This window comes from Semicossyphus pulcher, unplaced genomic scaffold (genome assembly GCF_022749685.1).
Source record: "Semicossyphus pulcher isolate SPU_LCO1_2020_fin unplaced genomic scaffold, fSemPul1.0.p SCAF_9, whole genome shotgun sequence".
NCBI classification, from domain to species: Eukaryota; Metazoa; Chordata; class Actinopteri; order Labriformes; family Labridae; genus Semicossyphus; species Semicossyphus pulcher.
In genome coordinates this window covers 16,543,198-16,652,864 of record NW_027211770.1, presented here as the reverse complement: position 1 = coordinate 16,652,864, position 109,667 = coordinate 16,543,198, and the positions used below count along the sequence as shown (strand labels likewise).

Below are 109,667 nucleotides of genomic sequence, written 5' to 3'. Positions count from 1 at the left end.
TGGGTTAGTAACACAGGTAAAGGTGCTTATGTAAAGGTTATAAAGTCTTTTATTCAAGTGATATTATATATAATATTTTTTTTATTATTATATATTGAAGATAAAAGTCTAAACTTACTCAGGGCTATTAAAATGCCAGAGACAAACATAATAACAGCGAGGATAACCCCTGTGGTCCGCAGGGTCTCATAATCTACAAAGGACAAAACCACACAGGACTTACTAGAACAAACCCTATGGAGTTCTTGATCAAGTGTAGTTAAATGTTAGTTATACATCAGTAGATGGTATAAATCTCACCATAATCAAAGTCGCTTCTGTCCGGAAACATTGATTCTGCAAAGAAAGAGTCAGTTAAAAAGCCTTTTAAACACAGGTGTTGTGTGAGTGCAGAACCAACAGAGAGCAATCTGCTGTCCATTCAGCCCAGCAGCATGGGCAGCTCTCCAGTCTGCAGGCTTGGCTCCTTAACTCCTCAGGAGTTTTTTTTTTTTCTCCACTGAGAGGAGCTCGATGCAGCATCTTTGCTCAGCAGAAAAAGATGCACCAGGAAAAAATGGGTTACACGCCAGCAGCAGGACACAGGGTGTCACAGCAGCAGAGAGCAGAGCTTCAATAGAAAAATGAGTTTGAAAGGTGATTTGGAGTTTAAAGTAACGATTTAAATAAAAGCTGTGTTGGAATAACTTTGGCTCCTACTATTAATAAGGATTTCTACCCCTAAAGAAGTGTGTTTCAGGCTGCAGCCGGTGCCGGATTGTCAGGATATCTGGGCGTCAATAATGCGGCTGCATGTTGCTGAACCCTCACTCCCATGTGGCTGAGCCGGCAGTTTGTGTTTCTTTCCTCGGTCTTCTCTCAGTCTCAAAGACTGCTCAGCTTGAGAGGAAAAAAGTGCTAAACAAAATCTTTAGTATGATTTTTGTTATATATCCGATTGTAGAGGTTACTGAATAACTTAGCTGTAACAGTGATCCATCAGCAGGAAACTAGCTCTTGGCACTGAAGCAATGCAGCAGGCTAATTAACTCCATAAAGATGGGTATGAACATAAAACATTTTCTAGATGCATCCAAAGTAAATGATATCACACATATAACAAAACAGATAATTTTTTCCAACTCAGGCAAACTGCAGCACTTATAACTGTTTCCAGTTTGTTACATCCTTAAAAATCCTATAAAAGAAGAAAACAGTCAAACCTGTGGTTGCCATGGCTGCACTGTAGAGATGCAGAGGAGCTCCGTCTCTCAGAGATTACGCAGGTTGTTGGGCTGCAGTTAAAGGTTGGATAAAGCTGAACGGGGCAGCAGAAAGCAGAAGTGCTTCAGAGGCTTCTCTGTAAACTCAGCAGGAACCCTCTGGTGGCCGCAGTGAAACACTGCAGTCACTGAAGGGGGGTACAAATGTGCCAGGGTGTGGACTGCAGGGGGTGGTGGGTCAGCATAGTTAGACTTAACAGCGAATAATATCACCACAAGAAAGGCAACTTGTTTTCTCAGTACCATACAGGCTTGTGTGATATGTGGGAGTGATCTGGGGTATACATTGTCAATATATTTAAGAAGTGTTGCATTGCAGGTTTAGCTTAAAAGAAAAAACAGTTCATTTTTTCTCCATAGGAACAGGAGCTGGCATGCCCAAAATGCAGCAGTTTGTGTCTTTTGTGCAGTGCAGTCAGCCCTGCATGTGCAGCTTTAACATTCACAGAGGCTGCCAGACTCACTGCGCAGGAAAGTCTGCCAATAAACAGCAGTGAACGCAGAGAGAGGTAAAATGAGGTGCATTTCTTTAAAGACAGCCTTCTCCACAAGCTGCACAATGCAGCACATAAATCATTCACACCCTCAGTGCTGCTAGTTACTACTGCATGTGTAACTGAACTGTATGCAGCGTCAGCACAGGCAGCAGTGCAGCATAACAGAGGGCTGCTCACTGATCTACCTAAGCTGGTGCAGACAGTAAAATAAAGATGCATAAAAAACAAAAGAAAGAAAGAAAGCTTTTCTTACATTGTTTAATTATTTGGCATCACACATAAAGTCGCAAAAATACAATAATAATACAGTGATAATCACACTATTGATGCCGTATAAAGTCGGCACAGTATCTAGTAAAAGTTATTGATGATAAAAACATCTCTTAAAAAATAAAAAGCACAGTAACATCATGTAAAAGAAAGAAGCTTCGTGTGTTCATGGAAAGATTGTCCTCAGCTGTGATCAAGGTATGTGCTGCCCCCTAGTGGCAGCAGTCAGTAACACTGTGGAGGTGAAGAGGAGTTGGGTTTGTTGGTAGATGTTACCGTATCAAGCTGCAGGAAAATATACTCAAAGAAGTTTGTAAGAAGATACTTACAGGTTCCTCTCTATTCTTTGCCCCTGGGTGTACTAAGCTGCAGAAAGAGTTTTAGATTATTGTTGTGTAAAATTAAAGGACAATGCATTTACTTTGCATTTATTATTACTTCCTTATAATTAGATGGAAGGAATCGATTTACCCCTTGGAACTGCTGATTCCACGTCAGGACCCCTAGACCTGAAAAAAGGAATATTTAGATGATGAAAGTGCAATTTTAAATTAACTATACATTTCTCTCTCCATACACATATTTTATAAATAAGGGAGTCTTAATTTACCTGGTCTTTTCACTCTTTGAACAGGTACATTTCCGGCCTGTTTTAAGAAGAAAACACAAGAAAAGGTTACATGCATCCAAAAATAATGACTCTGCTGTTAAACAAAGAGATGTGGATTTCATAAAAGACTGCAGCTTTAACAGCCAGCATCGCCCCCCCCCCCCTCTGCCCTCCCCACCTTCACTGTGAGCAGAGGAAGATGTTGCTCCACGCCTTGATAGGTACATGAACACAGTCTTGAGCTCGTGCCAGTAAGCCCATCTGGGCTGCGCGCCTTGCGAGGCCGTATAAGCTTGCAGCTTATTGGCCCGAGCTCAACACTTTATTCATGTGCCTAAATCACAGTAAAAATTCAGTTGTTTGCCCAAAATACATGAGCCAGTTTGTTGAAGAACTTCCAGCTCGCAGCATTTACATAATATGTAAGTCTGCAGAACAGTTTAAACATTTAACCTCTGTTGTTATATCATCAGAGACACTTCAGTTTGCCTCTAAACAGCACAGAGGAGGCAGTGTTCAAAACATGTTCACACAACACCTTAGCCTTAAGTAACAGGGCGTCTATTTAAATGATAACCGTGTCTGATCTATAAAATAGGACAGACGCTCTGCACGGATGCCTTCTTTAGTTTCCTACCTTTAAACAAATCTGTTATCTAAAGTTGTGGTACTCTGAGGCCATGACCTATTTGGCCCCCGGACAGGCTGTTTACTCACGGTAGTGTCATATAGGTTAATGCTGTTACAGTATACTTGCTGGAATAGTCGGCATGGCAAGTAAAACAGCTGGGAAACCCCAGACCAGCTCTGTGACCTACATACTCTCAGGACTAAGAATAAAGCGGTGAGCATCTTGTCGAGAAGATGATCTTGACAGATAATACTCCTTTATGCGCCCACTGTGACACTGGGGGGCGCCAGACACTACTTTTTTACTTCCATTATGTTTTTTACTTTGATTTTAGATGCAACATTTTAATTTGCAAACAATAAGCTTCCAGGATCTGCATTTTTTTCTTTGCCCCGGTTACTAGGGATGCACGATATTAGATTTTTTGACGATATCCGATATGCCGATATTTTACAACTCATTTAGCCGATTACCGATTATCAACTCTCTTCTGTATTGGAATTAGCATACAGTATAATGATCGGGGTGACGGGTCTTGAGATGGTTAATCAAGTTTGTAGTGTTGAAAGACTTTGCCTTGGCTCCTCCTCGCATCACCGAAGCTGAGCAGTCATTGCAAATAGCAGTTTTGCTATCTATTTCGGACACTTTGAAAAACTTCCACACCACGGACATTTTGGCTTCTAACTCTCTCATGCTGCAGGTAGACACACGTGACCTCATCACGCTGCGTCGCACAGGTCTTCTTCGCGCCGGGGACATTGCGCTGAGGTCGGACATTTAATCAAGTATGCAGCAGCCCATTATTTTATCGGTTAATTATATCGGCGGATATCGGCGTGTTGGCCGATATCCGATAGTTCATATTTAAGCCAATATCGGCCGATACCGATAACGTGCCAATACCGATAAAGTGCCAATAATATCGTGCATCCCTACCGGTTACATTTGATGTCACACTCTCACATGTGCAGATTAAATCAGGATCTTTTTCCATTCAACACATCTACTTTTATAAATTCAACAGCTTTGTTCAGTTAAAAAAGCTAAAAAAAACTTAAAGTAATTGAAGCATAGTCATATAAAAATATGAATTCAGTGTTTCAACGTAGTAACATTTGAAAAAAAGGAAGAAAACATAATAAATAACATAAGTTTGGCTTCAGCTGCCTGCTTGAAATCTTTGTAGGTAATGACCTGTCTGTTAACTCAGTGATGACAGCAGGTGTCACGTCTTTTCAGTACTGGCAGCGTGATGACATGTTTACTTTTAATGACCGGTTCTGCCTTTTATATCCAGTTCAGAAGTTCAAATAAACATTTGTCCGCTGGTTTGTATTACTGCACTTTAATGCCACAGCTTCTTACACACTTTCTTCAAAGAGTGCAGGAAGGAGTCCTCACTGATCTTCCCTAACAGAAGCAGGAAGTTTGGCAGAGTGTGTGGGTTCATATGAATTATTTATTGCCTGGTTTTGGTTTCAGGGCTACCACTGGCACTAACAGCCTGTGCTGGCAGGTGGGAGGAGGAACCTTGGAAGGACACCGCGAGTGAGGAAAGGGAGAGGGTATTAAAGGGCAAATTGCTGTGACACAGAGATCACAGGAGTGTTGAGTTGCTGAGATTGTGCAAGAAGACGTCTGAGAGAGACAGAAGCCCGCTTGTTTTGCAGCAGCGTACAGATTTGGGAGAGTGAGAGGTCAGCTCACACGTAGATGAGTCACAGTGCGGCGACACTGACGCCGCCGTGTGTGCGAGGTGGTCAAACACTTACTGACAATGAGGGCGATACCCATCAGGAAGAGCACCACTGCGAAAACCAGGCCTCCAATCCTCAAAGATTCATAATCTGAAAAGGAACAAAGCACTTAGTAATCAGTAACATATGCATGTTCTGGGATATAAAATACCATAAATTCAAAAGCCGTTGAGGCTTTTCAGAGGCCACATTTTGATGAGAGCTGCATTGCAGGAATATTCTGCAGCCCACAATGGTCGTGCTTGGACACCACAAATACCTCTCATCAATTCTTTAGAGCGTTCTAATACGTGTATGTGACCCCTCGACTTGAAATTTCTTGCAGAAGTGTTTCTTAAAACGCTAAGGTTTGAAATTGATTTTTTAAAAAGGCCCCGGGAGATAAAAGTACCCAAAACTTCCCGAAGAAGAAGATCAAAAGGACCAAAAAGTCAGAGAAAAATAAAGAGAACTTTGTGTAACAGGAATAAAAAAATGTCTGTCTTGTTCCTGTCAATATCTTGGGACCCTTCAGATTTATTTTGGGACCCTCTGAGGAATTCAGACCCTGAGGATTGGAAACACTGCTTTGGAGGTTTTCAAAAAGGGCACCGACAGTGGCTTGAACGGTACAACACAGTTACGGAGAACTGTAACAAAAATGCCTCTTGCTAAAATAAATTGAAAGAACAAAACTGATGGCAGATATTCATTAATTATCTACTCGTGCAGATTATGAGTCGGTCTGTGCACTTTGCTGCCTGGAGCAGACTGAAAATCAGGCCCACAGTGGACAGGACTAGACGTATTTGCAGTGGGACTGCCCCGTCAGCTTGGCCTCGGGGTGAAACTTTTCCATCAGTCCTGGAAAAACAAGTGGAAAATCTAAAAACTCATCTCGACCTCCCAGATGTTTCCTCCGCAGAGCGTCGGACGTTAAAAGGACACATTTATCCGACACTCGACACTCACCGTACTGAAAATCGCTGTCATAGTCTGTGAGGGGAGAACAGAGAGAGGAAACAAATGAGAAGCAGATTTAGCCGCTGACACACTTCACAGAGTACTCATGATGTGACAGCTATTCAGCACTTTTAGGGCCAAAGTCATTCATCTCGTCATTAGCCACTCTAGTGCCAGGACTCATTTAAACGGCAGCTGGAACGAGAGTGCAGCTTATCTTAATTTGACTTTTCTGAGCTTCTGTTCAAATAATACCCACCTTTGTCACCATCCACCGCTGAAGCTGTGAAAAAAAAGAGGTGAAATTATTAGTTGTTAAAATACATTCACATGGAAGTGTGGCAGAACACAAAACTCAGAGAGGCCAGAAAGCTGAGCATCAAACTCCTACGCGTATTTATGTACCAGTGTACGTACGACAGTCATCCTATAGAGAGTCATGAACTTCTAAAGATCCCAACATCTGTGTGACATGTATGCTAACTTTCGGGATAAAGATTATGTTAAATGTTCCACGTTCTCCACTAGGGGTGGGACACAATATCGGCAATATATCATCGCCCTGGCTCAGGATGCAATACAATTTTTGACAAAGTAACGTGAGCGGAAATAATTAGGCCGAAGAAGAAGAACAGCAGGATAAAAGAGAGAGGAGAAGAAGAAGTTTGACGTCACGCTCACAGCTGAACGGAGCACCCTTCGTTAAGATGAAGGGATTAAATACAGCGCCGGGCTTTGAAACAAACTCCCCCTCACTCTGACGCAGACAGGAAATTTGTGTAACCATGGTTTCGTGTCACACAAACAATAATAGCTACTTAAATAGCAATGAGGCAGAGTGATTAAAATCACTCCGCATCATGAGGAAATTATCATCCTGAGCTTCCTTTGTGGCATTTGTTAAAAGTATTATATTTCTCAATCTGATGTTAACGAACTGCTGAGTTTGTACAACCATCCCTGTAAGAAAGACAATGACTTATTAGATCCTGAATATAACATTAAGTTTAGGATGTTAATGTTATCTTAATTAAAGCAGTTTTTGTTTGTACGGGTTATAACGCACAACTTTAAATTACAGCGCCTCTCATCTCACGACGAACGTGTTGCACCTGGGCAGTAAGTCAGCATCGGTGCAGACTCGCTGGTGGAGGTTTTGGACAAAACTCAATGTGGCAGAGCCTTCACGCGAGTGCACAAACGGAGTGGAAGTGTGTAGTGAGAGGTTTGAGAAAGGCCCAAAGACAGCGAGATAACGTGGGACAGCGGTGAAAAGAAGTTAAGATGTGTGCCGGCCACTTTCTAATCCAAAGTTCTCATTTGTTTTTACAGTTGTTCTACAGCGCAGTTACATTTACGGACTGAAAACACACACTTCAGTTAATCAGATATTGTGATGTATCGTTATATGATTGTCTTGCAATATATCAATTATCGCAGAATCGCTGTATCGTGATATCATTGTTATCGTGACCCACGTATCGCATATCGTATTGTGAGTTACCCTGCGATTCCCACCCCTATTCTCCACCATCATTAGAAAACGTTAAATCAAACGTACTGCAATTAGAAAGTGCAACAAACCTCACATTTATTCTGCTCTCCATTCCTCCTGTGTAACTTTATTATTGCCCTGATCTGCTTCTCTGTCAGAGATGTGGGAACATTAAGACCCGTCTGATCTTTCACATCTCTGCTCCCATGTGGAAAAACACGTTGGCTGTGTTCGTGCTATGTTCTTGTCTTTTAAACCTTACTAGAAAACATACTGTACTTGGTTACAAGCCAAATCACAACTCCTGCCTTATGTTTAGTGCACAAAATAAACAGAATAATTACAGACAACTTCACTTGGAATAATAATAAAGACAAAAAGACTCTGTTTACATGAGCAGCAGTGTTTGGAGTGAGAACAATGTGACCTTGGAGTAGCACACTGGAGGTCAGATAAATACTTCTCTGCTTGTGCTCGGCAACATTTCACATCATTAATGTGTTATTCTTTAACAGCTCTCATTAAAATATTCAACAGACTGTGAGCAGCTTTTTAAATGTCAGGCTGTCCTAGTGCTTGTGCTTATCTGTAAACTTTGTCGACTGATGTTAAAAACAGTGAAATAATAATCTGTTCATCTTCTAAAAAGTAAAGTTGTTCAGATTTATTCCAACTGCTCATCAACACAAGTTTAGGCGTAAAAGTCGATACATTTTTCTGACTCCCGGAGAAAGAAACGCGTAGTCAATCAAAAAGATTGATAGAGTGGGATGCACTGAATAATATTTAACACTCTCTACATACATTTTACTTGAGGGTTAGGTTAAAGTGCTACAGTTAACTCTGACCTCATTATCAGGCAGCTCATACTAAAGTCAGCCAAAAACACTTTTTTACCACATTGGTACTGACAAGCCTTTTAAATAAGGTCTGACACTAACAGACCTTAATGTCAGAGAAGGTGAAAAGGCTCTGAGTGTAGGCAAAGCTGCTTAACATCAAGCTCGACTGACGGCATGCAGGGCACACAGAGAAGCCAACCACAGCCCGGGACCTGCATTAACAATGGAAAAAAACTTGGCAAGAGCCTGAATAAATGATTAGTCAAACTGCAGTGTAAGGAAACATTTACACTGCTCTGACATGGCCTTTGTGGAAGGAACACGCTGACGTACAATGATTTAAAATGGAAAATATTAAATGGAAATTACACAGTGTTGCTTAAAATGAGATATTTTAACAAAAAAGGGAGCATGCCCAAAACAGTAAGCAGCGGAAGAAATCTAGCGGCCATGCATTTCAGTGACAACTCTAATGCAGCAAACTTACCCAACACTTCCCTACCAAACGCTGACCCTGTTGTACAGACACAGCAGCTTGTTTAGCATAAAGAAACTTATCGCACCAAAGCTAAAGAGGAAGCAACGGAAGAAGAAAAAAAAGCTCAGTCACAGGTCAGTTCAAAGTTGTTTATACTCACCGAGTGCAGGAGCAAGCCAGGAGCTGAACGCCACCAACGCCAGGACATCCATCCTACCTGTTGATAAGAAAAACATGGCGAGGAGCCTTGTTTAAAATAAACAGAAGCAATTAAAGTCTTCATGTGAACCCTAAGAAGGAATGTGCTCACATTCTGAGGCTGTGCTGCTGTGACAGGAAGTCAGGGCTTTTTTTTTTTTGTGATTTACAGATAAAAGTTTGTAGCTTACTGACTCCTTCCAGACTGAAATAACTGAGCAGCAACTGAAACCATCTTGCTAACAAAGAGGAGCCTGTTTTCAAAGTCTTAAATAACACACCTCTAAAATTTCTCACAAACAGCCCGTTATGGTTAGAGAGGGGAAGTTGTTGTTTTGCAGACGAGTTAGGGATCAGAAATAGATGAATGTGCTGTATATGCGTTAACCTGCAGATGGATATATAACTGCATTATTAGGATGCCATTGTTAAAGGGGCAACAGAGGCTAAGCAATCATGACGTTTAGTCCCGTGCAGAGTTGTTCTGAGAGCTTTACCAGTATCGGTATCGACCGCTGATACTGCCTAAACTACAGTATGAGGTTTTCACAAGTACACCAGTCAATGCATCAATCGGATACCATAATTTTTTAAGCCCAACCAAAACAGCAACAGTTACATTATCATGTAATAAAAAACAACGACAGTGCCCTGCTAATGGAGAGTGTAAAACGTCAAGTTATTGAAGTCTGTATTAAAAAGGGAAATTATACTGGAACACCTCTGGTCCTACGTTATCATATATTTCCAATTAAGCAAGTAAATAAAGTGTTTCATTAGATCCCAGTGACATCATCAGTTATATATTTTTTACTTTGAAAGGCTTATTTAAGAGCCACAGAGGACGGTACTGTTTTCATGTAATGGACAAACAGACTTTCATGATTCAAGGCCCTTTGATGAATGGTAGGCACGCAAAGCTCCATCTCAGCCAGACGCTCCATAACAGGGTCACTATGCTATCGGAATATGTGTCTTAATAACATGGCCTCCTTACTCTGGGTAAGGAAAGAGGGTCTATTTCAGGCCGAGCACCTCAGTAAATGGGGCTTGGCAGTAGAGGTGGTGCAAGGCTAGGTTGGTGTTGAGTTGCATGTGATATTCGGTGAGTGGGCTTGGATCCTTCTTGCTGGGTCATCTAGTTTACACTCAGAGCATGAAGCCTCTCAGGGCTGTTTTTCTGTCTATATATTATCTAGGACATTCTTTGAGATTCTCTTACAGTCGACATGTTTACAGGTTAGCGTTCCACAACCAGACGGCTACTCGTGACTGGATGTATAAGTTGCAGGACTATCTCGATTTGAGGTCACTGCACGACCCAAGAGCACGGCGGGTGCTGTTTTGTTAGCTTCGAACCACAGAAAACAGATACAGTCCCAAGACACTGTGACAAAAATAAAACACAGTTACATGCTTGTAAAAAATCTAATCCTCAGAATAAAATGTTTTAGATTGCAAAGATCAAAGCCTACGTTAGCCCATAGCTCTGCTGGGGATTCATGCATGACTAAAGTGGGGGTGTGAACATGGAGCTACAGTGGAGGGAAACGAAACATTACAACCCCAGGAGCAGGATTAACAACAAAGGCCTGCCAATCAGGTTTAATCAAACGAATACAGGCTGAGTTATTCTTACAGGAACCAATCCAATAATCTTGTTTGTTGGCCTTATGAGTGATGTAGAGGAACATAATGGGGAGACAGGAAAGAGCCTATAAAGCAACACTTGAAGAAATTAATTAGCATGGATTACAATAAAGTGGGATTAACATGGACAGTTTGTAATTAAAAGAGGGGGCTTGCTTACATTGACCCTTAAAGGCAAGCCCGTATGAGAGTATATTAACTCATATTAGCATTTCAGTTCAAGTAGCTTTTCTAAATTTAGCTTTTTGTTTTCCCAAAAACAAAAACCTTGATTATTTTTCTTATGTTAATTAATTCAGAATCTTTATCATGAGTTTGGTTTAAAGAAATGTTGTTGAAATAAAACCTTTCAGTCAGTGCATGATAATAATATTTCGCGACTTTTTAACAGAGGCTGTTTTCGAAGTTCTCGTTGTTGTTCTCGCCAATTAACGCGATACAGTTTAAAGAGTCTATTAGCGTGTTCGGCTGCAGTTTCTCGTGCCGCTCAGTGTGAAAGTGTGAAAGGAGACCCCAGTAAAACTTCTCAGATGGCGTGGCAGACAGGATACAACCGTGCCAACGAAAACAGTTTGACTTCATCAACATAATACACAGGTTAAAGAAAGGTGCATTGAATTGAGGCTTCATGTCGTTAAATGGTCACATGTTCACATAAGCATTTGAAAGTTGGGGGTTGGAAGTCGTGTTCGGCATACCCGGCTAATCAACAAGAGGGAAAACTTGCAAGACAAAAACATGTGGACACAGACGTCCTATTCTGCAGATGCTGGGTGTTTAATCAAACATTTCGAGCTAAAGTGGCATGGCAAGTCTATAAAAGAAAATGCATTTATTTCAAGGGTGCATAATAATGCATAATTTAAATGAACTTACCGTGTATTAGCCTCCTAAAGACTGTGAGTTAAGACTTTATCTCCGCCCAGTGAGCCGAACTTAGCTTAAAAGTTTCAACTTGTTTCTGCAGCCAAGAAAGACAATGTGGCATGCAAAGCTTTCTCTCAAGAAAGATAACCACTTATTAAAAGAAGAATGAATCTGTGGAAGTTCTTCAGTTGCCGCCTGTAGTAAGTGAAGCTATTTTCCTCCTTGGTTTTGTCTCAGGAATGGGGGAGAGGAGCAGAGGAGTTTGGGGGGGCGGGGTGCAGGAGTGAGCGCTCAGCCACTGAAGTTACATCCTAAAAATGACTCTGTGCTGCCCTGCTCAGTGGTAAACAACACAAGGAAGAGTTGCACTACACAAGATGAGAGAGTATTACCAAGGGGTGTGGTGCCACCACTGTTAATAACACAGGCTTTCATAATAAAGTATAAATCATGCTTATTAGTACACACATCCACATATATGAGATGCACACAGCAGCATCAACTAGTGTGCTTTTTGGGCTGTGGTTTCATTTACAGGCTTTGGTGAGAGGATAAGAGCCCTGAAGTGACAGCATAAACGCTAGTGTGCTTTCATGGCCAGTGCAGCCGGCTAGTGAGTAATAGTTTTCTCTCAGCTGTATGAAAACTGTCTTCCCAAGGTCTCTCCCACACCAAACTGCCACATTGCCCCATCCACTTGTAGCAAATACAGACCTTGGGGGAGTAAGCTTTGAAGATAGCAGGTCCTGTTTCAGTCAAATTCTCACTATAATAACCAGGGTGCTCTTACTGCTGTGGTCTGTAGCTGTAGTGGTTTGTTATTGTTTTTGTTTGTTTTTGAACTCCCACAACATTCTTCAATTTTTTAATTTCTTTCTCTGTCACCAGCTGTGCTAGATGTAGGAGAAGCTACACACACAGCAGGCTACCCATTTTAGAGTCATGTGTTTTTCAATGTATAAAGAAAGGGCTCTAAAGGTTTTGTATAAGTACAGTAAATAATTTTGCAACATAAACAACCAACACAGTGTAATGAAAAAGTATTTATCGCACAGAATGGTAAAGAAACACACAATTTTATAACTAGGGAAGTACAGTACATAATACAGTTATATGACTCTCTCTGGTTGTGGCCTGGGGACAAAAAGCGACTATAATTCCCTCCTCCACTAGATGGAGATGTGGGTCAAGAATGAGCTAGATGTTTTCTGCAGCTCCAAAGTGAACAAAAGAGGATCAGATTGCCAGTAAACAACCAAAACCATTTCCTGAATCGAGTGGAAGTGCTGAAGTATGATGAGGAAGCCTGGCTGTAAACATGCAACTCCAACCAAACGGCTTCACATTCTTCTTCATCCCGTTTAATGGCGGTAAAAAGCAAGGATGTGTGCCTCATTGCACCACTGTTTCATTCAGGAGGAAACATCATGCTCACGATGTTAGAGGTGATTTCTGTTCTTACCTGTATACCAGACTCTTTCTATCACAGCAGAACCAACATCTCAACAGGCCACTGAAATGAAAAAGAAAACTTGCAGTCAGGGGGCACTGGTGCAAAGTAAAGGCAGGTTCCCTCAGGCGCAACAGAGATTAGAAGCAACACTTGTGAAAATTGTATTTCTAAAGGCATATGCAAACACTCAGCAACAGCACTGATTCTTGGGGGTATTTTCTTTTAAGGTCTGTTGATGAGAAAATGCATGGAAAAACATGAAGACAACTACATTGGATGAATAGAGAAAGGGGGAGGGTGCACAAAACTCAATTCTCTAAGGGACTGACTTAAGGCTAGAACACAGAACTAAAGACGAGGGCTCAAATTAATATGGCACCCAGATGAGTCTTAAGTGTCCTTGGATGACAAGCAGTGATTGGATTGCAAGCTTGGTAGCTTTTGATGGCCATGCCTGTCAGCCTCACCTGCTTTTTAATCAGTAATTACCATAGGGGATTCTCTGGCATTTCTTAATTAAATTGGACCAAATGCAATTAAAAACCACACTCTCATTCCTTTAAAAGGGCTCTGTGGAGTCCTTGTTTAGTTCTTGCTGTTAAGAGAATAAGCGGTTGAATGGTCATAACACCGTCCCATCTCTCGCTGATCTGTACTTGATTATTTCCGTGGTCAAATTAAGCTCGCAGTTTGCATAATAAAGGGCAAGATAGAGTTCAAGATCGAAGCTCCCACTCAAACTAGAATCGGTGGTTAAAAGCGTAAACGGCGAGGAGAAAAGCTGTTACATTATTAAAACAATAACAGTTAACATCGGGAGTTGGGGAACAATGTGATGAGAGCATGTGGTGAACAACAGGGCTTTTACTATTATAGCACTAAATGTAGTAATGTATCTTTGCTCATTACATCTCTACTGAAGAAGTGCTACAGTGTCTTTCAAATACTCACCATCTAGAAAAAACACCAGTGGACCGGAAATCAGCAACCACTGACACATCAGCTGCGATCTTCCAATCTGCAGCCCTCGTATCATCTTTGGAGTGATTGTTTTTGCCACAGTGACAGTGACCTCTTGTGAAATTGAGTAGATGACCTGCACAGCAATTGCCCTCTAAATACTTACAGGCCTCTTGGAGTGTTTGACAGATACTTTCCTTGTTGCTTTGCTTGGAAGAGACACTTTTCTGCTCTTTACCTGGATGACATGCTGAAAGGGAAAATAAAATAAAATCAATTGAGGTACAAAATTTACGTTATTAAAATTATTACTTTCAAAGTTAAACACAACGACACGTCGACTGTGCCTGTGGTTTCCTTGAAGGACACACACACATTGGGCACACTTGCAGAAACACCTTAACTTTTGACCCTGATGTCCACATACACAAGGCCCACGTCTTAAAGGGTTTCTTCACACAGGATTTGCAGTTCAAATGCATTTAACATCCCTCTGACCCCAACTTTTACACCACTTTCCATTGGAACAGAAAAGCTATCATAATTTATCCGCCCAGAGGCCTAGCACACACAATTTAACCTGAAGTCTTTGTCCACCGCTGCCTGGCCCTGCTGGGAACATACAGTGTTAATGATAATAAAGTCATATATCTTCCAGGTCAGTAAACAGAACACTTTACTTCTTTATTTATATGTAAATGATATTATATGAAAGGTATCTCTGTTGCCTCATGTCTTTGTTTTCTGTACAAAGTGGCCTAGGCCTGCCGAGATACTGGACACTTGCCCTCACACCCTCAGACACATGCTCAGGTAGGTCCACTACCCATGGCTTCCTAAAGGTATCAGTGTTGTTTGTCTGCTGCACGTAAGTCTGAAGTCATTGCTATCCTTCTTATTGTACTTGCCATAAAGACCACAGATCTTATCTTGGTATGTTGAAGACAAAATCATCTATAGATATTAGACTGTTTCCTACAGGACTGTCAGTCCAAAGTCTTGACAATTATGTTGTGGTCTTCATTGGTGACTGAGAGGCCCATTGTCAATAGAGTGTCCAAAGGACGGTCAATTTCCAGTTACACCGAATGGCATCAGCTGGCCTTTGACATCATTGGAAACCTTGGCTAATACAAAGATGCAGGTACCTTGGAATCAAACCTCTATACATGGGATGATGTGTAATGAGGGTCACCAGACACCAGACAGACTTGCCTGTCAGCCTTTCACTCAATTTACAAGCCGACATGTCTCCCCTGGGTGGCACTTTGTCCTGATGTGATGAAGTGTCATGCCAAAAGGCAGACGCATTGCTCCACACATTTGGTTTCAGGGTGGGTGACGTCATCTTTCCTGTATTAGTGCCCTTCGAAGTAGCAGCCAGAGTTACTCACAGGTATGCAGGTAACCTTGATCACACTCGCAGGACTCTGTACGGGGCCTGTGACAGGTAGTGAGGGCGTTTAAGGTGGAACAGGTGTCAAGGTAATCCCTGGTGCACAGGGTATAAAAGGTTGTTAGCTGGACAAAACATTGCTGTTGGACAGTCTCAGAAGAGGTGAGGGGAACAAGGTAGCAGTCCTTTGCTTTGTCAGGGTGAAACAAAGACTCCCACTGTTACAATTCCTGAAAGGCTCTACCTTGTCAGCCACAGTACCAGAGTTCTCGTTGGCTTGGTATGCTTTCCTCTGGGAGTCCGAGCAGGCCAGGCACCATGCCCCCTGGCAGGCTGTTGAACAGCCTGGTACAAGGGCCAACTGCCAGCTATCCTACAGCCTGGCTCCACTTTTGGTGGTCATGCCGTTCGGCATGGTCAGGTCATCCTGAGTTTTTTCATTGTAGTTACCACATGGACTGTGGATTGGGCCACTGTTGCTGGGTAGATTAAAGCTCACTGCTTCACAACTCTATGGTCACAGTGATACCAGCAACAGTCTCCTCTGCCGCTGTCCAGCTGCTAAGAAAAACCACCAGCTCTTTATTGTAATCCACTGGTAGCGAAGCAAGCTGCCCATTGAGCTGAAGAGCAGAAAAAGAGGGAGGGAGGGAGGAATATTTTTAGGAGATTATAGATTTAATAATTCTGCCGTCCTTGCTAATCCATTCTAATGTGGAGTTAAATCTTAGTTTAATTAAGTCTGCGTGGATCAAAATTTTAATATGCAATTAAATATATATGCAGAGGAGCATGAGGGATGTCAGAATTAGCACAATGACAGAAGGCATTATCATCCCCTCATTTGAATGAGGCTCAGAGTATCCGTCCTGTTTTTATTTTTAATACTGTAGCTACACGCTGTGTCCCATTTCTTTTCTCTTCAAAAATCCACATGAAAACAAGTGGCAGATTACCTATTTAATCTTTTATTACATCCCCCTCATGTTTCACATTATCCGTACCTCTTCATCCATACTTACCAGAACCTTGTAGGGGTGTTCTCTGCTGATGGTGAGGGAATTGCCATGTATGGAAAAGGTAACAGTCCTTGTGGAGGACACAACCTTGCTTCCCTGGTGGTTTTTCAGCACAATCACATTGAAAGGCTCTGACCTGAAGCAAGGTCCCACCAGCTGATATACACATGTGACCTGGAAGTCATACCTGAGGCCATTAAGGTCGAGTGGTATTGGTCACCTGAGGCTGTGAATGTGGCATGACTGATGGATCTGCAGGCATGCTCTCCATCAACTACATGACTCCTGGGGCGCTGGTTTAGCTCAGGTGGTGGAGCAGGCGCCCCAGACTACAGTCCTCAACGCACTGATTGCAGGTTCAACTCCCGGTCTGTGATCATTTGGTGCATGTCATCCCGCACTCTCTCCTTCCTACATTTCCTGTCTCTCTTCAACTGTCCTATGTAATAAAGGCAAAAGCCAAAAAAACCCCAACTACATTGATCCTCTACTTGGTAAACCAGGAAGCCTCTTGGCATGCCCAGGGTTTCATCACACCCGGAAAGGCCTCATTAGCCATACGTGCTAGTTGTGGCGGTAATAATAATAATAATAATAATAAAGTTCTTGTAATGTTATAACTTAAACTAAGACATAACGTTTTACCTGCAACAATCTGAGGATCTTTTCAGGATGTTAGTACGGCCTGAACTATCAGAACGCGATTTATTAAACGTTCCTGAAATGTGATTTAAACATTCTCACTGCAACTCTCTGAAAGTGTTTTCGAAGAGCGTTCTCCTGCTATTAAAAGGAACATTCTGGGAACCAAATAAAAACTTCCCACTCAAAACATTACCAGAACATCACACGTAACATTCTCAGAACGTTCTTAGAACAAAACATTTCCAGCTGGGTAGACCATCCAGCTTCCTGCAGGTCTTTGAGATGAAACACTTGCCAGTGTCTTGGAAGTTACTTATCATAGTTTAAGTTAAACAACTTTGGAAAAATAACCTTTGCAATTCATGTAAACCTTTGGCTAAAGTATTTACATGGTTTTAAAAGTTGGCAAATCACAAAACGACAACATTTTTGACAGTTTGTTTTTACACAGTCATTAAACTGATTTACTAAAATGTTTCTTTGACAAAAATGTGTGGGCCTAAATGATACTAAGCCCTTCTCCCATGTGTTTCTCTCCACCATTGCCAGAAAGAAATTATGGGTGCTTACTGAAAAGATGATTGAATGACAAAAAGTGTGCACAGTTGCCTTGACACAAGATGTGGGTCAACTTACCCACTCTCCCCTTATCCAGATTGTTCTGCTTTTCTGCTGTTGCCTTAGTTTTTGTGCAACTCTTCTCCCTTACTGTAGTTAGCTCTTGATAAGTTGCTAACTGGTGTTTGCGGACTACACTGACTAACTTAGTAGGGGTTGGTTGTGTTAGTTTATTCAGTGGAAATAATCCAAGTAAACTCGCGAGCTGTCCCCAGCAGCAGAGACATCGCAGGCATCTGCTAAAGGATTAGACTGTGATGTCACCATCATGCGGAAGTACCACCGTCTGCAACACATGCACGTTCGCGTATGCGGTGAAGTCATTTACTGATCCTTAACAGTTATACTGTATTTGGGACCGCAGCGGAGGGCTCCATGCGCTGCAACTTCGTAGTAGGAGAATGTAACTTTTGTGTACGCTACCGCACTACTTCATAAATAAAAGAGCCCAGCTACTGAAAAGCGACTTTACCACCAAGCTAAGGAGAAATTGAGTTATACTACTATACCGCTATTTGTAAGGCAATTGAAAATAATTCACGAGACAGGGAAAGCATGTATTAGAGAACTAGAATTAGAGAATAATTGTATAACAATATGGTAGACAAAAATAAGAGGTTAATTCGTAGGAATGAAATAAAAAATGTTAATTTATTTTGTAACTTACCACATAATGACTCCTTCAGTGTCTGATGTCTCACTCCTGCCATCAACAGTTGAAGGCATAGGCTGCCTAGCTGTTACTCAGCACCTTTCCATCGCTGTTGGAAGTGCACACATCAAACACAGACATTAAAGTATGGCTGCAGGTCCAGTTTACTTTGAAACACTGCAAAAGGACCTTTGGGTGCTGTAAGAATACAACAGTTAGTGGACTTTCAAAAACACAGCTTTGTGAGCTGCATAACATTTATGACTCTTGTTCCCTTCACAGTCGTTTTCAAACAGCGCGTTAGGGAGCTTCTAATATTTTCCAAACACATTCAGACATTCATTGTTTGTGAACTGACAGCTAACATTTAGTTGTTATACACAGCCCACAGTCCATAAGTGATAAGCAGTCTAAAATTTGTTGCAATGATATAATGCATGATATTTTATAGACCAACACTGCTCCAGTATCAAGATTCACGGGAAGGTTTTAACCCAATCTATTAACCTAAAAGACAAGAAACGACCTACTGATGATAAGAATGTTTAATAGATTTGTCAAGCTAGTTAAAAACAAGCGTCATCAGCAACCAGCTCGGTGACACACACAGTCTCAAACTGAACTGGTCACCAGGAGGGTGCCTCCTGGCCCACAGCTCTTGGAGTGTCTGTGCATGCAGGTGAATATCTTTCTTATTACAGGAAACATTTTAATTCCATAAAGAAGTTAAGTGCAGGCAATGAAGGCAACATTAAATCCAGAAATCCAAGAATCACACAATGAAGTACATAGAAACGGGCCAGCCTCACAAAACAGAAAGAAACTAAAGCTTTAATTTTGCCATTTCAGTTTTCCAATTGTATTGTTAGACTTTCTACAGTATACAGTAAATAATGCTTGATTATTATACATTTAAATAAATGCAATTTCTCACCATAGAATTGACTAGTTCTCCACCTGCACACCTTGGCCCCCACAGCCCAGCAGGCAGATGTGCATGATGTAATAACTTGACACAGCAGATCCTACCCTAATACAGGCATACTTCATTAAAAAAAAGTCTTCAGAGTAGCCAGCTGGGTCGTCTTGGCATGGCAACAACAGAACAGCCCTTTGGGGTCTTTAAATATTCCACAAATATCTCCCTTTTCTTATTCATCCTTCTGGGTATTGTCACAATCAGGACACACCCTTTTACAGCATTGGACACAGCCCGGGATATCAGCCACTTGCCAGCTGGCACCACAATCTGTTTTTGACACTGGTTTGCAACCATTCTTTGCAATCAGGTCATCCTGGGGTATGCTGTCTCAGTTGCCATAAAGGCCACAAACAGCTCCCATGAAGTTGCTTGGCAGAGTTACAAACACAGCACTTTCCCAGTTGAAGGGGACTATGAGGCCAAAGTCTTTGGCGACCAGCCAGCTGGGTGATAGGAACTGGACACAGAATTGTATTTATACACAAAGTTTGAAATTGAAAGTGACTCACAGGAAAGATTAAACCCTTCATACCAAACATTATTACTTCTTTGTATAATCAGACCTTTGAGGGTCTTTGTAATTACAAACTGAGGGAGTACACCCTGATCTCCATTAACTTAGGGAAGGAAAGCAGCATGCTGCACTGATCATAATTCTGCACTCGCACTTCAGTAGCACACTAAATCCAGGTCCTTGAAGGAGAGTGGAACCAGTTGGAAGACACATTTACCTTGAAAGTAACATTTTCTCTTCTTGTCAGAAGCCACTTAGTTGGGGTCACTTGTAGTCTGGCAGGTGCTGTGGGAGACTGCTTTGCTTTGCTTGCTACTTTCTTATGCCCTCAGCCACCTGGCATCGCTGCCCTGCCCCTCCGCCTGTATCTTTGCACTCTATACGTCTGCTTCCAGTGATGCATTTACACCTTCACAGACAGCTCTGGTCAACCCAGAATGACTACCCAGCAAGGATGTATTGACCCTCTTAGGTACAACCACAATGTACAACAGGCACACGCTGACCTCAGCTGAAAACAAAGCCTGTGTTACAGGTGCAGGTCTGCACACAGGTGTTTGCATTTGGATGGGGCATTCAGGTCAGAACAAGTGGCTTGACAGACATTGCCAGTGCACATAGCGGCCGTTGGCAGGGAATTTATCAGTTTGTGCTAGAAGACAACAAAATCCACTTGTGTTTTCTTTTTGTTAAAATTAATCCTTCCTCTAATCTTGTACCAAGATAACCAGAAATCATACAGGCTTCAATGTAACCATCAAGTGCTGTGCAGAGAATAGGTCTCAGGCTGCCTCCCATGCACACATCACATAAAGGCCTCCGGGTATGCTTGTGGGTCATTGAAGGGATGACATTTGCTGAATGGCTCATTTAGTACAAGTGTGATTAACGCACAAAACAAGTCACACTCCCACCTCTTCATCAGGTTATGCTTACAGCGCTTACAGCCACCCACACAGTTATCTCTGCACAGAGCATTTTTCTCTCGCCCTGGCACCTCCTAGCTGCTCCAAAAGGCCACAGCCCCACCTGGGGGGGTTTCAAGAGGGTGTCGGGAATCATCATCATTGGAGTTGGCCTTGGAGTTGCCACAAGTCTTACAGCCAGACAGTGCAACCACATAAGTGTTCCCAGTCATAAGGGATAGTTAGATCAAAATCAGTCCTGACACAGAGCAACCACCGATACAAAATTTGTTTTTGTTGTTTAAGGTTGCAACCTTCACAGATTTATGCTAATGTTAAAATACATTATAAGGATGTTACAATCACAAATTATTGATTGAAATGAAGAATTTAACAGTAAGAATTATTCTGAAATACATAAAACTATTATGGATATTTGGAAGACAATCTTTTTAAAACAGAAAAAGGAGGTCGTTCCCTCACACAACCTGTCTCAGAACCAGCTGCTGTAATGGTAACACCGTGCAGCTTTTATGTGACTAGAACAACACCTCAGGCTTCCTCTGTTCTCATTTTGGGGAAAGACCTCAAAGTCTGGGATTTGATCGTCCTTTTTACAGTCTTTAGCATCACATTTTTGCAGATACCGCCATGGAGTTACATGGTTGTTCGTCATAGGTACAGTAGTGGGAATCTCCCATGGCTCAGCAGATACCAGGCATGCTTGGTACTGGGAGACACCCTCACCTGCTTATTGGCACAAATGATGACGACAAAAATCCACCCTTTACCAGTTACCAATTTATATATCTCTCATCAATACACAGCATACCATTACTATATCTGCTTTAATCAGATCATTTCCTTAAACAGCTGTATGAGTTTTGACAACTACAACAGGTTGCTAGGAGGCCACGTGTCCCTGAAAGTTCGTACCTGGCCTGTTGGTACAGGGCACCAACATATGGCTGGAGATCACCATTCAGCCACCATTTAAATAGATGCAACCATAGAACTTTATTTAGCCTCCTCTACTTTGTTGCTCTTTTCCATATGTCAAAGAGAGCTCTTTGAACAAGCCACTGGGGATTCCAGCAGGCATAAAGATGAAATATTCTGTACACCACTGAAAGGTGAGATAAACCACAGATGTGTCTAGCTTGTAGTTGGAGGTAATGGTCACTGAAGAGGCCTCAATGCCCACGGTGTTAGAAGACTTCTGTTAGACGTTTTCTCTTGCTTAAGGTTTAAGGGAGGTGTTTTCACTGTCACTGTAACAATGGCCTGAAAAGTTGTTATGTAAGGCTGAACAGGGATTGTCAGTGTGGAGCAAAGTTCAACAACAATTTCAACACAAACAACCTTCCTGCCCATCTAGCAGGTAGTCCAGACAGACGGCAGAATGGCTGAGGAATGAAAAAGACACGTCAAAAGAATTCTTCTTCTGAAAGTTACCTTAAGTGAAGTCGTCAGGTACAAAACTGTGCCGCACAAATCTTTTGTATGAAGAAAACATGTCAAAAAACCCTTGGGAAACAAATGAGACTATTTGCGCCAAGGCAATCAAAGAAATCACAGACAATAAAAAAAAAAAAAAACAGGCTTGCGACTCTCTTTGGTGTCATATTCTCTCTTTGTACTGTGTGAGTGCCTGAAAAATACGTTCATTTCAAATTTAAAAGCAGGGATGAATGCTAGCCTGTAATAGATGGATTGCTTTTTTTTCCTCTTGATAACCATTGTGAGAGATTTAGACTGAGGAATAGTCACTTGACTGCTTCTCAGCAGCACTCAATAAGTCACTTGCGCAGACAATATAATTGCATAATGGAAATATTATCAATATCGGTGCCTTTGCTGTGAAAAGAACATTTTCTGGGCTCAGGCAGGGCCTGCGGGATTTAGATTACTCTCCTGTTTCACCCATTCAGTATAATAGTTCCAACTCAATAGCAGCTGAAGGTAAATGCTATTTCCAACAAAAGAAAATTTCAATTTAGATGGCTATCCTTTATTTGCTGCACTCTCAAATTCTTCACCTGTTTAACATTCTGCTTCATTCACACGCGCAGAACGGTTTGGCTGCACAACAATTCTCTCGACTGATGGGGTTTACACCATGCAGTGAATTGCTTCAAATTGAGCGATCACTTGGCTCTGAATTCCCCAGCAGGACATGCAGCCAAGGTTTGAGGAATACTGCTGTGATTGATTAATCAAGCTAAGCCACGTTTAGTCACATTTTGAATTTGTTAAATTTCAGAGGGATTTTTGATGGATGATAAAAATAAATGTGTCTGAATTTTGAAATTCTTCTACTTTTCTTGGTCAGTATCACAGAAAACCACAAATTCAGTTTATCACAATAATGTGAAATTAGATTTTAAAACATTGATTCTACATACTAATTATGTTCGGTAACTCACTCTGGTTAATGCACATCATTTATTTTCAACTCATTTTACCACGCGTCTAAAATGAACATTTATAAGTATGCATGATACTAAATTCTGTATTTAATGGAAACTCTCTCCCACGTGGAAAAATGTGATTACACTTACAACTTATCTAAGTACCCAAGAGTCTCTGAGAAGCGCTCTACAGTCTAGTTTCTAAAGAGTGGGGTTTATTTTTATATTATGTTAACATCTCTACAGTGTTTTCAAAGGTAAGGCCTCTAAACTGTACAGAATATACAAATCCATATATCCGCCAATGTTTGTTTTTTTTGGTCCCTTTTGTGCAACCTTGCTGAGCATGCAAAAGGGGTGGATAATCCGATGGGACTGACCGATCAAATCTCCAGTAATTGAGCATTTCTGTTGAATGTTAGTAGCTGGGCTGAACAGGAGGTTTCTGTTGGATTTGAATGTCACCCAAGAATATCTACTATGGTGGAGGTTGCTGCAGTGTTTGCGATGGAAAGTAAATATGACCCTGCCTTAAAAAGGTTACGTGAGATTTTTTGTAAATAATGATAGAAACTAAACCCTCAAATATTCAGTTGGTGTGGATTTGGTCCGAAGCCCATGGGCAGGCCAGTAATACTCCTGGTTGGTTACTGTACACATCCTGGGGATTTAGATAAACCTGTGTACCTTTATACTTTTTGAACCTAATCATCATTGTCCAGAGATTTAAAAATGCTGAATGAGCTGATATGTAAATGTAAGAGAAGGTCATGTTGTTCAAAATGACAGACAATACAAAGTTGTTTAAATTGTTTTGTATTTAAAACAATACAAATTACTCAGGGGATTAAAACCATCAGTCATCATCCAGTGAAGCCGCTGTGAAGACAGAAACATACAATTACATGTGAAACATACAGTGATTAGTTATTGCACACAGTACGGTTGTTGGGCAGAATATTACTCACCATCCTGGAAAGTCATGGAGAGCCCATGACCTGGCCGTGCTGTGAGAGTGCAGGTCATTAAGGTTTCCACAGAGACCACACAGCTTATCTGAGTACCAGAGAGGAACCCGGACTGTCACCATTGTAACACCGATCTCTACCTCCAGCTCTGGATCCATGCCAGCGTCTCTCCTCAGGATCACTGTGACCTCGGACTTGTCAGCGCTCACACCAGATGTCAGGGACACCCCCGATGGCAACTTGTGAGGGAGGGGCACAAACTGACCATTCACCTGTGGGGCGAGACAGGGAGTTAGGACGAATATAGGACGATTTAATAAAGTCTGCGTGTGGCCATTAAAATCCTTAATGCAGCAATACCTTCACTGTGCCGTCCTGAATGCCAACTGATGATCCACGCAGGAGGATTTGAAACACATTTACAAGTCTGGAAGAGCTGCCATCACAAGGTCCATGGTAAGAGATCACACTGAACCATTGAGCGCTGCTTTCATCACAGAGGGACATCAGGCTGTACGATAACCGAGGCTCCAGGATCAGCTGCTGCCCGCCGAGTGTGGAGACTTGAAGGCTGTTCCTGAGCTCGCAAACTTCAGGTCTGTCGTGACAGCCCCAGGAGCCGTTCCTCAAAGCACACTGCTGCCCCGAACCGCAGCCTGCAGCCTCACAGAGCACCCCGCTCAGAGGGTGGCACCAGCACCTATGGGTGCAGTGCTCTGTGTACAGCTGATCATCCATCTAAGAAGTGAATAGAGAAGAAAGATCCAGAAGAAAAATTCAGTGTGTACTTTAAATAACCAAGGGCTGGAATGTAACCAGGTATTCAAGAACAACATTTACTAGAGTCTCTTTTCCTGCTACACTTTAGTTCTGCTCCATGATATTTCAGAGGGGAAACTTTAAACCTGTCAAACAGATGATGGTTTTTTTTAAATAATATTTTTGGTCTCTTTATTGAGAGAGGACAGTGGATAGTGTTGGAAACAGGGGTAGAGAGTGGGGATGACACGCAGCAAAGGGCCTGTGGTGGGAGTTGATCCCGGGGCCGCCGCATCGAGGACAATAGCCTCTGTATTTGGCCGCCGATTTAACCGCTGAGCCAAACCGGCGCCCAAAACATATTTTTTGATACAAATTTTACTTCTCATCAGTATATACAAGTACAACTGTAAAGTCTATTTTCTGTCAGCTAAATTATTTCAGAATAAAAAGTCTTTAACTGTATGAGTTGTTATTCCCCGATTTTAATTATCAATCATGTTGTTGATTTATGTAATTTTTAAAAGGCAGAAATGTTTTTTCAAACCAGCTTCACAAATTACATTAAGTTTGGACTAATGGCTGGAAAAACAAGCAGACAGAAAGTAGGAACTTTGACCTTGGAGTTTTATGGAGAAGTGTCCTGTTTTACGGAAGCGTATCACATTCAACAGAGAAAAAAAAATCTCAGTTTTACCAAAATTAACGAGTTAATTATCTCAGAATTACGAAAAATGTTTTCATGAAAAGAAAATTGCTGTTTTTCTGAATTAATGAGATACTTCAAAACCCTGCAAGAGGCTCTCGTGTGCACACGCCAAGGTTGCTGCTGCTGATCAGCCTGACTAACAACTCCATCTATATTACTTAAAGACACGAGTATCTCAGTGTCTCAACATCAAACCAGAATAAAACAGGATTCAACTCAACAGGCGGGACATGCTTGCTTTCATAAAATCCATCTTTTGTGAGCTAATCGCAGGTTTTTGAGATTTCTCGTTAATTCAGAAAAACAAAACTATTTTTTTCCTCATGTAAATGCAATATGCTTGCGTAACTTATGGCTCAGGACCAATGTAACTGATTTTATCTCTATTTCAGAAATACATAAATCAACTGATCAAGATAAACATACCCTAAAGGAAGTAATTAGTGGCAGTCAAATAATTGCTCCATATTACATGTAAAATGCTGTTGCATACTTCTTCCTAGGTATTTGATGTGATAAGTCCATCACTAATAAAAACATTTCCCTTCAAAATAAAAATAGCATTTACTGTCTGTAGTAAGCCTTTATATTTACCTTGATATATTTATCACCAAGAACACACCCACACTGACTGTGAAGCACACACTCGCCCCCATCAAACACACTTCCATGGTGGCACTGGCAGCTTTCTGAACAGCCGGTTGTTGGAGAACCAGGCTGAAGCAAAGCCGGGCACGAGTTAGAGCTGGAGTCAACACAGTCACTCGGGCTGCTGCGGTCAGGACACTGGAGAGCTGGAGGTAGAAAACACAAGTCATTTAGAGTAGATCATATACTTCTGATTATTGCTACCTAGTTATTTACTTACCGCAGGGAGTGTTCTCTCTCCATGGTCCTACTGGTACTCCTTTAGCCTGACAGGCTGCAGAATACGCCTCAAGCGCGAGACATGCGGCCCTATCCCCTGCCCCAGAACACACAGCCCTGATGCACATACGCATGTATGCATCTCTGTCCACACCGCTGTTCCAGCAATGATTGAATTCAACGCTACTAATCAACAGGACATCACAGACCCGGCTGTCGCGTTGGGACAGGCTGCACTCGTCACACTCTCTCCCACAGGTGTTGGTGCACTGCTCTCCAGGAGATGAGCCTGCCCAGCTGTTCAGGAGCTCTGCAAAGCTTGTGGTGAGATGACCGTTTCTCAGCTCCATGTCGTCGTACCTGTCCCCATTGAAGTTCCCACAGAGGCCTGAAGCTGTGCTGTCATAGACCTGCGGTACAGTTAACCTGAGGTAGTGGGTGGAGGACAAGTCGATTCCCACTCCGGATGCTGTGTTGATAATCAGTCTGTGTCCATCTTGGTATGCCTCAAGATCTCCATTGTCAAAAGGAACACTGCGCTCTTCTCCGTTTACCTGAAAGCACATTTATCAGTTAAGGCTGCAAATACTTTATTTTTAAACACATAAATTAATACAGAACTTACTTTTATTTTCCACAGAGTTTCAGGGTCAATAGACACCTCCAGTGAAAGGGTCTGTAATACTAGTCTGCTGATTGTGAAACTGCCACTTGTGTCCTTTTGAAAGCTTAGAAGCAGAGTGTAGTCATGCATCACATTCGAGGAGAGGGCTGACAATAAATAAGTACAAGCCCCGTGGTGAGGCAGAATAACACCATCAAAAGTAATGTAGCCAAAGCCGGCAAACACTTGGCACACCCCATACTGCACAGCAAGGCCATCTTTCACTGAACAGTTCTCCATGGGGCTGCAGGTCACCTCTCCTCCTTTACAGTTACACTTTTGGCAGCTCTTCTCAGAGTTAAAGGGACCAGCAGGGTGATAGTGTCCCTCGTGCATGCAGCCGCAGTCAGAAACCAGCACACACTGGCCATCGCTCAGGACGAAGCCGGGGTCACACTGGCAGCCCTCCTCGCAACCTCCGCTACAGTTTGCCGGAGAGGACAGACCAGGGCACGCGACGGGACATCGAGATCCACACAGCTCGTAGTGGCTGTTTTTAGGGCACGACATACCTAGTAGGAGAGAGGGGAAATAATTCTCGAGTTAAGAGAATCAAGACATTTTTTACATCTTTTAAGATGCGCTGCCTTTTTAGTATACATTTTATATTCCAGCTAAAAGATCTTGTGCCATTTTTATACTTAAAGGAATAACATTTTCTTTCTTTTCATGCTCAACCCATTGACTTTGATTGCCATATCTTGCACTTGACATTTGTGCAAAGGCTCAATTTGTACTGACAAACTCTCTTCTTGGCCATTTAAGGAAGTTTAAATATTTGTATTTCATGTTTCATCTCTAGGCAGTATTCTGTAGGCTCAAATAAGGTTAATTTTGGATGCATTTAATATAACCCCTCATGTGTCCAACAACTGCAGATTGCTTGTAAATTAGTTCTTTTATGTTGTATGGCGCTATCCCAGACATCTGTTGTTATTCCAGTCCTTATTGTTCAAATTATGGACAACATGTGGGCATTTCCCTCACAGAAAGTAAAAGGGAAAATCGCTGCCTGGTATAAAATGTTCATTAAAGCCACAGTAAACAAGCGAGCTCTCAAGTAATTGCCAATTTCACAGTGGGGCAGCCCTGAATCCCGGTCAGATGTGTAAGTATCACAAATGTCTTTAAGTGTGTGAAGCTGGACCACATAATCAGCTGTGAGGTGTTAAAGCAAAATAAAAACAGACTGAACCATGCACCCACCACAGAAAGTGTCACTCCTCCAATGCCTGACAGGAAGCTGAGCCACCTGGCAGGCAGCTGCGTACGATGCAATGGACCTGCAGAGCGCCGAGTAGTGTCCGTCATACGAGCAGGTATCCGCCACACAGCTGTGGAAGTAGTGCTTGGGACTCATCACCGAGGCACAGTCTGCAAATGGCCCGAGCTCATTCAGCAACACCCCACAGAAATCACTGCCTTCAAAAAGCTTCTGGGCCTCAGCCGGACAACGCTTCAGCCGGGAGGAACAGTTGGTCCTACAGGCTCCATGAGACCTCCAGCTGTGGACAAACTCGAGTTTGTTTTGGGCGAGCTCTTCATCGGGCATCATTAGGTCGTCATTAGAGTCGGAGTTGGCATTTCCACAAAGACCAGACACAGAGGAGGCGTAGCTGCCGGGGAGAATAACCATCAGAGTGCCGATGTTGTAGATAATCAGCTGTAATCCAACATCAGTGTGAATGACGAGGGACGAAGGAGTGCGGTAGGCATTAACATGGCCTGTACGGTGAGAGAACGGCAAGGGCTGATACTGTCCATCAACCTGTGGAGGAAAACAGAACAGATTAGAAGTGGGCAGTGATCTAATTTGAAGACGATGTCTCTTAGAGATATATTGTACTCACCAAAACCTTCCCTGGGTCATGTTTTCCCACCACCACCTCCAAACCGTACATCGAGAGTGTCAAATTAAGACTATGAAAAAGCCTTTTGTGGCAATTTGCATCAGAGATCGTGATACTGAACGGTGTTACTCCAGTTAGGTTGGACTTTGTTTGAACCAGTGAGTACGCACAACTGTCTCTGTAGTCAAAATGATGCCCATCAAAGGTTGTAAAATGCATCCCGGTAACGATGGTACAGTTGAGCGGTTTCTCCGGCTGACACTCCCTCTTGTGATGTAGCTGCTTGCAGACCATTCCTCTCGGGCACTGGGCGGGCCGGCAGTGCACCTCTCCTGCAGCTGGCCCGCACGTGCAGAGCTGGCCACAGTCGTCTGGGGTCCAGAAGGTTGAGTCGAGGCTGTGGTATTTGCCCGTGGAGTCGGTGCAGCCACACTGATGAGGACGCACGCAGCCAGTTGGACTCGTGATGAATCCGGGGTCACAGAAGCAGCCCCGAGCACAGGCCTTGTGACAGATCGTAGCATTAGACTCGCAGGATGGAGGACAGGCTGAGCCACAGGTCTTGTAATGGCTGTTTGGTGGACAGTGAACATCTAGAAGGATTTATTGTTGGGTTATTTGAAGACTCAATCACAACATTCACAAGAAGATTTTAACTGCATTATATTGCACTCATCAACATGGCTACTCACCAACTGTTACTTCTTCGTGGTAGTTATCAATGGATGCTTCACAAACTGTAGAATATGAATTCATGGCCTGTTCAAGAGCAGCTTCCGACCCTCCATGCATGAGGTCAACAACACAGCTTTCAAAGAAAGAATCTGGAGGGACTAGACTATGACAGCGGGCAAACGGACCCCTGTGATCTATAAGCACTGCACACTGTAACCTGTGACTAGAGAGAGCTTCAGAGACGGCATCTGCAGACAGAGTCACTTCCTGGTTCTGCTTACAGCCAGTGCAGCAGCTCTGGTCTCCATCAAAGAGCTTGTAAGCCTGAGCGAGCTCCACACTTGTCTTAAAGTGAGGGGAACCAGGTATAGTTACGGAATACTCGTCATCATGATGACCGTTGAAATTGCCACACAGCCCGTAGACCTGGCTCTTGTAGTGTGGGTTCAATGTAACCAGAATAGTAGAGTTCCTGTCATAGACCACATGCAAGCCAAAGTCAGTTTTCAGTTCAGTTTTTCCTTCCTTGTTGAAGACTTGGATCTTACCACGCAGCAGATTAACAGGAATATAAGTCACTTGACCATTAACCTGAAAATAAAAGGGGAGATCATTAGTGATGAGTAAAATCTGAGCAGCTTTGCCATGTCAAAAACCAAGATTTACTTACATGTACGCTGCCTTTTTCACTGCCGAGCCTGATGATGAACCCAGAAGCTTGTACAGTGACCACCTGTGTGGAGGATGCAGCATTGCTGCCGCTGCAGTCTTTCTTGGAAACACTAAAGGGTTTCAGCCCACATGCCGACCCTTTGCTGCCTGCCAGCAGATATGTACAAGTACCCTCAAAGTTGTAGTGCAGCCCATCAAAGGTGTGATAGTGTTGGCCTCCCCAGGTCCAGCAGAGACCCTGACGGCTCTCACAAACAGGCACACCATCTCTCAGGTAACATCTCTCCGTTTCATCACATTTCCCCTCACAGGGATCAGAGTCGGGTCCTGCTTAAAAAGGAAAACACCGTTATTTTAGTATGACCATGAACATGAAAACTAATGCAGTAGCGAGCAAATGAGAATCTTCAAAGCAGTATTTCCTCTATTAAAAAGCTCACCATCCTCGTGGCAACCCACGACTCCATCTGAAACTGTGCAACTGTGCAATGGGGGACATGAGTGTTGCTCACAGACGAGAGGAGGCCCACAGGTGCAGTTAACAGTACAGTTGTGGAGCAATTTGCTCTCAGAGGCCTGAAATTAAACAATAACATGAAAGAAGCTAATAAAAAAATATGAGATCGATTATGAAGAGGCAGAATATTATTTTGCATACAGTTCTTAATTATAATTTTGCAAACAGAAACAGTCCATTCAAAGTATGAGTGTAAAAGCAGCTAAATTAACATTTTTCTAATTAGGCTGGACAGAAAACAGCGTTTAACTCTGACCTTAAACCTCCTCCCGTCTTGAACGCAGCCACACTTTTCTGCTGGTACACAGGCATCTCCATCATAAAGGTGTCCGTTATTACACTGGCAACCTTCCTCACAGTCCCCGGGGCACCGCACTGCCCGGCTTATCTCAGGACACAGAGAGGAGCAAACATTGGCACACGCGCTGTAGTGGCTGAATTGAGGACATTGATGAGCTGTAAAATAAAAACACGAGAGTCAGTCTTTAACAGCCTCTTACTTTGTTTTCAATTATTAAATGCAGTAAACTATTATGCTGATGTAGACTCACCACAGCCTGTTGTGTTCATCCAGGGGTCGACCCTCCCTCCTGTCTCCTTACAGGCTGCCTCATAGGCCTGCAGTGCATCACACAGGGCCCGGCGCTGTCCATGTGCGACACAAAGGCTTTCCATGCAGAGTGAGTAGTATTTCTGTGCGCACACTAAGTGGTGACAAGTGGAAAACGGCCCCCTGGGATGAGTGAGAAGACCACAGTACAGATCAGAGGTGTACTCTGGCATAGGGGTCTGGCAGCGTTTACAGGTGCTGTCGCACGTGTCGCTGCAGGATGACTGAGTATCCAACAGCTTCCATGATGGCCCAAACACGTCAGGATCAGAGGTCATGGAGCCGCTGGGCAGCTGCAGGTCATCGGAGGGATTGTCATTGTAGTTCCCACAAAGGCCACAGGTGGTCTGCCGGTATATTTCAGGGATCTTGACTAGAATGTGGTTTTTCAGGTCTGAAATCAGCTCTACTGACTGAGGGGTCGTCATGGTTATCCATCCATCTTTTTGATGCACGGTGAAATTGTTCTGGGAGAAAGGCAGGTTCTCAGAAACTCCATTAACCTGGGTGAAATAATTCAGTTTTAAACATGTATTACAGTACAGTTTGTAGATGCTGTGGAAATGATTTGCCAAGAGATGAACAATAAATCATGTTGAAAGTTGTTAAATTAAATGAATTACCTGAATTTTTCCAGGCAAACCTGCTGATGTCTTAAAATACATTTTATTGACTTGCAAGTAGATCTGCCTTCCCTCACTACGGTTTCCCTGCGTGGCTATAAAAACAGGCTCCACGTCGAGCTTCTTGAGAGAGCACGTCTGCACCAGGGTGTAGTTACATGAACCATGAAATTCAAATGCCTGTCCATCAAACGTGGTGTATTGGGATCCATCAACAGAGCAGCGTGCCACTTTGGGTTTGGGGTGGCAACCTTGAACGCCCCTAATAAGCTTACACTCCTCATCCTCTCCACAGGAGACATTACGACACGTCATGTGTCCCCCGGCGTGGCATAAACAGCTACGTTTGCATGTTGACACCTCCTGCCCTGCCCTGAGGTATTCTCCATGGTGAAAGCAGCCGCAGTTTTCTGGAGAGACACACTGGCTGCCACCGTGAACTAAACCTTCCTCACAGAGGCAGTTCTCCCCTGTGTTTGGAGGCATCTCTACCGTGTTGTTCTGCCAGCCGAGGCAGAGATGAACAGAAGCAGAACTCATGTTGTAACTGGTGCTGGAGGGACAGGACGGGTCTGTAGAGAAATAGAGAGACATCCAGCCACTTAGGGAAGGAAGACAGGAAAATGCTGTAAAGGTTAGGGTTGACCAGTGATGCATTAGTACCATCTAGTGGTCTTATAACACCTGAAAGGTTGTGGCCTGTACTATTTATACTAAAACCCTTCAGCTGGCAGTAGATACACAAGGAAAAAAACTTTACATCAAGCACCTGCAGGCATTAATCTGATTTGCATGCAAATAGTCTCTAGTCCCTTCTCCTCATGTTACATGATCGATATCAACAATCTAAACATGATGAAATAGCATCTGCAAACTCCATATTTCATTTGGTGTGCACTGATGCTGAACCCCAAACAGCACAGTTACAATTGTAGAGGATATTAATTTAATTCTCTCGCACACGAGGCTGGGAGCACATTAACACTCACAGCAGAATCCAGGACTCCTCCAGGCATAAACTGGAGCCTTGTGAGAGAGGCAGACAGCAGTATACTCTGCCAGGGAGTGACACAGTGCAGGCTGCAGACCTCCGTGAAGACACAGGTCACTGACGCAGCGCTTGTAAAAGCTGGAGGGGTTCACTTTGCCATGACAGTGTCTGAATGCTCCATTAACTTCCAGAATCCTTCCGCAAGCCTCCGGGTCAGAGAAGCGGGCCAGACGCTCAGATGAACATTTTGGACAACTTCCTCCTAGACAGCCCTCCACACACCAGGGATTCAGCCCACTTCTCCAGGCTTTTCCAAACTGCTCGGGACTGAGACGCTCGTCTGCACCAGCAGCTGTGAGATCATCGGCGGGATCAGAGTTGAAGTTCCCGCACAGGCCGCATGTAGCATTAACATATTTACCAGAGAGATGAATGTTAACTATGCCGTCTGTGCTGAGGCTAAATTCAAAGCCCAGATCTGTGTAGATGTAAGTGTGCAGCCCCAAAGAGAAAGCCAGTGCAGTCGGGCTGAAGTGAAAGGGCATGTTCCTCTTGACACCATCAGCCTGTAGGGGGTGCCAACATTGCATTTGAAAGTCAGCACATTTTAACAGTATGCTTTGTTAAATCTGGTTTAATTATGAGATCATGTATTTATTAATGACCAATTACTGTGTTAAAACTCTGCTTTGTTTTGACATAAAAAAAAGCACTCACCTCTAAGCTCTCAGTGTTTTTGCTGTTTAGCTCCACAAGCACACCGCTCACATTGACCAGGACATGAAGTGCTGACTCTAAATGTCCATCTGTTTGAACGTGAACCTGAATGGGATCAAGGCCTTGCTTCTGTCCACACATGCCCAGTAGCTGGTACTGACAGGTGCCGTGCAAATCATAGTCATGCTGGTCAAAGGTGACAACGTGATGGCCGGTGTACTGGCATGTCTGCTGGGGGTGCGACACACAGCTTCTGGCTCCATTTTGGAGACCGCAGTATTCATCTGGGCCGCAGGAATCCACATGGCACAGCGTCTGGTGTGAGAGGGGGTCACAAACACACCTTTTTGTGCAGCCATCATCGGCCCAAAAGGTCTGGTTGCTGTGGTAACGGAAGCCGTTGTGTGTGCAGCCGCACTGGGACAAGGGGACACAGATGTCACCGTCCAGGATGAAACCCGGGTCACACTGGCAGGTCTCCACACAGGCCAGGGTGCACTCTGAGATGAATGGGGCGTCACAGGTGGCAGGGCAGGCTGTGCCACAGGACTCAAAATGGCTATTCGATGGGCAGGACGTGGCTGACAGGAGAGAAAAATAGTTAATATGGAGGAAAAAGTGCACAAACATCCCTTATAGCAGCCGTTAAGTGGAAGTGGGACTGGGTTTACTAAAGAGGTGTGTTTAGGGACTTTTCATTAAGGTTTAAAGCAGATCTGCACATAAAAGAATAAACAAGGAAGCAAGAATCAAATAAAAGATTCTTACAGCAGTTGGTGCCTTTCCTCCACTCCCTGACCTCGATCTGGGCATTTTGGCAGGCAGCAGCATAAGCCTCCAAACCCTGGCACACGGCCTTCTGAGGGTCATCACTGGAGCACAGGTCAAATATGCTCACTGCTGTGGAGGCTTTTGTGTAGTTAACGACTTCCCGGCACAGGTAGAACGGATTTTGTGGGGACCAAATGTATTCATGCAAAGAGATCCACTGTTGTGCTACGTTTTTCTCCTGCAGCTGTTCGGCAGAGCACCGTGGACATGCATCTCCACAGTCTGCTGTACAGCGAGCTTCCTGATCGGGAACTCTCCAGCTCCAGCCAAAGGTGGTGGCATCCACAGCCTCACCCTGTGGGCTCCTGAGGTCATCCTCTTCGATGCCGTTATTATTCCCACACAGACCATTGACTTCTGTTGCATTAGAGAGGAGGATAGTGGCAATGTGAGAGCAGTCATACTTAATTTGTAGGCCCAGACTAGTATCCACGACAACAAAGAGGCCACTCTGATAAATCTTTATGAGTCCCAACTGTAGTGTCACAGGCAGAAGTCTTCTTTCACCATTGACCTGTTAGAGAGGACACACACTTTATAAATTATGCTTGTAGTTTTTAAAATGCTATCTACTGTATATACACTCACTGTATAAGAAAAGCTAAAAATCAATAATTGACAGCAAGGCGAGGATTGGCCATGTGACAAACTTACCCAAGCGTAGCCCTTTTCTCCTCTATAAATGGCCACACTGTGTTGAGCCACTCTGACATGAACAGCTTTCAAAGTGGAGGCCTCGTCATGCGTCCTGTCTTTCTGTATCCCGACCCAAAAAGTGTTATTGTCCTTGTTGCCGTTCACTTTATGGACGAGAGTGTAGCTACAGTTTCCGTGAAATTCAAACATCTTTCCATCGAAAGTGTAGAAGTGGGCTCCTCCCAGAACCCAACACTGAGTCTGCAGAGGTTGGTTCTGGACATCACAAGTCTCTCCATTCTCACAGGTTTTATGAGGACTATGAGCTACGAAAACAAGAGGAAATAAAGGGTCGGATTAGTGGCAGTTTAGGTAGAAGACAGAGAAACATGCAGACAATCAGCCCTTGTTAAAACGGTTGTTTATGAATCATGAACCAAGAAAGTTAATAAATCAATACACTGCAGAAACAAGTCTGAGTTTTGAATTAAAGTGCAGAAAGGTCTGTAGTCTATTCGAATAGCATTAAATGTTAACACAAGTTGAATTTTTTGTGACACATCACATTTAAATTGTATATCATAGGCTTATTACTTATGACTGACAAGCAGCTAAATCCTGCTAAAGCCCCCAGGCAGAGAGGAGATTTTAAAGAACATAATGGACTATTCAAAGGAGGTGAGGATTTAACCTCATTCAAAGTGAAATGACGGGACACTGAGAAAAACACACAAGTCAGGGTTGTTTTGCAAACCGATACATACCACAAAGTGAAATCATTTAAACTGATGTCTGTTGCATGGCACAGCTGAGTGAACTACAGTTGGCCTGTGAGGTAATACCATCCAAAGCAGCAGAACCAGCTGGGCCTACCTTTCCGCGCACAGCCCCAAGTATTGTTGAGGGTGCAGCTCTCTCCCTCGGGGCACGAGGCTGGCTCACAGCACATGGTGGCAGTGGCAGAGCAGTTACACCGCTCAGAGCATCCCTCAGCCCACGATATCGCCCCAATCTACAGAGGACAGTGAGTCAATGTTTGTGTGCGTTACCCAACTGTTCCCAAACACCAAGCAAACAAACAAGCCAGGAAAACAAAGGAGGATTTTCTGGTTAGTCATGCCAAACGTACAGGTGAGGCATATTCAATTGGCCAAGACATTAATGAGTCATGTTTAACAGTGCAGGGATTAACTAGGGTACGTCACTCACTTAGCATGACTGTTGCAAGTTGTTTATAACCAATTGTGTCGTGTGATCACATGTTAATTTGTCATAAATACAGACACACCCTCTCAATCAATTAGGCAATTTTCAGGTCAGATCACATGCTGAATTGTCTCACTGGATTGACAACATTGGCACATTTGTTGCTATGATAAGGAAAATAAAACTGTAAAAACTCACCTCATAGTAGTGCCCATGGTAGAAGCAGCCACATTCCTCAGCTTTAATGCAGCCATTTGCACTCTGCATGTATCCAGAGTCACATTGACATCCCTCAGAACAGGCCCACGGGCAGGGGATATCGGATAAAATACCACAGGACTCGGGGCACGCGCTGACACATATATTGTAGTGAGAGTTTTCAGGGCATGAGAGCGCTGCAGGGAGGGAGAAAAAAAAAGCTTCATATACTGTAAAAAAGTCGAACTAACATTACATCAATCTTACAACTTCACTCTATAGAGCTTGTGCAGAGTTCCTACAGAAGTTCAACAGAAGCATGTGTGCAGACTTGTATGAATTTCATGCACTGGCACATCATAATAGATGAATAAAACGACACATGTACACGCAGGAGAGTCAAGATGATTAATACTCACAGCAGCTCTCACCCCTCCATGGTTTGGCCTTAGCTCCAGCCTCCTGGCATGCAAAAGTGTACTCACTTAAACTACGGCAAAAGACTCTTTCATTCCCACTGGACATACATAAGTCATTCACACAGTTTTTGAAGAAGGGCTCTGGGTCCACAGAGGAGTGGCATCCACTAAATGATCCTGCAGGAGCCCGCAGCATGCCGCAGAGGTTATCAGAGGCAAATTCAGCTGCCATGGTGGAGTTGCACACTGAACAGAGCTCACAGTCGTCAGAACAGTTCATTCCAGATGGTGAAAGTAACCAGGATGATGCAAATATAGAAACATCACTTGCTAGGCTTCCATTTAGGCTGCGTTTGTCATCCGTGTCAACAGTATGGATGTTTCCACACAAGCCACACATTTTTGTGTTGGAGGCAGGAAGCACGACTTGTATCAGATTAGGCCCTCCATAGACGACAACAAACCCAGTGTCCACAACAACACGGGTCAGTGAGCCAGAATGCAGGACTGCTATGTGATCAAGCTGGACAGGAAGACCCCTCAAGACACCATCAATCTGGAAAATACAAATGTTAAAGTTATCAATAAACGACTCAGTTTGTAAATGTGCAACTGCTTACCTTTACTTTCCCCAAATGCTCCATCTCTAATGACATGTTCACTCCGTAGACCTTCAGGTTCAGAACTCCCTGCTGCATAATAATAGTGGGATATGACTCCTTCTCATCACAAGCCTGAGATAGAACATAACGGCAGCTTCCCATGTTAAAGTCAAAGTAATGTCCATTATAGCTACTGAAGTGTCTACCACCCATGACTGTGCATTGAACAGGTTGTGATGCATGGCATGCCCTGAGGCCATCTCTGATGGTACATTGTGTTCCATTTGGACATGTGTGGTTGGTACATTGTACTTTGTTGTGGCCTACACAAACGCAGTGTGTTTGACAGAGCTCATCGGGGTAGAAGTCCTCGTGGACTTCATGGTAAACACCGTCGTAGAAGCAGCCACACTCTGAGTTTGGGACACATTTCCCACCACTGTTGAAAAACTGAGGTTTGCAGAAACAGCCCTCGTTGCATCTCACCGTCAGAGGACTTGCTTTTTCTACACAGTCAGAGACGTGACTCGAGCACATGTGGTATTCACTATTTGGTGGGCAGGGAAGATCTAAGACGGAGAAAGAACAATTTAATTGAAAATAATCCTTCTCTGGACACATTCAACAGAAAGAGAAATTAGATTTTTAAATGGTTGCTTACTACAAAAGGTGGAAGTCCTCCATTCATCCACCATAGCTCCCATTTCTTGACATACAGCAACATAGCTGGACAGAATCTGACACAGGGTGGTCTGGTTATTATAGCACAGGTCATGAACACAGTTATCATAGAAATCCTTTGGATCAACTGTTTTGTGGCAGATTTGAAATGGTCCCTTTGTATCCAGTAACCTTCCACAGAAATCCTTCCCCTGATAAAGATTCATATCTTGTGGATTGCATGCTGTAGTGTTTATTGGCTCATCCACACAATCACGTCCGCTGCTGATTTGCCAGTGTCTCACAGCCTGAGACATATCAGATTCATCGTCAGGGATCACATCATCTTCTGGATTAGCGTTGAAGTTCCCGCACAGGCCACAGAGATTACCAGAGAAGATTCTCGGCATTTGAACAGTCAGGACATCAGAGCTGTATGTCAAAACAAGGCCAAAGTCAGTCTCTATACGTTTGGAGAGTCCAGTCATGTAGAGCTTTACTTTGCCTTGGCTTAACACAGACGGAAGGTGAAGCAGCAGCCCATTTACCTAAAGAAGAAAAATGACGTTAGGAAGGTAAATAAAGAAAACATTTATACATGTGCTGTTGAAAACTAAAGAACCCACCATAACGCGGTTATTCCACTCATTGGACATCTCAATGGAATAACCAGAGATGATCATTTTAACATGTCGAAAGGAAACATTTGAAGAATCCCGTATCTGGTTCTGAGCCTCCACACTGAAGTCTTGCAGGTCCCCCCAGGTTGGACAATGAGAAGTGAGTAGGTATGTACAGTTCCCATAGACGTCAAAGTTCTTCCCATCAAAAGTGGTATAATGAGGATCTCCTTTGGCTATGCACACCCCGGGCCCGTCCATGTGACAGTCCAGGACTCCGTTCAGCAGCTTGCAAACTGTACCGTCCCGGCACTGAGACTGAGCACACATAACAGTCTTGGAATTGGGCTGGCAGACACATCTCTCCTGGCACTGCTCATCCATCCAGAAGTTCTCCTTTGGGAGACGGTAGGAATCTTGGTGGAGACAACCACACTTGCTATGTGGTACACACTTCCCAGCACTCAGCAGAAACCCTCTGTTGCACTGGCACGATTCCACACAGGGCAGGGTACAATTACGATGGGTGTCTGGGTCAGCGCAGGTAGCAGGGCAGGCAGAACCACAGACCTCATAGTGGCTGTTCATAGGACATGGCATAGCTGTGAAAGAACAACATACTCTTAGCATTTTCAGCAAAGCCATTGTTACCTGAAAAAGTAAAATATTTTATGAGACTCACAGCACTTTGCAATGCTTCTCCAGTTTTGGACTCTGGCCCCGATCCTTTGGCACGTGGAGGCATAGGCTGTCAAGATCTTGCACGTAGAAGAGGCAGCTTCATTGACGCACAGGTTGTTTACACAGCTACGAACAAACGGCTCAGGATCAATATACGAGTGGCAATCTGCAAAAGGTCCACCAGTCCACTTCAGTAGGGTGCACCCGATCATGAAGGAGTTGTCTTTAAACCCAGAAAGAGATTTGACTTGGCTTTGAGAGCAAACTGGGCATGAGACGCCGCCACCACCACCGCAATCCTCAAAGCAGGAGCCTGCGTCACTGTTCACCACCCAGGGAAGGGTAAAGTCCTCAGTCTGGGTCTCAGAGACATTAGAGGATGCAACATGATTTGAAGAGCTAAGATTAGCGTTTCCACACAAACCGCACAGGACTCCATACAGCTCCGGGCCTACTTCAACCAGGAGATGGTGCCTCCAGTCATAATGCAGAGCCAAACCAAAGGTAGTTTTTAAGACAATGTAGGAGCCACTGGGATAAAAGCTCAGGGACCCGTCTGCCAGGACGAGGGGCAGGTTCCTCTTCTGTCCATTAATCTAGGAGTTTAAATGCAAGAACAGATAATGTAAATGAACACTTCACAGCTATGAAAAGTATGCATTTCATTTAAATAAGGTAAAAAAAAACAACTTACCCTGACATGATTTTTCTCTCCTTTAACTATGGAGATATTGAAGCCCTGGATGCTTATCTGCACTGTGTGGATGGTGGAGACAGTGGCGCTGTTCAAATATGCTCGGGCTACATTAATCTGGAGTGGAACAGAAGCATTTAAGCCTGGACAGGTAGTCTGAACTAAAGTGTAGTTACAGTTTCCCTGGAGGACAAAATCTCTTCCATTAAAGGTGCTGTAATAAGAGTCGCCCCATGCAGAGCATATTTTAGTTTTCAAAGAACAGAGTGGTTTTCCGTTTTCCATTGAGCACTTCTGCTTGGGACCACAGTGCAGGTCATCACACGATGATGCAGCTGAAATAAAGAGGAAATTAGTATACACCTACAGGAAAGTGTTGCACAAATTAATGCAGTGATGAATGCAATGCCACAACATGCCATGCAAAGTTATTCAAAAAGGCTGAGTACTTACTTTTCTCACACACTGCTGGATATAGTTGTCGGTTTAAAGTACTCAGATAGTGTCCCACATCTGTGTCCGTGTGAAAAGATGTGGACTCCGCATTTTCAGGCTGCTGAGCAAAGTTTGGCTTCAGGGAGAATTTAACACCCGACTTTATATCTCCTGTACTGTTATCTTGCTGCTCACTCATATCACCTGAATCAAACATAGGTACAGTCTTGCAGATATCATCGACAGTTGGCAGCACTGTTAGAGCTGAAGGACGCTCTCTATTGTACCGTCTGAAGTAAACAAGCTGGAGAGGACTGTCACTGGTGATCTGGATTTTATCTGAGGTTTCAACTGGAATGACCTTCATGACACCACCAACAAGAGACGTGTTTGTATGCCCAGTGCTTGTCCTGACATCCAAGGCCGAGTTGACAGCAGTCATTGCCAACAGGAAGCTGGAACTCATTCCTGTGTTAACCAAGGGAGGGAGTACATAATCAAAACTCCAGTGAGAGACTGGTTTCAGTTCAGCAAATCCATTCAGGCAATTCCCATGTTTGTTTTTAGAGCAGGTAAAACCAACCACAACACCCACAGCTTCTTGGGAGTTTAACTCTGAGCCAGAGAGGCTGGAGTTGCTCTGGATGTACACACTCTGCAGAACACCTATATGCAACTTGAGGACACTTCCCCTGGGGTACACACTGCCTTTGAAGAGCACTTCTCCCGAGAGGAAGATATCCACTGATGTCTCGTGGTCTGAGCTCATGATCACCATCTGGCTGACAGCGGTCTTGTTGGGGAAGTGAGGAGTTACTGGATAGTAGTGGGTCCCCCAGGAGGACACATCTTGAAGAAGGCTGTGGTCACAACCAGCGGGGGTACAAAATGAGGCGATGACTGTAACAGGCCAAACAGACGTCACACTTAGGAGGTGGGAGGAACTATCGCTGACCATTCCCACAGACGATGGCAGGAGAATAGTCTTTGACTGGTTAGCAGAGAGGAAGATGTGCTGCAGGAAGCTGCTTTCAAGAACCTGTACAGTGACTGAGGTCCAAACTCCAGTGGCTGTGATGGTTACTTGATGGGTGACATTTGTTGGGCCATTATGAGGGGGAAACATCATCAGGAACTTCCTACCTGGCCTGGCCTCAGACAGGCCTGCAGAGGAGAATATTAAGTGGAGTTACACTTTTTATTAAATATAGAACATTTCTATATGTTCCCACATCAGGAACAAGAAATACAAAAGAAAGACTGAATAATCTGATAGCTGTAGGTGACTTTATGAAAACAACACCTGCACTGTAGTGATTACATCTTTTCACTATAAGCACTGGGATAGTGTCCCAGTGTGCTCAACAAGTCCTCTTGTGTAACACAGATACGGCTGGCGGTGTCATGTTTCAACAAGCTCAGCAGCCAATGATGAACATAGTTCCTGGTTCCTGTCTGTGTTCACCTGTGTTAACTGTGCACCCTTACGCTGGCAGTTTCCATGATAACAAGGATCTTTGGCGTGGAAGCAACAACATACCAGCAGAGTATAGAGACAACTTGAAACAACAGCTCTTTGAAATGTAAGTGCACCTTTAAGATACTTTTCTAAATGACTAAGATTACTTAACTGCTGTATTATTTCTTACATGTAGATTAACTTTTAGCACAAGTTTATATGCTTTAGTATGCATTGTGGATCTTAAAGCTGAGAAAAAGCAAGGGATCGTATTGGTCAACTCATAGTAAAAGCATTGCGACATGAAAAAGCAAATTGATGGTTGTTGATGTGGTGTGAACTGTTTAAGATTACATACAGTCATGCTTTCAAATCCAATCCCACAGCAGAAAAAACACAGCACAAGTTTTCTTAACCCACCAATAGCAGACCATAACTCTCTTTAACACTGCACAGATTAGTATCTTGTGTTGTTTTAGGGGCTGACACATTGCCACCACACCCCATCCATCACTCAAAACCAGACAAATAGAACTTCTCAAAGTAGACAGCAGAACTGTTGAGACTTGAGTGTTGTAGGTGGAAAAGGAAAGACCTCATGCTAATTCAGGTGTGTTCTAATGTTGAGTGGACATAGAAAGGACTAACGTGCTATAAACTCGTCAGGTTTGTGAATAGGTGACCTTTGTATCTACTTTAATTGAAGCTAAACACATAAAAACTGCAGCCTATAAACCATGTCACTTACCAAGCATGAAGAGGCACACCTGGAGCAGCAGTGCAAACTGCATGACTGCACTGCAACAAGAAAACTAACATATATGAAACAACTATTTTGATTCTCTTCTCCTCACAGTTTGTAGACTTTAGTATATTAGCATGCCTGGGAAAACAGCAACCATCAAAACTTCGTGATAAGCGAGCAACACACTGCCATTAACGAGGGAAAGACGTTAAAGGTGGCCTATTAGCACACCTGTGCTTGATTAGGAACATATGAACCTGTCAATCAGTCGGCTACGTTTGGACGTCATTACTTGTCGACTAATTTGTCTGCAACAGCCAGGTGAGACGTATTATCATTTATTAGCATAACGTCTAGGGGCGCTTTTTATTTTTGAATTTGTTATAGCGCACCTTATTTTGCAATGACTGGTCGTTTCCATCTAAAAGTAATCAAAACCATCACTTAATTTTACGGAAAGTGTGGCAAGTTACATTAACTTGTATATTAAACTGGATGACATCAGTGTTAGTCAAGCCTGTATTTGTTCTGTACGCTGTCGAAGATGCGTGTGAACTTTAGTTTTCAGGAAACTGTCACAGCATTTCTGAGCAGAAACACGGAGGTATTTTCCGCAGTCTGAGAGGCAAGGGGGGCAGTAAGGCGCTGAATGAGGTGGCTGTGAATCCCCGCGTACATTAAGTAAGAAAAAATTGCCCTGAATCAGCCCACACAGCTTCCCCGTTAACTTGTTGGCACCACAGAGACTCGTCACATCATCTGGTGCACAACTGCGGTGAGTGCGTCAACTTTCAGGTTTCAGAGAGGAACGAGTCACATTATATTATTTAAATACTTTAAGTCCACCAAACGGAGTTACCATTTTGCAATAGAACCATCTTTCTCCTGTTTTGGTAGGTTATTGGTCATTTTAAATGCTGTCAATACTTTGTGCAATAACAAACTACCATATGGGCATTTCTGTGAGTTAATGAGCATCAGCATGTAGCCTGCAGTGTAACTCTGTCTTATTCGTTCTCTATATTTCATTTCTCAGCTTCTCTGGCTTGTTTACTAAGTTCATCCAAGTTTTATGAGTTGTTTATTTTCTTTGTCACGCTCAGAAAGAAACTTATGGAGGAATATTTCAGCTATAGACAACAGTGTGTTTTGGGTTTTTTTGGTACAGGGAGTCAATGTGACAATCAGTTGATTTCATCCATTCAAATATGCAGACTTCTTCCTCAAGGAAGCAGTACAGGAGGTGTGGGTGTTGTAAAAGACTTGGCACACTGCAGAACCCCTTATCTCACTTCCTGCTTGTGTATGTATAAGATTGCCTTGCTATTCAGTGTGCTCCTATCCAAAGTGCCTTTTTGACCTAAACATTAGCCTGCAAATGTGTGTTTGTGCTGTCGCTAATCAAAGTGCCAGATCTGGAAGTGCGAGAGGTGAAGCAGTGCCTCAAAATCCTTTAGTAAAACCTTTCCCCCTCATATATGCAGGTTTTCATAAAAAAAAACTTTCTGTGCTGCATGTTTCTCAGAGGAGTGATGAGGCTGCATGTCAGACAGATTGGGTGATAGGTCTTGTGATAGCCTTGTTAACAAAACAAAGAACATCGGCTTTGTCTCCATCTGATAAAAAGTAGAAACCTGTGGCGTACGTGCCCGGAGTCCTGTTTGCCCTGAGTCTGTTTGTTGCTCTTTAAGTCACCCTGAAGAAACATATCTGGTCCTTCTTGTGTGTGTTGACAGGTTTTATAGTTTTGCACACACACTTGGAGAGCGAGGGAGAGAGAGAGAGAGAGAGAGGCAGGCATGTACAGGATATGTGTCTCCGAGGCGGCTGTCATACTCAGCCACGCTCTCATATCCTCCCTCTTGTTCTACTCTTGGCCTTATTGGCCTGATGCTGAACAAGTCATCCACACACCATTTGCATAGGAAATAACTGCTCAGCTCTCAGAATCATTTCATATTGATGCTGGATCTCTCACTGTTGTGAATGGCACCAACTGAGGTAGTGTGAATTTTGCTTTACTTTTATTTCATCATTAGTTTCCTTGTTACTTTTTGTGCGCTTCAGTGGCGTAGCAGAGTTATTTTAAAGGGAAAAAAATGGATTTGCCTCAACCTCACTTAGATAAACAGCTCCTGTAGCGATGAAGGAGTTGAGTAAACATTTCAATAAGAATGTTTTCTCTCTCCACTGAAGCAGAGTCAGCTACCACTTTTGTAAAATTGAATGGCAATGACTAACAAATGATCTGGGGGCATTTTCCCCGTCTCACTCACCATTTTTTCTTGTTGTCAGGCTCATTCTTTCTTACAGCAAGTCGGTTTTAGCTTTGACACATCTTCACAATAATCAAAGTTTTCCTTTGCTGTCTCCTCTTTTCTTTCCCTCATTTTTCTTACTTATATATGTTTTCCTCTGAACTCTCGGGGTCACAGTCATTCTAATATCTTTGCACGTTAGTTGTTGTTATCTCTGGTGTCAAAGTTGTCAGCGCTGCTCTGTGGTTGAGCAGCGGGCTGTTATCAGTGCGAGCAGATAAGAAAGAGATATGCTGCGTCCCTGCATGTAGTTCTGTTTATGCACATGTGCTGAGCCTCTGTGTGTGTGTGTTTTTAGTTTATTTAGTTTGTACTGGGTGGGTTGGAAGGAGTGGAAATTGTTCATCATTCAAAATTAAACCTGGTGAACAAGATTTAGGTGTACTGTCGGCCTGCCTGGCCAGACAGGTATGAGGTTCAGGGTTAATCCTGTTAGTGGAAAACTACATTTGGGATGATGGAACAAAAACAAGACACATTCACCCTGCAGCTACGGTACAGAGTAAGCCTTTATTGCAGCACGGCACTCCAGTGTTATGATTTGTAGATTTCTACTTTTACCTTCTGTGATCTTTGCATCTCTCGCCAGCAGGCAGCTCGCGCGTCTGCGTTATAAGCAAGCCACTGGTTATTATTATATGTTGCAAATTGGGTCTGGTATTAAAGAGCAAATTCAATTGGCATTCAAATGTACAAGAATATATTACCCAATTTGAAAAATAATACAGGCGTCAGGAGCCGTTTTGATACAGAGGCAGCGGACTGGGTTGATAAATATTTCCAAATTGGATCGGCTTATTATTTCACCCAAAGCGACTCTGAAAAGCAAATTGGATACAGAAGGGGATTTTATTTGCAGCTTCTTAGGTTGTTTGCGTTTGGAGATTTACTGCAGCTATTCAAGAGGCCAGAACAGCCCACACTACACTCCCTCTCCAATCAGCCTCAGCTGTGTGATTAACATCTTTTTCCAATAGAGTCAACAGAAATAGTTCTTAATGCTGTTCTGCTAATTTAGCATGAACATAATCCTGTTGTGGACTGGTTTTGCACTCGCTCTGATGCGGCTCTACGGGGTGGACATTTGTCTCACATGAAAGTATTTGGACATCATGGCAGCATTAACAGATGAGTTTTCATCCATGATGCTTTCACTGTCAAAGAAGCCTTTTTGAAAGAAGAACTGGTGTTTCCTTTCTCTGTCTTTACACCTTTCACTTCTTTCTTTTTCACTTCCACATCCAAACACAGTAATTGGAGTCTGCTTGCCATAGGGTGCGTATAACCCACTTCCTTATATTACAGTAATGAACAGGAAACGGTAAGCGTGTAGCTGCTGTGTGGGGATGTACAGTGGGTGTTTAATGCCTTACCAGCGCCCCTCAGTTTAATAATCCGCACCTTAACAATGCAGGCCACATCACTTCTTTCCACATAGTCATTAACTATGAAGGAAACACGAGCACAATGGCCTGGCTAACAATGAAGAGGTGCCTACAGCTCAACATTTGGCACAAAGGTCAATACAGTTTTGAATTAGTGACTCTGGTTCCTGATCCCATGCCAGCCTCCATACCTAAATCTGACCAATGAGGTTTCATCCGGGAACGGGGCCGGAAGAGAGGTCATTCCCATGCTTACCCACTTAAAAATATCCCCATTCATATTGTGTTGGCTACAGCTGCAGCTTTGTTTGGCAGAATAAGAACATCTGCGTTTCACATTTATTTGGTGGTGATAAGGAGCGCAGAGGTACGGTTTGTTTTGGGCCGTGTGCCATGAGGAAGCTGTGAGACTTCTTCTGAACAACAAGGGCACAAAGCAAAATCAGTTAGTGTTTATAACATTGAACCAACAAAGAGTATCTTTAAGTGTAATCAAGCTCATACTTTTACAGTGACGATTACAATGTCTGGAGTATTGTTTATGAGGAAACAAAAGATTAACTTGATGCCTTTTTGTTTTGCCAGTAGAAGTCATCAGACACTTTTTTAATGCTTAACACCTGGCGGAGCAGCCGGGTTCGTAGCTAAGGGAAAATGTTGTATCGACACTTGCTGCCAGCTGACTGTGACAGACTTTCAGAACAGTTATTTCTGCTGAGCGCTATGGGAAATGCAGTCCTCAGCCGCTGACCTTCTCACCACCAGCCACCTCAGATTACAATCTAGATCTGCATGCGTACTTTTTAACTTTGTTGGCCTGGAATTCATAGTTTTCCACTGACTAGCAATAAGTGATCCTGAAACTCAAAGGTGCCAGGAAGCCCCAATAATAGACAGCGCCGCTGCTTTCCATCACACTCCTATCTCTAAACCAAAACACCAAGATTTCACACACATCAATGGCTGAATATTAATAGCAGATATTTTTAACTTGGTTTCCTCTCCCCCTGCAGCATTTGAAGATGATGCGATTGCTGTTCCTGTGTGTGCTGCTGCTGCTGCCAGCTGCTACTGGTAGGTTCTCATCATCTGTGACGCTTTCAGGTGATAAACATCTAATCAGGGTCTATGCGTCCCCGAGCCAGGATCTCTTTTCCCAACCTACCTCCGTATGAGCAGACTAATGTATGCACCAACCTTTGAATTATACAACCACCTAAAAGAGAAGGTGCTTCAGTGGAACAGCAGTCATATAAGAATAACTTGAAAGAGAAACGGTGAAATTAGCAACAGTGTTTCCACTGCTGTACTTTCTGGGAGAAGGTACCAGGAGGAGCAGCAGACGTAATACAACAAGGACAGCGTTGACTTTTGTGCTGTACACTCTTTGTATGCATCCTTTGTATGTTAAAGGATTCTTGAGCAATAATACCACGGCTTTGTAAACTGTGATGAGTATAAACCTTTTAAAACTTTATCATGAGTATTTTGAAAGTATTCAAACTCTGTTCTACATTTTTGCTCTTGCAGCTGTTTCAGAGGAGATTGAGGGATCAGCAGATGGAGGTATGTAATGCATCTTTATTTGTAAGTTAGAGACGAACATGGGCACTATATGAACCCTTTCAATTAACAGGACACATTTTATTGTAAGTCAAGACGCTGTCCAAGTTATTACAAGTGAATCGTGACTGGTTCTTGTTTAAAGTCAGTCATGGACCTAATACATTAATTTAAAATAAGTCCTTTTAAACTGACAATCTCAAAGTTTTCAGTTTTGTTCTTTTGGCCTCCCCCTGATGGCGATATACGATAATTGCGGGAGGACACTTCCCGGTTTAATCAGACGTCCACGGTTGTCTCCGGTTGTAACTCTTGATTTTCCTCAGTGACGGTCGCTTTCCTTTTTAGACTGTTTGCCTTCATCTGAGCGTCGAGTTTATTTCTTTTTCTTTGGATTTTCCCTTATTGTTGAAGTTGTATCTGTAGTCAACGACTACCGCCGCTTAGCTCCGCCTACCCTCTCTGGCAGACCAACCACTGCTGGGTCACTGCTGATCACTAACTGGGCGCCGCTTGTGATTTTCTCCGCGAATGTCCCCACAGACACCCAGTCCATAATAACACTATATACTGCAAATGCAAAGGCTTTCATCAGTGGGCCGTAGACTCGATCACCATTGTGTTACCTCATTCTGCGATAGATAGTGACTTAGACCACCTTTATTTACATGAAAATCTTTGATATTATTACTTTAAATCTACTGAATAACACAGACAGACTAATCACTCTGTATTTCCTTTCTATGTGTCATTCTTGTTCCCACATGCTTCTTCAGCTCCAATTTTTCATACTTGTTTTGACTTTGGGTGATCTCAGCCTTAGTGCGTCCTTAGGGCCATGTATGAAGAAATAAACAGATGTCAACAGTCATACCAAACACATTGGTGACATGAACATGTGTCAACGTTTAATGTCGGATAGAATAACTTCAAAACATGATGAAGATTCATAATAAAAAAAAAACCTTTCGTAGGCGTTTGATTCCACATTTTGACTCCACAGAGCTGTGTGGTTTAGGATGACCTTCTTAAAAATCTCTCTTAACGGTTTCTCCCTCCTGATTTACAGTTCTGTTATTTACGGTTCCGACCACATGTTTATGGAGTCGTGGTTTCCTCTTTGCAGTTTTGTTATAACCGACATTTGAGATCGTTTTGGTTACGTTTGTGCAATAATGATACTTATTTATAGTTTTTTCGCTCTCAGACCTTTCGGCTCTAAACTGACTTCATAAAACCCTCGATCGATAGTGTTGCTAAAGGTTTAAAGGTGTTGCCTGTATCCTGGCTATTGTACTGCAGAGGAGCTCTTCACTCTTATTACTCGAAGGTGCACACATTGAGAAGCATGCATTTCTGTGTGGTCTTTACAATCATCTGGTTTCTCCTTTTTTCACAGGTGTGGATGATGAGGATTTATATGAGAAAAGAGGTGAGTTTATTGCCTCGGTTCCCCAGAGTAGATGGGAGGGCAGAAGGGTTTTCTAGTTTCTTCTGCATCACACCCACAAACACTGTATCAGCAGCCGTGCCGAGGAGAGTATGTGAAGGTTATGGCCTCTTAATTGTTGTCAGTAAGTCAGCATTGTGTACAGGGTGCTGTAGTCCTCTGAGATATGTGAAGGCCTGTGGCCCCTGTTGGCTTCCCCTCTTTCCAACCATTAAGCCCTGAATGGAATCAATTAGCTCCCTGGAGGGGTCCTTCGGATCCTGCTGAAAGGCCAGAGAACATGTCGACATGTCTGCCATCCCGTTGGTCAGCTAATCGACATTGGCATTCTCATTCTCTCTCCACGCCTCCCCCCGTCACTCCTCATCTTCGCTTTGATGGACGTTTGATAGAATTACAGATCTGTTTAACAACAAGGCCACAGCCATTCAGAGGAGCAGCATCTCTGCAGGGAGCTTCAACACATCTGAAGCCTCTCTGTAGACACATGCTTTAACCCATGTACTCAGTTCAGCACACGTTCATTAATATTTCTCAAGTACATTTTAAAATACTCGAGCAACACAAAGATAAAACGTGCTGACATTGACTAGTTCCACATTCTGGAAGATATGCTGAGTCACTTTCTTGTTAAATGAGTGAGTTTTAGATGAGATGACTGATACAACACTCATGTCTGTACGGTAAATATGAAGCTACAGCCAGAAGCAATTTAATCTTGTTTGTTTAATCTGTACAATAAACAAAGTGTAAACAAGCCCAAGGTCTGGTTTTACAGGAGTTTTTTGAGGACTATTTTGGCCAGGAAACGTTTTGTTTGTGAAGAGAACAAAAACAAACATGTTAAGTTAATGAGCTGAGGGCCGCCCTAGTAGCTGACCTGATATGTGACGCATGTACCTGGGCGGAGGCTCGTCCATAGCAGCCTTGGTGTCATCCCCTCCTATCCTGCCTTTTCTGTCTCTCTTCAGTTTACCTTTTCCCAGCAATGGCAAAAATCATCTTAAAAAGAGAAAAATGATAATGAGTTGAGACGTTTGTTGGCAGCTTTTGTAACCTTCGGGCAGAAACAGGCTAGCTGTCACCTTCTGTCTCCGCTCTTTATGCCAAACTAAGCTACGCTGCTGGCTCTAGCTTCTTATTTACCTTTCAGACATGAGAGTGGTTTCAATCTTTTCATAACTTTTTTCAGGCGTGGAAAAAAAAAAATCTTGATCAGATTTTTGTTGTTATTGTTTCAGTAGAGGCACTAAATAAAGGATGTTTGTTAACTGTTCTCTTGTTCTCTTTCCACTCAGTGATTCCAGATGTTTCAGGCGGACGAGCCTCTGACTCAAATGCAGATAAAACTACAGGTGTCGAAGAAACAACAGAAGAGAGTGAGTACTGTAATTACAGATAGCTATATGCAGTATGAGTATTAAGACTTTTAATATTTTACTTATCCCTTCTTGTTCGTGTTTTCTCTTTTAGATAAGATGACCCTGATTGTCATCGTCGTAGCTGTGACCGTGCTGACTCTTTCAGTTGCAGCGATAGTCAGTAAGTGATGCGTGTTTAGTTGAGACGTTCCAGATCATCAGATGTGGAATAGTTCCTGTTTCGCTCTTACAGATGACAGATGCACTGCTGTTAAGCCTTTCAGTGTTGGCCAGAATCACTGTAGTCCCTGTGTGCTTGTAACGCTGTTAATACCTAAGCAAATATGAACTTTTCTCTTTGTAGCTCTGACCTTTTCCCATTTTTTTTTTCTTCTCTTGCAGCCATAATGTTAGTAAGACGCCGCATGCAATATCGGCAGCAAGGGTAAGGTCAAATTTCTCCACATTTAAAGTTGATATTTAAAGTTGACTTTTTATTTAATCTATGAATACCTTTCTTTGTTGGGTTGAAGCATACTGTCGTATTTTCACACTCAACAAGAGGAACAGATTTATATTCTTCCTGTGGCCTCTTTACACGCTGTATCAGTGTCTCACTGACACATGTATGTTCTGATCTGCCATAAGTCAGCCTGCAGGTGACAGAACCAGTCTGGTGGGTAACAGATTTTCTGCTGCTTTGCCAATTTGTTCGACGTCATCCAACTTCTCAAAATGAAAAGCAGAGTTAAACACACAGGTGACAAAACGTAACCTGTATCCACCCATTTGTGCCCGTCTGGACTTGTGCAGCAATTAGTATCATAGCCTGAGGCCCTCTGACACCACCTCTGAATACACCCTACCTCTAACTCTTCTACCTGCACATCAAACAATAGCCTTAAGACAGTAAGACAGTGCCACCGGGCCCTATGACTGAGCGGGACAGGACCCAGCCTGTTCCAAAGCTTACCTCATGAACTGAGGCGTGAATACACAACTCTCCTCAGAAATAACACAATCCTGTAAACATGATCCTGGCGTCATGATCTGCCAACAGCAATCAGACAGCAGAACAGCCTAAACCAGTTATACAGAGACGCTCCCTCTCCTCCACACTTAGCTCATTAGACCTCACTTTGCTGGGAGAGGGCTTTCTGCAGAGTAATCAGTTTCAATTGTTCAGGGGTGCAGTATTACACGACCTGCAGGTTGGGTCAGAGGGGTTACCGAGTTCAAATTAGTCCCTAGAGATCTCCGAGCAGCAGGAGAAGTGCCTTTGTGGAGGAGACACCCAAGACAGTCTGCGAGGGTTAAATTCCTCTGCAGGATTAGCGGCTGCCTCCTGGGGCTGCAGTCAACTCTGGCAGTGTTTGGTGCTGACTGATCGCTCTGCTGAAAAGAGGCTTAATCACACAGCAACCTCTAGCTTGTTGGATCAACAGTGCCTTGCCATGTTTATAAGTCCCACCTGGGGATGAGCTGTGTTTTTGAGGTGATGCAGTCGCCGTGCACCTGTCAGAGCCCCGCAGCATGAGGCAGACACGCCGTTTCCTGAAATCCCGACACGCAGGGATGTTTCTATTCTCTTTCTGCTAACAAACTGAGAAAGAACCTAAAAATATCTGAAAGATGACATACTTTTGCTCTTGCCCTGTCTCAAACCCCACCCTTCTCTTTCCCCCGTATTCCCTTCCTGTGGCCTCCACTCCATCTCTCTGCAGTATCTACTCAGTGCCTACAGAGCAGAACCAGAAAGGGGGCGTCCAGTTCCTGGAGTAGCAGTCCGATGACTCATGGACAAGAGAGGAGCAATGCACCCGGCTATGTCGCCTCCTCCTCTTTGACTTGGGACAGTTTGACTTCTATGCGCGACAGCCTGCTTCCCACCATTCCAGTTAATGTCTTACTCCTACACAAACTCCTATGAGTACATATGCAGTATGTGTTTTACTGTTGTAGACTTCTCTCTCTGTCCCTGCCGTTTCTACTCTTCATACACACGATTTAGCCCGGGACATTTGGAACACGTTCAAACCTTCTAATTGGATTCTATTTGAGGAATCCAAATCAAAGCCAGTGAATATGGCTTAAAGCTTCTTTTGTTAAAAGGGATAATTTAGCACAGCCACAGCTCCCCCTTTTTTTACTACCTGAAACAAGAAATTATTCCCACCAGCTATGCAGTGAATTTGTGTTTGATTTGGTGCGAGTGGAACAGACCTGTGTGTGTGTGTGTGTGTGTGTGTGAAACGGTCGATGAGTGAGACAAATCATGCTAATCCACACACTAAGCCAGCCCAGTACTCACTTCATTCTCCTATTCACTTGTCTGACATCTTCTGTTCCTGGCCCATTAGGACTGACAGGAGGCAGTGTTGTAGGAAGATAAAAACCTGTTCCCCCTCCGCTGAACCTCAGGAAAAAAAAAACCGAAACGAGTTGAAATAACCCGTTTGAACATCTTCCTGCAAAGCAGCAAATTAATCGACCGCCATGAGTGATGATGTTTTCTTTCCCCCCTCTCTTTTTCGTTTTGAAAGGCTTTCACTTAAGTCTCGCAGATTGTAAATAGCTTTCTGAATGCTGTAGAGAGTTAGATTAATGCTTCAGACACTCGCAGAGAGAAGCAGGGTGTGAGGGAGGGATAAAATCTCACGAATCAAATCAAGTGTTGGGGATGATTGGGGGGGGAAAACAGCCATGCCTTTGTTTCATTCATAGAGAGCATGATGGCTTCTTTGTTTTCATTTAAATGGAAATCAATCATGCCGTATGGAAAAAAACTCTCTATATCTTAAACCCAAGGCACTGGTCGCCTTATTTGTTCCATTTAAGAGAAGGGAACTCTCTGAGGTAATGCTTAAAGGGGAAGGGGACGTGGCCCTGTTGGACGTGACAGTATTTCACTCGTGGCTTCTTGAGGAGCACTTTTAATGGAGTCAGCAACACTGGGGATGGTAACATGGGGTTAAACACTGGATTTGTCATAGCACGATCTCACTTTGCTCTTCCACTAAATCTCGCAGCTAATCTCGTCACTGGGGGCCAGCTTTGGCTCCAATCCAGCCAGACTTGAGAGCAAAAACAATTGTGCAGTCACGTCTTCATCAGGGTGCACAGTGGCTATACGTCTGTGCCGAAGTCTTCCAGTTTATTTAACACAAACAGAGTAGCAGATGTGATTATTGTTTGTGTTTGTACCGTTCTGTTCGAGCACTGTGTGTACAGTTTGTGTTTCTCTTCAGTGTAATCCTTCAATATGTGTCAGCATTTCAAAGTGAGGACAACTGGACAAAATTGCAGTACAAACATTTCAGGGTTTTTTTTAAGTCTTTCTAGTCTTACCTTTTATGTATTCACTCATTTTGACTATTTCCGTTGGGCAAACAAAACAGTGCATTGACATTTGAATGCAGCAGTTTTAAATGTTCTTTTTAGAATGTAGAAAACAAACAGACTCATGCTAATATCCAACGAGATACAACAGTTGGTCATTGCTCGGAGCATGTTACCAACCTTTATCACCGTCTCCTGTTAAACCTGTCTGCTGTTACACTATTCATGCAACAAAAGTAGCAGTTGAGCTTTGTTTCTTTCTCAAAGTGACAAATGTGGAAAAGGTTATTTTATTTCACTCTTTTAAACTTGCTGATTCTTTTTTCTGTCCAGGCTAAAGTACGATGGCCCTGAAAGCTCGACACGCTGCCACTAAAGAAAACACAGTTCAGCACTGAGACAGAAAACGCTGCAAATACAGAAAACAAAACGGAAAGCGCACAACGCACTCAAATAACACAACACAATAAGACTCAAGCAGCACAACCACACACAAAAAGTACTGGGTTGCGTTTTCTGTTTTTGCAGCAACTTTTCAGGTGAATAAGCCTTCTCATTCCGTTTTATTAAACTGCTGTGTGGTGAGCTTTTAGAGACACCGTACTGAAGGCAACGTCTGACCTTATGCAATTATTCTAATTTGAATATATATATATAATATATTGTATTACAAATGTTTAAATATACTTTTTATAAACGTATTGAATTTAAGAGGTGATGTTTTCTCCCCGCTGCTCCTTTAAGATAATGGGTTAAAAATTGTGGCGGGTGGGAGTCAGATATTTGCCAACAACTCTTTTCTGTAAAATATTTGTTTTAGTGTCTTATTGCAGCAAAAAAATGTGTAATTTGTGCCAAGGACATTGACAGCTGTTTTCAATCATATAATTATTTACAGAGTATATAATACATGACCTTATACGCTCTACAGATAACAATAGCAGTAGGTGTTTGTATATCTTCAGTGGATTCTGTCTGCACAGCTGCTGTCTCCTTAATTTTGTTCTGATATCAATACGAACAATGAATACTCCTGTATGTTATGTTGCTGAACTCTGGATTGTGTTAATGTGTCATTAAATCTGTTTTTAAAATGTGCTTTATTTCTCCCAGTTTACAGTCTGAGTCATTCTTACGCCATATGGATGCAAAGATATTGCGCCAGAGGATCTTGTTTAATCTCGGGCTTTACTCACTTACAAGCATAAAGTCAGTAAGAGGCTTAGACACCCCTTACTAAACATCTCGTTTTTGTTGAGATTGAAAGTGTAAAGAGCGTGCAGTATCTATCAGGAAAAGGAAGTGACCCCGCTTCACTTTTAGATCCTAACAAAACACGTGTGGTGCAAGATTTTGTGAAATATGAGATGTTATCATATTTATAACCTTTAATAATAATCTTGGCTGTGGGACACTGGGTTTGTTATCAGTTATAAAAACAAAAAGGTGCTTTATAGCTGAAGGTGTGATTAAAACATGAATCATCTCTTCTTTATTTGCCAAGATAAATAATCGCTTTACTTCTTTGGTGCACTTTTGCCATGCACAGAAATAACATTTGACAAAGACGAAGTGAGCTCCACTTTCTTCACTTGTCAGCACGCTTCATGTTTTGACTCTGTTACTAAGCAGCATTCAGTCCTTCGGTCCACACGCACATGCACGCGCTGCCAGGTGTTGATCCAGTGTTTTTCTCTTGACGGGCTCCTGGTTGGTTTCTTGCAGCTCTTTAGTTTCATTAACTTGCAACCTCTTCAAACCCCTGGACCACCCGGTATGACCTGAGGAATACACAAGTCACAATCACTGTATTTATCAAAGCAAATACTCCACTGTGGGGAAAACAAATAAGGTGCTTTGCATTTGTTGCAGTTGGTCTGGGGTGATTTCGCCCAACAAATAGCTTAATCATAATCTTTGTGATCTATTATTCATCACAGAGGTTTTAGTCAGCATTCTGTTGAGCTATTATATGTCTAAAGTGACTGATTGTTTGCCATATATCATCCAGTAGCCTGTGATAAATAAATTACTCTACTCATTCAGCTGCAGTTTGCCAGCAGCATGATATAAGCGCTGTTGCCCTTCATGAACATGGACTGTAATTTAGTCAAACATCACTTTTGTCTGTCAGCTTTCATTGTTTTAAATTACACAGCAAATAATGCACCCCTCAAACACTGCATGCATGCAAAATATAACATCCAGGAGAATTAAAGCCATAAGAAGCTTCAGGTGCTTACCTAGAGGACTTCCTTTTACACTTGGGTAGCCGGCAGACCTTACCACCTACAAAAGAGCAAAAGAGTTAAGCTCCTCCCACTGAAGGTTAAACACAAAAACAAATCTGACCCTCTGTAACCAGACACTTTTACTCATTTTATGTTAAAGAATACAGCACTGATGGACAATAACTCTTACTCTGCCCACTTAATATCTATGCAAAGTGCAATAACTACTCTACTCATTCCATTCCATTTATTATATTTACTTTATGACTATTTATATCTCTTTTTAAAGTTCTTCTGACTCTGATTCTGAGAAGTGAAGTTAAATATAATAACATTTGTTAAAGGGCCAGTTCGACAATTTTCAACCTCAGTCTTATCATGCTATCATGGGGAGCTAATGCCATCATGGAAGAAAAATGCAGTTTCTCCAGGACGCCCGCCTCCGATGTCATGTCTCGTTCAAAATCGTCAGGTTTGAAATGTAGACTGCAGACCTGAAGATTTTTTAGACGATCCACCGGTATATTCTTGTCGTATTAAGGATTCTGTACCGCTCTGAGCCATTGTCTGCAGAGAAAACCAGCATCTCTCATTGGGCTGTTCCTTTCAGAGGGAGGGGCGCAATGCACGCTGGGTGTTGTGGGAACGTAGAGTGAGCGAAACCCTAGCTGTTTGTACAACAATCTCCACAGCTGGCGCCAATTTCAAATATTATTGCTTACTGATTACAGAGAACACCAGCTTTGACTGACAGTGGCTTTTTCCAGGGGAGAATTGCTCCTTTAATAAAAGATTGCACAAGACAAAAAGGGCTTGCAGAGTTATACTTACAACCGATCACCATGATGCCCATGATGAAAAGCAATGCTGCAATGGACAGTCCAGCTTGGCGCAGGGACGTATAATCTGGACATTTAAAAGATAAATTAATCATAGACACAAAACAGATTATAACACACAAAACACAGTCAAATGCAGCCTCTTACCATAGTTGAAATCTCGGTCCCACTTCGGATCTATAAGAAGCAGAAGTAGAAAGAAAAGTATTGAATTAAGTTTGACTGTAGAAAAAAGAGCGAGGATCGTGGGGGAACGACAGTCAGAGATAGCACGACAGATGTACTGGCCCCGCTGACATGCTGCTGATGGTGTATCAAAACCCTATCTGAGGTAAGCCAGCACAGCATGAGGACACAAATATCTTATCTCCTCTTGCATAAGGTACAATCAAGCATTAATCTGCTGGAAAGGAGAGGAAGCGAGGTGCTCTGTTCTACCACTCCGCCATGGGTTTTGTTTGGGAGACAGGGAATTGTGATCCTGTCAGTCTGCCGTGAGATAACAATAAAACCGCACCGCCTGTGGCATTTAAGGTAACTAAGGAGTAGTAACATTTTTCTCTTACCCCAGTAACGAGTTTGATGGCTCCCCTCTTTGGTGGTTTTCTCAATTGTGGGTGGGGAAGATGTCACTGTGGATGCTGGAAGTAAAAACATTCATTTCCTTGACTTTTTGGATTTTCTGGATCGTCTTTATTTAATATTCATAAAGTCTAATATGTATAATACACAGGTGTATGATGCTCAAGTCATATATTGGAATCTATTTTTCCTGGGACATATTGACTCCTTATCTCTGCCATACGAGTCAATCCATAATTACTTCTCATAAAATTCCAGCTGCATTTCTGTGTTTAACTCTATTTTAATTGAATTTCTGAGTATTTCACTGGAATGACTCTCAGAGGAAATTTTGGCTGACATTTTTTAAAGCTTATCAGCGCTCTCTGTGTCGTTCTCACTCTAGCTTTCTCTCTTTCTCCTGTGCTGGGAAATGCAGCAGAAATACTCCTCTGTATATCTCTGCAATGACAGGGAGTTTCACATTTTCTAATTACCTCATAATTAGCTGTAAAGCTCCCTGCATTCTTGGTGAATATGCTTCCTGTAAGCCTATGCTATATGTGTAAGGGGTTATTATAGCCTATAAAGTCTATCCACAAACCAAACTCAATGGCTCCACCAGCTGGGTGCTCAAACATGTGAGAAAGATGGGACAGATTGTTACCTTTGGAGGGTGTGACCTTTGGTTGTTTTGTCATTTCCTCTTTGGAGGTTACAGCAACACAAACATACATATAACAGGTCGTACTGACATTGTGGGTGTTACATAGAGCATTAACAAAACCACACTACCTGCTGGAGTCTTAGTTCCTGATGTGGTGGCGCTGGTGTTGATGACGGTGCCATTGTGCTGCTTTGTGTTTTTTTCAGCGGGGGAGGTTTCTGGGGTGGAGTCAACGTCTCTGGTGACTCTTCCTCCGGCTGTTACAGAGAGCAACAATATTGTAATGATACTGTACACATTCTACTATATTGTAGTCATTTTGAACATGATAAACATAACATTGAACTTATTATAATGAAGCTTCTTACAACAAGGCGGTCCCTTTAAATGAAACTTATTTCTCACTCATCCCTGCTACACTAATGCTACACACACACCACCACTACTGCTGCTGCTGCTGGCAATGCTTTACCTCCACCACCCCAGCCTCCTCCGTTTTAGTCTGAAGCCTGTCTCGACCCTTGCTTGTGTTGTACTGTCTCTCAGATGTACGTCGCTTTGGCCAAAATTGCGGCTAAATGAAAGAGTAACATTGTAAGCCTTTTTCCCACTCTGTATACCCAAAGGGAGTTTGCATTGCGCTCCATGGACCTTAACCCAGGGAGCAACTTCAGAGCAGAGCCCTCAGCGCCAAGTATGACTGTATTTCCATTTTGTAATATGTGGTTAAATCTATGACGAGAGTGTTCCTGACTGAAATGTTGTTGATGCTGTATAATATATTTTATATTCACAAAAGTAAGCCAAAAAAAATCCACTAAATTGCAGTAGTGTTTAGTGAGCGTTTTTAAAGAGGAATAAACTGTTAAGACCCACCCTACAGCGGCCCCATGGCGCAAACAACAGCCCACAAACTGACCCAACAAAATCACAAATAAACACCCCCATCCATTGGATTTATTATTAGAAATGCTAATAATGAAATCATTAAAATAAACACAAACTGCGAACAAAAATAACAGAACACAAAAATCCCCCTCTGCAAAAACTAAAGTCAGCTCTGCTCTAAGACCAGGTGCACCTCGTTAAGCAATCACCTGCGGAGCTACGGACAACAGGAGGGGAAAAGGGACAAACAGAACAGGGAAAACATACGGCCTTAACATAAGAGCACATTTTTCAGCTCTACTTTAAGTAAGTTTACATGTCCCAGCTCTGTATTTTCTATTAATTTCTATATGAAAAAAATCAAAATGTCCTTTCTATTCTTTTAAGTTGAGCACACTGCAATATTTGTATATTGAAATATTGTCTAATAAAGTAGTTTAGAACTAGGCCCTACCATTTCTGAGTATGGAAAGTAACTGTGAAAACTGAAATAGTCTGGAGACTGAAAAGGCTGTAAAGTGGCGTTTCTCAGAATAGCCACGAGTACTGTACCAGTGGGAGTCGGCACAGTGGGCATTGTTACTGTGTTTGCCATATTGCTGTTCCCAGTCTCCATTTGATCTGTCATTGTGGGAGACTGAGCCCTCGACACTGCAGGAGAGAAAAAAAAACATTTTAATCACCAAAAACACAACTGAGATGCCGCCTCAGAGCGAGGCCTCAATACAGTCAACTCTACAGAAAGAACAAAGGACAGTGTTGTTTATCCCCGCGACTCTCAAACAATGCTGTGATGTCTTCCTTGAGAAAGTGTCTGGCCTTGCAGGGGGAGAGAGGCCTGCAGATGCATTGAGAGGGTGTCACAGCATTAGTCCTGTGAGTGGGGCAGTGCAGCGCAGTCACAAAGAAGCAGCTCTTACAAAACCTCTGGCTACAACAGAGCGGGATTGTTGTGTGAGGCTGCAGGACAGTGAGCCGTTTGTCTGTTTACTCACTCAGCACCTTCCAATTAATGCTGCAGCTCTACAAAACCTCCACTTTCTTTGGCTAACACAACTTTAATGAACCCATTTGAAGGGTCTTGACTAAGGGTGCCATGATTTATAGCATACTCTAGAGTGCTTGAGGTGTTCCTTTTTGAGCTTATCCCTAAACTGGACTAAGATAAACAAAATTCAGTCTTCACTGAAATATGTGGCTGCTTTGTTAGCTTGTACAATAGCATATTTGTTTGGTTGCTACAGTCTTACCTGGACTAGCAGGACAAGTAGTTCATGTTGGCTAATAAAACATTTTTCATTCATTAATGTTAGCTAATGAAAAAATAGATAGATAGATAGATATTGTAGAGAGTCAGTATGCTAACTTTAGGACTCTTTGCTAGCTTCGCAACTCTAAAGCTACATGTTTATTTAAACATTTATAGGCTATAGCTTCACTTTAAACTTACCAAGAGGCTAGCTTGTACAGTAGCTTATTTTTTGTTGTTGCTAGAGGTGAAAAATATTTGCTTTTGATGAACACTGGTTTTCCTAGGACAGACTGGTTAAAGGGTGGTACGAACTCAGTGGATTGTCGGTCAGAACAGATGAGCAAAGGCATGGAGTTCCAGTCCAAATATTCATTGTTTAACTGGTTTTATATTAAATACACAGTTCAAACTTGAGGTGAGGGGGGCATCCACATGCAGCCAGCCAGTTCCATTGTTCCCAAAAAAACTTGTCACAGGTGAGCTGGCTTCCTTTATTAGCTTTGAAGCTCCGCCCATTCAGGAAGTGAAGAGGCAGGTAAAGGAGAGTCAGAGGAGGAGGAGGGGATTTTTCACAAGAGGTGGCTAATGTTAGATAGCTAGCTAGCTAGATAGATAGATAGATAGATAGATATTGTAGAGAGTCAATATGCTTACTTTAGGACTCTTTGCTAGCTTCACAACTCTAGAGCTACATGTTTTTAGCATTTACATTTAAACATTTATAGGCTATAGCTTCACTTTAAACTTACCAAGAGGCTAGCTTGTACAGAAGCTTATTTGTTTTGTTGCTAGAGGTGGCTAATGTTAGCTAATAAAACATTTTTTATTAGCTAATGACAAAGATAGACAGATAGACAGATAGATAGATAGATAGATAGCTACAGATTGTTAGCATTTACATTTAAGGATATACATAGATTCACTTCATTCAAATGTGACTTTCAGTCAACTGATTCAGTGCCAGGAGAAATTTTTAACTTACCGTTTAACATGGCAAACAGGAAAAAGGCAAAGGAAGCCAAACACATCTAAAGAAAAAGAAGATAGGTATTATGAGGAGAGGTGAAACAATGAAATGTGATACATCTAAACCAGGTTGTCTATCCACAAGTATCTGAACAGCTTGCATTTCAACTTGTGTTGTTTAGTGGTTATGATATCAAAATTACCACCACTTTATCTAAGAAACCAGAGCCCCTCAAATGTTGCAGGTAACTCCATGAAAGACGACATCCAGACAAAATGTCTGCTCATTTGCACACGGAAAAACACTGCCACTTCAGCCACTGTGGTGTTTTTACAGCAAGGCCACAAATACAAGTCAAACATGCTTTTAATGATAAATTCAAGGACCTGCTGAGATGTCGCAGGAGAGCATTCCATCTAGAACAAACTGTACGGTACAAATCAGCTAAACAGGAAGTTGTACACATTGAGGTTTAGCTCAACACGGTTACTTCTCCTTCCTCCTGAGGCACACAGGCAACATCACCCACACTCCTCACGCAACATGACAGAAAACTGATTCTCACGTTGAATGTCAAACTGTATAATATACACACATCATAACCGACACTTTTTTTTTTTCTTTAACGTTTGTCAGAAATGAGTGATCGAGGCCGCACATTGTGAATGCAATCCTCCCACACGTGTCTGTGTTCAACTTTATGGCACTATTGATCAAACTTCATCTTTATTTTTTTCAAAGTTTGCTACTGTCACCAATTAAAAAACGGCATTGGAGGATGTGTCAAAACAATTCTTTTTTAGCATAATGGAAATCCTGAACTGGTGAGCAGCATTGTTGGAATCAGTGGAAAAACATGCTCTGTCCTCCCCCTCACAAACATATCGCCCCTAGCTTGAAACAAAACACTATAGACAAACAAAAGTGGGAAAAAAACATGACTATTGTCTGATTTTATAGCAATACAGTGTAGAGAACAACTGCCATCAGGTGGAGGCGAGGCAGGCAGAGTGACAGATGGAAGTCCGGGCCGGTGGCTCAGTTTGAATCCACCCCCAGCACAAAATGAATCTCGATCTTTGACCTATCCTGGTGGCAGCTCGTCCTCGGGGCTCGGAGCAGCGTGACAGGTGAGCGTCTGTGGCCGTCATGAGCTGTGACAGCTCAGATTAGCAGGTCATGCCAATCTTCATTTCACTCCGGAGCATATGTCAAGATGAGGCCTGTTTCCCCTGGGCTGTACAGGCGTCTCTCCCCTTCCTCTAGCCTGACCCGCCTGCCCGTTTGTCACATCTAGCACTCTCACTCACTCTCCGTCTGTCTGTTCATCCGTTTGTCTGTCAGCCTCCATCAATCTCTCCTTTCAGTCTGCTTCGCCCAAAACACCCCTCAGACTATCTGATATTTAGTCCATCCATCCTTTTCCAGGCTATTACACTTACCTTAGTATCCATCCTGTGAGGGGTCTGGAGATTCATCCTCAGCCTCATCATCCTCGATGCCTTCCTGTATCTGAAAGGCTGATGAAGTAACGGCTAACCAACCACACCCATGTGCTCACGAACTCTACTTCCTCATCCAGTTGGCTGAGCTGTGTTTCAGGCTCTGGCTCACCCACTCTCTCATGACATGACATGACCTCCTCCTTCCTCCTCTACTTTCTGACTGCAGTTCTCAGCATGGCAGCCCGTCCTCCTGCTATATTTCTTTTTCCCTGCAGTAAACTGTCTTTTATTGTTCCACTTGTCTGTCATACTGTCTAGCTTACTGTCTCTGTGTCTGTACTATATTTTCCAGAGGTGAATTTGTCATCTGTTTCCATGCTGCTGTCTCACAAACATGACAAAATGACCCTGTTGTTATGAGAAATCGAAATGTACATCAGTTACAATCACTCAGAATGGCAGTACATGTTGGTGCAAGTTCCTTTTAAGAGTTTTATTAGTACCCTTCCTTGAAAACAATCATTGAGGATGTAGCTTTAAGAATCAATATAGCACTTCAGATGCCAACCGTTTTAGCAAGCAGCTGAAGGACTAATTGAGCTTCTTAAGTGCACTTTAAAACACTAAAGTTCTGCTGTACAAATCTACATTGAATAAAACCACAGTAAAGTGGTTGGACATAGACGCGGCCAACCTGTTAAATCCGCCTTTTTGTTCTTCAGATTTTTCAACCCGCGCTTCAAGGCTGCAGAATTTGTGTGAATGATTGTGACCCAACAGCATTACCCAACCGAGAAACACAAACCTAGACTGTTGGAGCGGACAAAGCCGGTGATTCATCCGCAGGCTGGGTCAAGAGGACGGTCTTTGTCCAGAGTGCTTGGGATGCTTTTGGATCAGCTTGTCCTCAGCCTTTCTCTCTGAAAAGAAATGTTTGCGCTTTATCAAAGTAAAACGTTAAGACTTTCTTCGGTTGTAAAATATTAACCAATCTATTTAAAATCTTATGCTTGATATTTAGTATTCTGTAAAGTTATCAGAGACCTTTAGCAAACGACTTGTACTCAATTATGACTACTTTTATGTATGGATATAGGTTAATATATATGGTTGTTGTAAAAAATTACCTCAGGTATCGGTGCTTTTAATTGGGCCCTTTAGAAGCATTGACCTGTAAAATGGGAAAACGTGTTTTCACAGCAGTGTCATATCACTCTGAGTTAATAATAACTGCTTGTTATTTTCTTCTTTTGTCACTTCAGTCAACTTTTGAGTGAGTATGAGAGAGTGAGAATGAGTGAGATGCAGAGAGAGGTGTGTGATTTTAATTGTGTCTAAATGGGAGTTGAGAAATGATTCTTTTGTTACCTTCAGGAAAAGATACCAGGAGAGTTAGGCTTGTCTTGATTTGAATTTTGTTGAATAAAGCCTATAGCTATCTTAAACAGAGACAATTGTGGGCTTCCGGTGGGGCTGTCGATTAACATGGATGCTTAAGCTGTGAGCTCCTCTCTGCTTACCAGAGAAACTTCGCCAAATCTGGAGAAAGAAACACAGAAGGACCCAGGACCTTTGAATATGAGCGGAGGTCCAACAAAAATGAAGAGTAAAAGAAACCCATGGATCCAAGGTAAAGAGAAAAAACGCTCCTCAAATGAGAAGAACATGCTAACACCTGAAACTAGCAAGCAGTAGACTGTATAAAAGGATGGACGACATGACAGCTCCCTTAAAGTGAAGCCAAAACCTTTCGAGCGCCCCCTGCTGACTGGCTGCAGTATAGGTCATAAAGCCTGCCTCCTCCATGTTAACAGATGGGACATGAGTCAAACTATAAAATCAAAATACAGGTCAAATAAATGTTTCTCAAACATGGTTTCTGTCATTACAGTTAGTTCTCATCATGCTGATTTACATCCAATTGTTCATTTTTAATTAGTTATTTGATGCTGTATAAAGGATGATTGACAGCTCTGTTGACAAATACAGCTCCTGCAGCCCATCTGTTCTGTATTAGCAGAGTAGAAACGTAACTAAAACAGGTACAATATAGAAGTATAAGTTTCCATATCTGTGAACGTCTGCTTCTGATCAACACAAGGAGCTGCTCTGCTGTTACATACGGCGATGTGTGGGATCTTTGCCATTTGTTTTCAGTACGTTAAGTGGGTTTTTTTGGTTAGCGGAATTTGCGCTAGATGTCAGCGCCTGTCACGGGGTATTTTGGCTTCACTTTTGTACAATGAGAGTAGATGGAGACGCGTCGTCCATCTTTACATACAGTCATTGATCCAAACCCTACGAAACGGGCTTAAAACAGACCTGAAAACTTTAAAGGATAAAATCACAACCCAGGTGAGAAACGAACTGATGGAGTTCAAGGAAGACATTGACTAGAAATTTGCAGGAGTAACCACAGAAACAGGAGAGCAAAATGAGAAGCTAGAAGCTGCTTTGACACACACTTAAGAAACAGAGACAATTGTGGTATGTTAGTTTGCAGTGTTTACAAAATGATAAAAAATCTCAGCATGTTTGTGTTTTACTTGCGGCCCCTTTGGGACTGCAGGCTACAAAAGGAAGTTTACTTTACAGTGGGTTAGTTTCATTTGGACTCTACCCTGTCTACACTGTGACCGGGCATCAAATTCAACTTTAATTAAAAGCGATCACATGCTCTTTTAGTTTCAATATGCTTTCAGATCTGCCCTCCTCAAATTAACAATTAATAGTGTTTTTTATTTCCTAGTTATCTCTCATGGACTGCTTCTGCCTTTATTCAGCTTTATTCTTTCATCCACATCGGAGGGCAAATTACATCCTCATTACTGACAACAGGAGAGCACGGCCACAAAGTGAGCCTTAATAACTGACAGTAAAGCCATGTTCTCATTTGTAAGAACCTGTGGTTGCTTTTGATATGATTTTTATTTAGCCCAAATGGAAAAATCAGAATAATGAGAGCAATGACGGGGCTTGAAGAAATTTGAGTAAAATTTGAGTTAGCTCCCCACTGGTAGCACGACCCGTTAAAGTGATAAAGGACTATTATTCACTTTTATATTTGTGTTTTTTAAGCAATAAAACAACAGAACTGAAAGTTTAGGGAGGGGGGTGAAAACATTCCTGGAGCTGAGGTAATTAAAGCCTCTTATTTGTTTCTCTTTTGACTTAATTGAGCACTCATGCGACTTGTATGTTCGCTCCCATGAGAGTCTTTTCCAACACAACGTATCAAAATGCTCACAAGTGAAGAAAAATAGAAGTTGACACACAGTATTGAGCTGTCAAGCCTTCAGTTTTGCAGATTACCGTTCCTGTCTGAGCCGGAATGATGCTTCATGAACAGGCTTTGGTATGAACACAGCAGTCAGCCTGACAGGAACTTAAACAATTGCTCAGTAATGAGACAAACATACCTTGACAGCTCATGATGGAGAATAGCGAGCCTAATTGAGGGAACGCAGCTCGGTGAAACATTGAGATTAATCTCCTTCCAGGCAGTCAGGCCTTATTGAGGAGGCACAATTCTGTGGTTGGAAAAGCGTGTTGACAATAACAACCTCACAAGGATTTAAAAATCACCTCTTACAAACTGTATGTAAATATTTCCATGAATGGAAAACCCTGAAAATGACAGTAATAACACAGAAAAGATGAATAACGCAGAAACAGACATCATACCTATCAAAAAAGAAAAAGTGGACATTTAGGAACAATAAATAACGATTGTAGCCTTTTTATTTATGTGTGTGTCTCAGTGGATTATACAGTACATGTTGAGCTATCTGTGTAACGTGTGCGCGTGTTTGTACTGATGAGACTGATGTGACGAATCGCGCTCGAGGGAAAAGCAGAAGCTGGGAGCAGGAACAGCACGCACAGCCGCTCCATACACTATTTGTGTACACTGCAAGGCAGCAGGAACCTGAAAGAGGCAAGACAACGATGAGGAAGTTTTATGATCTCTGCACGGTAAAGAACAAACGATGAAGTTCCTCAAATACAGAGAGCGCGCAGAGGCCCCGTTATTAAAATACAGGAAGAAACCAGCTATTTCTCATGTTGTCTGCGTTCACTGAGGCTGGCAGGTCAACGGCAGTATCAGCTTGCTTAGAATGTTCATCAACAGCTGAATAATGGTCAGATTGACTTTGAGACTGAGGAATGACCAGCATGAAAAACATCAGACTGGCTGAGATCTTTTTATATCTCTTCTTAAAATATAGTCCTTTGGGAAAGCAAGTCCTTAGCTGGCCTCATGGCTCCAAATATGGCACCACTTTGGTCTCCATCCACAGCATGGATTCATAGGATATTTGTACAAACAGTAGGAATTCTACTAACTTCACTTCGCCACTGACTTTATTATCCAGTGCCGTCATCACATCAAAATGTCATTTTAACCCGTTATTTTTGCTGCATAGCAAGTAATAGCTTTCTTAAAGGCAAAGCTAACATGGTGCAAACATTATAATTGCTAGCTTGTTAGCATTGTCACCGACATACCATGACCAGACATCAGAAAAGTAACTGTAATACCTTACTAAAATGTCCATGACATTTATTACCAAATAGTCCGGATTTTAATCTAATTTATTTTAGAATTATTTTAAAATTATGATTATCATATTTGTTTTCGGCACTTAGGCTACGTTCACACTGCAGGCAAATGTGGCCCAAATCACACTGTGGTCCTTATTCAGACACAGGTCTGAGTCTGTCTGTCTGTCATAATTGAATTCATGCGACTTTTACGTCACTCTTGATTGACATTCGTCACAATTCTGCGCTGGCGGGAGTCTGCTGTAAATATAACCATGGAAGACGGCGCTGACTCCCCACCGCTCCGTACTGAAGGAGCAGCCATTGCTCCACAGAAAGCCAGAATTAAAAATTTGGCTCTCTTTCTCCTCGTTATCATCTTCTGTCAAATTCACTGGCTTCCACGGCACATCAATTTATACATGAAACCGTAAACGCCGACTCCCATGGCACCCATGTTTGTTTACGCACAACAGTGTGCTGCGCGTAGTCATTGTTATTGTTCTTTTGTGCATGTGGGTCAGTTCAGGACCGTGACCGCATTTTTAAAATAAGGTGAACAGCCAAAGACAAAAAATCGTATCTGAGCTATAAATCCTAAATGAGCACTTAGGCTTGCAGTGTGAACGTAGCCTTATATACAGTATGTTTCTCATGTTTCTTTCTACTCATTATAGCCTTATCCACTATAAAAACATAAACAGTGCATCGTGTCATAGCTTATGAAACCGTAACAACATAAATGTTGTGTTCATTTTGTTGATGGAGTTGAAACGTGTACTCGGTGGTGTGGTACACTTAAGCGTCCCAGTTTCTGAGTTTGAAAATATGGTCACCCGACATTGAGTGCATGTTAGCATAGCCTACTGATGTTAGCATTTAGCGAAACGCCCTGCTGTGCTTAAGGACAGATTCACAGATTAGTTAACTTAAATTGTCTTATTTCTTTTATCTCGTATAACTAGAGTTGATTTTATCTAGTTTCTTGGTAGATGTAATCTATTCTATTATGTCGTGTTAATAATTGTAGATTTCAGTGTAATGTTTTTACAACTTTTGTTTTAAAAAGTTATCATTAAAAGGTATAATTTACTTTTACAAATATAATATAATATAAATCATCACTTATGGGCCTCCAAACATGTGTGTTGGTGAGTGTGTGTGCAGACCCTTGTGAGACCCTTCCCTCTGCATCTGTTCTGTTGTTTTGCTTTGAACGGGACGTTTTCAGGAGGGCCGCTGTTGTGGTTCCCTGAGCCAATCACAGCATATAGGTGAGTGTGGGAGTGGTTCAAATTAGCTATTGGGCCCCATTCAGACCAGCGAGCATGGTGAAAGAGCGATGCAGAGTTGGCCTTCTTTCTGTTGGACAGGTAAGTGCCTCAAACCGGGTAGGACAAGCTAACCGGCGGTTAGCATGCTTAGCGCAAAGGTAACCGCGGTGCTAGCTCGGCAGGGTTGGAATGTTCTTGCACGAGAGAGTGAGAGTGAGCTTCTGGTGGCGAAGAGCCCAGGAGGAGGGGCCCAGTTGGAATGTGTTGCTGACAAAATGCAAGGACATATCCTATTTATTATACCTTTAAGTAGAAGATTATAAATGTCGTTCAGGTTTTGGACACTCCGAAGTGATGATTTTTCTTGAACAACCATTTGTCCAAAAATGAACACCAAGGAAAATGGAGAGTTTTTGTAGCAGTAGCCACAGTTGCAGCTTAGCCTAACCCTCTCTTCCTGTCTGTATCTTTGACTGTCCACCCTCAGTGAGACAAATTCCCTGCATGGTTTCCCCCTCTCTCTGACGCTGTGAGCAGAACTTCAATCCGAGAGAAAACAGGATTAGAGTGTGGCCCCAGATATGGCTTTACCTCCTGAAGACATAACCATGCTAAATACCACTCCGTACAATCCCATTGTGGGGCTTCTCACGGACTAACTGTGAGGTCTGAAAGTCTTTGTATCACACAGGGGAGGAACAGGACACTGCTGTCAGGTACTCTTCTGGTTACATGTTGGGGAAACGATGACATTGGACGGGTCAAAAGGGATGATGTCTGCTCGGGTGGCACCGTGAGTCTGTGCTCCTTCTGCCCCAGCGCAAACCACAGCGTTGTCAGTCCATTTTTGCCTCTAACTGACTGATTCATGTCCACCTGGGGGCCAGAGCAGGAGGGGGTGTGGGGAGCGACCATGATTTGGCTCCAAGTAGGAGGGTAAAGGTGAAGGAACAAAGCATGGACAAGGGAGGAGGGGGAGAGAGTAAGATATGAGGGGAGAAGAAAAACAGCTGCTGGTGGAGGAACGATCCATGTGAGCTGAAGTAGCATCATTCTCAAATTCTTCATTGAGGGTTTTTTTTGTCTGCCTTTCACCTTCTGTTCCTTTTTCTTTATTTAGATGTACAGTATGTTCCTGTCGGTCATCCAGTCTTTTTAGAAACACTCTTGATGCTAACAATATAAAGTGAAATATTACATTAAAGAGCACCTAAGCTCCTCTCCACTCATGCGCCAGTCAAGGTAAATAGCAAGAAACCACTCATAAATAATAACATCAATAACCCTGTATTCTGAGCACAACACTGTACTCAGTGACTAGTGTCACAGGTCCTGTCATGGCGTATTTAATAGTGCTGACCTCCTCATTCTACACTAGCTCTCCTCGTAGTTCAAAGGGAAGATCAGAGTCTCTCTGCGGCTGCTGAACATCCATGAAGTCCTTCACTCTCTCGATACCCTGCTGAGAGAAGGATGCATCTGAGTTCCTGTTTTTGCTTTTAATATGGATACGGTAATTTGTTGATTTGAATTAAACATACGTATGTTTATAATGTATGATAAAGAGCTCTAAACACAGGTTGTGTTAACAGACCTGAGGGTAGGTGGGGGATCTCCAGTCGTTCCTTTGACCAGGTAACCTTGGGTCAAATGAGGACGGAGGGAGAGGAAGAGAGGAAGCGAGGACTTCCTGGTACAGCCCCCCGTCTCTTACGTCCTCATAGTGATGGCTTTGAGAGTCAAGGTGGGTAACATCTTGAAGAGCACACGGAAAACAGTGAGAAAGAAATATAAAAAACGTGTGGACTTGAAATCTTCTTACTTCAACTTTATCTTAGTTTATCCTTAATTTCATCCGGCTTTTGTTTGGCCTTTCTGGTTGTGTTTCTGTTGTTATATTTGGCATCCTGCATTTGCTTTGTAAACTTTCCAAATAAGAAAATACACCAGTTGCCCCAAGTTGTTTGCCACATGTTCAAACAAGGACAGAAATAGCTCCTGATTGGCTCAGCCTGCATCATGTTTTTGGATGAGAGGTTGTTTGTTGTTGCCTTGTGTACTCTGAGGTGTAACCATGTCTCACCGAGTCTGCGTGTTTCCTCAGGGTGTGGACTGAGAGGCGGCATGTAGTCACCGGTGGGGTAGTAATAATAATGGGAACCTTCCTGAAATTTGTAGGACACAAAAAGGAAGCATCAGATCAGCATCAGGTACATGATTATACCACGTGATACAGTTATTAAGAGTGGGTTTCAGGTTATAAATAGAGGACGCATTCCACGAGGCACTCGCTTCTGGAAGAATTCAACCCTATAAATAAGATTGACTTTAATTTCCCATGCAGCCTACTTTTGTGTGGACAGATTTAAGAAAACAGAAATATAGTCCTAAAAATGGTTGACATAGTGAGGGGGATATTGTGTATAGATAAGATGTTGCTGTTTTTAACACAGAGAGGACCACCTCTGTTGTGTTGGGCTGAAGGCAGGAGTCTCAGGGGCAGATATTTGGGGCACATAAAACCCAAAATATCTGCACTAAAAGCTGCAGACCTCCACAGGTAAATGAGAAAAGATATTTTTGTGCTAATTTGGCTGCACCGAGCCTTTCAGGTGTGTGCTGTTTTAAATTAGGTGTGAGATAAAGCTGCCTCAGTGGGGACTGGAGGTTTCATTATACCCCATCCTGACAGCACAGTGCTATCTGTTTTCTTCTGCCTCACTCAACAGTTTCCTTCAAGGTTCAAATCCTCGTTGGCCCGTTTTAAGTACAAAATGATAATTTCTCCGGGGTCGATGTGTATTTTGAATGCTAATAGTGAGCTATTGATCTGCGTTCCATCTCTATGCACAGCTAAAGGTTTCATTAGGTTATCTATCCATTTTCCTTGTTATGGCTGAATTCTCCGCTTCCTTTCCTGCCAGATCCCTTCAGCCTCTTTCCTCTGCTTATTTGTTTACTCTGCTTTCCCTGTGCTCTTTCGTCTTCCTCTCATCCCTCTCTTCACTTTTCTTACCCCCGCGTAGCTCTCGTAGACGTTGCTGTCTGTTTCAGATCCAGAGTCGATGAGGAGGGTGCGCTGGGCTGCGGCGTTGATCTTTTCTCTGCTCTCGTACTTATTGGAGTTGCTTACAGTTGACTGACTGGACCTGCACACGGTGAAATCATATTTCATTTATTTTTAGACATTAAACAGCAAGAAAATCTCCACTATTAAACTATTAAAATGCCTGTACTGTCTTTGCATCGTCCTGCAGACCTGAAAACAAACTCCTCAATCTGAACTAAGAGAGATGTAAATCTCAGCACACATATGACCTTTTTCCCCAGCAAAAATTAAGTTCTCCATAATTTATCATGTGGCTTATTGGAAGATTCTGGTCCAAGTTTGATCACACTAATATTAATGGATATGGATGGAGGATTTTTGCCTGCTTGGCTGTTTTAGTAGATGGGTCAGCCAATGGATCAGGTCTCAGGCTTCTCAGAGTGGATTGGATGTGTGTTCCTTTATTACTTGTACTGCAGGGCCTTAACTCACCCCTCTGCTTCATTCTTCTTCCCGTCCAGCACGCCGCCTCCTGCAGGGAGGGACAGAAACGAGAGGAGAGCGGCTTAGCGTTAGGAAATTAGAACTGAAGAGGGGAGCATCGTCTCATAAGCACTGCAAATGATCAGAGCGGTGAAAAGGGCCCGGAGAGTGAGAGCGAAAGATGTGGAAATATATGTAAAAACCAGAGGCCAGAGGAAGGTGAGGAGTAGATAGACACGGGAGAAGCTGACAGTCAGACTGAAGGGCAAATAGAAAGAGACAGAAGGAGAGACAGAAGAAGGGCATAAAACCAGCAAATGAGATAAAAGATATGGACGAAACAGAGAAGTGACAGCTTTGAAGGATGAATGTGGCAGGAGGTAGAGGCTTACCGAATGAGCAGAGGAAGAGGAGGCAGGATAGAAAGAAGGACACGGAGGGATGAGAGGAGAGGGAGAGTCTGAGCTGACGATTGCATCACGGTTCAGAGTCGTTTTTTCGGGGTTTCGTTGAAGAATCAGAAAGTGACGGCGGAAACACTTTCACATACATAGATGACAGATTTTTACAGTCACCTCTCTGTCCTCGCCTCTTTTTCCACCTCAGTGCAAAGAAGCAGCCCAGTGAGTTAAGCACCAGCAGGACTCCAAACACCACAGTGAACACGACAGTCAAATAGGCGGGCAGTCCTCTCGCACCTGGATCACAAAGCAGCAGAAACATTATCTCAGAGCGCACCAATGAAAGTTAAAGAGAGAGTAATATGGAAATTGGGAAAGATAAAAAGTGACTGAGACAGACCCAACCGCTCTCTCAATTGTCTTTATTGATTAAAGACTAGCAGAGGGGGAAAAGTATGGGGTGGCTGCCATGACAACCACTACTCTGGTAGAGCAAACATTAACAGCCTTGGAGGTGCATACATTAACATGATTTAGCCAAATGAAGCTAGCTGCTGTGCAAACAGCAATTTCCAACTGCCCTTAAGAGCTTTTTCAGAGAGTTGTGATAAAAGACTTACTCGGAGAGACTGAGTCATCGTCTGCAGGGACTTCTTCTTCTGGCCTCTCTGCAGAGGAAAAAAAAAGAGAAGAAGAAAAACTTCTGAGCATGATGTTTAATTTATTCTTTTTATCAGATGTTTGCACAGCAGAGTCATTTCAATGTCACGCCGGGGTTACTCCAATCTGACCCTTGGTGGCGACGGTCAGTACTGCATTGTTGTCAGCATAGTCACTCTCTCCCATTGCATTGAGGGCGTTGACGGAGAAGTTGTAGGTGGTGACAGGCTGCAGGTTGGTGACAGTGAAGGTGGTCGCACTGGGAGGAAAGACGTCCATGTACAGGAAACTGGCCGACTGATCCCAACGGTATCTGAGAACCAAAAACTACCATCAATTAACTTTTATTATGAAAGGGTGTCATTCTTAAACCTTTCTTGACGTCGCACCTTATGCGAAACCTTTGCCGCAAGCCACCGTTGAAGCCTGGCATCCACTCCAGAGTGACCGAGTCGTGGCTGGCGCTGACTTGGAGGAGCGATGACGGAGGATCTGGGCGATCTGAGGGCGAAAGAAACGTAAACGTGTAAAAATCAAATGTGCTCTGGATAATGTGAGAATACTGAAGAAGAGCAGAACGCCTTCCCTCGACAGGTGGATGTTTTCAAAAAGGCTTCAGGTGATAAGAAATGGAGATAGTAGAGCAGTTATATCTGAAATAACAGATGAGGCCCTGCTGGCCTATAGGATCGGTTCTTCCCCTACAGCCTCTCTACCTGGCAGTAGTTATAAATAGATAAAATGATGTTACTTAAAGTAAGTGCAGAGCTTATGTTCCCCTCAGTAGAAACAGAAAAGGCAATAAAACGATTGAAGATATTCTTACTTTCCCCTCTGATCATACAGCTGAGTTTGTAAACACGATTATTCTCATGAGATATAAGCATCAGAAAGAAAATTATTAAATGTTAAACTCGGAGCGATGTGTTTGCTTTATTTGGCAGAATAAGTGCAACTTAATGATTTCTAGCTGTGACACTGATCACATATTTATATAAGTACTACAGTGATTTAAGTCTGGGAGATTTAATGAAGTAAAATGATCACAAGTGTGGATGATAAATAAAAGAAAATAAGGAAGGAGACACGATCAACATGGACCACGGTCGCTTCTTAATCAGAGTTTATTCCCCAGGCTTCCAACAGAACATCGTTCTGACAGCCACAGCTTTGCATTTTTTTACCAGAGCATCCCTCCTCATCTGTGTTTCTTAAGGTTGTGCTTTGTTGTTTTGTATGTATGATCAGGACACACGGGCAGAGCTACCTCCGATCCGTCTCAGAGGAAAGTGGCTGATTTGTCCAATCAATCCAACCAAAGTCGTGCAATGAAGGAAGAAGCCTCTTGATTAGTATCAATATTGTGGACAAAGATCAAAGCACGCTAACCAGGCCTTCAGTCTGACATGAGGCACAGCTTCAGTCAGGGTAGTGAAGGGAAAGTGGATTATTTTGCATTTGGAGCATGGAGAAAAAAAAGAAGAAGAAGAAGAAGGAGGGTGGTTTTGGGGGCAGAGGGAGAGATAGTGAAGGAGAGGAGGAGGAGGAGGAGAGATAGTTGAGGAGCAACATGAGAAGGGGATGCTCTTCTCGTCTTTGGCTCCGGGCTGCAGCCCAGTTTGCAGAGTAAATAATTCCCACTATCAGCTGCACTCATAAGATTCTGGGGCAAAGAGGTCAGCCTTATTTGGATCTCGTCTCCTTCAAATCCAAAAAGCCCCATGCTGAGAAAAAAACCCTCTCTCTTCCTCTTGGGCTCTAAAATGATAAGGAAGCATATAAAATTTATTATCACTGCGTCAGATTAATTATGAATATTCACAGCACTAAAAAAAACAACTGGGGAAAAACAGGGCCAATATTGGATTGTATTTTATGGTTTTTATAGTAAACATTAAATGTGCCCAATGATGGCTTTGGGCCTTTCCTGAGAGCAGGGCTGTGTTGATAGTGGCGCCGGTGGAAGGATACACTCGGAGGCAGAAAAGTCTAAGCACGCCGGAGAGAGCGAAGCGTATCACTGCAGCATTATCTAAGGGAGAAGTGAAGTAGTGCTACGGGCTAAATGATAAGGTAGAGATAGAGCAGGAGGAAAAGTTCCTTAAAGGGCCGACGCTCAGGAGCAACAACTCTCCAGTTTTCTGCATGTTCAATGGCACTCCCACACTATTGTGATGCTGCTGGAAGAGGCTGATAAACCTCGGACAAAGCACCGCAGACGCAATTATTTTGTGATGCAGCCAAATTTAAACCAAAGGAAAAATGTGTGCACCACTGCCAAGTACGTGATATGCATAATCCCTACATGTTGTGTGCCCTAACCACTGACTTTGATCATTTGCCACCAATTTAAAGCTGCATTAGGTGATTTTTTTACCACTAGGGGGTAGAAAGAGTCTGACACAAACCGAGGCAACGCAGGCGTGACGTACACTACTGTACATTTATGGTATTGCTCTGGTAAACATCACTTACACTCTGAGCAGACACAGACACAAAGGCCTAAATACACTTTTTTTTTAAGCTCGGGTTTGGTTGTTTACATCATTAGATGCTTAGGCCATGTCTACACGTTCGGGGGTATTATTGAAAACGGATCCAAAAAACCCCGTCCACACAAGCACTGTTATAAAAAATCCCTGTCCAAACGAAAACGCAAGAACAACAGAAACGCTGTCATGAGCGCCACACCAACAGGCGCTGATACAACCCGGTCATGCAAAAATGAAGAAGAAGAATTGCGGCCAGTCAAAAGTCCAAAAAAAAAAAATCTATCCCGACGCCTTTGTTCCTTAATATAGTCGACAAGTAGCTGTACATGCATGTGTAAACATGTAAAAAGTCCTGTTAAGCATCACTGTTAATGTCACGTCTGTCATTTTTCAAGGAATGTCGCCTCATTAGTGGCACGTCGCCATGGAGATAACAGCGCACAGCCCAATGTCACAAGCCAAAAACGCTGTTTAACCAGTCTCCACGGAAACCGAGTTTCTTAAAGTCTTCACCCTGGCTGGAGTTTTACAAAAGATCCGTTTTCAGTGACCTAAAACAGTGTTTGTGTGGACGACAGGCCAAAACGCAGAGAAAAATCTACGTTTTGAAATATACTCGTGTGTGTGGACACGGCCTTAACTTTGGTGATTTTTTTAACTGGGAAAAGTTTGGGGATAAGAACAGAAAGACTGAATCATGAGTCAGATTACTCAAGCAAAGAGCCAAAACTGGCTAAAACCTTTACAGTACATCTGTATTATAAGACACCAGTTAATACAACAGTCATTTGATACAATCGTAAACACATCTGAGCTCGGTGCAGACCTCTCTAGTAGCCTTCTTTTAGCTCGGCTAGCGTTGTGCTCTTAATCAGTCCCTCCAGGAAGTTGTGAAGTTGGGTTCCTGTAAATTTACGAAAATTCAACCAGTTGCCGCAACTTTTTCCGCAACTTTAACCAATCAACCTATTTCTGCGCACGTGTGAGGTCTTTTACATCCTGAGGTCTGCAATGTTGAATACATTTTTTTTACTGTTTCTTTAATATGTTTGGAACGCTGCATGATCGAGACTTACTTTTGTTTTTGTCTCTTTAAGGAGACTTTAAACAGTCATTTCATAATCCAACACTTTGACCATTTGTCCAGGTTTCTTTTTTTTTTTTAAGATTATTTTTTTGGCTTTTGCCTTTATTAGATAGGACAGATGATGTGAGACAGGAAATGTGGGGAGTAGAGAGTGGGGGTTGACATGCACCAAACGGATCGGCAGGCTGGAAGTCGAACCTGTGATCAGTGCGTCGAGGACTGTAGCCTCTGCATGAGGGGCACCTGCTCTACCAACTGAGCTAAACCAGGACCCCTAGTCCAGGTTTCTGTGCTGAAAACTGTCAGTCGTCCACAACAAAAAAAGAATTATTGTGTAGATTCTCATTTGCACATATGGATAGCATTGGCATTGGATGTGCACGTGAATTGCGAAATGAGCATTTCATGGTGATTGACTTTAGTGTCATCCAGTTTTTACACATTTTATTTGGCGCCTTGTCAAAGAAATTGACCGGAAGCTAACAGCTCGCTCAGTCGGTAGATGGCTTTATTGGAGTGTCGCAGTCACTCACAGTGGCTGTGTAATGTGTTAAACAGAAAAAAAAAAAAATACACCCCAACTTGCTTCACAACTTTTAAAAAATCAGGCCGTGAAATCAGAAATTTTTTGGCCGCAACAATCACAGAAAACGCCCGCAAATCCTGGAGGGACGGCTTAATGTTTATTTTTTACCTTTTTGTACCTTTGATTAACACTGGATATTAATGAGATTGTCTGCATCAGACCAGGTTTAACAACGTAAATATCATAGAAGAAGTGGATCTCTGCATCCACCTGAACATCGGAGCAACAACCAAGGTAACCGTGGAGGGATTAAACAGCAGCTGCGGCTCCTGGCTCATCATCCACATGTCCGCCACTCATCTTCCTCACCAATGGCCTTTAGATGGTGGAAAGTATGGCCTCTGTACCTGCATCACATTCCGCCGCATACCGTAAGATGTGATGTTCATTGTTTCTGGGGGCTTGGCAAAATCCTAAAATACCTGAATCCAGAGTCTGAGAGATGGCAGCTGAGATGTTCTGTTTACGTCACTAAAACGTTTGTATTCTAGAGTCCGAGACGTCGTTAAATCTCTTCTGGTCTGATGGACCGAAGGAAAATAAGGAGGAGACCTGACCTGCTCACAGACTGATAATTCTGATGCTGTGCTCGCTGTTGTTGGAGCATCAATTGAAGGAACTGACGGGAAGACATTTCACTGTAATGGTTTTTATATGATTACATGTGACATAAATCTTGATTGTTTGACTGATTTTCTTGCTGTCCAAGATAACCGATAACTGTGTTTCAAAACTAACTTCTTTCTCCTTTATGACTTAGGTACATTCCAAAGCACGAAGTCAAATTAATCATTAAAAGTCCCATTAAATTACCTGAAAAATGCTGAGCTTCAGCGCTGAGACGGGATTGTTTTTCTTGGCTCATGAGAAAGTTTAAAGATGCATAGTTTACACAGGACATTGACAAAGGATGAAGGAGAGAAACTCGCTCACCCAGAGACACACACACACACACACACACACACACACACACACACACACACACACACACACACACACACACAAACACAAATGTACACAGACTCAGTACTTGTGCTGACGAGCTGGATGTCGAGCTTGTCTTCCCCGAGCGTGTTCTGAGCCGTGCATGTGAAGACGGCGTAGTCCAGGGCTGCACTCACATTCACCACTCGAACTGTGCTGGTGTGGAAGAAGCCCTCCCTCACGGTCCGCTCCTCATACCTGCAGAACCCCCCCGCACACACACACACACACACACACACACACACACACACACGCACACAAAGACAGATAAATCCTTAGCAGCCAGAAAGCAGGGATTGTGATGTCCTGCAGATTGCACTAAGTCACCCAATTTCACACATCAAAGAAGCATTAAACAGGTATTTGCATAGTGAGAAGCGGAGAATAAAATGCACTAAATCTGGATTTAATGGTGAAATAGCAGGAAATAGCAATAGAATAGATTATATTGGGGGGGAAGCCTAATTTAATTGTGAGGATTCATCAATATGTAACCGAATGCTGACAGTAGCACTGAAGTTAATGGTGGAAAGGATGGAAAGAAGAGAGGTAGAATAAGCCTTTTCTCTGACCTGGGATTTGCAAAGTCCATGCGCACACCGTTTTTCTCCCAAGAGAAGTCGACTCGAGGAATACCTTCTGCCTGGCACACCACCTCAGCTGTAGTTGTGCCGTCTCCCCTGCTTGCTACCTTCGTCCATTGGGCTCCTTTCTGCAGCTCTGGTTTGACTACACAAGACAAGAGGGGCTTGGAGGTTCATTCATGCAGAAACACGACACAAAACAGCAGCACAAGTACACGTGTATTTATTGACAAGAGCAAAAACATGTGCATGTTCTCACAAATACGTCTGCGTGTAGGTTTTGTTCCTCTCTGACACTAAAAATAAATCCTACAAACTCACATTGCACCACCAGCTGCACATCCACAGTGGCAGGGGGTGCGATGCCGTTATTGGCTGTGCACTGGTAAAGCCCAGCATGAGCCTGAGTCACATCATGGATGGTCAGAAGGCCAGATTCGTCTTCCTGGGTCTCCTCTCCCCTCTCCACCTCCCCTTCCCCCTGCGGAAGACAAAGTGAGGGGGAATAAGCGGCAGACAGCAGCTATCCCTCAATGCACACCCTCCCCTCCTTCTGGGTGAGGGCTGGAGTAGGGGGTAGGGGGGGGATATGCGAGAGAAAAAGACAGGTAGACAGTTAAGCAGGAGACAATCAGGGCTCGAGGTGGGGATGGGGAGGGCGAGCTCTGAGGACGGAGAGAGATAATGCCAAGGGTTGGAGAGCCAGAGGGAGAGGAGAAAAAGGAGGGGGCTGTGCAGGTTGAAAGCGGGACACGCAGTACTGCCGGGGGGTGGGTTAGACCGGAGAAGGCATCAGTAGATACAGAGACCACGCCACATTGACAAATGTGCCCTTTAGTCACGCAGCAGTAATGAAAGCTATTTTTCTGGATTTGGGCTGAGTGTGGAGCAGGGAGAGGTGGGGTGGAAGGATAGTTAGAGCCGGTGAAATATGGTGCATCTGTGCATTTAGAAAGGCCAGTGATAAACGGAGAGAACGGGTAAAATAATAGAAAGGAAGAGCCGGATAAAGGAAATATAATTCAGGGGATGACTGTGTTTCTGTGTGTGTGTGTGTGTGTTTATCTGAGCCTCACCGGCAATTTCCAAGAGAACATGCCAGATATAATGGGGTTGGCATCTGCCACACATATCAGGTCTGCTGTTTCTCCCAGGTTCACAGTCACGGGGTCTTTCTCTGCTTTGACACTGGGAGCATCTGATAGGAAGAAAACAGGACGAGGTTAAGGCAGGACCAAAGGTTACCATGCCAACCCGGGTCAAATCATTTGCCAACCCATTAAACAGGCACGCTGCATTGCTGTAATTACCCTTACACTCGCTTGCCTTTGAACTTATTCATGACCCTGTCTTAATTGGCCTCTGTTTCAGATTCTACGCCATTACATTCTCTATACGTTTGTGGATTAAAGACGCTTCTCTAAACTTAGAATTGGTCGTATGACCCAAGAGGACCCCCACTAACAGCATATCCTCATGTGGACTATTACAGACTGACCAACCCCCCCTCACTTGATAACATCATCCCTCCTTCCCTGCTCTTTTTCTTGTCTTTATCAGCCTCTCCCTCACAGGCTTTTTATTCTTCCCACGGGTGCCGTGTACTTGCAACAATAAGGCCATTAGTGCCTACTTGTCTAAACCTATGTTCACACTTGAGGAACAGTGGTGGAAAACACTAGAGAGACCCAGACCTCTGGGTTGGTGGGATCCACCCATGATGGCCTGCTAACCAAGACCGACATTGTTAAGTGGGCTACACCGCCACCCATAAAAGCTACTACAATACCCCATACATAATGAATATCTACAACTGTCAAGCCCAGTCAGATCAGGACGACAGAATCCATTAGGCATGTACCATGGGCTTTGGCGGAGCGGGCAGACCTACATTTTCAACACTTCCATTATTAAATCATCAGTATCGGGGCAGCGGGCCTGGAGCTCCAGGCTGGGCCTGGGGCAGCTGAGGGGGTGCACGGCCTTGTATGGAGGCCTAATGAATGAGGCATGTTTGCTGTGCAGGAGCTGAAAGTCAATGTCTGAGTTTGGGTGTGTCAGTGTGTGTGGGGGCACTGATGGATCTGACTTTAAGGCATCTTTACACAAGTTCAAGAACACGCCGTAAGCAGCAGGCAGGTTCAAATCAAATTCACGAAACTGACAATTACTGTGAACGCAAAAAAAATCTGCCCCTTCTCTTTACTGAGAGGACGAAGGCTGTGTAACAGAGATAGATGGAGTGGTTGACTTGGAGTCAAGGCCTGCAGGTATACCTGCAAATATGGCATGTTATGATAACAAAATGTGAAAGGATTGTAAGAATGTAAAATAAATTATCTGTTTTGTTCTGTTTTTTTGTTTCGTCCATTTGTCCTCTGGTAGGTGCTCTGGGGTCCTATAATTAATCCATATTGTTAATGATCAAACTTACTTTCAAGTAGGCAAGGTATAAAAACCTATAAAAACACATCAAACAGCCACCATCTATGTCTACTTTAATATATGCACCATCATCTACAGCAGGTCCAATTACTTCTTCAGAAGTGCCAAATTAGGAAAAAGTGAATTTCCAAGAGGCAGAACATTTAAGTCTTATACAGCTCAGACTTTATGTGCATTGATAACAATGCACATTTTAATCTTTATAGATAAGTATGCTGTTGTTTAAATAAACACAATGTTGCATTAAAAATCTGTTTTTTTCATCTCGACTCTCCTAAAATCCCTCGGCTCGAACATCCTATTAAGTTGAAGCTTTTAAATAAAGTAAGTCTTTCAATGCTAAATGATCAAAGAGCCAGAATGAAATCATTAAAGGGCTGAATTTGGCTCACAGGCCGCCAATTAAATAGGTCTGATCTGAGATATGGTTATTAGATTTTTTTACTTTGGTAAAATATGTGATTTATTTTGTTTTTATGATCAGAGAGAACAAAGCATTCAACATAAAACACCAAAGTATTGAGCAGAGATTCTCCGCAACCTGAACACACTCAACATTAGTGTGGCTGCAGGTATACATGTGTCATATGTGATGAGGGTGCACTTTCTTACACTGAACATCCAGCATGATGGAGATCTGGTTGGCCCCCTCGTCGTTTGAACACCGGACATTGTAAACTCCGGCGTCTTTCCTCGTCACATTCTCGATCTCCAGCGAGTTGTCGTCTGACCAGTGGTAGCGCAGATCCCCCTCTTTTACAAACACACATAAACACACGCACACACACACACGCACACACATGTAAACCAATGGTGAATTAAGTATTCATTACACGCTCATCAACCGCATGTCCTCTGGCCACCGGTCTCTAAGTGACATCTAATCCTGCATTATTGATTGGCCTGGCTGGATTCCCACATCCAGCCAACAATAGGCTGCGTGAGCGACACCTCCTGCGCCACAGCACTCAAAATGTAATGTAGGTGTGCTTCAACATTTAGGATACGGTCATTTAATGGTGGGGGCTGCGTATGATGGAGCGCACAGAGTTTACAGAGAAAGAGAGTGGGTGCAGCAGGGCCCTGATGACACCGGCCTGGAGGAGAAGCCAGCTTTAGAAGCGTTGTGTTGTATTCACAGAGACAGCAATCCTCATTTAGACTGCATACATTAGAGCCATAATGAGAATCACATTTGGCAGGGTCCCATGCTGGCTAACCTGCCATGTTTTATTCAGACCCTGAATGGCAGAGCTGAGTGCTTACTTGCTGGCTCAGCTCAACTAGGACCTGGTTTATAGAGCCATCACATCGCCCTGCATCACCTTTGACCAGCTTCTCCCTGCGGTGCCGCCAAATGCAGGAAACCTCCTCAGGGTTAGCTGAGACCAGCAGTGGGATGGCTGCCATGTCGTCCTCCGCCACCTGGACCTGCGTTGGCTGCTTTGGGCTGAACTCTGGTGGGTCTAGCACACAAAACGGCACACTTATACTGCTGCAGTAAGGCGGGCTTACACCAAAAAACATAAGCAGAAGCACAAATACAAACGCAGGCCCACAGAATGTCAAGAACCAGCGAGGGAGAACACAATGACACACAAAACATGTTGAGCATGAAAGCTGTAACAGACACTAATGAAAGTCAAACCAGCCGACATCCCACCAATAATACCGGATCTAACCAACTTCACATACTTCGACAACGGGGGAGGAAGGCAGCGCGGGAGGGAGAGGGACAGGCATTAAAACGACGAGTGACAGTGCTGTTGTCCAACTGCAGCTCCACACAAACACACAGTGACATTCCTTCATGCTCGTACACAGCACCGCGCTTTGAAGCACGGGCTGGCTGCTGCCTGTGAAATGGCATCAAAGACAAACATGGCCATGCAGCAAAGCAAATGCACAATTAGGACACACTGCCGCAGAGCTCAACAGACCCACAAATCACAACAAAGGTTTCCAGTAAACAGAACACACGCACGCATACGCACAATACGCTGACACTTCCGTGCAAAAAGTACAACCAGTAAAGCAGCTTAAATCTGCACCATCATAGATCATCATTATGCATCGTTTAAGATTTATGCAAGCCGCATCTCTTGGTCAGACGCCAAGAAGAAAGAAGGAAACAAACAAACCCAGGAAGAAAGAAATGTACAAACATTTCCCGCTCTACTTACAAAGGACATTAAGTCTGAAGAATGTGTTAGCGCCCTCCGCTAACACGGAGCTGAAGGCCTGGCAAATGATCCTCTGGTTGTGATGCTGTGACGTCAGATTGAGAGACAGAGAGCTGAGGACCGACACGCCACCAAAGTGAGCCTTCGCGGGCGGCTGCTCCTCTCCCTGGAACCTACGACACAAATCCCATCCAGGACGTCAGGTCAACAGGTGAGCACACAGGGCTGACAACCCTCCATTCACTGTGTTCCCAAACCTGAGTGCGCCCAAGATCCAAGAGATGCTGGCCTTTGGGTTACTGCTTCCAGCCTGGCACTCCAGAATGAGCGTCTGCCCCCGACGTAGCTCCCTCTGTTTGCTTGTGATCTTGACACTTAGTGCTGGAACTAGACAACCATAGTGTAAACAAGAAAACTCAATCGTAACTCCCTGACAATATCAAGAGGAAGAGTATAAAATGATGCTGCTGAGAATCTGTGTGAACGGGTTTATAACAAATCCAGTTATCTGTTATTGTGCTTTTAGCTCAGCTGAGTTAGACTGGAATGAAATCCAGGCTGTGTTAGAGGTTCAGCACGACTCACAGTGAACCATGAGCTTAGTGTGGGCAGAGATGGACTCCTTTGCTTCATTTCTGGCATCACAGCGGTAGGTCGCCATGTTGTCGCTCGCCGTCAGGACCAGGACCAGCTCTTGAGCCACGCCTCGATCAAAGGACGTCTGCTTCAGAGCAAGGGACACGACCTTTCCATTCTGAGTCAGGAGGAAGGATATAACACTTTCGGAACACCGTTCAACACACAAAAACAGGCACACATGCATATAAAGTACACACTGACCTTGAACCAGGTCAGGGTCCCAGTGGGATTCCCTCCAGTGGAGAAGCAGGTGAGGCGGGCCGTGGTCCCTGAGCGAAGGGGGACGTCTTGAGGAGGAGCATTGAGCCATATCTTCTGAGGGGGGTCTGTTGTCAAAGGATCAACACAAGTTTGATATTTGGTGGCATATTTTCACAATTTAGTTACCATTAAGTTACCATTACGTTAAACATCCCAGCTCTTTAGAGTGCATTTAGGCAACCATCACTTGCATTTGAAAAGAGCTGAAGTCAATACAGTTAATGATAGGATGATTTTTACTTGATTTTACACTATATGACAAAACAGGAGGCTGCACGCTGTCGCCTCACAGCTAGGAGGTTCCTAGTTCGAATCCCGGTTCGAATCCCTTCCTGTGCGGAGTCTGCATGTCTCCCCGTGCATTCCTGGGTTCACTCCGTCTACTCCGGCTTCCTCCCACAGTCCAAAGACATGCTCGTTAGGTTCATTGGTGACTCTACAATGCCTGTAGTTGTGAGCGTGAAAGGTTGTCAGCCCTGTGATTGACAGTTCAGGGTGTACCCAATGCCCAATGACAGCTGGGATAGGCTCCAGTCCTAACGCGACCCTCAACGGGATAAGAGGTATAGATAATGAATGGATGGATGGATGGATGACAAAACAGGCCTGAAAAGTAGGGGTGATGGTTTAGCTCATAGGGTAGAGCAAGCGCCTCGTATACCATGGCTACAGTCCTCAATGCAGCAGCCGCAGGTTCGCCTCCGACCTCAGCCCTTTGCTGCACGTCATCCCCCACTCTCCTCTCCCTATATTTCCTGTCTCTCTAAAAGTTGCTCAGGAATTTATTTGTCTAGAGCTGTTTGCCTCTTTGTGTTTTTGACATTCAGCATAATAATTACAGTTGACTCCTCATGAACCAGGATGAACGAGGATGAACCATGATGCATCCAAATGGAACTAAATAAAAGTGCAATTCTCCACGCTGATTGTTGATGCCTGAAGTTATTTCAACTAAAAATACAACAGTTCAAAAAGCTCACTCACAATAGACACTGACTGTTGTGACCTGGGTCTTGGAGAAGTGTGTGCCCTTGTTGAAAGCCTCACAGGTGAGTTTGAGCCCGTCCTCCTCCCGGGAGACACTGTGGGTCATGTTGGACATGGTTGTCATCCCACCATTCTCTCCCTACAGACAGAGAGCACACATGACAAGTTCAGTTTGGGGACAGACGGCCGTGGTCTCTTGCGTTCTCAGTCTTAGGAGAGAGAGAGAGAAAGACACCTCACGCTGGTTAGTCTTGGTGAATACAGATGGCAAATTAGCCGCTGTAATAACTGATGTTGTGCATGGTCTGTGATAAATAAGCATATTCATCTGACTCTCTGTTATAAATTGAGCGAAGCGTCATTGTGCACCTGCCTGATAGTGGTCATGCCTATGCAGCACATCTGGTTATTAAAGCTATTATTGTGGTGATTACTGTAAAAGCCACAGTCAGAAAGACTAACAAAGACGGTGGACAGGAGCGTCAGTCTTCATTAACCTCACACTGTTTCAGATGCATTAAAGCTCACACGCAGCACGCCGAGTGCCTCGTGTAAGATCAAATGAAAATGCTGCTGCCAGATGAATAAAGAGCTTGTTTAATAACGCTCATCTTCTGTGTCAGCTTTTATTCACTTTGATCTTATTAACATACACAAAAGAGGAGAAGAGCAGCAGAATACTCTTTATGGAATCAGCTGCTGATTCATTTGCAAAGCGGCAGCGGGCCTATTCAGAGGCAGCTCATGGTCATAGCGCTTTCTTTCATCTAAAAAAGTTCACATGGGGTCACATTTCATACTGAAGACTCTTTTAATTTGATGGAAGGCATTTTCAAAGTTTTTGTTGCTTCCCTTCAGGCAAGTTTGACTTCAGGGCAAAGCTTTTGCACTTTATCTCTTACGCCTTTTTTCAGCTCAGAAAAACAGCAACCAAAACACCACACTCTGTCTCTAAAGTGACCAGCATGATTTCCAATTATATCTCTTTGTGCTCACCGTCTATTGCCGACATTGTTTTCGTCTACCTGCTTAGACAGATAGATTTCAGCTTTGTGCGGCGGTTATGCTGTGACGTGTCGTCTCACCTCCTCCATAGTGACGGCGGTAGCGTTGAGCTCCTTGTAGCCCAGCCACCAGCGAATCTGCACAGGGGGATTACTGGAGGAGGCGATGCAGCTCAGACTCAAGACCTGCCCCTCGATGGTCGTGGACGAACCCAACAGTGTCACCTCTTCAGGCTCAACTGACGCACACACACATACAAAAACAAGTCAGGAAAAATCTCCACCAATGAATAGTTCATTCAACAGCTACCTATTCTGATCACAGCGGCAGCATGACTATTTTGGGATGTGAAACACAGAGGGCGAGAAGGAAAATCACTTTGAGTGGCAACTTGTTTTCTCTGGAGGTTTTCAATGTGGTTTCTAAAGTCTGCTCCGTGTTAACCACGGGGGGAGATGGGGTACAATTGCTGCGGGCAAACTGATGCAGCTGAAAAAAAGCCTTCAGGGGGATATAAAGGCTGGGGACCGAGCTGGCAGACATGTGGAAGGAGGGGTCATGTATGTAAATCGTATATGTTTTGGTGTGTGTCCCACATGAGACCCAGGAGGGGATGCATTCGTGCATGCCGCACACAAAAACTGTTGAAATTACGCCGGAGCCGTAAGGTAAAAGAGGCTTATTCATATTACACCGGTGAGACATATTCTTTGCCCTCAAGCCTCTACCAGCGCCTAGAGCGCAGTCAGGCAGTCAGAAGCTCGTTTTCAACATCCCTGAATGGATGACTGGGAGGCACGGCACCGGGGCCTGGTGGGGGCTTGGGGAAGAAAAAGAACTTCAGCCACCTTTACGTAGAATAAGCAAGAGATTCTGCAAGGACCTATCCTAATTCAGAGCATATTTGCATAAAATAGGTGCATCAATCCTGCAGCATTTAAAGCCCTGACTTACATTGTCTGGCTCTGTAGTGGAAATCAGGCTATTGTTAGACTCGACGCACCATGCCTGCTGAATATTAATTCAGTATATGTTTTATTGTTGCTGAAACAAACATTTTAAATTCAGAGAGAAAAGTATAATCTATTAACCATGGGGCGTTACAGTCACACAAAGTGTAGCCTTAGCGCCTCAGGATTGTGCATTGAAGCAATTCAGCTGAATTAGTGTAGCAGCTATGAAAGAGCATGCGGTGATTTTAATCTGGAGGCGGCTGGGAATGTGGGCCGCCGCCATAATAACCATTAGTTTCATTAATGATATTAGCATTGGAATTTATGCTGGGACTGCAAAAGAATTGGTTTTGGAGGTAAGACTCTTATTATATTCCTCTGCCTCATGTCCATATCCTTAATAATCCATTGCTGCCAGTCCTGCCAGGGCTTTGTGTGTGTGTGTGTGTGTGTGTGTTGCAGCGCTGTGCACTACATTAAGCTTTACTTTCACTCACAGAGCACAGTGATTCTGCGGCTGACAGACAGAGGGGATAAGGACACCAGATTGACGCTCTCGCAGCACAGCACCACCTGGTTGTCCACGGGGGTGATCTTCAGGTTGAGGATACTGCTGGATTTTCTTGCAGCGACATCCTCCTCCCAAATCGTGGACAAAACTTCTCCATTCTGACAGACAGATGAGCACATATTTTAAGAAAAAGGCAACGTCAATAAAAAGCCGGAATAGTTGCACAGGCCCATATGGTGCAGGCAATGAAGTACAGAAGCTACAAACAGTGGGGTACTTACACTGCAAGTTCTTCCCCTAAAATAGCTCATTCTTGCCAGTGTGACAGTGTGTTGCAAAGCCTCCTTAACAGATGGTGCAGAAGATTTTACCTTGGTCCAGTGGAGAGTGGCTAGGGGGTTTCCACCATGAGACACACACTCCAGCGTGAGCGTCCTCCCTGCTTTGACTTCCTCTCTCGACAGACCTACAATGACTGGAGGCTGAGGCGGGACTGCCGGGAAATGAGAGACAAAAATAAAAATGGACTTTGACGAAGGGGAATGGCGAGGAGGGCGACAGAAAACTGAAAAGGAAAGGGTGGGGGAAGAAAAGGGATGTCAGGGAAACAGGGGGATAGAATGACCATCAATAGGATGACATAAAAAAGAACCAGCACTGCGATGAGACACTCTGGGCAATCGAGTGGGAAGCATCCCTATTTGTTCAGATGGGGACAATAAATTGGACACACTCAACATGACTGTGGGATAAGAGGTCCACATCTGATGAAAGCATTAAGCATTAAGGGAGCAGAGAGCTGGACGCAGTTCATAAAGAAAAATAACAGATGTTCAAACAGTAATAAGGCAACGTGAAATATGAATAAATTACAGCCTGCTTGCATAAAATACATGCAGTAAATAGAGGAGGACGGGCCTTTGTTATTGCTGCAATCAGTTTCAGAGAGCAGGCTGCAGACCCTGGGCCAGTGTGACAAATTGCCACCTTGCTAACAATCTGGCGGGCTGAAAATGGCCACCGCGCTGGCTTTGATGGGCCGGCATGCTGAGTAAGACTGCAGCGGTGGTCCTGAGTTCTGCAACATTAGCACTTAGCACAGAGCCCATGTTGTTTAATACAGAGCAGAGAGGCAGAGAGTAAAGGAGGAGTGCTCACTGTTATTGGCGACTGTTAAAACAGCGGCCGCGGAGGAGTATAGATAGAGACAACATTAAGGTGTCTAGTCAGCCTGTGGATAATACGGCAGCTGATCTGGAGGGAGCGCTCGCTGCTAAATGTGTCAGCAGCCGTGCTCCACTTTAATCAACAACATGATTTAAGCCTTGGAGAAGCAGGTGGGTAGACTCTAAGGCCGCAACAATCAATTACCTCAGCTGATCAACAGTGTAGAAAATACTAAACCTACTGTAGAAAACAGTAGCTGCAGTGTCACACTGTTTGTGCATTCAACAACAATGGCTTTCATTGTTGCCTTGCCAAATAGGAGGAAAAAGAAAAGCCAAATGTAATGAGAGACAGAGGCAGCAAGTGTGTCAACTCACCTTTGTGCGCCGCAGAAACAGTTTTATTATATAATGTCACGCGGTTTGTGATAATAACATGAAAGAGAAAGGCAACAGAAAGTGCCTCGCCTCCTGCCTCAGTGGATTCTAAATTTAATTTGAGCTGATGAGCACAAAAGTTGCCGGCTTAGTTTTGCAGGATTCATCATTATTAACTGTGGTGGCCTTAGCTCGCTGTATTAGTTATTATAATATCGCTAAAAAATTCAGTACTTGAAGCCTCGCAGATGGTGATAATCCATCTCTGTTGGTCTAACAAAGGGTATGTTTTCTTTAACATTGGGAAAATAAGACTTGGGGTGCAAATTATTTTAAGATTACTGAATAAAACAATAAAAGGGAGCTAAACTAATTCAGATTTACCAAGAGTTGGTGTAGGATTTTATCAGCCACCCACCACTGTGGACTCTGCTTTGTGGTTTTACAGTAAGAAAACAGCGTCCTTCTTTAGTCATATCAATCTCAGCCCACCAGGGTCAGCCTTGTGAACTGGAGGCAGTCACACTCGTGTTGTCTTCAAGTAGGTGTGAGTTTGCCTTCAGGTTGAATGTTTCTCCTTGGACCGCTAACACAGACTGAGTACATAAGACCGGATACCCTTGGGCCTCCTCAAGGTTTGGTTCCTGTGTGGTTGAGTGTGTTTGTACGCAATAGTGTTTTTTTTTCCTTCTTTTTAAACAGACGGGGTGTTGACTATCACCCCGGTGTGTTTACAGACAGGTTGAGACACTCACAGTACACGCTCATGGTCACTGTGGTCTCCACGGGCCGGAAAAGGGCGAGGTTCTTTGCGTGACATGCCAGCTGCCTCCCGTTGTCTGAGCTCAGAGCGGTGACCCTTTGAGAGGAAACAGACAGACAGAAGAAATTAGAAGGATAAAAGACATGAGACACATACAGTGCTGAAGTTAACACATCACATAATGGTTGTTCTTGGCCAGTGCTGGAAAAAGGAGTGACATCATTTACTTTCTTACATGTTGAAGTACTACATTAAGTAATTTAAGTACTGATGAAGAAATATGTTTACTATAGTAGTTTGTCAAGTAAATTTGGTGATACTAAAATTATACATACAGTGCCAAAAGGTGGTGTCTCCATTTGATTGGTGGTTAAGTACTACAGAGAGTGACACATTTGACATGCTTCTCTTACAGTAGTCAACAACACAGACTTCTCCTCAGTAACCAGTTGGCGCAGATTATGCTACATAGCTAGTTTATGCTAGGTATGTTTGACTGCTCGTGTATGAAAAGTAAATATAGCGTTGGAGACTTGGCATTGTATTGTCATTATAATACTGTAGAATAAAGTTACAGTGTGGAGATCTCTATTTCATATTCACATGCTGGCCATTTTCCTCTGTCATGTTCAGGTCGATAAGCTGAAATGCTGATATAATTTTGTACTGCAGGGCTCCAGTTATTACTGGTTTAAACATAGATTCTGAAAAAAGGTTATCATTTTATTGCTTCAACATAAAATAAGATAGAACTTTATTAATCCAGAAGGAAATTATGGTGCCAGATAGGTCTAAAAATACAGCATCAAAAGTGAAAACATTGATCAGTAACTGAGAATACAATGGAAAGCGATATTTGATAACTCATTAGCCACCCTCAGGCAACAGTTATTGGAAGCGTTCAACCACGTCCTAGCTAACATTACTATTAGCTAAAAATGTTTGCCATTCTTATATTCTATCACATTAATAAACAGGAATGTTAGCATTTAACCACTTCCTAGCTAGCATTATCATTAGCTACAAATGTACGGCATTCTTATCATATTCTATAGCATTAATAAGCAGTAATGTTAGCAAACAACCACTTCCTAGCTAAGATTAGCATTAGCTACAAATTGACACCATTCTTAACATATTCTATAACATTTATAAGCAGTAATTTTAGCTTCCGAGCTAACTGTTAGCTAGGAAGTGGTTGAATGCTAATATTTGCTGTTTTCTGACAGTAGCTTTTTGCTTATAAGACAAGTTGTTTGACCTTGAAATATGTCCCGATGTCCGATGGGATTTTCGATATCTATTGTCCTTTTAGTTATATTTCTATAAAATGAAGTTATACATCTAAAAGAATTTAAACTTCCCCACCCTGAGCAAGATGACAGAGCAAAATCGCCACCTTGTGAATAGGGTCAATTCTCTGTCAACTCTCTGAGCTATTCGGCTAACGTGGCGCTCCTGCTAAGTTGACTCCTCTCAATCTAGACACCCATGTTTTAAAAGGGGTCACAAGCCAATTCGATTGGACGAGTAGCTAGTAAGTATATTACAACTGTCACATAACTGTAGTTCAGGAAAAAAGTGCAATATTTGCCTGTGAAATGTGGTGGAGTAGAAGTATCAAGTAGCATAAAATGGGAGCTCTTTCATTTTGTATGGATTTTGGCAGCCCGAGGACAAGGTAGTACATCGTATGTCTTTGCTGATGCTGTACTGTATATGTTTGTATATTCTCTAAAGAGAAATCTTTGTAGGTCATATAGAGGTATAGTATGAAATTGAGTAGGTTTAAGTACAAGAACCTCAAATTCTCACTGTATTGAATTACTTGAGTTAATACCCTTCCAGTTGCCTTCCACCCCTGTGTCTGACAATTTGCTGGAGCCATGTGACGATAGTGCAAAAAATGTATTTTGTGATGTACACAGAAAGATCCACTAGTCCCTGCAATGTAGTAAATTTATTCTGAGCCTTTCAGTTTGTCTCCTATATCAAATTACAGCACAATGTCAACCGTAACAATCACACACGGCCCACTGCTGTGTACGCTCAGTGTGAATATGAGGAAGAAGCATCAATATTGCTTAAGACCTTGGCTGCTCTGCAATAGAGCTGAACAATGTTGCAGCTCCTCAGTACCAATGTTATCTCAGGATATGACAAGGGGTTATTATCTTTGACACAGTGGAGACAAGCAGGATTAAAGTAATCTATGGCCCTGTTTAATGTATAGGCACCTGGCAAACCGGCGAGGATCCGATCGGTCTCGCTACTGGAATGTAATTTTGTGCATTTGACAGAAGCTAATTCAATCGCACAGTGCCAAGTAACAGTTCGCTGTGTGCTGAAATTCATTGTACTCACTAAGACAGAGGGAGAAAATAAGAGCTGGGGTGAAAACAAGGGAAACAAGTAACAAAGACAGACTTGGAGAGATTGAGCTGGTTGGGTGAGGAGAATGAGTCTGGCAGGCGGGCGAACACATACGTTACTTCGGCATGCGTGTTCAGGAGCTTATCCTTTGAGCCAGACACGGTGAAAGACTCTGCACCTGTCAGCTCGACTCCGTCTGAAAGACACAATGGGGGGAAGCACACAAAAAGGGAGAATACTGTGTGTAAAAGTGTTCACGTGAGACAGAAACATCAGTGTTATTCTCGTGTTGAATGGTAAATACAGGAGTATGATAAATATGTGTATGTTGGGATGTGTTTCTGTGGGTGGGAAAGTCAAAGTATTAACCCAACCTGTCTTAAAATAAAACGAGTGTTGTGATTACATATGAGCAAAACAAAACTATGATGCACATTTTAACAAGAACAACATACTGTATATCTCAGACCTCAGCTCAAACCTGGAGACAGTACACCATCTCTCCCTCTCTGTATTTCTCAGACACATACAGTATAATAGGTGTGACTGGGCAGCAGCAGGCAGAAACACAGAAAATGAGGAAAGTGCAGTTTGTTTTTGTAAACCACTTGGAAGTTGTGATGCATTCACTGTACATGCAATTGTAAAGTCGGTGGAAATTGGAAATTCAAATGCTCAGGCTATTTCCTCCCACACAGAGTCTGCTCATTTCAACTCTGCCGCTCGAAGACTATGAAATAAGAAATCTTTACTCAACTTGCATTTCATCGTCTGCAATGTTTTCATGTTTTAATATGCAGGTTGTGACCTATGGAGATCCCAGAATGTGGAATATCAAAAAGGCTGCTGCCCTTTGCATCCAGCCTGTCAGGCTGGCCATCTCTGTCACATTGAGTACAGTTGAAGAGTGACTCACCTTTATAAAGTGTGACTTCAGCTTCGGGCTTTGCGTCAGGGGCGACACAGGTGACGGTGTACTTTTCCCCTGCCACCCAAGGTGTTGCCATGTCCACCTGAAAGTACGGCCTGGAAGGAGGAACTGAGAAGAAAAACAACAGCTCAGCTTTCATATTAATCACAGCTTATATCCATCAAACTAATTTGGGGTTAGTGGAAGCAGCCGCTATCACAGATGGATATTAGCTTATACAATGATATGATAATAGGCGCCCGTAACATTTGGGAGTGACTGGAACGTCACGCTGTCAGCTTTTGAGTGATTTACAACAGCGAGGTTTGATGTTCTGTTGAGTTAGAATACAAATTGTGGACAAGAAGAGAATGCAGAGATGAAATAGTGATGAAACCGATCCAGTGCTAATCTATCATAGCAAACACCAAACACTTTCTCTTCTCAGATCAGCCCCAAGCTAAATATGTGCTTTCTGGACTGATCAAAGCCGTCTTCACTTCTCCACTGTTCTACTCCACAATCCTTTTATCTGACCATAAATAGGAATTCCAGAAAAAACAACACAGCTTTTAACACAAGGGACTGAAAACTGTTTGGCAGTAACTGGAGAAATCTGTCACCAACTAATCATCAAAGAGATGTCTGAGCCACTCTTTACGTAGACTATCGGTTCAATCATGTACACACACAACAGAAACCTGATGGTGTATTGTGCCAGCTTTTAGCAGGTGAGTGAGCCCAAAGAATCAGAAACTATGGTTACCGCTCAGGTTGTTTTTCTTTCATCAAAGATCAAGTGCAAAGGCTGCCTGAGCTCGGAGACAGAACGGGGAGCTGCAAAGTACAGGATGGATACATGTTTGAGCGAGACATGAAAGACTCTGGCAGAGAAGAAAAGAGATCTGGCAAGAATGGAATGTGAGTGTGAGACAGGCTGCAGAGGGGAGCAGGGGCAGGAAGATATGTGCTGCTGAATTCTGAGATAAATCCACTGCTAATGTGTGGGTAAACAGCTGGACCACAAGCAGCCAAGGCAGCCAGCCGTGCAGCTCCTCTCCATCTCCTTGGCACAAAACAAACACTCCCTGGCCACTAGGAGGAGCTGTTGCTGTGTGCAGAGTCGCCCATTGGCTCCAGTCTGCTATTGAGACAGATGAGATGTGGCTGCAGCTTCAAACTGATTTAAAAGAAGCAATTGAATCTGTGTGGACTGTGATGGGTTACCCAGAGCACTGCAGAGGCGCGCGCTGCAATAATGAGATGCATTTGTTTGTTTTTTCCCCCACTCTTCCCTGAGAAGATGACTGGGCCATGCATCTATTGACAGCCCCTGCACTCTCAATCTACTCGGGCCCGCACGACTCACAGAGACGCGCCACTTGTTGTGCTCGGGGAGCGTCTGGCAGCCTAACAAATCCTAAAATAAGAATAATGATATGTTCGCAAATGAGGAAGGCAGGTATCTAATTTTTCCCTCGCTCGCTCATGCTGGCCTGTTCCTTTTATCTCTCGTTCACTCCATCATCCCTCTCCAGCACCCCTCCTCCCCACCACGCTATCCTCCTTGACCACTGCAGTTAAACTGCAGAAGTGCGGGGGGGGGGGTGTGTTCCAGCTTATACTTGGAATTACAACCTGCCATCCATCACATCTGCAAACCACGTGACCCAATCAGCCCAGTCAGGATAAACTTAGACATTTCTACAAATGTGAACAACAACAAAACACACATTCTATTCAATTTACCAGACATGCACTCAGAGCAAAGAACAGACAGCAAACAAGCTGTTCCCTTAATTAACTCTTTCTCCCCCTTCTTTGTCTACTTGGCTGTCGGCTTTTTTCATTTTGCCTCCCTATCTCTCTCTGTTTCTCTCTGCTTTCGAGCCCTATCTCCCTTATTAAGGTACATATAGGAACACAAAAATAGACAGGCATGCAAGGACTTGCTCCTGCCATTCAGACGGGAAACAGTGAGCCGCAAAATTCGATTCATTAGACAAATACAGACGGATGAATGGATAAGGCAGATAAGAAGCAGATTAGCAGACACACATCAATATGCATAAGCAGCTCTTTCCACCCATCTTTCCTTCTCATTCACATACAGATGCGCACACTCTCCTTTCTTCTTTGCACACAAACACCCAGAGATAAACTCAAGTCTATACAGTGCATGCAGATTTTGCACGCACACCAACACAGGCGAGCGAATGTGCAGACGAGCGACATTCATCTCTCAAAAACAGGCGCCAGTGTGAGCGCAAGTCCAACATGTGATACCAAGCTGATGCTGTGGAAATTATCTGAGAAGGCCCAGAGGATATAAGAGTCCTTAAAAAGCCTATTATGCTGAATTAAGAAAATAATGGAGACCAGAAGATCAGACACCAGCAGACACAACTCATTGATTTAATCTTTACTATATTGGAGCCGCACAAACATGCGAGGAACTACTTTACACTCTAAAACACACACTACCTCACGCACACGCGTACACACTGCAGGTCTCAGGTGTGTGATCTCTGGCGATGAAAGCCGCTGAAAGAGTTCTCTTTTGTCAGCTTTCCCTTCCTCTTTGTCGCCCTCTTCCCGCCTGCGTCTCCTCTCTCCTGGGGGAGACGTGGCGCAACACCCCCCTCATCCCCCCCACCTGCCGACACACTAACACTCCTTAACCCATAACCACTGTCTCTCTTTTGTTTTGAGTCCATTATATAAGAGTTAAACTCCTATATGCGCAGAGACAGAATATTACATCTGTCCCTTTAGTGTCTCCTTTAACTATTTAGCGGAGCCTTTGCTAACTGTAAGGACTGTCACATCCGCCTGGCACTGTAATACACACACCGTCTCACCGCTGTTAACACATTGTCCTCTGATGGGGTTATAGCTTGGGCAACTGTCAGAACTTTTCCTGAACGAAGATGAATAAAGTCGCCATGTTCCACGTTGCTTGTGCCCCCATTTATAAGTTGTTCCATTATTCATAACAGGGAATCACAAAATGAAGGCTCATTATATACTCTTCAAGTGCTAAACTCATTAGCTACCACAAAAACCTCACCAGAGCTCTGGTTCCTAAAATGTCCTCTAACCTCCAACCAACGCTGATAATAAGCTTACACACATGGGCACACGCACGCACACACCTATCTCTGCGAGAGCCGGCTGAATGAGTAACGGAGGCTAAAACCAGAACACATCAAATCACTGTTTTGAGCGGTAGCAGGAGGCATCTGTACGGGCATGCGCTGCAGTGAGGGAGAGACTTGTTCATTAATAGGATTAAATGCTAAGGCTAATGGTATAAACCGAGACACAGGATGTGTCAGGTATGTGACGGGCACAGTGCGGGGTAAGTTTGAGCAGAGGAGGGGGCTTCAGCAGAGAGAGTAGAGGTTGTTATTGTCATGGATTACTCACTGCCACTTGATCTGCCTATTGCAGTAATCCCCTATCTAAGCTCCGCAGGAAGGCAAAAACACACAGGAGTTATGTTGCGCCAATGGAAATGTCTTGAAAACATCTCTTTGTAAGCCCATGGATGGGGCTTATTGACATTTTTGCCTCCATCCCCGCTACTCACCGCCCGTGGTGATCCATCTTGAATTAGCCAGTCATGATAGCACTCCCTCTGACCCGAGAATCCAATTATTTGACCGGCAATCTCTGTTTTGTTTTCACATTCCTCCCCTCTCCCCCTACTGTATCTGCTCATAAAGAGTTTATAGTGTTTTGATTTGATGCAGGGCTTGATGGGATGTGGCCATGGTTGAGTGGCCAGGGGTGTGGGGCCTTGGGAGCTGTAGTTCAGTGATGGAGAAGTCCGCAGGGAACTCATCAGAGACACTGCTCTTGAAAAGGATGCACGGTTTCCATTCCCAGTTCAGCACTAACAGGAGATTGAATTCATCAGCTCGTTATAAAGCCCCAGATTAGTCACATATTTTGAATCAGTTGGGTTGGTGGGCTGGAACAAATGACCCTTTAGGACCAAGGATTGTAGAGTGCTTTCTTTTTCTTAAAGAAGCGGCTTCCAGTCTTTGCCCTTTGCAACAGTACAGCTGCAACTGTCCATCTTCAGCAGACAACAGCTGGGAAGTGTTCCCAAGACGCAGAACAAACACACCAGCTGAGAGGATTCAGATCTGAGCATGTCAGGAACACGGGGCAGCAGTCGGTTTCAGTCATGGCAAATACCACTACCAGCGATCCCCGACGCAACACGAGCAGAATTCCCACACATTTTGACCTTTTCCACAAAGCCGAAAGCAATTGAGTTGACTTTGTGTATGTGGGCGCACATGCGGTCGGCATTGTAGAGGTAATAAATGTGGGAGTCGAGCCTGCTGTGGCTGCAGGTGTAGGCCTGCTGTAGGACATGAGACCGCTGCAGTATAGAGGAGAACATTCAAAAGGAGACGTCAGCGGGTCTACGCTTCCTCCTATCCTGCACCACCCGCCATCCCTCGCACCGCCTCATTGATGTCAGAAAAACCTGCTTTCTTCCCAGAGGAGAGTCTGGCCGCTAGAATCACCACGCCAACCCCCCCCCCCCTTCCTCTCTATGGTGACCAAAGAGAAAGCCTGAAAGCGAGGGAGGCAGAGAGGGGGGAAATTGTGCAATGGAGAGAATGGGGAGGGGGGTGTAAGTAAATGAAGTGCGCCTGGAGAAGAAAGGTTCTTTTAGAGTCCTTTCCTTTGCCACATATGGGCTCGCTCCCACAAGCAAGAAGGAAGGGGAGAGAGAGATACCGGGTGCAACAGAGTGACAACAGGTGGTCTAATGTAGTCGCACAATTACATCTATTCCAGCATGTCTGAGTAGGAACTTTTCAATCACTTCTGTTATAATTTATTCCTGTGCAAGGGAGAGACATGGATCACCCCGAGGCTGCCAGGGAATCCAGGCTCTGCTGATACTTTATATTGTGCAGCTGCTGGTTAAAGCCTTAGACCTACTGGAACATGCGGTGATGACATAGTTCCTGTAAAAGAAATAAATACTGTTTGAAAAGTTGGAAAAATTGTGACTTTCTTCACGGTTTACACATGCTTGGAATATGATTTGAGCTTGAAGAGAACCGCTGAGCTCCACTGTAACAAGGACACTTTGAATTTAGTTGCTAAATTGAAGTGTGCGCTGATTCAAATGCAAATGCTTTCTCTTAAGCAAATTACAGCTCTTTATCAATAGGAATGAATATTTAACAGCTCTTTATATGCTGATTACCGGTCAGGAGGTTGTGTATGTTACTGGAGTACTGAGGATGCTCACTGTGCCTTGTTACATACATCGTTTTGCAACTCGGACAAAAAGCACACATGTTTATAAGCCCCGACATCCCGTCTGTATGCACACTCTGAGTTTCTGCTCACTTAGCACGTTGACCCAGGCCGTGCTGGAAACGATGGCTAGGCTGCTCTCAGACCGGCCCGCTTGACATTCGTAGAGGGCGTCATCCTCCAGCTGGGCCTTCTCGATCTGAAGATGATGCTGCCCTGGAATAGAGAGAGAGGAAGGAATAATTATTTCTGTGACACATTATGCTGTAATAAGGATGTGCTCAGTAAATACATGTAAATAATTACCAAGAAGAGGCTTTCATTTAGTTTTCCTGTCACAGCCCACTGAGTATAACTCTCGCTGTTCAGAGTTGCTGCATGTATATCGATAAGTACCTCCTGCAGGCCCTATTTCTTCTGTGTTGATTTCAGAGTGTCTGAATTAGAGGCAATTTTCAACTTGGGAAATGGGAAAATTAACAATAAAAGCAATTTGTACAATGGCTCTCTGGCATTTCAATTCAATACGGTAATAAACTCTACGAGTTACGTTCTGGTGTTTGATTTGATAATAAATAGACTATTTTTGTATTTGTGTAAAATGGAAACATCTCACTTGCTGAGCACCTCCTGCTGCAGGCATTTTCATTGACATGCAAGTGGTTGTGTATCGTCCTCGCAGAGACATTATATTTGAGAATGAATTTCCACTATGGTAAATGAAATGCAATCCCAGATTCACAACACCGACTGAATAAACTGTCTATTAATTGACGCCAGGCCGAGTCCTTCCCTCTGTGTCTCCCTTCTGATAGTCTGGCATGCCAACAGGGCTTGATTCGTTTGATGCACTGCCATAACCTGTGGGGATTAGATGATGTTCAGTGTTGGTTCTCCAGCTCCTGATTCTCTGGCTCTCAGCCCACTAACGTGCAAAATTGTATCTTGGTCTGACAAGCACCCAGGCCTAAAAATGCACGTGTCAACTAAGCTGGCAAGATAATTAACACCAACCAGAAGCAATTTTCACATCTAAGTTATCATTGAGTGCAGGGAGAGAGAGACATTGAAGTTATTAATCATATTCCTCTTTCCTGAAATTACTCACAAATAGTGCAATCAAGCTGCACACAGTGTGTATTTATGGTAGGGGAGATGGTGGATGGCTGCTATGCGATTTGCTTCTTTGTCCATTACTCTGTATTTATTTCAGCTGGAGCCTTCAGCATTCTGAGATATAGTATATCTATATAGCCATTATGTCTGCAGCGGAGTATATTCTACACTGTGAATCTGCATTTTTTCACTGGTTCAGAACTGGAAGTGCATAATGTTACGTATTTCGGAAAGCATACGTCACTCCACTGTTCATATCCCTCCACTGGCTCCCAGTCGCCGCTAGCATTCAAATTCTGCTTACAAAACAGCAACCAAAACGGCTCCTGTCTACCTGAACGCCCGCATCCAGATCTACACTCCCTCCCGGCCACTACGCTCTGCCAATGAAAGGCACCTGGTAATCCCATCACAACAGGGCCCTGAGTCGCAAACTAGACTCTTCTCTTCAGTAGTCTCCTGGTGGTGGAATGAATTGCCGAACTTCATTTAGTCCACAGGGTCCCTTTCCACCTTTTAAGAGAAAGCTCAAACCCAGCTCTTTCATGAACACCTCCACACTTAAAGGAGCAGTTCGCCCCTGAATAAAGCCATTGTCAGTCAAAGCTGGTGTTCTCTGTAATCGATAGAAGCAATAATATTTGAAACTGGCGCCATAGCTGTGGAGAAAGTTGTACAAACAGCTTGTGGTTTTGCCCATTCTACATTCCTACAACACCCAGCGTGCATTGCGCCCCTCCCTCTGAAAGGAACGGCCCAGCGAGAGACACTGCACTTTTTCCCACTATAATGGCATTAGCTCCCCATAATACCATGATAGGACTGAGGCCGAAAATCTGCCAATCAATGATATCGATGCTATTGATGATGATGATACTGAGGATGTGGTTGATGCTGATTAGGATATTCATGGTGATGATGATTATATTGATCTTGTTGATGATGTTGATGATGATTAAAAAAGAAAAACACCCCGCTCACTGCCTGTTGCACCTGTGTCTGATCGCACTTGAAGCTGTTTGTTGGCATTTACTGACTTCGTTCCCTCCTGTCTCAGTCGTTGCTTGTGTTGTATAAACTCTCAGATGTACGGTACTTTGAAAAAAAACCTTTGCTAAGTGAAATTGTAACATTGTAACAATCTTTTTTGCAGTAATATTGTTCCTCTTGTATTTTTGTAATTTGAAAATCTGGCAGCATGATACTGAAGGTTTGAGACCATTCAAACAAAGGCCATTTATGCTTTCAGAAAACATTTCTATCAACATGTTTCTACTTTTATCATAGCAGGTACAACGTGATTGAATATAAAGTTTGCTCTATGAAGGCTTATATGTAGCGTATGATGTTGACAAAGTCAAATTATCACCATGATGTGACAGGTGTCAACGCTCTGACAGGTCTTTATCTCGTCTTTATCACGCTCTGCTCAGCATCACATACTTCAGGGCAAAGAATCTTTGAGAATAAGCGTCTTGTGATTGTGGATACACATTTAAAAATGTTAAATTTTAGTAAGCTAATATTAAAATGATTCAACACTTTGAGTGAATTTGATGCCATTTGAGCAGAAGTGTTGGTTCATAATTAAATTTTTGCTGATTGACTGGCTGCCTGCCATGTGCTAAATTAAATTACACCTTGTGGACCAATCATTGAAAATAAATAAAGAAAAACACACTTAATGCTTTGGTGCCTTGAGGAAGCTGTTTGATTCATTCTTCTGCCGGTTTGTCTTAAACACTGTTGCAACAAACAGTATGTAGAAATCAGCGCCGGCCTCTCCTGCGTGTGTGAACGTGTGATTTCAGGCTTTTTTAAGCATCAATAAACATCAGTGATGGTCACAATCAGTGAAAAGTGGTGGAGTATCAAGTGCAGTCAAAAGTCATCTTAAATGATTTGCTCTTTTCGTGCACTGTAAAGTGATTGCATACATCAGTGTGCAGTTTGTACTTTCTTTTCCTGGTCGAGTGTACCTGTGCTGATGGTTATTTTATTCATGAGTGCAGGTTTGAGTGTTCGGCAGCTTGTGTGTGTTTATTTCGTAAAGTTGTTCATGTAAAGAAACATTCCTTCTAACCCTGTAACTGCCGTCACGCTTCGTGTTATTTCCTCGCTGACAACATTTAAGTGTTTTTTACGTGGTGTTTATGTAAACTGTGCATTAGCAAGCCTGTGCATCGTGTGGGCACCTATGCATCTCTCTGGGTTTATGTGTCGCTGGTGGTCTCCCACACTGTGCAACAGTGAAGAGTGGCTCGTCTCGTTGCGGGCTGATCAGGAACAGATGCTCTTCTCTTACACGGGATTGCCTTCTAATTGGCTATTACTTTTTATAGACTGTGGTGCACATTCTGCAACACACTTTATTCCCTGCCACATTTCACTGATTTGCTGACACTCTGTTGCTTTAATTTTTTTTTTTTTTTGAGCATCTTTACATGTGAGTGACAGCGAGGGGGGATATGTGAGAGGCTGTTGACAATCACATCACTTCGTCGGCCCCAGATGCTCCCTGTATGGAGAGCGTGTGTGCCATAAGGTTTCCGTAGTGTCTGTGTTTTTTTTATTACGGCACTTTGAAGCCATAGCAACAACATCATCTCATTTACTTTTAGAATAGCCAACATGGAGCTGTATGTTTCCTGCTTCCTGAGTACTTTGTAATTACTGTTAACCGTGTGACCCGTGTGTCATCAGAAGAAGAAGAATAAAGAAGTTTATAGGAAAAATCTAACGTTGGCATGTTTTTGTCTTACTTTCTTTGATATAACATCAACTTTTCGTCATCTGTTCTACTTTCAACATATTCCAACCTACGCAGTGGCCTCACTTGACTTCGACAGGATTTATCTTTTTCCACTTAAATTGACAATTTCTAAAGTGAAGCTGTAGGCAATGTATGACAGCAAATCCTGGAAGGTGATCATTTTATGAAACATGTTCATTTAAGTCTCTCAGTCAAAGCCCAATAGGCCAAAGACCTTATTCCATGAGTGTCACTGTTTACCTCTCTTGGGGTTTCCAATCATGCTGTAGCGCGGAAAGCCTGGCAGGCTTCTCTGAGGTCCCAGGAGGAGGCCATCTTTCACCCACTGCACGGTCCCTGAGGCCCGCAGCACCTCACACCTCAACACAGCTGTGGCTCCCGTCCGCACGGTGAGGTTTCTGGGCTCAGACCTGAAGGCCTGCTGGGCCTGCGTGCCTGGAGACAAATAAAGAAAAAGTAAATGGAGGAAGGGTGTGATGGGATTTAATGTTAAGAGGTAGAGATGAACAAGGGATGAGTATGTCTTGGGAGGAAATAAAGGGAGTAGTGGGAGCATGATGTAAACATACACCACAGGGATTCAGTCGTGTGGTCTTTTGTCTGAGAGGGCACCCCATGGTGTCTGGCCACATTATTCATCCTGGCATATGTTTTATTGATGGGAAGCTGCAGTGATACGGCCCTGAAAATGAGTCAATAAAGTAATTACTGCGAATTAAATCCCCCCCTCGGCCATGCAGATATGGTATTGTGAGGAGGAAAAAACACGGGGTATCAGAGACCTCGTTCACCTGCGGTTTTTCTTCAATGTCGATGTCCCAGCAGCTAATTCCTCCTGGGAAGAGTAATGATTATCACTTTAATCCCCCTTGTTTGTCATAGGTGGGGTCGACCATGCTTTAACCAGGCTCTTAGGTGACATTCTGTGGTGCAGTGCTCTTGACTCAGGAAGGTAACCTTACAGCAGACCACCCCTGAGCCTCTAACACCGGGGCTAGGATTATATGATTATTATACATAGGGGTTTATGAATAAATTCAGTTCAAGGAGCCAAACGCAACCGACTGCATACTCCAATTAAAGCATAATATCTAAGCGAGGATCTCGTTTAAACAATGCCCCACAGAGAAGCCCGCCTGACTCCGCTAGGCTGTTTGAATCTTGACCTTCATTGAAGCAATGACCAAGTTGTTTGTGAAGTGCATGCTCTGTTGCGTCTGACAACATGAGTGAGAGGCAGAGCTCTCAGATCAAGGCTGAACCAGTCACCTCACGTCAAATATGAAGGGCAAGATTGGCCATTACAAAGGATGCATACAAACAACCAAACACAGCAGCACATTTGCATACAGTTTACATAAATGAATACCCAACAGTGATCTACAGCGGCTGCTCAAATGTAGGATCCTGAGATAAGGAAATATTAAATACCGTATCAAAAGCTAGTGATAAGGTTTACCGTCCTTAAACGAGAGTATGTCACCTTTAAATGAATAGATAACACAACTCAGAAGAAGTCAGAAGACGGGGTTTGAGCCTACTTAGCTAGTAGCATTTGGTGGCTACTGTTAGCTAATGTTAGCAAGGTTTAGATATTCTGTGTATGTTTGGTATTAAAAAGACAGTTTACTAACTTATGATCACAGCTTATGCTAATGTTAGCTTACATTTTAGCATGTCATACAGAAACATTTCCTCTTTTCTCTTCTAAAAGGAAGCTATTTCCTCTACAACAGACATGTTTGTTGCTTCCTGCTTGTGGTCCCATTCAGCTACTCTTCTTCTTCTCTCTGACTCAGGCTGCCAAATGATGATGTTAGTGTCTTTAAACTGACTGAGTCAGTTGAAATGAAGTGGAATCAATTTGCCATTACCATCAATGGTCACTGTCCTCCACTTTGCTACTTGTGACTAGGGATAGGGATAGATAATCGAGTACTCGAGTACTCGTTGTTGATGTCATTATTCGAGTACTGTTACACTACTCACGCACCCGTGCAGGCGTAGTTCTCAGCAAAAGTAGTTTAACTCAGTAACATGCACCGTGTCAGCCGTGACCAGGAAAAGATGCTTAACCAGATGCGCTTAAAGCACAAGGAGAAGCCAGCGGAGACAGACTACAGGCAGTCTCGCATCACGTCATTTGCTATCCCTGTTAGCACACGTCGTTGTGATGATACCAGAGCGGAGAAGATTAGCCTGATAATAACAAACATGGTGACTGGAGATATGCTCCCATTAAATGTTTTGGAGGGAGAAGGCTTCCGTGAGCTGATGGGGTTTGTTGAACCGGAGAACAAGCCGACATCACGTCGGACAACAGCTACGAGAGTGGGAAAAATGTGAGATACGTGTTGAGCAACACAGAACAGAAGTCCATACAGTCCGCTACCGCTGTGACGTTTGACAACGGAATGTAACAACAACGTTAATTGAGGGGTCTGTTAAGGTTGTTCAACGCTTTTGAAATTGCACTTGCTTTCTATTGTTGGCAATTTATTTACATAAATGTAAAAGTGTTAGTTAATGTTGTCTTACAGGGTTATAGCCTACTATTTCCGGGCGGGACGTCCGTGTCCGGCGTATGTTTTTTTTTTACTTTAAAAAATATATAATTTGCGAGTACTCGATTACTCGTTCATGAGGTAATTGGATTACTAGAATATTGAGAATACTGGAAATGCCCACCCCTACTTGTGACAAAGCTCTTCAGCTAAAGTTTGGTATTTATTCCTCTTTTTTTTGGTGTGTAAATCGCTAAACGGGAGGTTAAGTTAAGTTTTTGACCCATAAAATATTTGAATGAAAATATAAATTATATTTGAAAATAATACAAATTATTACAGATTTAAGGGAGGGAACGAAGCAGGCTTATTTGAATGAACTGACCGATACGATAAGTTAAAATAGAACTTTATTAATCCTGAAGGAAATTATAGAGCCAGATAGCTCCAAAAAATACAGTACAAATTAGAGAAATACAAAAAATAACTCAAATATTTAAGTGAAAATATAAAGTGTATGGGTTAATGCAAAATAGACAGTGCCTGATAGATAAACAATATTGCAACAGTTATTTACAGAAGTAGGCAGGAAGTAATGGTGGCAGTTAAATTTACAGTAGTATTAGGTAGGAAAGAACTTCTATTGAGCAACATTATGACTTTAAAGATGATTTAGAATGTAATGGTGCACAATAATTAAGAAAAGATTATATTGCCCCTGATACTGCACATACACAGTCTGACTTTTCACTGCAGAGGTGTAAGTAAAACACTAATGACTTACAGTTCCGTTTCAGCGCCCTACTTAGCAAAGCCAGTAAGCGGGCAGACACAATACCAGAGTGCTGGAACTGCCACACCTAAATGGAACGCGGCCATCATTAATTAATGTTATTAATTACACCTGCGTGATTTCCTGCAATGACCTGTCAAAATGTCTGCGCTGAAATATTGATTTCCATTCTTTATTCAAGAGCGGATTTCTACAGCGTCATATGTATGCAATAAGCTTCCCAAATGTTCTGTAGCTCCAGCCTGCACCTCACTCCAGCGTCTGTTTATGTCTGCTCAATCTTCCTCTCTTGTCTTAAAGTAGCAGAATATATGATTAAGATATAGAATCATTTTCTCCACTTTATTGTCACTTATAGCCGATGCACATAATACCCAGTAGCAGAGGTGAAATTAACTAGGTGTTATTTATTTTCTATATAAAGTCCTGAGGTGAAAGTAGGAGGGACATACCGTCAAGGATAACAAGCACAGCATCATACCGCTCACGTTGGAATGATTTACCTTGAGGGAAACTGCCAAACAACCCTGGTTAAAAGTCGCTATGGTGGCAAAGCAATACAACAGTTAAGGCAGTATTTGGATTAAGGTATTTACATAAAACACTAATACCCTCTTACAATTTATAAATAGTTTAAAGAAATCTTCCTTTGCACCTTTGGTTGTGTTTATAGGGGAAAACTATCCAACATAAAACAGTGAAAAAGATACAGCTGTTGTTTAATAATAATATTTACATACAGAGAAAGCTAAGAATGGTGGAGGGTAATAGTTAGCTGGGGGAAAAAAAGCTCATTGATGCTCCAGCAAACCTGCTTAAACCAGATTTCCTCATTATAAGATTAACAGGTCCTAACAAGATTAAGCAGGTTACTTTAACTGACTTCACATGCATCCCTGTAATCCTGTGTGACATGAGGAGCCTTACTCAGACCCAAAGTCACGACACACAAACAGCAGCCATTATCTTATAGTGGACATTTAAATAAGGCTTCAATAACCTCAAGCTTCCACATATATGGGACTTGAAAAGGGCACAGTTAGTGTAATGATAGCTCCATTGTGACATTTGATTCTCTTACCCAACATGAGACACAGAAAGGGTAGAGTTGAACGAGACACAATCCACGCTGACAAGGAGTCCATTTCACCGCTGACCTCTGACAATCCTGGAAAAGAAATCCATGAAATAAACAAGCATATATTCAACAGTCACTTAAATGATAAATAAAGCAGGAATGTGCCTTTAAAAAAGGCACTTGTATCAAGCAGTTTAGTGTGCTATAAGAAGCGTTCAGGATAAAATGAGTCCTTTCATGTTTTACGTTGTTGTTTATCTCCAAGGTTAGAAACACTGTAGCTTGTGTTTACGATGCTCTTTACTGTTCACTTCAGTCTCTCGATGCAAAGACTCACAAGCTTCTTACGAGAGTGTTTACCACACAGTTACAGCTGACTTTCAGATCAATGAATCAACCAATCAATCAATTGATCGGTCCAGCAATGAAAACATCACTTTAAAATCCACAAGGCATGTTAAAAGGTTTGATAAATGTCAGCCATCAGTATCACAAGACGCAGTATACAGACAGTGGCTTGTTGTGTTTAACGGAGGTTTATCTATTTTTTTCTCGTGATAAGTCATAAGGAGTGCAGACGTCTCAGAAGTCTACATTTTTATGTATGATTAGTTGCTATATGATGACTTCTGTAGCTTCTGTCAGTAACATCTAATGGCTGCGGCGAAAGCTTGACTCGCTTCAATGGTTTTTGATCAGTGTCAATTAAGGAGCACTGTCACAGCATCTCCTTCTTTACCTGGAGTCACAGCTGTGTCTGTAATGTTGGTGTCTTGAATCGACTCAAACACTCGACAAAAGTGTCCTTACACTTGTCAAGTGTTGGAGTTGCCGGAGTAACAGCCACATATTTCTTTTTCACTGACTGTAATGTTTGCTAGCTGTCCAAGTAAAACTCAACAGTACAGACATTAGGCTCATATCTTGTTGTTTAGGCGTAATGACTTGATAAGTAAATGGGTTAAAACATTCAATTGTACTGGCATTGTTCTTTAAGAAAGCCTGTAGGAGCGACAGACAACTTTTTCGGGGCTTCTGGTGTAGGCAGCGATTGGCAGTAAAGGACTTCCTTTTCTGTACGTGGGTCATTGTTTACTGTCGGACCAGCAACTTGAGAAGCGAGAATGGAGTTGAAGATTAGAGACGACATGTAAGAGTAGATTTCTGTCTGTTTATGGAGATTATTAAAAGCTAAATCGCCGTTAGATGGCCGCCTATAAGTTCCAGGATGGCATCACAGCTGATTGCATTCTGCCTCTTTTGCTTCACGCAGCCAAAGCTTGCTTAAATGCAAGTGGATGTCACTACTCGGACTACAAACGGAAACCAGAACGCTTCAGACGCTCAAAATCAATTGTGTCACATGTCTACAGATTCTGCATGCACGGATGTATCGACCGCTCCATGCTCTGCCTTTAAAGACCGGATCCCAGGGACAGTTTGAAGTTCAGTCTGCAGGCCGTGCTGTGGATCCGCGCCCCATTGCATCCAACACTGTTCTTTATTTGACCTGGAAGAGCCCTCTGTGGATTCCAAGTCAGTTTGTAATCACTCCAATTTATCTGCTGCAGGAGTGGAACAAATAATAGTGATTTACTTAATTGAAAACTAAATATTTTCTCATCTGAATGGACAAAATGAATTGGAGGCAACAGCTCTTTGACGCATCTCCCCTCAGTCGATTAGTTGCACTCCAACAGGCTTTGATAAGAATTAACTCACACTCAATTATTTTTTTCGCTCTCAAAACATTTGTGTATTTCAGAGCCCCCTCGTATACTCTTTGAACACACAAGGGCAATTACTTCCCTCTTCAATGAATGGAAATTCTTTTCGGAGGTTAAAAGTGGCCATCTCGCCTTTATCTCCGTCTCTTTTAATGCCGCATGTAGGTAACACAAACACGGTCATTAAATCCTGCCTTTTGTTGACGTTTTTTTTTCTCATATGCATTAAAAATGAACAGTTATTCTTTCATTTGCCGACAGCGCGATGAAAAAAATAATACATTTCAGCTCTCCTCTGGGATTTAGAGCTCAAACAGCAGGCGTCCCTGTGAGGAAGAGGAGTGTTTGGCCAGCACAGAAAGGCTCCTGCTGGCCTCACGAGTCACCGTTCTCATCGGCGCTCTTAATGAAAGCAGACACAGCCTGCCTGACCTCCCCACATTCCCATTACCTAGTCAAACAACCGCCTTAATTGCTTTACACATAGAGCCGGTCGCATGAATGTTGATTTAGCGATAGATGTTTGTTTGCTTT

The 109,667-nt window shown here is 43.2% G+C and overlaps 4 protein-coding genes across 6 annotated transcripts; 1 reads left to right on the top strand and 3 right to left on the bottom strand.

Annotated features, from left to right (window-relative positions):
- Positions 1-2,024: 2,024 nt before the first annotated feature.
- LOC138584572 (FXYD domain-containing ion transport regulator 6-like) lies at positions 2,025-11,722 on the bottom strand. 2 transcript variants are annotated; one of them, XM_069656840.1, is made up of 10 exons: positions 11,512-11,722; positions 8,948-9,004; positions 8,797-8,823; positions 6,232-6,255; positions 5,982-6,005; positions 5,046-5,120; positions 2,640-2,676; positions 2,501-2,538; positions 2,359-2,395; positions 2,025-2,263 (listed from the first exon to the last, which is right to left on the bottom strand). In XM_069656840.1, exons 2-9 carry the CDS (start codon positions 8,997-8,999, stop codon positions 2,391-2,393), a joined length of 282 nt encoding a protein of 93 aa, XP_069512941.1. In that variant the 5' UTR covers positions 9,000-9,004; positions 11,512-11,722; the 3' UTR covers positions 2,025-2,263; positions 2,359-2,390. The 2 variants fall into 2 exon arrangements, with proteins under 2 accessions (XP_069512941.1, XP_069512942.1); XM_069656841.1 differs by lacking the exon at positions 8,797-8,823.
- A 30,434-nt stretch (positions 11,723-42,156) lies between these two features.
- On the top strand, positions 42,157-55,386 carry LOC138584100 (uncharacterized). Of its 2 annotated transcripts, none has more exons than XM_069656247.1 (8): positions 42,157-42,244; positions 47,582-47,642; positions 48,099-48,134; positions 49,531-49,563; positions 50,880-50,960; positions 51,055-51,123; positions 51,345-51,387; positions 52,667-55,386. In XM_069656247.1, exons 2-8 carry the CDS (start codon positions 47,591-47,593, stop codon positions 52,722-52,724), a joined length of 372 nt encoding a protein of 123 aa, XP_069512348.1. In that variant the 5' UTR covers positions 42,157-42,244; positions 47,582-47,590; the 3' UTR covers positions 52,725-55,386. The 2 variants fall into 2 exon arrangements, with proteins under 2 accessions (XP_069512348.1, XP_069512347.1); XM_069656246.1 differs by lacking the exon at positions 42,157-42,244 and adding an exon at positions 44,788-44,866.
- On the bottom strand, positions 55,261-63,279 carry fxyd5 (FXYD domain containing ion transport regulator 5). The gene is made up of 9 exons (XM_069656245.1): positions 63,129-63,279; positions 61,702-61,747; positions 60,020-60,118; positions 58,708-58,836; positions 57,918-57,992; positions 57,499-57,528; positions 57,344-57,418; positions 56,525-56,570; positions 55,261-56,062 (listed from the first exon to the last, which is right to left on the bottom strand). Exons 1-9 carry the CDS (start codon positions 63,177-63,179, stop codon positions 56,020-56,022), a joined length of 594 nt encoding a protein of 197 aa, XP_069512346.1. The 5' UTR covers positions 63,180-63,279; the 3' UTR covers positions 55,261-56,019.
- Positions 63,280-70,267: 6,988 nt separating this feature from the next.
- On the bottom strand, positions 70,268-107,488 carry nphs1 (NPHS1 adhesion molecule, nephrin). The gene is given in 29 exon segments (XM_069656991.1): positions 70,268-70,412; positions 70,545-70,705; positions 71,034-71,115; positions 71,967-72,099; positions 72,492-72,531; positions 73,052-73,180; positions 73,504-73,551; positions 73,675-73,856; positions 73,933-74,044; positions 78,739-78,890; positions 79,265-79,421; positions 79,598-79,757; positions 80,353-80,474; positions 82,334-82,474; positions 83,047-83,187; positions 83,905-84,077; positions 84,162-84,291; positions 84,490-84,658; positions 84,745-84,869; positions 85,789-85,930; positions 86,877-87,034; positions 88,247-88,418; positions 88,632-88,753; positions 90,560-90,663; positions 93,055-93,136; positions 93,857-93,979; positions 99,236-99,358; positions 103,272-103,466; positions 107,410-107,488. Coding segments are annotated over 29 exon segments (3,735 nt in total). The 5' UTR covers positions 107,474-107,488; the 3' UTR covers positions 70,268-70,319.
- Between the last annotated feature and the right edge of the window lie 2,179 nt (positions 107,489-109,667).

Bases quoted from the DNA above. Each gene is read 5' to 3' on its own strand.
- LOC138584572 (XM_069656840.1), bottom strand. From the start codon at position 8,999: ATGGATGTCCTGGCGTTGGTGGCGTTCAGCTCCTGGCTTGCTCCTGCA. The intron at 6,006-6,231 runs GTGGGTATTATT...CTCCCCTCACAG, and splicing joins AGCGGTGGATGGTGACAAAG to ACTATGACAGCGATTTTCAG. The intron at 2,677-5,045 runs GTAAGTGTTTGA...TTCTTAAAACAG, and splicing joins GGGTATCGCCCTCATTGTCA to GCCGGAAATGTACCTGTTCA.
- LOC138584100 (XM_069656246.1), top strand. The intron at 48,135-49,530 runs GTATGTAATGCA...CTTTTTTCACAG, and splicing joins TGAGGGATCAGCAGATGGAG to GTGTGGATGATGAGGATTTA. The intron at 51,124-51,344 runs GTAAGTGATGCG...CTTCTCTTGCAG, and splicing joins TTCAGTTGCAGCGATAGTCA to CCATAATGTTAGTAAGACGC.
- fxyd5 (XM_069656245.1), bottom strand. From the start codon at position 63,179: ATGATGAGGCTGAGGATGAATCTCCAGACCCCTCACAGGATGGATACT. The intron at 60,119-61,701 runs GTAAGTTAAAAA...TCTCTCCTGCAG, and splicing joins CCTGTTTGCCATGTTAAACG to TGTCGAGGGCTCAGTCTCCC. The intron at 57,529-57,917 runs GTAAGAGAAAAA...TGCTTCTTATAG, and splicing joins CCATCAAACTCGTTACTGGG to ATCCGAAGTGGGACCGAGAT.